Source organism: Lampetra fluviatilis, chromosome 44 (assembly GCF_964198595.1).
Source record: "Lampetra fluviatilis chromosome 44, kcLamFluv1.1, whole genome shotgun sequence".
Lineage (NCBI taxonomy): Eukaryota > Metazoa > Chordata > Hyperoartia > Petromyzontiformes > Petromyzontidae > Lampetra > Lampetra fluviatilis.
The window spans coordinates 9,010,604-9,154,782 of NC_136318.1; the positions used below are offsets into that span (position 1 = coordinate 9,010,604).

General features: G+C 48.5%; 1 protein-coding gene across 1 annotated transcript; it reads right to left on the reverse strand.

Moving 5' to 3' along the window:
* Positions 1 to 15,775: 15,775 nt before the first annotated feature.
* Positions 15,776 to 88,191, reverse strand: LOC144947360 (guanine nucleotide-binding protein G(i) subunit alpha-1). The gene is made up of 9 exons (XM_078876638.1): positions 86,587 to 88,191; positions 45,652 to 45,694; positions 44,004 to 44,145; positions 39,371 to 39,528; positions 29,600 to 29,728; positions 29,162 to 29,291; positions 28,568 to 28,721; positions 26,545 to 26,761; positions 15,776 to 23,697 (listed from the first exon to the last, which is right to left on the reverse strand). Exons 1-8 carry the CDS (start codon positions 86,702 to 86,704, stop codon positions 26,571 to 26,573), a joined length of 1,065 nt encoding a protein of 354 aa, XP_078732764.1. The 5' UTR covers positions 86,705 to 88,191; the 3' UTR covers positions 15,776 to 23,697; positions 26,545 to 26,570.
* Positions 88,192 to 144,179: the final 55,988 nt, after the last annotated feature.

Sequence of the window (144,179 nt, forward strand, 5' to 3'; positions counted from 1 at the left end):
GAGGCGGCCGTCAGCTCCCGAGGACCCCGCTCATCCGGCACATAGACCGCCTTTGTGGGGTCCCACCCCATCGCGCCTCCTTCCTTGACGGGCCCACCCATCCATGCCGCCACTTGCTTCCAGCGACGGAGATTAAACTGCGCATCCAGACACTTTGCTGCCGCTCGGGAAGTGAGCTTCTCATGCCCACACACAGGCATGGGGATCCCCAGATCCCGAGACAGCTCCAGCATTTTGCCTAATATGAGAGGCTCGAGCAGGTCCTGTGGCGTCTCCGGATAAGCTGCCATGGCCAGCTCCAGCACCGCACCTCTGAACGCCACGGGCGATTCCTCGGGTGCTCGCTGTCGTTGAGCGAATCGCCAATGCGCATCGTCAGGTGGCTCATAAGCGTCGGCCATTTCTTCAAAAACTCCGCATAAGGTCTTCTTTTTGTCGGCCGTTATGGAACGGAAAAATCGAACAGATTCATTGTCCAGTAGAGTCGGCAACACTTCCAAGGCCTCAGCATCGGTCCATCTTGCGGAACGTACCGCCGCCAAGAATCGGCAGGCGAAAGCGCTCCAATCGCCCCCGATGGAGAATTCCTTAACTGTGGTGAGGTGGCGACTCTGACTCCTCTTCACGTTCTCTTCAATTGTTGGTTGTTCTGGAGGCAAATTCAAAAAGGCGTCGGCCCGCGGCGTGTCCAAGATGGCGGTTTGGCGCCGCGGGACGCGCAAGATGGCGGCTTCTTGCCGCGTGGCTAATGGCGGCGGCAGGGCAGGCAACGTGGCGGCCCGTGGAGCACCTTCAGCTTCCTCCGTCGTCCTCGGCGTGACGAGTTGACATAGCTGCGCCAGGACGTCCTTGAGTGCCTCCAGTTGTACCGCCATCTGTTGCCATCTCTGATCAGCGTCCGATGATGTTGACGGCCCCGCCATCGCGCCGACATCTTCCACACCCGTCCCCATGCTCGCTTCAGCAAAGCTCTCCTCCACCACCCCAGCAGGATCCATGGTTGGAGGGAATTCGTCGTCGTCGGACGATGAAGCTGATGCTGGCGGCGGAGTAATCTTCTTCCTCACTTGCTTCGACATGCCGTTTCACTTCTGGCACCAGTGTAATAAAAGACTTGACCACGATCTCTGGCTCAGTGTCCTTTATTTGGTCCGTACTGTATTACCCACACGGCTGTCTCCTCTTTGCTTAGGCCCCACAGTGCTGACTCCGATGTCTCTCTCTTCTCCACCAGCAGCCCCTCTGTTGGCCTCTGTCGCTCCTGTAGCCCCCACAGCAGCTCCGCTGCTGTTACTCACTCTCAGCCCCCCTGGCTGTAATCGCTGCTGCTCTTCTCCCTCTTGCTTACTCCGCAGCGCTGACAGCCTCGTGCTGTCTCTCTCTCTCTTCGTCGCTCCTGCGACTCTCTGCAGCCACACCGCTGCCTTTAACACACAGCCTTCCTGGCTGTACTCTCCGCAGCTTCTCACCACCCTTTAGCTCCCTGCTATTCTCCGGGGTTGGCTCCCGCTGGCCAACAGTGCCCCCTCCTCACGTTCGCCCGCGCGGCCCCACTCTTTTCCATTCACACCCCGACTGACTTCTCTTTCCGGTTTACCCACTTAAGGACCCCAACCTTTCACCCACGTCACCTGGCTCCGCCTCCCCGTGACGTCACATCCGGAAGGTCGCTTACGCCCGCATTACACAGGTGTTAAATGGGGGACCTGACCGCGTTATTGTTCCGGAGGGGTCGGTGTTGGCTCACGCCACTACCGACTTCGCCTCTTGCAACGCAGCGCCGCGCGCACGAATGCCCGCTGGTAGGCCCCCACACGATTGCTCTCAAGAACGTTGGATCGCTGATTTGTGCGGAGAAAATTCTTCCTTGTCGAACGAACAAAGGAACGCCCTGCGTTCATTATTGATACAGTACACTGATGTTTTCAGTAAAAATGATTTGGACCTCGGCCGCACGTCGCTTTTGTCGCACCATATTGACACCGGTGCGACGCCTCCCATCTGTATGCACCCTCATCGCATGAGCCCGACGGAAAGGGATCACGTGCGCGGAGCGGTAAATGAATTGTTGGCGGCGGACATCATTTCGCCGTCCAACAGCCCTTGGGCCGCGCCCGTCGTTCTGGTAAAGAAGAAAGATGGTGGTACAAGATTTTGTGTTGATTTCCGCCGGTTAAACAAAGTTTCGGTGGCAGATGCATACCCCTTACCGAGGATGGATGATTCGTTGGACGCTTTATCGGGTGCTAAGTTTTTTTCCACCCTTGACCTGTCCTCGGGGTTCTGGCAGCTTCCCCTCGACGATGAGTCGAAGGCGAAAACGGCGTTCCGCACGCCGCAAGGTCTCTTTGAATTTAATCGGTTGCCTATGGGCTTGAATGCGGCACCGGCGACGTTTCAGCGGCTCATGGAATTGGTGTTGACGGGACTGCAGTGGGAAACGTGCCTCATATATCTTGACGATATAATTGTTTTCAGCCGCACGTTCGAAGAACACCTCCAACATCTAGAGGCGGTTTTTCAAAGAATGCGTACGGCTGACCTTAAATTTAAACCTAAAAAATGCCACCTTCTGCAACACTCTGTCCGTTACTTGAGTCATATTGTCAGTTCGGACGGCGTATCCACTGACCCTCTGAAAACGAAATGTGTACGAGAGTGGCCCACACCCACTTCGGTGGGAGATGTTCGGCGGTTTATTGGGTTCGCTTCCTATTATCGCCGCTTCGTTAAAAATTTTGCGACGTTGGCAAAGCCATTACACGTTCTGACTGGCAAAAATCAAAGGTTTAAATGGGGAGCGGAAGAGGAAAAATCTTTTATGGCACTTCGGGACCACCTCGCCACGGCGCCAACGCTGGATTACCCAGATTTCTCACAGCCGTTCATCCTCGATACGGATGCTAGTGATATCGGCATTGGGGCCGTTTTGTCGCAACGTAAGGATGGGGTAGAGTGAGTAGTGGCGTACGGCAGCCGGGTTTTGTCCCCTGCGGAAACACGCTATTGTGTGACAAGACGGGAACTTTTGGCAATTGTTCACTTTGTCTGATTGTACCGGCCGTACCTGTATGGACGGAAATTCCTAGTCCGCTCAGATCATGCGGCTTTACAATACTCCTTGAAATTAGATCAACCGTCAGGCCAATTGGCTAGGTGGTTGGAATCGCTACAGGAATTTTCCTTTGATATTACATACAGGAAGGGGACCCGTCACACGAACGCTGACGCGCTCTCACGGCTGCCGCCCCTTCCTCAGTGCACTTGCCTGACGGGCACGCACCGCTGTGCGGCACCAGCCACCTCGCCTTGTCCGGTTATGGGGGCGATAGCGGATGAGGATGCAGGGGCGAAAGCGAAGGAGGACGACCAGCAAGGGTCGGTGGACACGGATGATATCTTACGGCTACCACACGCGGTCTGGCTACGTGAGCAGGAGGCTGATGCCTCGCTGTCTCCGCTACGGAAATTGATAGGGAAACAAAAATCTCAATTGGCGGGTTGGAAATGGCAGATGTTCCGAGGCAAGTCGGGATTGTTAATGTGTACTGACGGGTTGTCTGACCGACCACGCTTGGTGGTGCCTACTTCGCTTCGCTACGACCTGCTTCGTGCTCTGCACGCTGATAAGTTGATGCACCTCGGTGTCCAAAAGACTTTGGCCGCGCTGCAGAAGGATTTCTTTTGGGCCGGTATGACGGCAGACGTCAAGGACTTTATTCGCTCATGCCAGGACTGTGCAAAGAGGAAGCTGCCTCGGAACCCCTATGTACCACCGTTACGTTCCATTGAGGTGTCCCGCATTAACGAATTGGTTGCTCTCGATATTCTGGGCCCGTTTCCCCCGTCGGCGAGGGGCAATAAATACCTTCTCGTCGGGGTGGAATATTTTTCTCGATGGCCGATGGCCTGGCCTCTGCCCGACCAGACGGCAGCATCCATTACCGACGCTTTCTTGAACGGGTATGTCATGGACAAGGGGGCACCTGAGAGGCTGCTCACAGATCAAGGGCGGAATTTCTCTTCCAAATTGCTTAAGGAAGTTTGTGACGCGTTGGGTACGAAGAAAATTCGCACTTCTCCTTACCACCCACAAACAGATGGTATGGTGGAACGATTCAACCGCACCCTCTCGGCTATGCTTTGTCACACGGTCAGTGAAAAGCAAACCGATTGGGACCTGCACATACCAGACGTCTTAGCGGCTTACCGCATGGTTCCACACACGTCCACGGGATACTCACCATTCTTTTTGATGTATGGCCGTGAAAATGTTCCACCCATCGATGTGCAATTGGGTGAGCCGAGTAAGCGACCGTCCCGTTCCTTGCCTGACCACGTGCGTGACTCGCTTGAACGAGTGACGGAGGCGCGAGAGGCTGCCCGGTGTGCGACGGCCCGTGCTCAGGCAAGGAACGAACGTTATGCGCGTCAATCGCATACTCACATGTCTTGGTCAGTGGGGGACCGGGCGTGGCTCCACTGCCCCCAGGTACCGGCGGGCACATCCCCCAAGCTGCACAGGCCGTGGCGAGGGCCTGTGACACTAGTGGATGTTCGGAACTTGCAGAGTATCCGTGTTCAGTACGAAAATCGGCGGTGGTATGTCCACTCCTCACGGCTTAAACCCTATGTTGACGCGCGTGTCGGCCCTTCATCCCCACTAGTTGACCTGCCGGGTTCCGTCGAGCCGACCACGCCGATTGTCACATCCATTGATCCCAAGGGGGACTGTGTTGTGCCTCCTACAGATGAACAGGTTCTGAGGGCTGAGGGGGCCCCAGCCGCCCCCCCTCCAATGAGACCTGCCCTGGACGTGACCGAGCATCAACAACCTACTTCTTCTTCGAGCCTACCACCTCCTGTCCATCCGGAAGCAAGGGGATCATGCGCTGGAAGCGGAGGGGGTCCCGTGTCGCGTACGCGGTCGAAATCTCTTCCGTTTCGTTAACGTTTGATCGTTCGTTTATTTCCCTGTTGTTACTGCGCTGCAGGGGCGCCCTAATGTATGTGGTGATTCTTGTTGTATGGGTGACTTTTTTAAATGTTGTTGGGCGCAGGGACGCCGGTTCACCCTCGTATCGTTAAATGCACCTTGGTGCCCTAATAATGTGTTCGGAATTGGTTTATCACCCTTTCCCAGCCGAGACGGCTACTTTTTTCACCGGGGGGGGGGGGGGGGGTGATGTAATAACAGCTATAGTGGGTTCACGTGGGGGATTGGCTTGCCGGTCCTGCTTGTAGCCAATAAGGGTCGAGATAGGGAGCGTGGGGCCGGCGTGATCACGGCATGTCATCAGGGGTGATTGGCCCAGCCATTGGGGCCCCAGCTAATGGGGATCCGGATAAGAGGCGTGGTCCCGGGAGTGACAGGGAACCATCGAGAACGGTCGAGATTGCCCATGGAGGATTGGCTGGGGGGACCACGTGACGAAGGGATTAAGAGGGAGGAGAGAGGGATGATCGAGGAGAGACGGGGAACTGAACGGGGTGAGAGCCACGCGCGAACGGGGCTCCGGGTGCCACGTGCGCGGTGGGAGTTGTGGGAGTCTGCCGCTCTCCGTTGTCTGCCAGCAACGGAGCGTGTGGGAACAAGTGTACCGTGAAGTGAAAATAAAGAAGACCGATTCCGAATCCGTCTCCGGAGAATTATTACACAAGTAAAAAGCTGAGATTAGGAGCACTCCCTTTAAGAGTGTGCTCCTAATCTCAGCTCGTTACCTGTATAAAAGACACCTGGGAGCCAGAAATCTTTCTGATTGAGAGGGGGTCAAATACTTATTTCCCTCATTAAAATGCAAATCAATTTATAACATTTTTGACATGCGTTTTTCTAGATTTTTATGTTGTTATTCTGTCTCTCACTGTTCAAATAAACCTACCATTAAAATTATAGACTGATCATTTCTTTGTCAGTGGGCAAACATACAAAATCAGCAGGGGATCAAATACTTTTTTCCCTCACTGTACATGTACCACACAGAGTTCTCTATTTTTTGCGGTTGAATTGACCGAGGGAAGGCCCACGACAGTTTCAGACGACACTTACCATCGATGTCGACTGTTGGCTGGAATCTAACTCAGGTGGCTGGGTTCGTAGTGCTGTGAGTGCACCACCGGTGCCCACTGTCCAGTGAAGCTCCTCTTAACCTTGGCGATGTGGGCCACACTTTGGGCCGACGCCAGCTGAGCGGGGGTGGGGGGGTGAGCCCTGCATCACCAAATGCCCCTTTGACCCTTCCACCCGAGTGCATTTGAGCCGGGCTGTGGTGGCCCGCCACACGCCAACTCTACCGCCCCCCCCCCACCGCTATCCGAGTGGTGCTGGAGCCGGGTCTGAGTATGCTCCCGGGCTGACCCTATTATTTGTATAAATGATTCCCGTTATCCGTGCAGTCATCCAAGTATAAACATGGCTGTTAGGATGACTTTGCTGTCGTTTCATAATTTTATGCGGTTTGGCATGGACAAGAGGATTAACTGAGTGCTTCCAAGCGACCACGTACGGGTGACTCATCCGCGGATCAATGGGGTAATTAGGGTAAATAGGATGAATGGGGTTTGGGTATATAGGATTAATTGTCTCCCTCTTCCTGGTGTCTCCTCTAAACTGCGGAGCAATACGAAGAACCAATGTGCGGACAATGACCGTTCCCCAGGATCGATCGGAGGGACACAAATAATAGGATGAGCAAATAATAGGCATCTATATAAGAGGAGCGTAGAGCTGAGATATCCAATAGGGCGAGCGATTAAATGCTGTAACAATGTTCAGTTTGATTACTCAACTAAATCTGAAATAGTTGGGTGAAACAAAGAGCATCGCCTATGTTCACACGTGTGTGGCTGGATGGGAAGTTCGAGGCAGAGCTTAGTGAAGTCATTAGCAGCATCAGCCCACGTCACACCAGGTGGGGTGTGGGCGATCACAGTGTTAAAAACACCCCAAGCAATTGACCAAGAAAAAAAAGTAGTGGATTACAATTTTGATTCGGTTAATCGCAGAATAATTCTACACAGCACGATTAAAGTAAAGTACAGAATGCGGTGTGCATATGTTCACGTAAACATCGCCTGCGTTTTTGTGCAAGGTTTGCCCAATGCGGGGTTGAAACATCCACACGTGTGGCAAGCCTCTTGTGCAGGAAAGTGAATCCCTGCTGACTCCAAACAGTGAGCCACCCCTTGACACCGCACGGTAAGAAAACAGATCGTCGATGATTGCTCCGATGCTCATCTCATCGCGCGGGGTTTGGGCAAAACGAGGTTTGGGAGAAGAAGAAAAAATTATCGTTCCCCCCGAGGCCGCATAGGCAAGATTCGGCTCACCGACTGTTATGATGGAAAAAGCCACAAATGAGAAAAAAATTCAATTTTAGTTTTTAAATGTTTGTGTGTGTGGTTTTTTTGGTTACCTTTTTTATTTTTTTAAAGACACAGTTTGCCCGTGGCGATGACTGACGTGTAGGTGTGCCGAATTTTTTTTTCCTGCAGCTTTAACCCATGCTGAGGTTTGTTTTTATATTTCAGCGACATCAAGGTGGAAAATCTTATCTACACATGCTTAGCTCGGGCATTTTACATTAGCGTGCGCATTCCAGACCGCATTCTGTACTCTAATCATGCTGTGCAACTACGCATTCTTATATATAAAAAAAAGGGAATATTATTTTTTAAAGTGGCAAAATATCAATATCCTCATGACCAATCCTGCATATGCTCTCCGGTGTACTGTACACAATTCCCCATTTGACAAGAAGTATCTTCATTTGCCACCCACTGTAGGTTGGGTGATCAATGCTTCTGCCTCGGCAAATGGTGCTCAGTTTTTTCAAATCCCAGAGAGACGATGATCATGGGGTTGAGTTAACCCTGGTCAGGATTTGAACCCATGAACCCAGAAACTGAGAGGTTTGAAGCTCTAGTCACTGCTCCACATCTCAGTCATAACACACAACGAGCACACTTTTACTTTTCTTTGGCTACATCGAAACCTGATCCGTTGTCGGGTGTTTAAGACTGGCAGTCCACAATGAGTGTTGGTCAAACGTGCACCAGCTCATACCAACCAAGTCGGGACACGTTTCATTCAATACCTTTGCAATACTACTTGTGGAAGGAATTAGAAAGAGAGGAAGACCTCACAGAGAATGCATCGACAAGAGATTGGTGGCAGAAAGATGTGGCCACTACTTAAGCATGTTGGCACAAGACGGAGGAAAGTAGAAGCCAATGATGAAATGTGCAGTGGACACCTACAGGGCTATCTGCCCATGGATCGTGATGATGATGATGACTGTTTTCTTAAGCGATTAAATTGCAAAGCGGTACATTCTAGTCACATACTTTGCCATGGGATGGTGCCGTGGTGAAATGGTGAGTGCGCTGGCGTTCCAATCCGGCTGTGGTGGTCAGGTTTAGTCGATCTTCTCGCAGAGCGAATTCAACGATGGATGCGTTTCTTCAATGCCTCCACCGCTATCCTCCCAGCAGTGCAAATGGGTAAAGCACAATCTTGATTTGAAGCTTTCGTGACTGCAGGAATCCATACTCTTTGGTTCTTTCGGTAAAGTCACGTAGGTATAAAATTAAATGAATCACGTTTTGGGCGCACACACAAGCGTCCATCATCAGGTGGGAAATCTTGGTCTGCCTCCGTGACTTTACCGAAAGAACAAAAGGGTAAAGCACAGTTCATTGATTGGCAAGTCGCGCGCGAGTGGGGTAAAGCGTGGGTACTCTCACCCAGGGGCGGTTTCTTCATTAAGGCGATTGGGCGACGCACCACCAATGTCATTCAACCACAGAGTCACGCTAGCCGTCACTGTGCCTCTGGATATAGTCAAATCAGCGTCATGCTACGTTCTGTGGAGTACCGCCTCTTTTTGGGCGATTTCCCTCCAGCTGAGAATCGCCCCGAGTGGTCCCATAGACTTACATTCAAAGATGTTTTTTTTCGAACGGGGGCGCTGCAATGCATTCTCTATGGCTTCCGGCAGGGCTCGCCCTAACGTGGATGAAACGTAAGCACGTTTCATCCAACAATATAATTTGTCGCCACCTAGTGGAATCTTTAATAAAAGAAACTTGAGTGGTTTGTTTTAATAGTGAGTATAGAAACAAACAAGATGTATTGTAAGAGTCACTTTATTTTTCATTAATATTAAAGAAGTGAAGTTGCCTTTACATGCTTAAGCTGTTAATTTATCAATTGCATGGGTGGACCTTATCCTTATCAATCATCCAGACATTTGCCCCCCCTGAGAGATTTTGCAGGAGCCACCACTGCTCTCACCTCTTATAAGACATCTGGCCACCGTGGAAGACAACGTTCTAAACGACCTCGATAGGTGTCCCCTCGAGCTGTTCCAGCTGGGGGCCGCTTGTGCCGGCAAGGGCATGGGCCAGGGGTCGGCAACCTGTGGATCTGGAGCCGCATGCGGCTCTTTAAGGAATTCTTCGTAACGCTATTTAGTAAGGGCCCAACCGTCTCTCGCATTCACCACGCAGTGCATTGCGGCTCTTGAAATCGTGAAATTTCTTACCGAATTCGTTTGCCGACCCCTGGGCATGAGCAAGCAATGTCGGCGCTGCATCTTTACCTTTTTCCTTGCAATGCTATATGTTTTACTAGCTTTACTACCCGGCTTCGCCCGGGACTTGGATTCACCAACGCCCGGCCGCCTTTGTCTCCCCTGTGGCGATGATCACACACCATACCAGTTACTCGTTTGAGGCTGAGTCGACCTAGGGGAGACCCAGGACCGGTTCAAATAATCGTCACCGGTGGTGGCCGTGAGCGGGAATCAAACTCGGGTAGCCGGGTTCGTAGCGCAGCGCGCTTATCACTACACTGCAATGCGTTACGCTTCCACATGCGCGGGTCACGTGACAGATGTGACGTCACAGCTCACTTGCCGTGCAAAATATATCTGCATTATTGCGCCCCACCAAAAAAAATACAAAAGTCTATTTTTATAATTGTTGCATGGTGTACAGTCTGGAAAGTACCCACATGGCAAATTTCAAGTGTGTTGCATGTCGGGAAGTACGCTAAACATTTTGAACAAACACATTCACAAATTTCCCTTATATATAGAGAAAACGTGATGAGATTACTCTCCGGTATGTTACGAGGCGAGACGTGATGCGTCAAGTCTTGTTTGCATTGTAGCGCCGATATTGGTATGGGGGTCATTGCCATCGGCATCAACAGAAGGACTTTAAGATGTGTTACATACCAACTGCAGTTCTGCCGTCAAGCACACGACCATCATCATGGGGATTACATTACAATGTGTGTATATAACTTAGGGAGAGAAATGTGAAAAAGCAAAAACCAATTATGATTGTGACACACACACACACAACAGCAGGTCTATTGAAACGTGCAATTATTCGTTATTTTAAAATATGAATACACTGTAAATAAATGAAAGTTTATTAAAAAATAATGACGATGGTGGTGATGGTGGTGGATAACGGGGTTTTTGACAAGGTCTGACTCCAATTTAGAATTGTTTCGCTGCACAAGAGGCTGCCGCGTGGCACTGGGTTGAGGGCACGGAGCCGGAACCGCTGACATCCTGGGGTTCAATCTGCATCGCAGCCGCCGCAATTAAATCAAGTTCTCACAAGTACTCAGTTGATAGTCGCAGCCTGGTGGTCTCCCAGGGGCTGGCGCTGGAGGGCTTCTTGGGTTGGGCCCTGCACCAACTTTGGGCCACGCAAGTTCACTTTCCTGAGCGGTATTATAACGCTGGCTGTTATGGTCCCCCCCAACAAACAAACAATCGCTATTCGCCACTAAGTGGTGGTGACGTCACCACGACGCTTGTGCCAGGCCATGTGCACCTTGAGGCCACGTGAAGTGTCGAAAGCCCGCTGGTAGGAGGTCACGGGCAGACCCAGGTGCCACGGGTCGACTGACTGAGATGACCGAGATGACTGGCTGATGCACCGCCTGTGCCCCCTACTGTGCCCCCCTACACCCCCCCCCCACACACAGCGGTAATGTGTGTATGTTGAATTTCTTTTGCACCCTACCGAGCTGGAAACCGGTCACCAATGAATACATAAACGAAAATAATTAAAACGTTTTTTGTATTTGATTTTAATTATTCCACCCCAAAAGGATTTAAAATGTCCAGTTTGATTAAAAGGTGTGACCCAAGTGTGGATTCGGTGGTCTATCGAAGTGACTTGAGAAGTAGTTCTGTGGTGTCATCTTCCAGGGCTGTATTTTGACACGCAGCGTGATGCACTGATAAACTGACGCCGATGTTACAATTTGCATATAATTATGAATTAAATGTCCAAATAATAAATAAAGCATTTCACTCAGGGGGATCATACTTCACCACGCTGGTCAGCGCAGATTGGTTGAGGGCATACACGTGGGAGTAGAGAACACTACACCAACGGATTTTGCTACACTGACCTCTGCTGACAACCTAAATCCCTTGCAAACTATTCACACTGTTATGCATGATGGTTTGGGGCCGTCCATAAATGACGTCACGCGATTTTAGACGATTTTTGAGCCCCCCCCCCCGTCGTCACACGGCGTCACAAAAAGTCAGACCCCCCCTCAAATATGACGTCACAAAGCTCTGCCCCCCCCCCCCCAAAATAAAACATGCTTCAAATCGCTTTAAACTATTGTCATTGTAGTGCGTATTTAATGTGGCGCTGCACTCTGATGCTGTAGGAGAAAACATTTATTAAAAAGTCTATTTAATTAAGTAGAACGTGTTGTCTATATTTATTTAAAGTTGCTCATTTTGATGTGACGTCACATTTCTCAACCCCCCCCCCCCTAGTCACACATCGTCACAAATGCCTGACCCCCCCCCCTCCCTAGGTGCGTGACGTCATTTATGGACGGCCCCTTTCCCATCCAAGCGCTAACCAGGCATAAAAAAGCACATGCTTAGCTTCCGAGACAGGGCATATTCAAGGTCATTTCCCCATAGGCTCGTGACATGGCAGTGTTTAATCACTGCCAGGATATGCAGAGCAGACGTACTGTTGTTACATGTGTTTTTTTATGTTTGCTCGCCCAGTGAAACACTTGCGCAGCATAGATGAACCATGCCACCTTGTGACTAAACAACCAAATTACACATTCACAAGTGACGCCCCCACCCACTCTTTTTTCTTCCTGATGACGAACGCTTGTGTTGCTATGGAAACGTCGTCGTCCTTTTGTTATTTTTTGTGATTTTCTTTGAACCTATCTGCGTGACTTTACCGAAAGACCCAAAGAATAAGTGACTACAAACTTGAAGAACTTGCATATTGCACGTCCATGTGACGTCATTTATAAGCAGTGGTGGTGTAGCTCATTGGGTGGGGTGGACCTTCGAAGAAATTGTCTTTGCACCCCCCCCCCCCCCGCATCTCAATCCCAGTTAGATAACAAAATACATCACATAGACAAGAGAGATGTAGTGAGGTGAGAATTGCAGGCAAAAATTGAGATGTCCTGATGAGAGACTTGCGATCTAGACACGCTAAAGATGAGAGAGTACTTGGATTTCAGCGTTAAATGGCTTGTTGTGTTTTTACTATTATTATGACACGCTTTTATTTAACTCACTCTGTCTGTTGTCGTATCCTCAAATCTTGCAACTCAATTTTAAACCACTTCCCAATGTCGTATCGACTGCAAACTTGGCATACTTATGTCATACTGATGACAACACTATATTATATCATTAAAAATAAGAATAAAATATTTTTAAACCATCTTTTGTATATGTTATGTTTCGGCTTGGGTCTAATTGTCCACGCTCAACTGACGTTGGCTGTAAATCACCACGGCCCCTTACGTTATGGCAAGCTTCGGGGCCACTTCCTCGAGTCATGGAGTTCTGACATTACTCGTACGACATTTCATTAAAGCGTGTTTTAAAAAAAAGTCTTTTTAAATATCACTTATTACCAATTTGTGCTGATGTATGTGAGCAACCCAACGTTCCTACCAGCTCCCTCCGCAGGAATGTGTATAAAAAGGGAAGGGAGCAATAATAATAACCACCGCTCTCCCCCATTCAAACCATTTCAAAGAGTAATGCCATGAACATTAATTTGCAGTGGCTGTCCCTTAACAACAGTTGACATCTGTCCGTCACTGCAGAGTTCAAGAGTTCAAGCGCTTACCAGTAGTAGGCATTACGAGGCAACCTCAGCACTACTGAGCACTGAGCTGAATAGAACAGACTTCATCAATTGATTGTTACAGGCGAGATGACCACCCTTTGTTGACACATTGTTTGTAAATATGTTATGAGTCGGCTAATATTTTGTAAATGGATTTGTTAACTGCATTACTGTAAGACTATAAAATGGAGGGCCTCGGGTTATAAGGCCTCTTAAGGGTTCTGATAAGTTGATTGTGGTTATTGTAACGCAACTGTTGATTTTTGGCAAGGTTAGAATTGAGTAGAAAATACTGTTTTCACTGTTGGAGTAGGAAATCTATAATTATTAAATAATTTAACATAGGCATCTATGGGAATGTATATCCAGTATAGTAAACATATACCCAAATAGGCTTAGACCTGTGCAGAGTCGGATAGTCATTGCAAAGTGAATGTAAGCAAAACATGTGTAAAGTTATATTAAAGTATGTTGTGTTGCTAGATTAATATTTTACTGTTCCGGACATTTTTCGATTTAAAGCTTTCGTGACTGCATGTATTCATATTCTTGGTTCTTTCGGTAAAGTCACGTAGAAGGTAAATAATAAAATAATAAAAATTAAACATAATAAGATAAAATTGGGTTGTGGCCGAAACGTCGTGAGAATTTTATCTTATGTTTTTTTTTCCTTCTACGCGACTTTACCGAAAGAAACAAGAATATTCAATACATGTAGGGCATTCTTGCCTTGGACCATGTATCATAATTCTAGAAATGCTACGCTTGCAAGACATTTATAATCCACCTTTTTAACTTTGACTAGCCGCATCTATAATCCATCACTCTCTCTCATCCTCAATGTGCGTATTAGAGGCATAAGAAGACATTAAACTCCAAGTGACATGGGTACAACACGCATTGTGCTGTCATACTGGGATTTCTTTTTTGGGATGAGAATAACGCTTCAACAATTGCTACTGTAGAATTGGTTGAGAATGTTCAAAGGCCGAAAGAAAAAAGATATATATTATATTCCATAGTGACATAAACCGGGTTTTTTCTTCATTATTTATAATGAAGATAGTTTTAAAAACTGTACGAGATCCTGCGAGCGATGAAGAAAACATGTATGTACGTGGATGTTGAATTTCTTTCGCAACATACGTAGCCAACCGTGCTAATGGGAGGTGTGGGAATGTATAGCAACAAATGTGATTTTAAGCACAGGAAATCATTTAGGAAATTAACAGATAAGCCTGAAACGTTGGGCTCAAGATGAATGCGTTTAATAAATAGTTGTTCCTGGGATGCAACTGGGAAAAACAGGATAATGTTGACCTCTATGGATGCTAATAGAAATTATGTCATTAAGAGGCGGATGCGAGTGGTTTTCATGCCCGAATTTTCAAGTAAAATGTTTTTGTTTAGACATACTAAAGTCCACGATGTTCACCGCAAATTGAATTGCGACCCAGAACCAAAGTTATTAATTGAATCGCGAGGGGAGCAATTTGGTTATTTGGTCCCACCCGTGATATTGTGACCATTATAATATGGTATATTTTAAATTATATCCATCTGCCTTTTTTCACTACTGGATAAAGGTCCTCCCCACACTTGCCAGTCATGAGGGGCTTGTTTTACCGTGATTCACCCTGTCAGCTAGTGCTGCCCGGAGGCCCAGTTCCAGTTCAGATATTGCTCACCACTGACGTTAACCGTCACCAAGGAATTTACATTTGTTGGCCAGGTTCACGCGTTAAAGGTTAAAGCAAGCCAGATTGTTTTTTTATGCGCATGATGCAAGCAAGCACCACCGTCCACTCGACTGTTTCCTTGATGTAGAGGCGTGCATCGATCGGGGGGAATATCACCGTTCCATCTGGAGAAATGAGACACCCGAAAAGAACGCCGGTCCTGTGAGCCGCTCAATTATCCCCAGAAATTTGTGGCAGATAAAAGAAAAAAAGGGGCAGCTTTGGCTCAGGAACAATCAGATAGAAGATTGATTGGAATGTGAGCATTTCTCCAGCTACCGCATGCTCAAGAACCAATTGCTTGGCAATCTCTTTGACCCTGAAAAAAGAAATTACTTCCTTTTTCACATAATGTACCTTATGGTAAAATGTCACGTGAATTGTTTTGAAGTTTTGCGAGTGAATTGGTCACGTGTTTCTTGCACCGAAAAATCTTACGGGGAAATGTATTTGAGCAGAAAGGTTTAAGCTTAACAGTTTTACTTTTTAAAAAAAGTGCTGTTTTTTTTTAAATACCAATAATAACATTATTTGAACCGCTTTGTCAATGTGCGTCTTGTTGGTAGCATGCTGGATGTTTGACCATACTTCAACGTGCTGTTCAGTGCGGGTTGGCGAAATAGGGGGCCCAGGATCGGTTTCCCACACAACTGTGCCGCTGATTCTTAACCGTGGTCAGGGATTGAACCCAAGTGGCTGGGGTCACAGTGCGGTGCTAACCCACTGCGCCACCACGCCGCTAATAATTCGTGTGGAAGTAAAATATGAACCAGGTTAGATCATCGCACGTGTAAGAAACATGCGTAGACGTTTCATGTTTAAAGACTTTACTGAATTAACGGCTACAGTAGCAACACAGCAAAAATAAAACAAGTTTGTTCAATGCCTTACAGACTCAGTAATAACTAAAGAAAGCAAAGATAATTCTGTAAACAAGCATTCAAACTAAAAAAAGATAGAATTGTATTCTGAAATGTTGAGTACATTGCTAACGTCTCGCATTAGTGTTACGATACCCATTAACAGCAAACTGCACTTCCTTTCGAATGAAATTACTTTCGGCTTTAAAATATTTCACAAATACACAAGTCTTGTGTTCCATGATTAATCAGATCCATAAATGACAAGAAACCCCCATCGTAACGTTTATTAGCGTAGAGATCCCGATAAAATTAAGGCACAAAAGATACATTTTCTACATAACGCTAAAAAACACATTTAGTGGCAAATAATGTCTAGACAATGTGAGATGAGGAGAGACTCAAATACTCTGCTGCATATCAACTTGCAGCGTCTTTTTAAGCCGTGGAAAATGTCACTTTCAGAACTGAAATATTTTTTATGAGTACAATTAAAATACTAACGAAACATTTTTATATTATTTAGGGGTAAAACATGTTTAAATAATCACTAGCCAACGCTTTGTGAAATACTTGAGTAATTACCAATGTCATCACTAAATTGGGGAAAATACAATTTAAAAATATATATTTATGTACATGCTTCCCAATACAATCTTAAACACATTATATTCTGGAATACATTGACATCGGTATTTTCAGAATGCATTATTAATACAACTCGGGGTTCATGTCGGTCAGTAGACCTCAATGCTGACCCCCAGGCATCTGTTGGCAGCGTTCTGTGTTGATGTCGAAGCTGGTGATCTAAACGAGGGCGACGGGAGCGACATTGGGAATGTCTTGAGACGCTGCCAACGAATACATCACAATCTGAATATTTATGTATACCTGGAGAAATCCGATGAGCTATAAAGCGCTGTTGTTCACAGATGTCCAGTTTAACGTCTCACTTGTAGGTACCGTCTAAGGTGGCACCTCTGCGGCAGTTCCAATTTCGTCGTGGCCAATAACAGCTAATAATGCGATTTAACCGTGAGACCGTGAATGGGTTATGACATAATGAACTCATATTAAGTCACATGAACAAACGCAGCTAAGGAGCGGTCGAGTCCCAACTCTACCGCTCCTTAGCTGCGTCAGCGTCTTCATCGTCGCCGGTCACGACTCAATGGGGCATTGCCGAACAGATGTGCTCCACAGGTTGGCGATTCGATAGCCACCGCAGGTTCCAATGCCACTTTTGGCTTTTCGTCTGCCAAAATGCAACCGAGCCGGCACCGTCGAAAAATCCCCGGATCAAAAATTCACGTCTCGGTTGTCAGCGATTTTGTAAAAAAAAAAAGGTATTCTCAAGTGCAGCGAGTTGATGGTCGAAACACCGGTCGTCAGTGACTGCACAACAACAACAAAATAAACACCCAACCGAATAACGTTTAGTTTCTACACTTTATTTCTTCCGAATTCCAGCTCTTGAGAATAAAAGAATGGTGGTTTGACTGTCGTGTGACAGTCCTAGAACGTTTCATCTAACCTACTTGCACAAGTGATACGAAAGAAAATAATTTGGGAAAAGTCTCGTATCAAAATCTTGTCGGCAGCTGTTGTCCGACACGCACGGAGCGCACTGCTTTGTGAGATTCAAGTTCTATTCTTCATCCTCGTGGCATTTTTACCGACAGCATGGTTATTTTTAATTGAAAAAATAAACGACTAAATGGAAACAAGACCATCAACCGCCTTGAGGCAGAAGCATGTTTGTAATTAATTAACTTGAGGTGTATTTAATTAGCAGCGAGGAACATTTAGGGGTGAGTCCAGTGAGTCGGTTGCAGTCCTGTCAATAAGGAATTTGAGTGCTATTCTCTTATAAATGTATTTTTTTTTAATCACTCCCAATTTTCTCCCCATGCAAAAAAAAATGTTAAACTCGTGGCCAGACAACCCAAGCAGGGCCCTCTTGATCGAGTTTCGAGACTCAAGTGAGGTTCTTCCAGAACCCATCAGATGTGTTTTATGTTGTTCGGCATTATGTCTGACGTTTCGTGGCACGTGCTGTGAGCTTCAGATACCGAAGAAGAACAACGCTCACTTCCCGAAGAAGCTCGCAGCCCAGCACGTCAGGCATCATGCCAAACAAACACGTGGTACGACCTGAAAACACGTAACTCAAGCTGTACAGCACAGCCGTAACAATGAAACGGTACTATGTGTGGGTTATCACGTTTCAATAAACGTATATGCTTTGTCCTCCTTGACAAGGCGTTGGGCAGATCTCTGCCCGCCACCAATTAAATGAAGAAGAATCCATTACATCTCTAAAACAATCGATTGTGCTCCCTTGCATTTGTGAACACGCCAGCTACAACGCAAACACGTAACGTATGCAGCACCGCAGGACGTGCAACATGTTACGCGATGTGGAGAGAGCACAGCATTGCAGAGGTGTGGACTCGAGTCATGTGACTTGGACTCGAGTCAGACTCGAGTCATGAATTTGATGACTTGCGACTCGACTTGGACTTGCATAACAATGACTTTGTCCCACCTATGAGATGTGGACTCGAGTCATGTGACTTGGACTCGAGTCAGACTCGAGTCATGAATTTGATGACTTGCGACTCGACTTGGACTTGCATAACAATGACTTTGTCCCACCTATGAGATGTGGACTCGAGTCATGTGACTTGGACTCGAGTCAGACTCGAGTCATGAATTTGATGACTTGCGACTCGACTTGGACTTGCATAACAATGACTTTGTCCCACCTCTGCAGCATTGCACCAGGACGTTTCGTGTCAACCTGCTCTGGTGCAATGCTTCCACGATCGTTTCAAAGCGACGCGTTACATAGTGTCATTTGATCTTGATTTGAAGCTTTCGTGACTGCAGGAATTCATACTCTACGTGACTTTACCGAAAGAACCAAAGAGTATAGTGTAATTGTTTTTTCATTCCAATTCTCGTCGTAAAATATTCCACAAGTCTTAAAAGTAATTCGACACCTTTCGTGTATATATATTAAGCACGGATCATAACCAAAAAGAAAGGTGAGCGTTTTAGCCGAAACTATATTTTTGTACATCACAACATACTTCATTATATGCAGCATCAACCATCACCATATTAATACAGTACAGTTTAAGAAAACACGCGTGACAAATATACAAGATTATTCATAGAACTGGAGTATTAATGACCATTTAAACTATAACAAACCAATCGTCACCATAATCATTATCGTCCTCACCTAATGCCATTTAGAACCAAGGCATATTTGTCATTACATACTGGACAGAATTACTTGGTCTTGACTTGAAGCTTTCGTGACTGCAGGAATCAATACTCTCTGGTTCTTTCGGTAAAGTCACATGGGTAGAAAAAATAACAGAAGAGAACACGACGTTTCGGTCGCAACACAAGCGTCCGTCTTCAGGTGAGAACGTTATCTGCTGTTGTGGCTTCATATAGGCACGGGGGGGAGGGGGAGGAGTTTTGTCGAGTCGTGGCTGCAGAAGTTCACTCCTGCAGATCATTTTCTCACCTGAAGACGGACGCTTGTGTTGCGACCGAAACGTCGTTTTTTTCTTTTGTTATTTTTTTTTCTATCTACGTGACTTTACCGAAAGAAGCAGAGAGTATATAATTACTTGGTATAAATGCCCACGTATGGGTGAGAAAAAAAACTCACTTCATGTGACCGTGCTAATTACTCCAATGTATTCAGCAGCTACAGATGCAGCGGTAATGCAGTGATGTAGTGATGTATGATGAACTTATTTCGCACTGTGCGTAGTTAACCCTGCTAATCGGAGGTGATGAGTATGCCGGTTGCCCTTTGAACCCAGTGAAATGAGCTTGACTCCCGGCCATGGTTAACATCAACGGCGAGTTATAGCTCAACCAATCCGGCACTCCCACGCCATTCCTTCACCCCCCTTCTCCAACCCGCACAGAGGACCAGCTCGATGAAGTATTGTCAACCCACCCACATGGCCAACAGCACATGCGATGGTATGCAGCAGTGGATGGACTGGGAGTGTGTATTACTATTGGCATTATTATGCAGCGAGTATCAGCATTATGCTGCTCAAATAACAGAGGCCTGGTTGCCCAATTGTGGGGCAAAAAAGAACGGTGTTTAAGTATGCTTAAGAGCATAGAATTGGCTACGAGCTCGTTTAACCATTTGTCAATTTCCAAAATCAGGTATCCCTCAATTTACGAAAGGGATGCGTTCATCAAAAAAACACGGGTAAAACGAAACATTCGAAATCGGAATGGCTTCACCCATTAATTTAATACTAAGAATTATGGGTGTGTTTCGGACAGTCATCCCACCTCTACTCCTAACCTAAATGTATAATACACCTACATCACTTTTCACAATATTTTTTTTTTTACAATAATGAACACATAAATAATTCAAATTAATGAATAATTTAAAATAATTAACCTCTAAAGGGACCTTTCGCCAAAAGATCTGCACGTTGGAATGACGGGCAAGGCGAGATGCGGTGGCGTCACCGTTGCACTGCTGCAGGGACACCGTGACGCTGTCGCGGCTCGATGACGCGAAGCGTCCGGGGTGACTCTCCTTTGATGATCTTGTGGCGAGTGGCCGGAGTGAAATTTCGTGAACGCAGAAATTCGATTTCGATCATCGAAAAGTGTCCACAGTTTGGCAATTGCGTCCACGCGAAATGTCGGAAAACCGAGCGTTCATAAAACGGAAATCCAAACACCCATGTGATACAGTCAAAACACACTGACAAGAATGTGCTACATAAGATTTATGCAGCCTAGACCTATACGGGGTATGTAATGGGCAGCTTAATAATACCGTCAAATTGCATTGTACCGCATGTTAAGAAGGTAGTACATTCTACCCCAATTATTAGTGTTGGAAAATATCCACTCATAGCTGGGACGATTAGTCGCTTGATCGACTTCAGATTGTAATTGACTTACTTTTTTGTGGTCGCTAACTTCGGGTCTTTTAAAAATGGCGGCCTTCCGAAGGCAGGAAACCCCCCCAACACAAGCCACGCCCATTGCGACGCTGATGATGCCGAGCGCCCCGCACACATCGTGAAAATGCAAAGTCGTTTGCTCGCAATAATCATACAAAAGACAACGTGACAAAATGCACATGCTCAGAGGAATGTCTCAATTTACATGTCTACACTGCTCACACTTGAAGTTATACTCTTTTTTTGGGGGGGGGGGGGGATAGCAGGACATCGTGTCACTGTTTTAAAAGGGTGTTGCCAATTTCACTCCGAGCTCTCCGATATGGTATCAGGAATTGCCAGAGGTGGGACAAAGTCATTGTTATGCAAGTCCAAGTCGAGTCGCAAGTCATCAAATTCATGACTCGAGTCTGACTCGAGTCCAAGTCACATGACTCGAGTCCACATCTCTATAGGTGGGACAAAGTCATTGTTATGCAAGTCCAAGTCGAGTCGCAAGTCATCAAATTCATGACTCGAGTCTGACTCGAGTCCAAGTCACATGACTCGAGTCCACACCTCTGGGAATTGCCGCTTCTTGATAAACGTTCTGCTCCCAGCACGTCGGACACCGTGCTGGACACGGCACGATACAAACCCAATACACATCGGAGAGCTCTACAGCACAAGCGCGAAAACCTACACAGTAGAATTTCACCATATTTACACTGTCATTAAGCTAGGTACGCTAATACTAAAAACATATATGCATTTATCCAGTCAATTCCATCAAGCCACACGATAACGTCATAATAATGTTTCCTGTGGCTAAAAAGAGATTTTTTTTTACATTCCAGAAACAGAGGTGACTGATGGTGCCAACTGCTTCACTGTAGATACATCATATCACAAGTAGCAGTAGTATAACAACCACATTGTACCAAGAATACGGAAACAACCATTTGTTGAAGATGGCAATACTGTAATTTTTTTTTGCTCCTCGTTAAACAAAGCGATAGCTAAAAGCCATGGCAACACTCTTCGGGGTTTCTACCACGGAGGAAAAAAAAACCCACCTGGTTCACAAAGAAAACTAAAATGTAACGACGCGATTTGGTTTTTTTTGCATAACACTGTCACAACCGCTCCGGCAGAGACCCGGCGCTTTGAGAGGGCGACGCGAACGGACACACGCGGAAGGAGCGCGCTACGGATTCGACGACGTCCCGCAGGGTTGTGTGTGACAGAAACAGCGCCACGTCGGCGCAGCGCCCGTTGTGCTTCTCTTTGTGTGCGACGCGAAGGACGAATGCGCGGCCCCTTCAGCAGAGTGCACTCCGGGGACGTGCGGTCAGGGGAGGCAGGGGAGGCAGAGCCTCACCTGTCATACTCCAATGAGAATGGCTGTTACGAAAAAAAAAGAATAATCAAATAAAATAAATATTAAGATTTTTCCGCTGATCTGTGTTATAAATGTCATTTATGTACGATTCCAATCATTTTTATAGTCAAAATCGCCCAAATTTGCGGAGCTCCGCTGCAAATACAGGAAGAGACGAGAGGTGAGGCAGCGACGGGCTCAGCCTCCCCTCTGATTGCGCAACCCCTCAGGAACTGGATGGAGCGCGGGAAATAAGCGCGTGCCTGTTACTACCTCAGTATGTCACCAACAGTGGCGGCTCCTGCAAAATCTCTCAGGGGGGGCAAATGTCTGGATGATTGATAAGGATAAGGTCCACCCATGCAATGGATAAATTAACAGCTTAAGCATGTAAAGGCAACTTCACTTCTTTAATATTAATGAAAAATAAAGTGACTCTTACAATACATCTTGTTTGTTTCTATACTCACTATTAATACAATCCACTCAAGTTTCTTTTATTAAAGATTCCACTAGGTGGCGACAAATTATATTGCTGGATGAAACGTGCTTACGTATGATGACGTAAGCACGTTAGTGCGGCCCTCCCGGAAGCCATAGAGAATGCATTGCAGCGCCCCCCGTTCGAAAAAAAACATCTTTGAATGTAAGTCTATGGGGCCACTCGGGGCGATTCTCAGCCGGAGTGAAATCGCCCAAAAAGAGGCGGTACTCCACAGAACGTGACATGACGCTGATTGGACTATATCCAGAGGCACAGTGACGGCTAGCGTGACTCTGTGGTTGAATGACATTGGTGGTGCGTCGCCCAATCGCCCTAATGAAGAAACCGCCCCTGGTCACCAATGTAATGTTTGTAGACCCCTTCGTTTCATGTCCTCGCCTTCCATACTCCAGGTAACTTATTTCACGTATATGTATAAAGATATTTAGGCTCGCTGGTCTCGTCATGAAACTGCAATGAAAAAGCACCAGGGGAGCAGCTATCACATCTGCCTCACTGAGAAAGACGTGTTTAACACGCCCCCCTCAGTGAGGACACGCCCCTCCGTGAGGCCACGCCCCCCTCAGTGTGTGAATCTGGCTCTGACACGAGCCAGTGCATCCCCAGCCATTGACCTCACCGCACGTCACTGCTGTGTACACCCCCCCGGCTGCCCCCCCGAACGCGGCGACGTTACGCCATGGGCAAAAGCTTTGTCGCCTGCGCCCACGTTTCGTTTTGTCTTTTCTTCTTTCCATCTGCGAGTACTTGTGCTGGGCCCGTTTTGAACACGAACCGACTACAATCGTGAGTTGCCATTGTGTGTGTGGGGGGGGGGAGTGCTGGGGGAGAGGGGGTGGGGGAAGACAGACTCCATCCGAACGCCGCTCATAAAACATTGCATTACACAAGCGAGCAATGAGAACGATCGCGACTGATCGGGCGCGGGGCAGAAACTTCTTGGAGCAACGCGCACTTCACAAAAACAGCGACGAAGGCTGGGGAACGACGCGAAGAGTAGGAAAGAGTGTTTGGTAGCGTTCTTCACAATCCTTTCTTCCTCCAGAGCAATACACCAGTCTTTTTTTATTTGGGGGGTGGGGGTGGGGATTCAAATCTGTAAATAAAAGGAAACGGGGATTTTTTTAATGCCTAGGCTAGCGAGGGTCTTTTGGCAAACATTACACGACAGCGTTCGATCAGTAACGAATCAATCCTTTGACGACATTATTTGAATTTTATTTTATTTTTTACAGCCCTTTGTCATTCCACTGCTGGATGAAGGCGTCACCAAGCTGTGTTGGTCAGTGCAGGCTGGAAAGGGGGTCCCCAGAATCGGTTCAGACATCGCTCACCATTGACGTTAGCCTTGCCCGGGAATCGAACTTCGCTAGTTGTTTGGACCGGCTGCTAGCAATACGAATCTCACGGCAAATGGGACTGTGCTCAAACAAAGCGTCGATTCATAGATTACGATCGCGTCTTAAGTTCGTCTGTTGGATCACACGTGTAAGTGACCTCATTCCACTACGCTCGCCACATTGTGAAACATTAATCAAATGTTCGGTCAAATCAGCAGCCTCATTTGCAAGCTTTTGTGATGTCATCTCGCCACGTCGTGCGTCCGTGCGCCATGCGACGTCACGTCGTTTTGTGACTCGAAGCCGACGTTGTTATCGCCGATTAACAGAGGTGTGGACTCGAGTCATGTGACTTGGACTCGAGTCAGACTCGAGTCATGAATTTGATGACTTGCGACTCGACTTGGACTTGCATAACAATGACTTTGTCCCACCTATGAGATGTGGACTCGAGTCATGTGACTTGGACTCGAGTCAGACTCGAGTCATGAATTTGATGACTTGCGACTCGACTTGGACTTGCATAACAATGACTTTGTCCCACCTCTGCCGATTAATACCGCGCTTCCGAGAACAAGCACATTGCAAGGCGTTAGAGGATCGGTGCTTGTGCATTCTTGTTCTCTCCTCGCTTTTATCCTTATGAGGTGCCTTCAGATTTGCTGTAAATGCACATGGATGACGTCTATTGTGAAACGAGCACATTGAAAGGCCCTGAATTACTGTACTACGATACCTATTGTCTCTCGTCACCATCCTGGACTATCCTTTGAAGAACATGTTGCTCATTACTGTCCGATGTTATATCTGATAAGTTAAAATCGATGGCTGCCGTGACATTTTTGCATTCATTCTTTATCGCCTCATCTGAAATCAACCGTCTTTCAATAATTAAAATAGCCAATGAAGAAAACCTCTATGGGCCAATCGTTAAAATAAATGTAAAAAATAAATGACTATATAACTATGCAAATATTTTGATTAGCTCACAAATGTGTACATCGGAAATAAATATGTAATTTTCAGAATTAACTGCTAATTATCTTTTTCCATTGAAAATGAATAACAAGACCTTTGCCACGCCACTTAAATTGCCTCCATTAATATTTATGCTAAGGAAAGGATGACATGAGATTAAAGAAAATACACAGGTTAAATACGTAATTTCAAACCGTATAAAAAGTAAGCGGGCTTGGGTAGGACTTGTCGCTGGAGAGGATGACAGCCGTAGGTCAAGAATAGTCGAATTAGAAGTTCGTTTCCCGAGTGAAGCCCATGGAGCTAACAAGCTCTTTCGCAATGGAAACTCATCTTGCCTTCAGGAATGAATTGATGAATGAACACAAGGTCTGCTCCTGATCCTATTCCCCATCCTCCCCCCAACTCCACTTACCCCTCCCTCCTTCTCCCCCCTCCTTATCCCTTCCCTTCACAGAGTTACAGCCAAGGAATACAACAATGTCTGAGAGGAAAATCAACTGAGGAGTTGGTTGCCGGGTGGATTATTACCTTGCCGGAGCGTGGCAGCAGCTTGGGAGAGGATCATCCAGCAGTGGATTGGCCATGGCCGAGGATGATGATTATGATGATGGCATACAGTTAAACAAATATTCGTTAAGTGTGAGTAACTTAAGAAATGTGGAAATGGAATAATTATCTACACCACTCATGTCACAAATCAACCATGAAATCACAGAATCCCCGTTCAACCTTTTCAGGGCACAGCAGCAAGTGCTGTTAGTAAACACCTATAATGGAGTTTTTTTTTGGGTTAGATCGTGTAAATATATAAATGTGTCGTTAAAACCCGCCACCATCCGACACAGCCAACTAGTAAGGGTTGTCACGTAAACAGAACGTGGCCAATTCGTCACTAGTACAGCACAACGGTGTGTTGGGGAGCCAAGCCACAACATTTACAATCTTGAGTACGACATTTCGCCAGTAATTATCAGTCTGTCGCCTGATGAAGCTAGTTGTAATTACTTACTAGTTGGCTGTGTCGGTGGTGGCGGGTTTAACGTCACATTTACATATTTACGCAATCTAACCCAAAACACCTATATTATCGATGATATTGGTCGCGAAAGCCTACGTGTTAAACTAGTAAGCACCTATCAAAGGTAGTATGGCGCACGAGGGGGCAGGTGGCAAGCACCATGCCTGGTCACCTTTGTATCCCCAGTACTGATTTTTATACACCACAGTAAATACTAATTTAATGCTGAGTCGACCTAGGGGAGGCTCAAGACCGGTTCAGATATATATGTTTTTCTGCGAGTGGGAATCGAACTCGGGGGTCGCCATGTTCATAGCGCGGTGTTCTAACGGGCATTGTCGTGGTTCACGCACTGCTCTACGAACCCGACGACCCGAGTTCCATTCCTTGCTCGGGGTCAACACGAGTTCCGATTAATTTTCTGAACCGGTCCTGGGCCTCAAATGAGTACCTGGTGCGGTGTGTAAACGTTGCCACTGGGAAGACAAAGGCGGCCGGGCGTAGTATTGGCCATCCACCCCGTCGTGTGCCGAGCCGGCCTTCATAGGCGCGACTCGCTAACAGCGGGGAGGATCTTTGTCTTGTCTTTCTGCAAAGACCCCACCTGGCAGAACAAACGATCTGGCCGCATCAGAAGAGGCCGCAGTCCTTGAGGTTGTTCTTGATGATGACGTCGGTGACGGCGTCGAAGACGAACTGCACGTTCTTGGTGTCGGTGGCGCAGGTGAAGTGTGAGTAGATCTCCTTGGTGTCCTTCCTCTTGTTCAGATCCTCAAACTGACACTGGATGTACGCCGCCGCCTCCTCGTACGTGTTGGAGCCTGGGGGGGGGGGGGGTGGGGGGTAGCCACAGCGAAGGAAAGATAGACGGGGAGTGGGGGGGGGGACCCAGCGATCACTGGCGTTAGGCTCGCCCACGCCACCCCGAGCCCCTCCGTGTGGGCGGCCCTAGTCAGGGGAGGGGGATTCAAGTTTTTATTTCGTTTAGCCAGGTCACAGCTCGAGTGACCAGGATGAGTCTCATTTGCGAGAGTGACCCGGCTCGCCAAAATGACAAAAAGGGAAACAATTTACCAAAGCAAGTACGGCGATGAAGCTAATTAAGAAATCGGAGAAAAAAAATAACCGTCGAATATTCCACGAACTTAAATCGATGTTAAATAATGGTCACAGTAGGGTTATGTTCGCTCGCATAGGTGTGACACCGCAAGGGACAGATGTTCCATTTCTGCAGACACTAAGAACTTTCACCGGGATATCATCATCATCATCGTCATCACCGTCAGCCACGATCAATCCACTGCTGGATGAAGGCCACCCCAAGCCGCCGCCAGCTCTCGCAGTCCTGCGATTCGACAATCCACCTGACACCCACCCACCGGCTGATTTCGGTGCTCTGTCTCCTCGGTAGGCGTCCTCCTCTCGGACCCGTCCCATCCATTGGCTGCCATGCTGTCTTTATTCTTGACCATTGGTCAAGAATGTACGTATGTTGAACTTATTTCGCATCATACATAGCCAAAAGTGTCCAGCCCAAGCCATCATTCACTAGATTCAGCCAGTGTTTGTCAATGTCAAAGGCCAAATCAAATAAATGTGTTAATTACCAGCAGCTGAAGTGTAAAAAAACACAATCATTCCCAGATTTACATAAAATAGAAACGGTAGTGAATCCAAAAGAGCTCTCGCTGGGTTGAATGAAGGACAGTGAATTAAATAGCAGGCAATATGGCATGAAGGAAATGCTACAAAAAATTGTGCACATTTTTGAAGTTAATTAATTTGATGGAATGCTTAATGCTTCTGAGCGGAACATACATGTGTAGTGACATAGAATTAGCTATGTAGCAGCATAGCGCTGGCTGCTGGCGGGGAAGGGGATCTGCAGCTTACAGCAGCCCTGACAGCAGCAGGCCACGTGATAGACCAGAGGGGGATCGAGGGAAACGGTCACGGAAGGGACACACCAGGAACCCGCAGGTAGGTTCTAGAAAGGAGGCGTGGCTGGGGACGGAGCCAGGCCACGCTGATGGTATAAGAGGGGCCCCGAGAGGGGACCTCGGGGCTGTCGTTTGGAGTGGGATCCCCATCATGCTGATGGAGTCTTTACAGTCGTCTCCATCTTCACCATCTCGGCATCGCCAGTCAAGCAGTCTACCCACTGTCCTGACTGGGAACCGTAGTCGACTATAGACGTATTATTTGGAAGTGTAAACCCGTTGGTGCGTGTTAATAAACAGAGTGCCTCTAACTCTTAGTGTCTCCGTTTCAGTGACTACACATGCAAAGAGGTATGGTACCATCTATTTGTTACATTTTGTAAACAAATTACACTGCTAATAGGCGGAGGGGGGGGGAGCGGTGATATCTTGGTGAGCGCATTGGGCTATGATCCCAGTTATCTGAGCAATATTCCCGGTCAATGGTGAGTGGCATCCTGCACTCCTCCAGCAACCCACACTGACCAGTGTGCCGAAGAACGGTCAAGCAACCCACATGACTGGTACGGCACTAGGAGAGGCCTTCATCCAGCAGCGCATTGGGAAAGTTCCATGAATAATGACATACGATCAACTAATACCCTGATAACAATGGAGCCGCTGGTCGTCTCGGCCTGCCAGATTTACCGGTGTACTCGGCGAAGCAGATGGACAGGGGACTCTTGTTGATCTTCTCCTCGAAGAGGTCCTTCTTGTTGAGGAACAGGATGATGGACGTCTCCGTGAACCACTTGTTGTTGCAGATGCTGTCGAAGAGCTTCATGCTCTCGTGCATGCGGTTCTGCAAGGGCGAACAACAATGGGCACATGAGCTCGCTGCGGTGCGCCAAGCATCGATTCGTCAGCCTAATGAGGTGCCTTGTCAGCACCAGCAGCAGCTGGTTCGATGTGCGGCCGGCTCGTTTACATCTTGTCAGGTTAATTAAAGTTAAGTGCACGCCAAATTGGGTTTTGGGTAAAAAAGTAGTATTCCCTAATGCGAGTGTTGGAGGTAATTTTATGGGGTTTTGCCGGCAGATGATCACTTAACATATCATATCTTGCAAGGTGCCTTAGGCACCACGTTTAATTATACGCCGTCTCTTGGTAAATTCATCAACCACAACCCGAACCTACAACACCCGGTTTTCCTGCGCGGTCCGTCATCCGAGTAGTAGGAAGGATGAACCCTGCATAGCTTCCGAGGCCCAACGTCGGTAGTGACGCGAGCTCTCAACTCACCGTCTCCTCGTCCTCCGCCAGCACCAGGTCGTACGCGCTGAGCGCCACGCAGAAGATGATGGCAGTGACGCCCTCGAAGCAGTGGATCCACTTCTTCCGCTCAGACCTCTGCCCTCCCACGTCGAACATCCTGGGCAGAGCCATCCGTTCAGCTCACATCGCCACCGAGACCCTTCCGCCAGCAATGGGCATGAGCGAGCAATTGCGGGGCTGCACCTTTTACCTTTTACGGGGCTACTCTAGCAATAGGCACACAGGTATGATCGTGTGGTGTTCAGTGCTAAATATGCTCGAGAGGGCCTCCCTAGAGCTTCAACGAGTGGAGACCCTTCCGCCAGCAATGGGCGCGAGCGAGCAATTGCAGGGCTGCACCTTTTACCATTTGCGGGGCCTACCATGGCGATGGGCCTGCGGCTACGACCTGGAGGCGCCGCTCACTTGAAGTGGAGGTCCTTGAAGGTGAAGTGAGTCTCCACGATGCCCGTGGTCTTCACGCGCGTGCGCAGAACGTCCTGCTGCGTGGGGATGTAGCTGAGGTTCGATATTCTCTCCAGGTCGTTCAGGTAGCTGCAAAAGCCGCACGAGCCAAACACACGCGCGAGCGGGGGGATTACAGCGGTAGCGTCGGTTATCGTGCGACGCGACGACGACCCGGTGGGCACGAGGAACTGGAGGGCGACGACGGGAGTCCACTTTAACATCGTTCGAGTATGGAACACAAGAATAGGTGTTTTACCCTTCCTGGCAATGAAACAACGAGGTGTTGAGATGTTCAAACACCAAGTAGATGACCCTTTATGCAAGGGATTAAGTCCGCATTAACCACACGTACTTGTGGCAAAAGATGCAAACAAACACTCTCTGATAATAATATACGCATTGTCTTTGCAACCGATTGGCCTACACCAGAGACAGCCTTCTTTATGTCATTGTTTCACCAGTGTCAGACCAAAGAACCCCAAAGACAATGCAAATGTAGGGAGTCATTCAGAGACACTATTTAGGAGGCAACAACGTTTATTCTACACTTTACGCAACACCGTAAAGTGACACTATTTAGGAGGCATGGAACCACAATACACCTATTTCTCTTGCATACGGGATAACTATAATCGGGTCAGAGCAGCCAACGGGCTGCCTGACCCACGATGTCGGAGACGTAGACATTGCACTTGGGTTCCACTTCACCTGCAGACAGCCCGGATCTGTGATCGGGGCTCCCTTTTATCTCTCTTGGCGTGGCCTGACTCCACCCTCAGCCGCGCCCTACGTCCAGAATATTCCCGACGGTTCCAGGCTACACTGCACCTGTTCCCTCTCTGGCTCCGCCCTTAACCACGCCCCCTTCGGGAACTCTCCAGACATTCTCAGCTACTCCCCCCCGTGCCCCCTCGTTCACGTTTGGCCCACATTACTCACCCCGCCCATCACGTGATTCGTCCTCACATGGCCCGTACCACCAGTCGCCACTCTCCCAGCGTTCCGCTCTGTGGTGATTCCCTGTGGCGCTGGTGGAGGCTGCAATCCCCTACTCTGTCGGTAGGACTCATCAGACCTCCTCCTGCTAGCACCCAGTACCATGCCCATAGTGGCCCACTGAGCGGTACTGCACGTTGTGTTAGCCTCTGCGCTTATTTCAACGCCACTTGGTGCGATGCGCCGTCGTGATCCATTTAACATCACTACACGAGTATCAGAGCAATTATATATATGGGACCTTTTTTGGCAGCATTAAACTAAGACAAATAACACTGGCCAACAAAAAAAATACATTTTTTTCTGGCCTGGACTTTTGCAGCTGTTTTAGACTAATTTCAGGGTGCTGATTCCAAATCTGATCTCAGATTTGCTCTTTCACATCTCATTTTATGCTATCGGCATACCAAATTTTCATTGATTTTACCCGAAATTAACTCTGTCACTTATGATTGCAAGTTGTTGCGAGTCAGTGACTGCTTTAGTGTTAAAATATGGGGCTGTATTTTTAGGATAGTGTGTTTATATCATTTTATGTAGATATCCACATTTATTTAATATTGTTCTTCTGCAGTTTTTATTGAAAATTCAATATTTGATATCTCAAAAACCTGATGTGATACACAAAACTGATGCCACATTTGGAATCAGCACCCCAAAATTGCCTTAAAACCATTGGAATACCTTATGCCAGAAAAAGTGTGTTGACCAGTGTAATAATACTGTGGGTTTCGATGTAAAGCTTTCGTGACTGCAGGGATTCATCTTCTTGGTTCTTTCGGTAAAGTTCTTTCGGTATATTTAAGCTGGGTTGGAGGGGGAAGAGCGCCTTGACGAAAGAATTTGCATATCAAGAGGAAATTTAGCATATTTATGGAAACCCAGCTTAAATATACGCTCCAAGCCTGGTGGTGTTTCATTCAGACGCTGTCTTTCCGACAGACCTGTTCTTCACCTGAGGACGGCTGCTTGCGTTGTGGCTGAAACGTGAGAATTATTTTATTATGTTTATTTGTATTATTTTATTATTTCCCTTCTACATGACTTTACCGAAAGAACCAAGAAGATGAATAGTGTGGGTGTAAAGACCATACACGCTACGCGCCGTTGACTTCGCAAGTTCCAAGTTAAACAATATCGTGCTGGCGTCATGTTCCAAACTTGCCACATATAAAAAGAATAACCCGCAAATTACTCATTTGGGAAACATATAGCAATCATCGGCACCTATTGGGAAGTTACTGCAGACTGTTGTCTGCAAAGCATAGCCGGGTGGCGCTATAAGAATGGTGCAAATGCCAACTGTACGACTCACTTGATCCTATAAGACGTTAAGTTGGGGCACGACTACAAATTGGCAAGGCGCCCTGCAACCAAACCAGTGCCTGTTTGTAGACAACAGAGCGCAGAGCCAGGGTACAAACTCTGAAGGCTCCGGGTGAATTTCCTCCTCCGCCATCCCCCTGATACAGTTCAGATCGATAAATGTCTCATGTTTCTTTGAGGAATGAATAGTAAACTTTACGGTGCTCGGGCTGGTTAGTCAAATAAAAACGCGCGGCGCCCCATATGGTGCAATTTGTAAATGGTTTACGTGACTAGAATTTAAACTTTGCCACCCCCGTGTTGCGAAAGCCGCGCGAACGGCAAGGGCTCCGCGTTGCATGAAGATTTCGGAGAATTTTCAAATGTCACGCGCTATCATTGCTGCCCAGAGTCGATGTAAGAGCTCTCCTCCGATGCATCCTTGGGTTGCACCATGTGCTGTCATTTCGCGTGATGTGGCTAGATGTTAACTACCTCGCCTGCTACGCAGGTGGTCGTGTGTTCGATCCCAACCTTGATGCCTATTTAGATTTGGAGTTTGCGTGTTGCATGGATTTTTCTCCAGGTTCTCCGGTTTTTCCCTCCAAATGTAGAAACTTGCGTTTCGAGCATTTGGCTGCTATACATTTCCACGCGATAAGCCACTTCGTTGAGCTATCATTTCTGGCCAGGTTGCTTTTGAAACAGAGCTATCTAGGCTTCGTGGGCGACAACCCACGCGGCGGTGGATCGAGCCAAAGCAATGGGCATCACTGTGACCCTCCCCACTGAGTGTAAATTCTCGAATGACTTTCTCTGCGTGTTGTCTGTTGCATCTTTGAAACCCACAAGCGAGCCTGGCTGGTCACGAGCGGAATGGTAACGCACAGCATTGTATGTGAGGGAGGACGGCAGGGATTTATTTTCCGGAGCTCAGCCCAGGACAGCCCCGGCTATAATCAAGCGCGAGCTTCAGCGCACTAACTTAAATGAATTCCGAGGGCGGTTTGAACCAGCGCTGATGTAATACAAAGCACCAAATGTGCGGTTTTACCTCATTTGCAATCGTTGGTGCTAATCGCCTTCGGGGTGAAATGGAAGTTCGTTTTCTGCAAATTATTTTTTGGAAGAGAAGAAATTCCAGTTTTGAACTGCATACAAAATTATTTTGTTTGATGCAGTATATTGCTGAGTCAATTTGGTTGTTCAAATAAAGAACAAACATGAATGGAATCCACTTAAATTAAGAACATCGGTAAGCCGCGCCATAAAATCTGCATGAAACTATTTTAATTTGTATTTACAGCTCTGTTTTTTTAATCAACTGCTGGATGGTCTCCCCATGCCGAGTTAGTCATGGAGCTTAATTGAACCATACTTCACCGCACTAGCCATTGCGGCTGGAAGGGCGGAGGTTGAGGACTAGTTTACATCTCACTCGCCGCGGCTGAGCATCGAACTCGGGGGTGGGGGGGGGCTTTTTAGGGGCAGTGCGCTGCTCCACCCTCAAAACACGTACGACAGCATCGCATTCCTCCCCCAGAGCCCCAAAAACAAAAAAACCGTGAATAATCATTTGCCATGCAGTGATGTAATGAAGCCACAAGATGGCGGTGGTATTGCAATCCAGTATCACTCTCACCCACAGTCTTGGCTGGCACAGTCGAAGAAGGGAGAGAACAACCCACGAGGCACAGACAAGCGGGAAGCCGGCAGTCGGCCAGTGAGCCAGCACCAACGATCGCCCAAGCTCTGCGGTCCTCTGTGTATCAAGGTGTTCTTGGCCAATTAATGAATGCTTACGTGTGGGAGGAGACCAGAGCACCCAAAGAAATCCCACGCGTGCCAGGGGGCAACACTCTATCCCGTACAGATGGAACAGGTGGAGTGCACAATTTTCTGTCTCGACGCCTACGGGAAGGGAGTTTCGCAACATCTGTGCGGTGATCCACCAATGCTCGCTGCCTGCAGAGTGTTGGATAACAGGCCACGTGCATAGCTACCATCCCACACAATTAACAAAAGCCAGTAGTGTTGCTGGCTCATTGGAGGCCCTGAGCAATAATCATTCGGGGGGGGGCGCTTTTTTTTTCTTATATATAAAAGTCTCCGCACGCTCGCGCTTGCGGGGGATTTGGCTCTCGGACGGTGGGCTCAACGTAGAAAAAAATTTCACAGGCGGCATGCCCTGAGCCCCGCGGTGGGAATAGGCTATTCCGTTTTCCCATCCGTAAACTTTAAAGTAGTTTAATTAACGCATTTGTGCCGTTTCTATTATTAATTATTTACTTATTGCGTACCGTCGACCGTACCAAGTGACGCCAATTGCGTGGGGGGGGGGCGGACCCTGCCGAGTCATGTGCGTTTGCTTGAGCTCACGGGGACATTTTATTTTACGCGTTTAACATGGAATGGATATACACATCACGCTGTCGATTTCTCTTCACAGTGTGATGTCATCTTCTCCCCCCCCACCCCAATGCGTGCAGTTACTGATATAAAGTCCTTATATATTAATTTAATATTATTAAAGCGATTACAATATTATTCTGGCGAGGGCGGGGGGATGGTAGGGAGGGTAGCGGCCCAGCCTGCAGCCTGGCAACGTCTCACCTCCTCCGGCCTGCCAATTTAGGCGAGGCCGCGGGCTCTGCACGGGACGAGGCGTTAACACGTCAATGTAAAGTACAATTTTATTCAATATTTCGCTAAGAACTCAGGTTTATTGTTTACTATTATTAAACAAATACGTTTACAAATATTACAATGCTAATGTTTGTGTGCACATAACAACTCTGCTTCATTCTTTACTATTATGAAACTAATAAGTTGCCTAATACTCTATTGCTATTATAATGTTCGTGTGCAGAAACTACATGTGTGTGCCTAAAGTCGATGTCTGTGTGTGTGAGTCCATATGTGTTTGTGTGCATGTAAGTCGATGGCTTTCTATGTGTGTGGGTCCATGTCTGTGTGTAAGACCATTTGTGTGTCTGTCTTTTTCAAACGGACAACGCCCCGTGTGTGTGTACGTACAAGTGTTTGTGTGTGTGTGTCAGTCCATTTGTGTGCGTATCTGTCGCTGTGTGTGTCTTAGTCCACATGTGTGTGTTAGTCCATACGTGTGTGTTTCACTCGATGTGTGTAAGTCAATGCGTGTGTGTGAGTCGATGTGTGTGCATGGCTCCATCTGAGTGTGTAAGTCAATGTGCGTTTGTGTGTCTATGTGTGTCAGTCGATGTGTGTGTGTTAATCCATGTGTGTGTATCTAAAGTAGATGTCTGTGTGTCACAGTCCATATGTCTATGTGTGTAGGGCAATGTGTGTGTCGGTCTATGTATGTGTGTGTAAGTCCATGTGTTTGTGTGTGTCAGTCGATATGTCTGTGTGTGTCAGTCCATGGCTGTCTGTGTTAGTCGCTTTGTGTGCATGGCTCCATGTCAGTCAGTGTAAGTCCATTTCTTTGCATGTCTGTAGGTCCATGTGTGTATATCAGTGAATGTATGTGCTTTATTGACCTGCTCAAGGCCTATGATGCCATCAGTAGGCTTGGCCTCTGGGTTGTTCTTCGTGCTTTCCGAGTCCCTCGCCCTTTGCTCACGATCCTTAAGGACCTTCATGATGGTAAGCGACCCCGCGTCAAACTACGTGGCTGTCAGTCAGAGCCATTCCCTCTACACCTTGGGGTGTGACAGGGATATCCTCTGCCTCACACATTATTTAACATATCTTTTGACCACGTAGTTTGTGAAGCCTTCAATGGCTGTACTGGAGGAATTAGCATATGGTACAGATACAATGGGAGGCTGATCGATGCCCGGGTGCGGTCAAGGGATGGCTCCCTATTGCTCAACCATGTTATGTATGCCGATGCTTTGGTGATTGCTGCTCACTGCTACTGAACCTGGAGCTTGCCACTAAGAGGTGGGGCCTTACCATCAGCCCCACCAAAACTAAGCACCTGCCTGGGTATTTTGTACCATCGAACAATCCACCCCCACAACTCACAATTGGTGATGCGGCAGTTGTGGAGAGATTGCCGAGATTCCCATACCTGCCCAGTGTGCTAATCACCGGCTCCGGTTTAACAGCAGAGGTCTCACTCCAAATCAGTCGAGCGCCATTATCTTTTCATCGGCTGCGTTACGCTGTGTGGAAGATACCTGGTCTCTTGCTCCGCATAAAGCACCAGGTCTTCTCGGCCACGGTAATTCCCTCCCTTCTCTACGCTTGCGAAACGTGCACCCCCCTAATGGAACATCTTCGCCGGTTAGAAACATTTAGGCTGGCCTGCTAACGATCCATCCTGGGTTTAACCATATATGTATGTGTGTGCGTCTAAGTTGATGTGTTTCTATGTGTGTGGGTCAGTCTGTGTGTAAGTCCATGTGTGTATCTTCCTTTTTTGCCCGAGCAACGCCGGGTACTTACCGCTAGTACCTTATAAAATCCTCGTGAGGTGACAAAAGAGATGTGGACAAGAGCTAGAGATGTCGTGAGATGAATGAAAGAGCAAACATATATACATGGAGTTAGATGTGGGAATAAGAATGAGAAGGTATCTTCCATTTACGTCAATTTCGGTGGTCATGTTTATTTGAATTTGAGCTGATAATTGACGCACTATTTTCCTCCCGATTCCAGGGCCCCCTTGAGGCCCCTGGGGCCCTGCACTTTTGCTTGCTTTGCTTACGCCTGGCGCCGCCGCTGCCAAAAGCGTAATCTAATTCACTATGAGTATGAATCTAATTCACGCCAGAGCCTTTGAAAACCTCATTATTTTGCGACAGTGCACCTCGAATGAACCCGTAATGAAAATCTCTTTTTTTTGGCTTGAATAAGAAGTTACGAGCAATTAATTTGGCGGTTGCGCAACATCGAGACGGGGTTTGCAGTCTGACGAATATAAAATGGCATTTCATCGCAGGGGTTGCCGGCCGCGTTGTGTCATTGTGTGGAAAAACCCGAGGTCAAACCTGCCAAAGTAGCTTGCGTCAGAACGAGCCGACGTTATTATGGCGGTCCTATCTGGCGGGGGTGGGTGGGGGGCGGGATGAATAAACAACGAGGATGCTGCCCACGATGGTGTAACGGTTATAGCACCGCTGGACTTGCAATCCTGAGATGGCCGGGTTGGACCCCATCTCCCTGGCGCAGCAGTCGTAACGACGCCACCCCCCCTCACCGCCGCCACTGTCCACAGTCGCTCACGTGTGGCGGGGGTTGCGTATGGGGCCGTCCATAAATGACGTCACGGGATTTTTTTACGATTTTTGACCCCCCCCCCTTCGTCACACGACGTCACAAAAAGTCAGACCCCCCCCTCAAATATGACGTCACAAAGCTCTGCCCACCCCCCCACAAAAAAATAAAACATGCTTCGAATCGCTTTAAACTATTGTCATTGGAGTGCGTATTTAATGTGGCGCTGCACTCTGATGTTGTAGGAGAAAACATTTATTACAAAGTGTTTTTAATTAAGTTGAACGTGTTGTCTATATTTATTTAAAATTGCGCATTTTGATGTGACGTCACGTTTCTCAACCCCCCCCCCCCCTCGTCACACATCGTCACAAATGTCTGACCCCCCCCCACCCCCTAGGTGCGTGACGTCATTTATGGACGGCCCCTATGGCTGTTCCCGCCTCCTGCAAGACGTCTGGCCAGCGTGGAGGAGTAGGCCAATGTGTACCCTCTCTGTAGAAGGGCTGCTCTCGAACTCACTCTAGCGGAGGCTCGTTCTGCCAGCAGTGGCGTGAACGAGCAATTGCAGGGCTGCACCTTTAACCTTTCGCGTGATGAATCCGTTATCACTTTATTATTTATTTGGGTGAACGAGACCTTGCGGTTCGTTCAAAATGCCGTGTTGTTCCCGCCCGCGATTGTGTCCATGCTGAGGAATCGTTTGTGCTATCGAGCGAAAACACCCGCTGTTACAAATAATAATCGTAATTGTTGCCTCGTCCGTCTCCGGCAGAGCCTCGTGATGTTTCCATTGTGAATGTTTAGACAATTCCGTACTGGACGGATAGCAGCAACTTCAACGTCCAAAACAAACGGTCATTCATCATCCATCCGCTGCATCTTCACGGTCTCACGATGCCGCGCTCAATCCTCCCTCGTTGTACGCGAGCTGATTTAATCGCTCCATCTCCCGCAATGTCGTCACCGTTCCAGTCTCGTCCTTCGACCGTCAACCCTTCTCGCCGTCACGCGCAAACTTCGGTCGCCCTCGCAGCAGCGGCTTTTGGCTAAGCCATCGAACATCGCGCGCTTTCAGATGCGCTTCTGCGACCGTCTGGAATGCCCTTCCTTTATTAGGAAGCAGCTGGGAGCTATGCATTTTTTAATAATCTACATTCAAAAAACTAATTTCTTTAGAACTGCTTCTTGTGTTTAGTTTGTTGTCGTTCCCCCACAGTTGGCTACGGACGGTGCGAAGTAGTTCAACACACACGCATACATCGCTGACGTGTGTTTTGTTGCTTGATCCGAGTGTTCCTCCTCCTGCCTCTCAGAATGTGCCACCTCTCCATGACACTTTGCACACTCTTTACGCTGATCAGATTTTGTTCCTTTTGTCTTGCTCGGTGTGCCGATGTTTCTCCCCCCCCCCCCGCCCCCCACCACCACCCCCGTACATCATTTAGCTGGCTGTATGCACAGATTGAAAACTCCCTCGTCTTGAGGCACGTCTGAATACTCTTCTTTTTCATCGTCAAATTCACGGGCAGAATAGAACCAAAAAAAAAACCAGTCCAATACGAAGTGGAACGAACGAAGGTCCTCTGGACACTGCTGGTTATGAGCGTCGTTTGACCGTACTTCCCGGCGCTGGTCAGTGCGGGTTGGTGTGAGGATGGAAAGGGGGCAAGGCCAGTTCACGCATCACTCGTCGCTGAGAATAACAATCGGCGGTAGCGTCCACTACATCCAAATAGCTGTTGTACCTCCTGAGCATCGTTCATTCAGTGCGAGATGAACGTATTTCACTGGCGTGAGAATCGGTCCTGTTTCAAATAGCGAACATTGTATTGGTGTCAAGCCTGCTGCTGCTACTAAGCAACGCAAACACAACACCCCTCCCCCACACCCCCCCCCATGCCCCACCACACTCCGGTCTCGCACCACCGCCGCTGGTCAGTCTCGCACCGCCCGCTGACCACTCGCACGCAACACTGCCCCATCTCCAACCCAGAGGAAAGGGCTGCTACACCCACGCGCAGAGCCTCATTCGGACGTCTCGCGAGGCCAGCGGATTGCGGGTTTGTTTCTGGCTCGCCGGGAGAGCACCAGTGGGGGGAGAAAAAGAAAGGACAAATAAACAACCCGTACCGTGAGGTGCCCCTGCGCTGGCACATGCAGCCGACGTGCCAGCAGGAAAAGGCGCAATTGGATGTGTGCCGCTGCGGTCCGATGGTCACTCACTAGGCGGCCGAGTCGTTGAGCTGGTACTCGCGAGAGCGGCGGAAGCAGGCCTGCACGCCGCTGTCGGACCACAGCCGCTTGATGACCTCCGAGAGGTCGGGGGTCATGACGCCCTCCTCGGCCACTCCGGCCAGCACGAACAGTTGCCGCGCGTCCTCCTGCACACCAGCGTTCATTCCATTCCGTGAGATCTCAGTCACGAGGCATTTTGTTCTGGTATTTTTATTTTATTTTACTCAATTATTATGAGCAGATGAGAATCTGTAGGTGTGACGATCACTTCAGACTGCCCACAAAACACTGAGGGCACGGCTGCAGTATGAACGGACAAAATTAATGAGTCTGAATAATGACGCAGATGCCGATAAATTACCTTTGAATAGAGACTACTGCAGTGAACTGACGAATTCCAAGAATGGGGATTTGCTATGTATGTTTATTAATTATTCATCATGTTCACTGACTAGCTAACCTGATAATTACGGACCATACTAAGGGAATCAGTATGTAAAAACCACAGACTCAGACGAGACAAAATTCCACAGGTTGTTGACAACAACTGGACAAGGACTATGACTATAAGACACAATGCTGACTAAATGAACACTGCCGTGAGCATACACACGCAGAAGGCTCAGAGGTGCCAAGTCGGCCGTGGAAATTCCACATTCCCACGAAGTTTTAATGCGTTTTAGCCACCCAGAGAAGTGATAGGCGGAGATGAACATCCACCTGAATTTGAACTTGGGACACTCATACCAAGTGACCGCTGCTGATATCCCTGACAGCAGCGAGTCAAGGGACTTTTTTTCTCACAGCGCCGGCCAGCCAGATGTTTGGCCAAAAAGTGTGTGACGGAAACGAAATTAACCGGCTGCAGCTCCAGCAAATTCACGTTCCAATGAATTAGTCGTCCTTCAATTTTGCAGCGTTGTGACAGCGTCAAGCTTTTTACACCGCTGCACGGTGGAAGCCCGGCTTTGCTTCGCAATCACGGGCACAATATGTCCCGCATTACCGATTTAGCCGACAGGTCAACGACACTGCCTCTACCAACTGACATCATTACGCAAGTGGCATTGCGCCGAGATAGCGCATGTCCACTCTTTGCCCTGGCCAGCCTAAATCCACGCAGCTACCCAGCTGTGCCGGGGGACCCGATGGCTCCCCGCCGGGGCACACGCAAGGGTGCCGAACGGGAGACAAAGGGTCGAGGCCGCAGCCCTGCAAGCTGCTCGCTCGCGTCACTGCCGGCGGATTGGGCCTGCGCTTGGAAGGAGTTGCCCCTCTTCGGGGTGTTTGCCCTTGCAGACTGCGCAGAAGTCTTTGGAAGAGGCCGAGTATCCACTTTGTGCTCCCACGGCACTCGGCCCGACCGGCCCGATTGACTAACTGCGGTGTATTTATACTGCTGGTGGACAGAAGCGAGGGGATTGTCAAGCAACTTGCTCCGCTGCTTCCACTGCCGTCGTGCCAGGAGAGTGAATGGAGCTGGCGACCTCTGGATCGCAAGTCCAGTTTCTATCCCTTACACCACGGCAGCATGGGCAGAGTTGGCCCTTCATAGGGCCAATTATATTTATTTGATGATACCGAATTGGCGGTGGTGCACAAGCACAAATAACAACAAACTCAAAAGCTTTGGCAATAATACTCACTGCCATTAACCATAAAATATTGATTTGTGTTTTTTTCCTTTATCAAGCAGCTTCTTTGCACGTATGTTGAATTTCTTTTGCAACGCACGTAGGCAACCGTGTTAATCGGAGGTATGGGGGGGGGAGTGACAGCAAACTAAACACAAAGATCAGTTCCAAAGGAATGAGTTTTCAATATAGATTTAAAGTGCATAGCTCCGGTGGCGTCCTTTTCTTCCACATCCTCGACTGGCCTTGGCTGCACTGCTCAACCAAGGTGGTCACACTTTGCGAGGATGCTTGAGAATAGGATGCACGTGGAGAAAAAAAACACATGAAGCGAGAATTTGTGAAAAAAATAATGGAAATCCGGAGAATGGGTGGGAATGCTCCGCACGGCGCAAGGGGAGGATGAAGACGATGATCCGTCTGGACGGCCAATATCGAATATCGGACAGGATGGAAGCCGTCTCGGTTGAAAGAGGCAACAACGAATATAGAGAAGTGTTGTGGACCACTGCAAGGGGATATCGGTGAAAAGGAACAACCGTGTCATGCCCCAGTGGCTCAAAAGCCTAAGGGACAGGGAGAAGAATAATGCTGGCTTTATCCAGATGGAGGAAGGTGGCAACGTATTCCAGACAAGTTGTGCGAGGCTCGCGGTGAGCTCAATTGTTGCGCCCGCTCGCGCTTGGAGAAAACATCGAAAGGCAGCAGCAGGGCAAGCGGCAGACAAGGGCGGACGCTGTGACCGTGCGCGACCTCGAGGCGTGGACCCAGCCCAGCACCAGGGAACGACGATCGCGGGGGCCTGTAGCCGACCTCTGAACCCGGAGGTCACGCCGATGGATTGAAGAACTTCTTTGGCACCATGGGCAGCAATTTATAGTTCTGTGCCGAGCCTGGTAACATTGTACCGAGGCTATAGCTAGTGTCTTTGGCAGGTAAGGGTTGGTGGATCACGCAGAGTTTACTCCCAAGCCCCGCTTCTTTGCGAGTTGGCAGATGCCAGCAAATCGTTTCATGAGCCCATACGTGTTGACCGTTGAGTGTTATCCATTTATATTTGTGGGTTCGTGCTCTTGTAATGACATCTATTGGTTTGATTTGTCACGTGAGAAATGCCTCTCTATATATGCTGCCTATGATCGAATTTATTTCACGCACCAACTGTTTCGTCCGAACTACGAAGACAAGCAGGGCCAGATCGCACACCGTCTAGGAATACCACGTGTCAGGGCCTTTGGTTGGGAGGTGACTAAGGAGATGGCAGTACTGGACATATGTGACAAAGAGCTTAACAGCTCATCGGATTCCTCCAGTACAAATACATATTCGGATTCTGTTCCGATTCTCATTCAGTACGGCAATGGTTTAAATGTATGTATGTTCAACTTCTTTGGCACCATACATAGTCAACCGTGCTGATCGGTGGTGCGGGAGAAGGACATAAAACGAAACACAAAAAGGCAGTTTTAAAGAAATCTGACTTTTGCAGAGATTTGAGTGCGATCTGTTCCCGTGGGTTCTCCCTCCAGGTTCTCTGGTTAATAATTATAATCGGGCATCAGCGCACGGCAGTTTCTCATCCCTGCTTCGGGAATGCAAGCGTGAAGAGAGAAATGAAGGCGGGCGTGACGTCGGGAAATAATGAAATAAATAAATGAACAACATCCATCATTACCTATCCTCGCCCGCTGTTATGCACGTTCAGACGCGACTATTCGCCGCAGCGAAAGTGATGCCGCTGTTGAGCGTTAAAGTTGTCACACCTAATTGCTCTGAGCGTGCAATTTAAGTCACATAAAGTCATTTATTGCCATTGGAAACGCACGGAAAAATGTGTTTAAAAAAAACATTACTATAAAATCGCACAATCTGTGCGATTTGCATCCAATTACTTAACCGTCACAAACAGTCATAACACAACCATCGAATCAGACTATTCGGCAGTTCGCTATGCCGCGTATAATTTTTTAAGGATAAACGTTTCGTTTTAATGGGCAGCGCATTACGCTGAGCGCGGGGAGGAATTTGCAGTGACAAGGTGAGTTCGGCGCTTTGCGCGGCGGAAATGTCACTGCTTGTTGAAGCTAAGCGCACGGTATTGTCGCCGAGGTAGCTGCAGCTTACACTGAGCAACGTGAGCCCATTTCCCAGGACGACGACGGCTGCTGTCAAAACGACGCTTTGAAAATCGGACCTAGATGTGAAATCTTGGATGATATGAAACATTAAACTTTTTTTTGTGATGGTCCGAAAACGTGGCTTCACAACAATCAGAATCTGAATATGTATTTATACTGCAGGAGGAATCGGATGAGCTATACTGTAGATCCTCTTTTTCACATATGTCCAGTAGTTCACGGATGCCCAGTCGTTATTCGCTGAGCCACTCTCTACAGAAAGCATTGCTCTCGGGCCGGAATTCTTCCCCATGGATATTTTACGGGTTGCAAATTACCAGAAGGTGGCACATGGTTAGAGGTAACCACTGGATGTGGTCTGCGGGGTGTGATGCCCTGGTTACATTACTCTGCGAAAGGTCCGAGAATGGATGCTTTCTGCATCTCATAAGGTGATGCCGACAGAACAATCTTGATAATTTAACAAGGGTAGAGGTGCAGCCCAGCTCTAGAGAGCACCGCCTGAAAGGAATTCTTGGCCTACTCTTCCACGCTGACCAGACCCCAATTCACCCCACCCCACGTGAACTGCCAATCAACTGCCGTGTACTCCCTCGTACCACTGGGCGAACAGAGGCGGAGGATTTAATCAACTTGCACCATTGTTTAAACTGCCACGCCAGCGGTTTAGAATCGCACCGGCAATTTCTTTATCACAAGTCCGGTGTGCTAACCATTGCATCACTATGCATCCCAACTGGGATAAAATCGTCGACACAATGACAACTTTCCCGTATTCATACACGTCATATATTTATGTTTGTTAAATGGCGGGAGGCCACGGGACGTCAAGCACGGGCGGTTACTTGCCGCTCTGGAAACGTCTCCAAAGTCGATTTTGAGCTTCCCCATCGCTCGGATGATGGCGATGATGGACTGAATGGCGTTGCTGAACACGACCGCCGTGTACTGCTTGCACTCGTCCTCCGAGTAGCCGTCCTCGTGGATGATCCTGCGAGGAGGCAACAAGTTAGGAAATCGTCTCTCGCCAGGGGCGTCCGGGCCAAGCAGCGCAGCGGCAAATTGCGCTGGGGAATTGAGTCAGCCGCTCCTCGTGACAGCGGAAGGGGCGCAGAGCCCACGTGAAAAAACGGGCACAGAGCCCAGGTGGCAAATGGGCCACAGTGCCCACGTGGCAACGAGCGTGGGGCGCGTCGCTGCCACTGCGGTGGTGGCGGTGGCGGTGGCTCTTTGTGCCAATGCAGACGCGGTCAGCCGGCCCCGTGTGGCAGGCTGTGTGCCTACTCTACGATAGTTTGCACAGAGCAGGCCCAGGTGAATGGCTACAAGGGTTTATTCATAAAAAAAACTTTTGTAACTCTCGTAACCTTAAAACCTGCACTACTCTGCAAAGAATGTCTACGGAGCACACGCGCGCGTGGTGACCCCTACGCCTACGCCAAATCGCAAGCGCCCTAATCCCCGCGTTTGTTGTGCACTTTAACAACGCACACAAACACAGAAGCCACGCGTGAGACGTGGCCTGTAAGCCGCCAGTGTTGTGCCACGGTGGCGAGGTGTTAACAAGCTCGCCTGGTATACAGGAGGTCGTGGGTTCAATCCCGACCCTGGCCCCTGAATATTTGGAGTTTGCATGTTCTCTCTCCCCATGGTCACGATGGCTTTTCTCCAGGTCCTCCGGTGTTTCCCTCCACATTTAGAATCATGCGTGTAGAGTATTTGGCGGCTGTAAATGTCCACGTCATAAGCTACTTCGTTGAGCTATCATTTGTGGCCAGGTCGCTTCTGAAATAGTCGCATAGCGCAGTGGGGGCCTTGCCTGGTAAAATAAAAAAAATAGTTGAAATCGTTGTCTAGGTTTGTTTCACGTAGGAAAACCGCATCGTAATCTTCTGCTGCCCAGCAACCTATTTTAACGTCAAAAACACAGATAAACCACGGTCGTCTGCGCCCCTTCAATGAAGGAGGAATAGCAAAAACTACACCAACTTGTTCTCCTTGAAGCCCTCCACACCTCAATATTGGCATTGAGCTCCTGGGCACATTGACCATCACACGCAAGACTGGAATGTCAAGAGGATGACGTGTAATAAAAAGACAATTACACTTATAACTGGGGAATGGTGGCACAACGGTTAGCGTGCTGTGCTTAAGTACACAAGAGAACCGAGTTTGATTCCCGATCATGGCTAATATCGGTGATATCCCAACTAGTCTTGGGCCACCCCATTCACCAACCCGCACTGACTGGCGTGGTGGAGTATGGTCAAGAAAACCCCCCTTATGACTGACATGGAGTCAGAAGTCTTCCATCCAGCAAGCTTTGTTACGTGGAACATGATACAATCATTGCACATGGAACAATAATGAAATATGTATTCTCTTCTTTACCAATTCTTCATAAAGAATTCTAATGATATATGTGTCGTCGTTAACTTTTCTTATGCAGCATAATGTGGAGAGGATTACGATTAAAGTTGCGTATGCTGGCACTTACTTCATCTGCTTGACTATGGTGCTCTTCCCCGACTCGCCAGCCCCTGCAAAGACAAACAAAAGCACTTATTGAATGGCTTTGCAAAGATGACACCCGCAACCCTGGGGATTTACGCACAGAATGCACAAGAATGACGAGGGAGGTTTCAAGTCATTCCACCGCACTCATGCTCGCATGAAATAATTCTCACGAAGATTTGCATACAGCTGATACAAAGACAGCATTTAAATGTTTAGCAATGTTTCGCCTTAAGCGTAATGTGATTTGTTTACACTGGAAAGCCTCGCTGGATCTTAAGACTTTCTTTTCAGGAGAGTCATGCCACATTGGGGATGTCTGGCCATGAGTTCCATTTCATGAGAGTCTGGCTTCTTGTTGGAGAAAACAGAACAACCCTGCCCCCCCCCCCTAGAAAATTGAGCATTTGGAGGCAAGGGTTGGTAGGATCGCACGAATTTGCAAAACTCCCAAATCCACTGGGGTTGCGATGGAATACAGAAAGCAGATTGCATCCATCTGTGCGGATTTTTTTGTCACGGGTCATCCCCCCTCCCTCGATACACGCGTCAGCATGAAGGAAGGGGCAACACCGCCATGCCTCGGCTCTGTGACGTCGCTCGGTCAGGGCTCCGTGCCGAGTGGCATTCCACCAGCGGTGCACAACAGCTCCTCATGGGCCCTGCTGGTCCACATTCAGCACGACAAAACAACATCGCCCTTTCTTTCTTTTTTAGAATGTTTTCATCGCGTTGCTAACCGAGGCAACGTTTCAAATATCACCCTTTACAGGGTTCACAACTCTGTTGCCTTCTCGGGATTGTTGGCTAAACGATCAATTATTCACCATCCAACCGACGAACTGCAAAGTAACATTTTATAGCGCATGGCGTTGTGCAATATCGGCTTGTGCCGCAGTTCGGCGTTCATTCCACTTCCCGGACATTCATTTTGGCATAAGCTAGGAATAAAATGTGACTCGCCCAGAGGATAAATGCGTTCATTACCTTGCATTTGCTTGCAAGCACACTCTGTCCTTAGACACTGCAGGTGAGCGTTTACATTGGTATCAAGCTGTTGCATCCATTAAGTTGTTTTTCATTTTCGTCTCCAATTTGTTAAGCATTTGGAAAATTTTCCATCCACCGCATTGTATTACACGGAACGTCAACTGTTGAGTCGGAAACCTCCCAATAGAAAGTTTCTGTTTTTGTAAAAACAAATAATTTCTCCGAAGAGCCATCAGTCTATGCCAAGTATGCATAGCTTTCACCACTGGCATCATGCGGACATTAAGGGAGAGTACATTACAGTCCTGCTTTGGTGTAATGGCTCACGCGCTGGACGTGCAATCCACGCTGTGGAAGAAACGTGGGGCAAGTTTTTTTTACTTCCCCCCCTGATTATTTCCCCGCCTCTGTCCACCAAGAAGTATCAATGGGTCCGCGAGGCGGTTATTAGGCAGGTCACGTGTGGTGGGATAAAGTGTGGGTACTTCCATCTCTTGCCAGATGTGTTTATCCAGCATGGTAAAATAGGTCAAATACCTCAAATAGAACCTAAAATACCTATTTCCACCTCCATGTGGCGATGGCTCTTTCCAGCTCTCTCCGAGCTTACATTTGCAAGCAAAATTCTTACATTGACATGCTAATCTCTCACAATACAATGGCCACCCCCAAAGCTTCGTTTCTGAGTTACATTCACTAACACAGCAACCGTTAGCTGTGTTAGTTAATGGCGGCTTGCTCTTTGATTGGTGTAGACCAGGGGTCGGCAACCTACGGCTCCGGAGCCGCATGCGGCTCTTTACGGGCTGCTTCTTGACGATATGTACGTATGTACATAGATGCATTGCGGCTCTTGAAATACTGAATTTTGTACCGAATTGGAAAGAAATGGCTCTTCTTGTTATTTTGGTTGCCGACCCCTGGTGTAGACCTGCTGCCGGGTATGGAGACCTCTCCCACATTAACATTAGCTGCCCCGCCCATCTCTAAACCTTTATAAACAGCTCTTTGATTGGCGTAGACCTACTGCAGGTTACGAAGACCTCTCCTACATTAACGTTAGCTGCCCCGCCCATCTCATAACCTTTATAAACAGCTCTTTGATTGGCGTAGACCTACGGCAGGTTACGGAGACCTCTCCTACATTAACATCAGCTGCCCCGCCAATCTATAAACAGCCTGCCTCAGCAGCTTTCCCCCTCTTTTGTCACCTGATGACGATTGCTTGTGTTGCGATCGAAACGTCATGTTGTGATTATTTTCAAAAACAAATTCTATCTACGTGGCTTTACCGAAAGACCCAAAGAATATGAGTTCCTGCAGACACGAAATCTTTGAGTCAAGATTTAGGTGCAACTCCCCCTCCGGAGAAGCTCTCTGGAGCTCCCTCGAGCGGAGGCCCTTCCCACACGAGTGGCGTGAGCGGGCAAACAGCAGGGCTGCGCTTTTGCCTTTTACGTTTCAATGTACCCTTGTTGGCACTTTAATGCGAGAAACCTGACGATGTGTTTTAAGTAACGTGAAATGAAACAGCAATTTATATGCAAGGATCCACGGTGTACTTTCACCGCCATCGTCAAGGGGCACGGGCGGTGGGAGCCGGAATTAATGTATTCGTGTGAAGTTGCGTAACCACATCGGCGCTGGCCACCTTAGAAGGGGATTGTGTTCACAGCTCCAGGAATGCTAATCACGTGCGTGAGAGCCCCTCGCACATTTTCCAGCAAATGTCGAGAGTAAAACGCCCGTCCGTCACTTTAAAAGGCAACGTTTTTAATCTCGCCCTAATCCTTACCAAGCTCCGCTGCGAACAATCGCTCGTTCTTAAGCGCTTGAACGGATAATTGTATTTATTGGAACGTTGTCAAGCACAAGTAACCAAATGTATCGTCCACCGTCTACTCTGCTGCACGCTGACGATAGCAACAACTTGGTGGAAGACAACAGTGCTTGTCGAAGGAATACTTGCCCCCTGTCATAGGAATGTGGAATTGCCACCACTGTCTCAGGCCTGTACATGGGAGATGAGGGAGGGCTTTTCCATGCTCATTAAGTCTGGCGAAGGTGGTTCACGAGAGCGCTGTGTCACCCATTCCTGCATCACGTCCACTGTGTGTATGTACGTTGAACTTCTTTCGCACCGTACGTAGCCAACCGTGATCGTCGGAGGTGCGGGGCAGACGGCTGTGATATATACACGATACTATGCAAGGAATTTCACACGGCTTTTTATACTCCTAAAATCACAACCAACCGAAACAATAAATATAATCCCTTTATAAGTCACGCACGCGGGGGTTAAACACGTGACAGTGGTAGAGCCCTTGGTTCACGAAGCAAAGCTTTCAATGTTTGGCCAATTCGTTTGCGGTAGAGTAATTAAATCAATAGATGTTCATAATCAGGTAAGTGCTATTTCAAAACAATAACTGCATACAAATGACGTACATTGTTGTTTCTTCTCGTTCTTCAAAAAGCATACCCACTAAACGCACATTCATCTTCATCTGCAATACTAATTACGGTGCCCTTAACCCAGGAAGGCCTCGCTGAGTCTCAGGACTATTTTTCAGGAGGGTCGTGCATTGGGAATATTTGTCCCCATTCCATGAAGGAGTGCTTGACTTGTGGGCATGAACCGAAATACCGGGTGAAATCTCCCGGATAAGAGGGAGTGACGCTTGAAGCTCCAACACAGACAGGTAAAAGCAAAACGTGCAGTGCCATCCCCTCGTCACCTGGCAGGCAAAGCCCACAACACCTGGGATTACCAGGCAGACACCCATCCAAGTCCTAACCAGGCCTAAATCCGTTTAGCTTCCGAGATCAAGGAGAATTTAAGGGTGGATTATTCGTCGGAAAAAAAATCATGGAGACTGAACAGGGCCACTGTGATTGTTACTGTTGTGTTCACACTTAGACGCAGAAAGGAACACTTAAACCCATTGGTAAAGACTGTACTCACACAGAGACGCTTTATTTTTAGGCGTTGAATGTCACTAATGATGCACTTCCACTCGCCCCAACGTGGACAATGAGCCCTATGTGATAAAACGGCCAACGCATCCTGTGGCGTGCGGATAAATAGTTCCAGCTCACAGGAAGTTTCTCAGCGTGAGGCGACAGCAAATCTACTCCAGGCGTCTATCCCACTCCTCCCACCGCCTCCACCACGACTGTCATCGTAAAACGCGTCCACACGGCTCGACGAAATAGCCATCTGCTCAGGTTCCACTTTGAAGTGAATTTCATTGGAAGCTTAAGCCGATGTCGTGCTTCGGAGTCGTTCGCACCGAATCCGTGGTCGTTAGGGAGGCTGGCTTTGCCTCGTGACACTGTGGGTCCACACATCTTTGACATGTGTGTATGAGTGTAAATATATTCATGCAAATGACACATGTCCTTGTCTGTTTACATACGAGGGCAACGATCACCCTGAATCACATTTCACTGTTTCTGGAACTCAAGCTTACGATGCAGTGTTTCTTTTTTCCTTAAAGTAATTCGTCCGAGTCAACTCTATTGACAGGAAATGTATTTTATTTAATATTCGATGTATGTTAATGAAGTATTTCCGAATTCTTCTGCGAAATGTGGTTGTTTTTGCCCTGATTTTTATTCGTGTTTTAGTTGTTCTCATTTCTATTTCGAACATTTTCTACTTCATGAGATTGCTTTTATTGATTTTGGTGATCCAGGTCACCCCTTTCAAAATTAGACTTTCGTACTGGTCTCTTGAGTACTCACCTGGTCAATCTAAATAAACCCGAGCGTGAAGACGCCACATTCAGTGGCAGTTATTATCCCTTTAGATAGAGGCAGCAATTGCCTTAAGAAGAAACGCGACTTGTCAAGGACACTGGCAACATTGAATCACTGCAACAAATCGAGCCTCTAATGCAAAGTTCTTGAGTAACGTCACGGACAGAGCTAAATGGAAGCCAACGACCACCGCCGTCTTTGATAAATGACACGGGCATTGAACACCTCAAGCGTGCGCCGTTGCCTCAATCGTTACCCCGTTCAAAAAAAAGAACGCGAAAAGCATTTGAAGAATTACAGACCCATTCGCTTCTAGCCACGTACCGTATATAAACAGTTGACGGAGATAGTGGAGCCGATTACTGGACACTTTGGAGGCCAATCGACCATGAAAGCTGGATTTTTATACGGAAATGTTTTTTTTCGAACATTGGCCACAAACGCAGGGTAGGATTTGCCACGCACTACAAATGGTACAGGCACAGGCCCAGGAATTGCTCGGTCGCGCCACTGCGAGCCGAAGGGCCTCGCACGGCACGAGAGGGAGCTCCAGAGAGCCCCACGAGAGAGAGTATTTTTGGCCTACTCTTCCGCACTGACCAGACGTCTTGGAAGAGGTGGGAGTACTCACACTTTACACCAACCGCACGCGACACTGCCGATTGACCGACTGTGGTGCGCACAATTGTGCCGCCCGGGTGATTTTGTAGCTGGAGATTGCGCTTCACACTCTGGGGCGCCCTGCAGAAAAGTGGGGCATTTTAAATAACGCTTCGGAAAGCGTGGTTTTTGACACGAGCAGTTTCACGTTTGCGGACACGAATGTAAAACGTGGCTATCGAAACAGAGAGAGTGTCCGATACAAGAGCGTCGAAACGCTCTCAAAGATCACGACTTCATCGCGGCAAAGCCCACCGATGCCGCCGCGCCTCGCCAAGGCTCGCCGTCCCTTCCTCTGGCAGAACCGGCGCAGCTCCTGCACAGCAGACTTCTAAAAGCTCCTCAGTGGGCATCTAGCAAATCCATAGGGGTGGTGTGCACCCGAGTGGCACAGCGTGGGAGGACACGGTGATGCTGGTTTTGTCCGTCGATCTCTCTGACCCTCTTCTCTCTGTTCCGAAGAAGGGCCGTCTGGAACGCTCCTCCAACTGATTTCTTTAAAATTTCTTTATGTGTTTAGTATGTTGTCCCCCCCCCCCGCCCCGCACCTCTGATTAGCACGGTTGCCTACGTACGGTGCGAAATAAGTTTAACATACGTGCATATTGCCCAAAAACTGCAATCATTCTTCAGCTGTAATATCCAGGGGGCCACATAATAAATTTACCCTGTGCCGACGGGACACGTGCTGTCACACATCGCACGAACAGACGCCGCTAATCTGCACCACTTGTCCAGGTTTTCTCATCTCTCTCGTGGGTTATCTCACTTTCATCTCGCTAAATCGGTGTAATCTCTTGTCTACGACTCTCTTTTTATCATCTATCGATCCTTCATCTTGCTGCAATAATCTGTTTCTCTTTATGTCATCGGCGAGCCCCCCGTGTATATCCCAAGGGGGCCATATCTCGGGCGGGTCACTCCAACAGCCTTGGCAGGCCTCATCTGGCCCCAGGCCACATGGTGAAGAAGAACCCTGGCCTGTGACGTACATAAATGCAGTCTTGCTGTGTACGGACGGCGGTGTTGATAACGAAATGTTGAGAGGGTGTTTTTTTTTTGGTCTGTGCTTTTCGCACCACCGCCAATGCAGTCCCACACCTCTTTCGTTGAAGTATTCACATGTCTAACTGTCTTTAATAAAAAAAAACTAAACTTTTCAGGTCGCAAAAGGCCGACTAAAAATGTGACGTAAACGCCCCAAGTTAAACACTTCAGCCGCACATTATTCAGCATTGCCTTGTGCGCTAGCAAAGTCTCATCATGTTGACGGAGTCCTCTTTGCCAAATAACATTCTATACCTGCGGTGTCCGTTGAGCACATCTCTCTCTTGGTGAGACCCAGAAAATCTAAACTTTTTTCAGCGTTCGTTAATCGAAACAAATTCTTCTGGTTGATGTAGTAAGTCACAACGGCGAATAGGCGGTCAAACCACCCCCCCCCCAAAAAAAAAAATGAAACGCATGTTTATGCAGAGAAACAGAGCGGAAGATGATTTATTTATTTTGTTACCTTATTATTGCTGCGTCAACATTTCCTTGAGCTCACATTGTGTACTAAAATTAGTCTGGCAACTGCAACGCTTTCCTGCGCTACAACTAAACCATGCAAAAATAAAATAAATGTGATGCTTGTAGTTTGTATACACACATACACACTCTACAATATACACAATCTTCCAAAGGATGCCACCACACATTAGTCGAGCTGAAACGTCAAAAGTGAATGACGCCACTACCTCTCAAACGTCGCTAACAAGAAACGCGTCGGCCAATTCAAGACACCGAAAGCCAAACCCTTAAAACACAGACGTTAAATAATTTCAGCCGGCGTGCATATTTTTTGTTACAATGTTGCCTTGCGTAGCCGATGTGAGCTCGCCTGTGATGAATCACGCGTTTAATTGTCCACTCTGCTGGTTGCTACGGAGTGCCGGGTGCAATTTTTATGATTACAATGATGGTAAGAGAAGGAATTGGACCCCAGGCCCCCACGTGCTTGGTTAGAGTACGAAGCACGCCTCCGGTTTAGACTGAAAAATTCAGCCGCGATGTTGAGACGTGGAGGGTTGTTTCTGATCGCTATCGCAGCAGATACCGAAAACTGCCCTTCTGAAGGGCTCTTTTTGAAATTATGTTTTGCCGTTTCACACCCCGCCCCTCCCCCCCGGTGCTCAGCTGTTGTGGAGTTCCGCCCACTTCTCCGGAGGACAGAACACAACGCAGTCCCCTACTCATCGTCTCCGAACTTTGTTATTGTATCGTTGCTGGCCATTGCAGCCGAACAGGCGCCCACTGCCCCACTGCCTCGCATGGGAGGAGAGGGGACAGGGCAGACCGGCTACACTTACAAACAAATGAGTACAATTTTTTTTTACTTTTTTTTAAAACGCGCCTTAATGAAATGTACCCTACTAGTAATGGCAGAACTCCACGGCTCCAGGAAGAGGCCCCGAAGCTTGCCATAACGTAAGCGGCCGTGGTGATTTACAGCCAACGTCAGTTGAGCGTGGACAATTAGACCCAAGCCGAAACATAACATGTAAAAAATTATGTTTAAAAATATATGTTTTATGATAGAATATAGTATTGTCATCAGTATTACATAAGTATACCAAGTTTGCAGTCGATACCATGTTGGGAAGTGGGTTAAAATTGTGTTACAAGATTTGAGGATACAACAACAGACAGAGTGAGTTAATAAAAAGCTTGTAATAATAAAACGAGAGAGCACTTCCACCGCATTCTTCACAACACACGCACGTGGCACTATTCTAGGGCTCGCCCCTTTACTCCAAAGGTATCCGTGGCTGTCGTGTCCCACATTGTCGTCCGGAGTGTTCATATTCACGGTCGCGTCGCTTGCGGTGCTCAAAACACCGAGTCCACGCGGTTCCACGCACTCCAACCCACGTGGGTCAGTGCTCTCCACTGCCCACCGCCAAGAGCCAGTGGCGGAAATGTCACATTCTTATGATAGGGTCAACATCAGAAAATTATAAGTCGACCCACTGTTGACCCCACCGTGAAGTGATAACTTCACGGTGGGGTCAACAGAATGATGGGCTGAGTCAACCCCTCCCCAGAATGGATTTGAACTCTCAAAATTCAAAGTTGTGAACTTGCTCACGACTGCTGAGCCACCAGGCCTGATTAATCGTAACGAGGGCAATGATTGAAGGTGTTTTGAAGTCACAGCCAATGCTCTTTCATGGCCACTGGCTTTTATAATGCTGCCAACCTCGTGGTGCAGAAAAAGAATCACTCGCCACCGATAAAACTCAAACCGCATGGGACTACGCCAAAAACAACTACACAGTACCGCTATATATATATACACACACATTCACAGAGGCCATATGTTTCATATATATTGGATAAAAAACCCATAACTACCTAAATATGTTTTATTGCGCTTAAGTACAGTACGGCCGTTGCATATTGTAAATACGTTGCACATGTGTTCCAGTGAATGTTTGCAATGGCAGAGTTGTATACATGGGTCCAGATATGGTATAAAATGCGTACATTATCTGGACCCGTTCTGGGCCTCTCCTATGTCAACTCAGCCCTAGTGCCGTGTGCAAACATGGCCACTCGGGAGACAAAGGCGGCCAGGCGTGGTGCTAGCCACCCAGGCCATGCTGGCCTGTACTAACAGCACTTGCCCCAACAGTCGGTCAATGCTATATGGGGGATCTGTGTCTTTGTTGTAGAATAGCCACCTCAATTGCAGATCAAACTCAGGCATGCTTCTCAGTCAACCGATATGTTTATACTGGTAGGAACCCACTGGTTGCACCAGCCCACAGGGGATTATTGTGTCCGTCCGTCGTGCAGGGAGGGGCTGGGTGGGGAGGGAGGGGCTGGGTGGGGAGGGGAGGGTGGGGAGGGTGGGGCTGGGTGGGGAGGGGTTGGTCACCCCGTGGTGCCCTTATAAAACTCAACGTTTAACCAACTCACGCCGGCTTGTTCCCGCCCTCACAGTCGGGCATATTTGCGGAATACACCACGCCGCCATTGACCCTGGCCATTGACCGAGCAACCCAACGTTCCTACCAGCTCCCTCTGCAGGAATGTGTTTTTAAATAATGAGCAGTTCGCCATTATAAAGTTCAACACCATATCTCGGTACAAACCAATTCTTGCCAACCAAACACAGACGCCGATTCCGGGATCGTTTGGGTCAAAACCGAGACAGGTTGAAACGATATCTACAGCAGCTGTTGCCAAGCTTGGCCTGAAATTCAATATTGGATTGCTCTGTCCACGTGCAAGCTCCTGGCCCCACCACTACATCTGTACCCGTCCATAGAAATCAACTACTCTCGGAACAGACTGCATATACCTATATATATAGCTGTAGATAAGGAGATTCAACATCACATCTCCCGCCATGATTCAGGGTCACGATTCGATTCGAGAATAAAAAATGTTTAGTCTTGTTTCACCATTTCATTTGCATTGTTTATTCAGTTATCCTAAATATATCACCATACAGGTAATAATAATAATAATAATTCACAGTCCTTTGTCAATCCACAGCTGGATGAAGGCCTCCCCGTGCCGTTATGTCATGGGAGTTGTTTGACCATAAATCACCAGGCTGGTGAGTTCAAATATCACAGACCACTGATGTTAGCCATGGGCAGGGAATCAAACCTAGGTGGCCAACTTCAAAGCACAATGCACAAACCACTGCACCACCACCCCTGACCCCCTTGCATTAACGTATAATGTGCGTATAATTTGCATGCGTCATTGTGCGCATTCTCGTGCGCACAAATGGAGGCGTGCAACGAATTTACGTGAATAAGAGTGGGCTTGGCAGCATACGTCGCGAGAACGGGCGATGAACGGCGACCGAGACTCACGACGGAGCGGCAGGCAAAGGAGGGAACGCGCCCAAGAGGAAGTCCGATGCAGGGACGGAGGCGCGGGGTCAGGTTAGGTGCAGGTGGCAGGTGGATTGTTGTATCGCAGGACCGCGGGTGATGGGGGAGACACACAGAAGATCGCGATCGTTTAATGTTCACACATCTAATCGTGCGTAGCTTTGTATTCTGTAACGTGTACACACTGCCGTGCCGCCGAGAGCATTTTGGGAGGTTGCCCGAGCAATTGCATGGAAACTTGCGAGAGGGCAGATGGAAGATTATATTTTTTTCCAGGTGCAACAACATACCAAGCACGCACAGTTGGGGGCCGGCAGAATCGTCGGCTTTGCAGAGCGGATTGCCAGGAACACAAAAGCGGTGAAGAGAGCTCTCGAGAGGAAGCCGGCACGCGAGGTGGTGCCAAGAAAGGTCACCGCGGCCTCACGCAAAAAAAAAACCTGGTCAATGAGCGAATGCGATTCTAATAGAAATAATAATAATAACAATCAAATACAACGTCACCGAAGGGAACGCCACGGGCACTGCTTGTTTGCTCGCGCAGTGACTCGCGCGCACATTTCGTGTCAAGGGTACCACGATCTGTTGCTGACGCCCGTGCCTTTGTGAATGTTGGTTTTGTTGTTGTTGTTGTTGACGCCCGTGCCTTTGTGAATGTTGGTTTTATTATTGTTGTTGTTGTTGTTGTTGACGCCCGTGCCTTTGTGAATGTTGGTTTTGTTGTTGTTGTTGTTGACGCCCGTGCCTTTGTGAATGTTGGTTTTGTTGTTGTTGTTGTTGACGCCCGTGCCTTTGTGAATGTTGGTTTTGTTGTTGTTGTTGTTGTTGACGCCCGTGCCTTTGTGAATGTTGGTTTTGTTGTTGTTGTTGTTGACGCCCGTGCCTTTGTGAATGTTGGTTTTGTTGTTGTTGTTGTTGTTGACGCCCGTGCCTTTGTGAATGTTGGTTTTGTTGTTGTTGTTGTTGTTGTTGACGCCCGTGCCTTTGTGAATGTTGGTTTTGTTGTTGTTGTTGACGAGCCGAGCGCGGGCTCCCAGCAGCGGACGGCAATTTAGCGCCGGACGCAAACGGGACGACTGCAACGGTCTCGACCGATTCGGGGACTGCTGCGTGATGAGTGGGGGTAATGGGAGGGACCGTTGCGTGATGAGAGGGGGAGAAACACTGCCGAGATTGAGAAGGAGCTCGTGCGTAGGGGCAAGATGGATTATTGCGCAACAAGACCGCGTGAGATGGTGGCGGTTTGTGGGAGGCTTTCACCTAGCAGTGGGTACATCATGGAAGGTACGAATGATGATGATGGTGGGGATGCAGCCTTATTGCTGTCTGGAGCCCACTTAGCTACATGAATTTGAACCTTGTGAAGGAAAAGCGACGAAGCTATCTGCGCAGCAAAATTCCAGTCGAGTTCGGCACCAAACACACAACGCTCGCCAAAGTCGTGAGCCCCATTGTCGCCGTCGGGTCAAAGTGCACTCGTCGCATTCCCCGGCTTACGCTCGTGGAGGAGGCTCGTCAGAGCCATTTGGCCACCCACGTCAGCGCGCGCACTACCCATTTAAGGGTGGGAAATGATGGAAAGGAAAATCGCAGTTTTCAAGTGCAACGTGCCAATTACGCAAGATGGGGGAGGGATGGCGGAGAGGCGGGGGGAGGGGGGTACCTTGTGTCCTGCTACGGCTCTGTAATTGAGGGCCCGTTGCCCGTCATCGTGCTTACTGACTGCACGAGTTCAATACTGAAGCTCACGTACGTGGAATCACGTGCGTAGAGAATCTATGTTTTTCCATCTGTGTTTGTTCTCTGTAATCGGTTGTTCGTGTACCAATCGGGCCACTCGAGGCCGCTACATTCAGCGTGACTGCGTCCACAGATTAATTGATTATAGAATTACCCCGCAAGCTTTAATTGTGACGAAAAAAATTGAATCGCCGATGCGTTCATGCGTTACGCACTTTGTCAAAAAAGGAAAACACAAAATGTGTTGAGCAAATGGTTAAACGAAGCGGTACAAGATTTGAAAACAATGACGTTGACGAACACGGCTTCCGGCAAACAGACGTAGAGTGATTAGGAGTTGGAAAGCGATTCGGCCAAGTATATATATAAAAACAATATATATTTTTTGTTTACATTTTAGGGAACTCAGCGACCACTCGTGGCTGCAGGGGTCACGTGAACCCGTTACAGACATCTACAAATAAAAAAACACACATCGATCCTCATGGCCGTAATTCTGCCCTTGCATCGCGAGCTGAAGGATCGATATTGCTGATAATGGGCACCCCATGCTCCCCGACTAATGATTTTTAATACGCATGCCCCGTTTACATTAATCAGCACCTCACGCGTGATGGGGTAAAGCGTGAGTATCTCCGCGTGTTCCAAGGCATCTGACCAGTGTGGGAGCGTAATATTGACGAGAGCAGCTGTCTCGGGCTCCGTCTCGCGGAGCCCGATCATCCTGCAGTGGTGTGAGCAAGCCATTGCAGGGCTGCACCTTTGCCTTTACGTTATCTTTTTTGTCATGACAATAATCCGAGCGTGACAAAATGATAAAAAAAAAAAATTCCGTCGTCGCTAAAGTAACTGGGATAATGCGCTGCGTTCGGAGGTGCACATAACGTACAATGTGATTAAACTTTCACTCTCCTCAAGTGTTACTTTCAGTAAAAGGGTTAAACGTCACGAGACACTTTAAACTTTCTGCTCTTGCTCCAATTATCTGCGCTCATCCAGCCAAGACTAATGTCCAGTTAACTGTGCGGGGAGGAAGGAAGGACGCAGAGAGGGGGAAGCGGAGCTGGAGGAGCAGGAGGAGGTGGGATGGAGAGGGGCACGGCGAGGGCTGGGTTACCGTGACAACCTGCGGAGCAATTGCAAGCAAAGGACTCTCTCTCTCTCTGCTCGTTGTGCTAATTTAAAACAATAATACCCGCCGAATTCATAATATATTTTACAAGTTATTTTTTACGCGCACGCGATAACACCGCAACGCCTGCACCGGCTTCCCTACAAACTCCCGTTTCGCATCTTGAATTTGGAAACCACCGACTGTCGTTCGGAGCTTCGTGCGCCGGATCAACGTGGGCACGCCGCGTGTGCCGCGCACGCGATGTGCGTCGTGCCCCTAGGGGGGGGGGGGGGTCTCCCTGTTGCCGAGGCGAGACCGAATCGCCGCGACACGAGGAGGCAATGACCGAGGCTGCATAGTTCTTGGACGCGCCGCACAAAGGTGCGCCGCTCACTCCGCCCGCAACAAAATTAGATCTCAAGAAGCGCTCCCTCGTATCGTCGAGCGGAGGTTGTGGGCGCCTATCTGGCGGATCGCAGTGAACCGCCCGGCACCGCTGATCTGTTCGTTTCACTCCTCGACGTTGCGTGAGGGAGCACAGATAACCCGGCAGTGGTTATCTCTGGGATACCTTGAGGTCATCGCCCAGGGGTTAGGTCAAGGCGCAGCCCTGCAAATGCTCGCTCCACGCCACTGCTGGTGTACTGGCCTCCACTAGAGGGAGCTCGAGGGAGCCCCTCTAGAGTGTATTTGGCCCGCTCTTCAACGCCGGATCAGATATCTCGGCAGAGGTGGCAGTGCCCACACTTTACCTCCCAACACGCGCCCTGCCGAAAAGCCTCCGTGGCAGTGGCAATTGAGAATAATCGGGTAAATGCGGTGAAATATCGGCGAATTAGCAGCCCTCATTCACACCGTAAACCAGTGCCAGATTAAGCTAGTGCGGGGCCTGTAGCATATGTTATAAAGGGGCCCTAAATAAAACACATACATATTAAAACACAACATTTTTACTTGCATAGTAAAGTAATTCTATTTTTTTATTTGCTATACAGCCAGATAATGACAAATCACTAACCTTAAACACTCATTCTAGATTTGAAGTTTTCGTGACTGCAAGGATCCATACTCTTTGGTTTTTTCGGTAAAGCCACGTAGGTAAAAAACTAATAAAAATAAATAAAAATGAAAACAACTAAATTAAAACAAATCACGACGTTTCGAAGGCAACACAAGCCTCCGTTAAACACTCAGTCGTTCATAAAAGTTGAAGGCAGTATAGTACTATATAATAGAGCAAGTGCAGAATCACTAAACCGGAATTGATAGCTTGAAATAATTTAGCGCGGGGCCCTCGAAAGTCCGGGGCCCGTAGCAACATATGTAGCTACTCTTGCTACTGGGATACTCCGCACTGCCGTAAACAACGTGAGCAGTCGCGCCAATCATCCGTCGCAGTTGCGAGCACGCCGCAGCGTCAACCGACCAAGGTCTGTTCCAGCGATCGGCCGCAATAATTTCTCGCGATTTCGTTTTTTTCCTGTGCCAAGAATTTGCTTTGCTCACAAAGCAGGGATGCGATTTCGAAAACAAGATATAGTTTCGGAGGCTCACTCAATTACGCGCGGTAAATAAGTCGGCCGCGTGTACATTTTTTCCACCCCGGCATCGCACAGCTCATTTAACGGGCAGGCAAATGGATGATTCCCCCTCACTCAGCTCCGCAGAAAATGAAATATCTATTTTACAGCATCTCAAGATGCCGGGCAAAAACTCCGTGCACATCAAAACACGATTTGTGTATTTGTAGCGTGTGTGTGTGTGTGTCGGTGACAGGTTCATTCCGTGTGTGTGAAGTGGCCCTTGTACCAAATGAGAATACAAATCATGTTTGCTACGAAACGTCCGCGCAGATAAAAACGTTACAGATGCCGGGGAGAAAGAAACATTCAGCGCGAGTTTGTGTGCCGTGTACAGTAATAAGGATGACATCTTATATCGGCATTTTATCTGCACCTCCGATTAGCACGGTGGGCGACGTGCGGTGTGAAAGAAGTTCAGCATACATACGTGGCACCATTCCAATCTGCGAGCGTCATTACAGCTTTTTCATTCACTATGACTACCGCTATCGTCACAAATTGTCAATCTTTTTTTTAATGCATTTGTGAAATGCTTCATATTGGTTGGAATAGAGAGCACACTAATAGTGCATCTTTTAAATCGATACCATTCCTAAGTGGTCAGTGTTAAAAATCAAATAGCAATACCACGAGTGATGTTTCAATCACACTTTTGTTAATCGGTGCTCTCGTCTGAACTGTGGCGAGATGTTAACTACCTCGCCTAACATGCAGGAGGTCGTGAGTTCGATCCCGACCCTCCGTAACGCCGGAATATTTGGAGTTTGCATGTTTTCCTCGCGGTCGCATGGATTTTTCTCCAGGTCCTCCGGTTTTCCCCTCCACATTTAGAAACACGCGTTTAGAGTATTTAGTTGCTATCAATTTCCACATTGTAAGCCACTTCATTAAGATATGATTTGTGATAATCAGGTCGCTTTTGAAAAAGAGCTATATAGCTCAGTCGGCCTTAGCTGATAGAATTAAAATAGTTTCGTTTATTTAGGTTGCTGTGGTTGCTACATTTTGCACCGATTTGGATCCTGCAGCACCATGAGTATGATTAATGTGTTAGTTGAACGGAATGCCTGCAAAATTCCCTCTCTATTGGCCGAGTAAATGAGCGGAAGGTTTTCACGGGTTTGATGTACAGTACGCATCGGCTCTCTGATGTGTTTTCGGATTGTACGGCGTGATGTGTGTGCGTGATATCCGACGTTTTGGTTCACGATCATATTTCTATTACTTTTTTACCAACTCAAATTTTTACCGCCTAATTCAATAAACACCCAAATTCAAAAGCCAATCATCGCACCTCCCGGATTTCACATTCCTCCTGGAAGACACCGGCGAAACCCATCAACTGCACGATCAAACCACCAATAGACCGATATGCGCACACCTCCTCGACGAATGTGAAATTTAATAAAATCCCACAGCAGCACGGCCGTACCACGCAACCCAAACTATGGACCCGTATAGCTAAACCACTGGTAGTTTTGTGCTCCTTCGACGGAGGAAGAGGAACCGCGCAACTACACGAACTCTCTCTCTCTCTCCATCTCTGCCGAAGCCCTCTCATCGTGGCTGTCAAGAGCTCGACATTGGCATCGACTGCAGAGCTTCGGCAATTGTTGGCGCTGCCTTCCGCGCGTGGCATGCCTGTGATCAGTCCTCGTCGCCTCTCTCTTCTTCGAGCGAGCGAATGCTGGCTTGGTCTGCGCCAAATGAAGTGGGGACCCAATCCGTAACCCGAGGGTGCCTCCCGCAACGCGTGGTGAACGGGCCGCTGGAGGTGCCCGAGGGTGGCTCCCGCAACGTGTGGTGAACGGGCCGCTGGAGGTGCCCGAGGGTGGCTCCCTCAACGCGTGGTGAACGGGCCGCTGGAGGTGCCCGAGGGTGGCTCCCGAAACGTGGGGTGAACGGGCCGCTGGAGGTGCACGAGGGTGGCTCCCTCAACGTGTGGTGAACGGGCCGCTGGAGGTGCCCGAGGGTGCCTCCCGCAACGCGTGGTGAACGGGCCGCTGGAGGTGCCCGAGGGTGCCTCCCGCAACGTGTGGTGAACGGGCCGCTGGAGGTGCCCGAGGGTGGCTCCCGCAACGTGTGGTGAACGGGCCGCTGGAGGTGCACGAGGGTGGCTCCCGCAACGTGTGGTGAACGGGCCGCTGGAGGTGCACGAGGGTGGCTCCCGCAACGTGTGGTGAACGGGCCGCTGGAGGTGCCCGAGGGTGGCTCCCGCAACGTGTGGTGAACGGGCCGCTGGAGGTGCACGAGGGTGGCTCCCGCAACGTGTGGTGAACGGGCCGCTGGAGGTGCCCGAGGGTGGCTCCCGCAACGTGTGGTGAACGGGCCGCTGGAGGTGCCCGAGGGTGGCTCCCGCAACGTGTGGTGAACGGGCCGCTGGAGGTGCCCGAGGGTGGCTCCCGCAACGTGTGGTGAACGGGCCGCTGGAGGTGCCCGAGGGTGGCTCCCGCAACGTGTGGTGAACGGGCCGCTGGAGGTGCACGAGGGTGCTGTGGTGGATGTGGTGTCGCGGAACTATTGCGGACGCGATCCTCGTCACAATGCACCACACACGAATGGCGGCGCGCTCATTATTTTTTTTGTTGAGTTGAGAGTGGTCCCCAGGTAAATTAATTGTTGGGAACCACTTGCCCTAGAGATATCGTAGAAAAAAAACAAATAGCGCCATGCAAACGTGGGATTGGCTCTTGCAAAAGCGTCACGCGGTACACCGTTTTAAGGCATCGGTATTGTTTGTAAAAATCAATTTCCTCCAATTCTAAACATCCTCGAAGCACAATTGGTCACGCAAAGCAGATTTTCTGTTCACAATGGAACTCCCAGCAACAACGCATCGGAGTAGTTACACAGGTTCACAGAGCCAAGTGCCGGGAATGGAAAATGAAAAACTACAAGTTGTAGTGCAGTACAACACATATCCACCCTGACCAATTAACTGCCCAGATGAAGCGACCTGTTTGCACCTGGTGTGAGTGTTATTTTGTATCGACATTTTCACGTCGCCGCCGATGCCTCAGTCTGCAGCTACGTAGTGCCGCACGTGCACACGCACCGCCGTGGTGGCACAATGGGAGGTTTCACAACACCCCCAGTGGGAACAGCTGCCCCCATTGACGCCAGGTTGTAGACAACCCACAGCTGATGCGATTCACCATCATTCCATCGCGCGGAAAATCTGGCAGACCTTAACCATTCCAGTTCGAAAGTGCGGCACCGCCACTCTCTTAGCCGAATTTCACGAAATGCAAAATATAGCGGTGTCCTCGATTTACTCTGGGACGTCGCACCGAATCTCAATACACTCTTGGGAGGGTCCTGCAAGTATAATTATTGTTGCCAGCTGTCCGGGTAGGATCTAGGCATTCCGGAAATTGGTGTCTGAGTTCGTGTGGCAGGAATCGATTTGCACCGAGAATCTGGTACCGTCGCCGTGCTGAACTTCATTACGGCAACCTGCACCGGTTTGTTAATAAACCTGGGCTGGCCGAGGAGTACGTTCGGGTTTGGTTTACAGCGGAAAAGGTGGCCATCCTATAATTGGGATCTTTGGCCCATTTCAATTAACGAGTGATTGGCTCTCGTAGGAAGAACGTGGATGGTGAGAAAACAGCATCATCATCATCACGATCGATGGGTAGATAGTTCATAGGTGTCCACTGCACATTTCGACATCTGTTTCCACTTCCCTCTCTGTCTTGTGCCAACACGCTCAAGTCGTGGCCACATCTTTCTGGCACCAATCTGTTGTGATGTCATCGTCAAGCCGTTCTCTGTGAGGTCTTCCTCTCGTTCCGGTTCCTTCAATTTTTCCGAACAACAACAACCGTTTAAATTCTCCTGTTGTTGTCCACCCTACACGTGGGTCCAAATAGCGAAAGTCTCCTGCTCATCACTGCCTGCATCATCATCATCATCATCAGGTTTTCTTCATATTCTAAGTGCAAAGTTTTCTAACTTCGACGTTGGTCACTCTTTGGGTCCGGCTTAGACGCAGTGTCCACACAAGGTAGTAACATTTCAAGCACCGCACAGATGTAGTCAAGAACCCATTGCTGTACTGCCATCACGTGACCACCTTGCAATCCAAGGTTCTAACCAAGCTTGAACTTTGTGGAGCGTCCCAGATCCAGGGGACCGGATGTGCCGAGGCTGACTTGCTCGGAAGCAAAACGCATTATTGAGACAACAAAAACCTCCCATCAAACTTCTGCAATCACGTTAATTATTAAAGCGTTCCAATGTTCTCCTGGTTTACAGTGCTGCAGTCAGAATATAAATTACCAAAATGGGACCCTTTTTTTTGGCAGTTTAAAAAAATGTAAAATTTTGAATAGGTTTTAGCTTTCTGGCAATAACATAGGTGTTAAGATGTTCAAACACCAAATAGAAACCCTTTGGAAGGAATGATGTTTGCATTCACCACACACAGTGCTTGTGGTGAACATGCAAAAAAAATTATGCTCTGATAATAAATGACATTGTCTTTGAAACTGAATGGTCTACACCAGAGACAGTCCTCTTTAGGGCACCAGTGTCACACCAGACAACGCAAACATTGCCATTACGCTGTTTGCTCGGAGGCGATGACACGACGCATTCGTGTGGGAAAATAAAAACACTCATTAATTTTAGGAGCGTAAAGCAACTGCGAACTATTGCCATCGTCCATAAGCAAGGCGTTCCAATGTTGTCCTCGTTTAGAGTGCCGCGTACACAAGCATGGAGGGCTCCCACGCTTCACAGAGGGCCTAGACTGGAAACCAATGCATGCGGGCAGCACCAATCAAAGCAACACGCACACGGCGATGGTAACTACCTCGCCTGGTATACAGGAGGTCGTGGGTTCGATCCCGACCCTGCGTGTCTCCTCTCCCCGTGATCGTGTGAATTTTCTCTGGGTCCTTAGGCTTTTCCCTCCAAACGAGTCTGGAGTATTTGGCTGCTCAATTTCTACACGACGAGCCACTCTGCTGAGCTGTCGTTTGTTGCCAGGTTGTGTCTGAGAACGTGCTACATAGCTCAGTGGGCCTTACCCGGTAAAAATATAAAAAATAGTTTAATAGTTTTTAGTTTTTGTAAAAAAGTTGAGCAACGCTCGCCGCCTCGACATCCCAGACTGTGTGAGTGGCACTCGGACGAGGTCTTTTGGAACGAATGTTGATCACGGGAACGCCTGGCCCCGGGGCCGACGTATTCACGGCGGCGTGCCACCGCTGTGATGATATCCCACCCTGGAGGGCGCTGGGAGTAACAATCCGTGGCTCTTAGCCACAACTGGGGGGGGGGGGATTCCCCCTGAAGATGACCTGAGGTCAGCTCGCTGGCCAGCAGTGCAGCGCTTCATAACTCATCCGGACGGGCTTCATCACTCGCCAATGGGAGGTTCGGGTTTTCAAGTTTCTCGTCAAGGGGGGGTCCTCTGCCCTTCTCGAAACCCCCTCCCGTGGTCTACAATTGGTTGTTTAACGGCAGTCCCCTTCTTTCTGTGCCTCGGCGTACAAATAATGGATTGTAAAAATGTGTCTCAGTCAACGGGGTGATCGGTTTTTTTCCAGACCAATATTATCCAGCAGCAAACAAGCATTTTTTTAAGCAAGCAAACTCTAGACCAGTTTTTTACGTTCTGGGTCTCATCAACAGAGTCACGCTTGTTAACCAACTGCTACCAGGCTGCCAGACGGAGTGCTGTCAATAACAATCTGTAAACCCTGCAGCACATTGCCACTCTGTGGGAAGTGAGCATATGGTCATCCTACGGAGATGGGGAGGCTGAACCTTGCTGTGAGAGTGTGGAATTTTCCACTGCTGGCTAAGGGTCACAGATGCATCACAACCGCATCGCTTGATTAACTTGACGCCGGACTAAGCTTTGCTTTAGGACACCGTGTGCGCTTTAACGAGCCTTCCAATCACGGCGCTGCAAATCACACGTGGTAGTGGTGGGGTGGAACGTTAATCCTGCTTTGCTGTTTCTTCACACAGAACGCGAACGGGTCCATTTTAACGTCCTTTCAAGTTACCGCACGGTACTGTCGTGAGCCACTGTTCAAACGTGAGAGTGATTTAAAAAACATCATAATCCCGCCAGAGATCATTTGTCTTCTCGCATTAATCAAGCTTTAATGGGCTGAACATTGCAATTACAACATCGTCTAATTTTCCAAACGCACGCCCATTTGCGGCGGGTTTATAATCACAATGGTGGGCACAGTCGTCACCACGCCACGGCCAACATCGGTGGGGGCGGCATCTGTGGGTACCCCGGCCGCCCTCACCGACTCACGCTGGACCAGTACGGTGAAGTATGGTCACACAAACCCCCATGACTGACACTGCATGGGAGCGATTGCCAAAGGCCTGTGCCATGTTGTATTGTCAAAGGAAATTACCAACATGACTAAATAAGACGTGGATTTTTTGACAACCAATTAAAATGGCACTGCCACACTGTTTTGTACAACTGACATTAGGACGCTATATGATTTAAATTTTGTACTGAGTAAAGTGTAATGCATTCATGTCCATTTTCCTTTCGGAACAAATGTTTTCCAGCAACGTATGTTTAAACAGCCAATCCATGGACCGGTTTTGTCTTTCTGAATGTCATCGTCAGTATGCAGCCTCATTTTTGTGTTTGTCTTTTTCGCCTACGCTAGTCCAATTGAACTATCAGCGTCAACATCGTGAGATTAAGAGACGTGCATTAAAAACTCTCGCAGACCGGCACATCCTCACCCCACGATAAATAACGGCCTGCGGAAGGTGACATCATAGAAGCACTCCTGAAATGGCTCTCCGACGTGTTTTCAGGTTGTACCACGCGCTGTTCGGCGCGATGTCCAACGTTTCGCTCCACGGAAAAATCCAGATCTCGCTCAGCGCGTCGGAAGCGAATCGGTGGGTCGCCTTGCCGAGCCATGCGCGGCACAACCCGAATAAACAGCCGAGAGCCGGGCAGTACGAACCGCGAAAACCTACACAGCGGCACCCGTGAGAGACTGTTTGAAGACGTCCGCTTGCCCAAACTATGAATGCTGCACGAATCCCAAACGCTGTACCGTGGTGAAAATAATACGGCAGTGCCCTTTACAGATCTTGTCTGGGAAAGCCTCCCATAATCTCAAGATTCGTTTTCATGTGATTGGATGTTTGGCCAGTTTCATTAATGGGTATTTCACATGTGGAAGGAAAATAGTCGTCGTCATCATAATCATCATCACCAGCAGCTATAGTCAATCGACTGCTGGATGAAGTGCTCCCCAAGCCGATCTCTCATGGTCCTGCTCCACCTCCGCGCCCCTTCCCTTGCCTGCCGCTCCGCTGTTCTTCTCGCTGCCGAGCGGCCGTCGTCCCCTCTCGCGACGGCCGCTTTGTGCTTCCCTGGCACCCCGTCCGTGCCTTCCTTTGCAGTCGCAATCGCGTCGACTTTAACGGTGAAACTGGAGTGCCCGGAGGAAACCCACACAGAGATATATCGCCCCAAAGCCGTGCAATGCTAGACGCACTGCATTGCTTCGCTGCCAACTCCCGCTCACCCCGATTAGCACGGATGGCTACGTACGGTGCGAAATAAGCTCAACATGCATACAACTCCAAGCCACTTCGCAACGCAAGCCTATAATGCCTGGTATTCTGGTGGCCACTCCTGGCCACCTGGCAACGGCACACACATAACACGTGGTATTCGCATTGAAGTGAAGAGAATTGTCCTCACGCAAGTACTAACCAGCTCAACCTGTTTAGCTTCCGAGAAAGGATGAGACATCGGCAGCATTCGTGGTAATTTGGTCATGAGCCTTGGAAAAATGTCACAGAGAGAGATATTTGTTTAATGACAATCAAAACCAAAGTGTTTTATTCTTAGCGCTTGAATCTAACCGTCATCGTCAACTATTCACTCCACTGCTGGATGAAGGCCTCCTGTCGCTATCCCACGATGCCACGCGCTCCATCTCTCTTCCGCAGCATGGCCGTCCTCTCTGATGCATTCTCTCCTTTGGTCGTGTTTCCATCACTGGTCGTGTGCATCAGCCGCCATCCGTCTCGTGGTCATGATGTGTCCACTTTTCTAAACAGTCAATATGTTATCCCTAACGTGTGATGTGTCCTTCTCTGATCGATGCGCTCCTCTGAATTTCAATACAATTCCCAGCTAGGATCTTTCTCTCCACGCTTGTTTTGTGCAATTTTCAGCGTTTATTAAATGTGCTCTATCAGTGTCCACATTTCTGATTCAAAGCTCGCGGGTGGTTCACATTCTGCTGAAGCCACTTTGGTATGTTGCCATAAAATACGAAATTACATTTCTCAAAAAGCACTCAAATCTACTCTCGCCTGCAGCTATTTTATCAGTTTGATCCCCGCTCTCCTTCAATTAAATTAAACTGTTCGTACGTATGTTGAACTCCTTTAGCACCGTACGTTTTTAGTGAAATATTTGTGCGTCACTTTTGTTTTGCGGACACTTCAGTGCCCACGCTGCGGCCTGCTTTCCTTCGTCTTTCAATAGTTCCCTGCGGTTCATCTCCCGCCGGCTGTCGCGGCGACTACTGCGTCAGATTTAATTCACCGCTGTACGAGACGGTTTTCGAAATCATTTGCAAATATGAAACTTGATTCAATTACGTGACATACCGGTTTAAGTACAACGGGGCGGTGTTCTGTGCAGAGCTGTACGTACGTTGAAGTTGGTGTTAAGATGTTCAAACACAAAATGATACCTTTTGCAAGGTGATTGAACATCTTAGAACATACTCTTTGGTTCTTTCGGTAAAGTCATGTAAGTATAATTTTTTTTTCTACCTACGTGACTTTACCTAAAGAACCAAAAATTATGGATTCCTGCAGTCACGAAAGCTTTAAATCAAGATCTTAGAACATGTTTTATTGCCAGAAGGGGTAAAAACCTATTATTATTATTTTGCATACTTTGATACTGGCAAAAAGTCCCAAGATATGTTGAACTTTGTTCACACCATACGTAGCCAACCGTGCTAATCGGAGGTGCGAGACCTGCCAAATTAAAATCCTAAAAATATATATTTTTAGGAAGGTTTCATTGTGCGGTAATGGAAAACGGGCCGTGGCAATCAACTCGCTATGCTTGAGAGCCCATGTTTTTAATCACAGTGGGCCGCGGGATTTAAAACGGTGATCCCCGTGCCGCTGGCATGCGGCTCTGGCCCATGAGCCACGCTCGTCTATCTTTTTTATTTTGTTTGTTGAAAATGTTTCACTGGAATACCCTTGTGAGATGACTTCCAGATGCGTTGCCTGTTGCGTAACGTTTCGCACACCGGACCTGCGATGCAGACAGAGGACGCCGCTTTTTCTCTTCTGTTTAGTTGAATTTAGTTTGCGTATCCTCCGTGCCATCCGCGCTTCCATCTCAGCTTCTTTGCTGAATATTCCCCGCGCATTACAATCTTGGATTGACGCTTGAACCGTATTTGTTTGTTTCTAACCGCGCGAAGCAAAGTCCGGGCGATGTTTCAGCTGCGATCGTTTTCCCTTGCCGGTGCATCGTTTCGTCACTTTTAATCGAGATACAGCCTGTCGACGGTGCCCAAATGGGTCAAATGCGAAACTGTCCCATCGCGACCGAGGGTTCTCAGAAATGTCATCATTTCAGTGACAACTACGGAAGGGGGAAAATTAATTTTAAAGAATAGGACCACCGCTGCTTTCGTGAGTGGCCGGGTAAACGGACCCGGTCGGCTCTGCGTGCGTGCGCACGGACGTGGCACCGATAACCGACGGGGTCTCCGCGCTCGAGTGCAAATAGCTGCGAGCATCGTTAACAACGGCCCGAGGTCTCGTTGTGTTGGTATCCCACGTTGCTTAGCATCGACGAACCCCCCCGTCCACAAGACCCGGCCCTCGGTACAGTGCCTCACGTATAAATTATTAGGCGCCTGTAACCACGAAAGGAAAGGGGGGGGGGGGTAGGGGGGGTGCCTCATTACCATACGTCAGCCTCACGCTGCCGGCAACTTGCGGAGAATGGACAGGCAGACTGACGGACTGACGCGCTCGTATTGCGCTGCGCGTGGAGAACGCGCACGCTGCTCGGGTCGCACGAGACGAGCGATGAGGCGAACGGCTCCCCATTGCCCTCGAGGCACGGGGGGGGTGGAGGTGTAAGACAACGAAGCTACGCGCTGCCATGTGTCGGCGATGGTGATAACGCGACGCGCGCTCCAAGCGGGGCCAGGCCGCTACGATGACCTCCGTGACCCGACCACCCACACCACCACCGCCCACACCACCACCACCCACACCACCACCACCCACACCACCACCACCACCCACACCACCACCACCCACACCACCAAAACCGGACCACGCTTCTGACAATTCGGCAACAACGCAGAGAGGGCCCCCTTATTTTCGCAAGCTCCTCTCGTCTCCAACGCTTCGACGGGGCGCAACGGGGTTGGGTGGGGGGGCGAGAGCGAGCGATCGCGGTGCACGGTGGACATCAACAGAGCCGTGAGCGATGATCGGGGAACCCAGACAGCGGCATCTCGATTTTCGGTAGGGCTCAGGCACTGCTCGACAATGCGCGCATGTCCACGAAGATGTACCGGCTGACGGAGCAAGTTCTGTTCGCGAGCGCACATCAAAGCCTGCACGGCACACAAGGAGCGGGGGTGGTTGTGGACAGAACCACGCCCGACCGCCTTTATCTCACCACAGTGCTGATGTTTACACACCGAGCCGTATGTTTGTTTTAAGGCCCAAATTGGCTCAGGAGAGGACCCAAGATGCGTCCATATTCCACTTTCCACTGACTCGTGTTAAACAACATCCGCTGGATTCCAACGAAGGTTTGGTTAACATCGGGGATTTTTGTCTTCACGTCACCGATAACCGCATGACAAAAAAAGTGTAAAATTGTTACCAGTTTCCTGGTTATCATATTCTTTGGCTCTTTCGGTAAAGTCACGTAGATAGGTTAAAACAAATTGAACTTATCTACGTGATTTTACCGAAAGAACATGAATTCTTGCAGTCACGAAAGCTTTAAGTCAAGATTTTCCTGGTTATCATTTAACAACCCCGATTCAAAACCCAGGTCACCCGGGTTCGCTGCTGCTGCCGCCTTGCACACACGCGCGCACGCACGCACGCCACACTGCCTAATTCATTACATGTGCAACGCGGTGTTTTATTTCTGTCTCCAACCGCTTCTGTGCCTAAGCTGGAGGGAAACAGGTGTTTCCAAGATTGCTCAGGCGCTGCGCCATGCAATGTTGTCCATGCAGGAGACTATTGTTCTGGGATTGCCACGGGTTCGACGTTTTGCTTTCTCCAAGATACCAATTTTTTTGCATTTTGCGAAGGAAGTCGCCCAATGCCAGGAAGCACGGTGGAGGCTTGAGAATGTAACGTACCGACGCCAGGATATGCAATATAATGCTTCGCAAACAGGCAAATGCGCGCGCACACACACACACAATTACCTCTCATAGTGCTGGGCGTGCCCAGCCACCATGACCCAACGCTGTTGGTTCCACCAGAAAGTGAACCGTCAACGGGCTGCCATAGAGACATCGGCTGTGCCAATGAATTGCATTGTCTGTTGACCGATCGCGGTGATGTCAACTTCAAGGTGTCTGGCAGTGGTGTAGCGAGATTGCCACGGACCCTGGTGCAAGATATGAAATCGGGTGTGTCGGGGGGGGGGGATATAGGAGGGGGGTTGGGGCGGTGGAGGACTCATTCGGACCGTGGTGCAATTGCACCGCCTGCACTCTGGACAGCTACGGCACAGGTGTCCAGCCACAGTGTGGCTCCAGGCCCTGGCCGTGAGGACGTGCACATGAACGGAAGTCATCGTGGTGGTGACGAATTGACAAGTCAGGAAGGTGCATGCGTGCGATCGGATTGCGTAACACTTTTTCAGAATGCGTTTGTATTTGTAAGCGTTGAATCGTCGGCAAGGAAGCCGGACGGGTAGCCTTTGAGGATAGAAAAGCGTTTCGGATTTTTGTAAAGAGCCTTTCGTTGCTCTGGCTCGTGCCTCGGGGTTTTTGGGAAACTCTTCGATCGATTTATGCCGGCTCGCGATAGGGTTAAGTTCCCAAGAATGACACAACGTCGTGCTAACGTTCCTTTCGCACTGGATCATCTTCACGAGAGTTATCACGACCCCCCCAATTGCGGATGGACAGGCAAAGTCGAAGCATTTACTTGATTTGAAAAGCATTAAGGGAGGCCTGACCAGCGAATACGGAACGCAAGTCAAACTACCATTTGGAGAAATCTTCCGTCGAGTTAGGTTTACGAATTGAAGGGATTTGAGCTCAATGGCGCGAACAATGAAGCACCGCTGCTCCGACTCTGTCCACGTGGTTTTGTGACAACCGCTAGCGGGACCGACGGTGAACTTTCAACAAAGCTGCGGTTGCTTACTCCTGGCTACGCCGTTGCAAGTGAACGGTGCATTGCAACCGCGTGCGTCCAACTCATTACACCACCGTATCGATCCGCAAAATTGACGTGAAATGAGGTCTGACATTAAAAAACGCACTCTTTACAGGGGGCGTCTATTAAGCTGTGTTCCCAGTATGAATCACCATCATTATCGCCATAATCATCAGCAGCAGCAGCCATGGTCAATCTGCTGCACTTTTAAATACGAGGTTGAAACCCCATTTCTTTAGAACAGTTTTTTGTGTCTTCGTTTTTTGTCCTTCCCCCCGCACCTCCGATTAGCACGGTTGGCTACGTACGGTGAAAAAAGTTCAACATACGTACACACTACATAACGTACATGATGGTCAGTGCCGGATTATCCTAGTAGCAAAAGTAGCATATGCTACGGGTCCCGCACTTTAAAGGGCCCCGCGCTAAATGCTTTCAATCTATCCATTCCGGTTGAGTGATTCTGCATTTGCTCTATTATTATAGTACTATACTGCCTTCAACAAGTACAACATTTGTGTTATAAAAGTTATTTTTTTTTATTTGGGGGAAGGGGTTAAGAGTTAAAAATAAGAATAATTTTAACCCATTCTGGCAAATAAAAAGGTAAAGCCTATTCTTACTTTTCATGCTTTGATACTGGCAAACAAAGGTGGCCCATGATATATGGGGGGGGAGGGGTGGGGGTTAAGAAACTTGTCAAATAGTTTAAACCGCCGCGCCTGGAGATCGACTCAAACCGGCAGCGCCGATCACGACGCCACGGCAGCTTCCCACAGGAAGGTTTGGTGACTCGCGCACGCAATCCAAACCACGGGGAAAGCCGCGCTGATCTTGTTTGTGGCCCCGTAACGCCTTCAATCGGATTACCCTCTCGAGGTGTAATCAACATTCCATTGTGCTCCGGGGGAGGAGAGGGGGGGTTAAAGCCGCATTTGCAAAACCACCTGTCAGGAACGATCTGCATTGCAAAGCGGAGGGGCCCGTGACGTGCGCGTAATCGCAAGGGCGCAATTGCTGTTCGGGTACAATTCGCTCGTGATTGTCGCTGCTGTAATTCCTGCACCACTCTCAGCTGTTGTTGTTGTTGTGAGCGTACAAGAGCCACCCGTCTCACCTTTCCTTTACGAAAGAAAAACAATTCACCCCCCCCACCCCCAACATCTCAATCTAGAGTACCGCACTTGTGATCATGTGTTAGAATCACAATAATAATACTATAATTTACAGCCCTTTGTTAATCCACTGCTGGATGAAGTCCTCCCCACACTCTGTCAGCACGGGATGATGTTTCGTCATACTTCACCACGCTGGTCAGTGTGGTTTTGTTGACGGGAGGCGTCGTGCCCAGGACCAGTTGAGACACCACTCTCCGCTGATGTTAGCCCGTCGTGCCAGGAATTGAACTCGGGCCCGGGATCGTCGGGTTCAAAGTGAAATGCGCCACTGCTCAACCCCGAGGGATTGCTGCGTGTGTGACCAATGTTTTGCGTGGCTTGAAGGTGACGACCACACTTGTGAAGTACCGTTGATGACTCTTGGACACCGTTGGTGAGGCACACGTATTTATTCCGTACAAGTAGTCACAACTGTGGACATACAATACTAGAGGGGGTATCGGCCCCCTCACCCGGCTAGCTGGGAATACACTGCTAGCTATCTCTGACCTACCTCCTAGTCCTCCACTAACGGGCTAGGGGAGGCTGTCTGGCCCGACACTGGTAAGTCGGGCTACGGTACCCGGAGTCCCAGAGCACTAGCTCTGGTTCTCGGGACCACGCCGCTGGCTCGGTCCTGCGCGGCCCTGACAAGGGCGGCGTCCCAGGGGAGTCCAGGGCTCTAGCTAGACGATCTTCGCTCTTCACTGGTTTAGCTTTAACATTCTGCCCCGAGCCCTCTGACACATCCCCCTTTATACTCCACCCCCGCTGAGGGGTGGGGCCCCGGGCTGCCTGGTGCGGACGTCGTTGAGAGCACCCCCCCCCCCGTGCACTCACGTAGCCCCGCCCACTGTGTTTGTTTCCCATAAGCTGCCATGCATAACGGCTCTCTCTCTAACACCCCTACACTTGCATTAACGTTTGGAGCGTCCTTTCTTCAACCAACTGGGTTCATACGGTTTAGAGGTGTGAAGCAACGACTTCTCGTTTGCCAGAAATTTGCATGACGATGCAACGTTGCGGTGCAGGTCACACGGCCGTCACACGGCGTAGAGTGCGGAGACAAAGACACCCCCCCCCCTCTTGTATAGCCTCAAACAGACTTGGGCAAAGTGCTGTTCGTGAGCGCCTATTAAGGTCGGCACGAAGGGGTGGATGGCCAGCACCACGCTTTCCCTGGCCTCCCAGGTGCAGATGTTTACTCACCGCACCAGGTACTCGGTAAAGTCGACCCCGGGGGTGGCCAGAGACCGGTTTGAATATTCATCACTGATGGTGGCCGTGAGCCGGAATCGAACTCGGGTCGCCGAGTTCATAGTGCAGTGTGCTAACCACTGCGAGGCATCTCCCCTCATCGTACAATTATAACTAAGACAAATATCCCCCGTATAGCCTTAACAGACCATAGGGGCAAGTGCTGTTAGTGAGCACCTATGAAGGTCGACACGACGCACGAGGGGGTGGGGTGGCCAGCACCACGCCCGGCCGCCTTTGTCTTCCCAGTGTCGATGTTTACAATTCACCAGGTACTAATTTGAGGCCGAGTCGACCTAGGGGAGGCCTAGGACCCGTTCAGATAATCGCCGATGGTGCTGGCCGTGAGCGGGAATCGAACTCAGAACGCCGGGTTTGTGGCGCGGCGCGCTAAACGCAATGCCACCGCTCCCCACAATTCTAACACACACACGCGCTGCGATGAACACCAGTCGCTGTGCTGGGCTCAGCAGGCAAGTAACGAAGCATCAATTCATTGATTCTGATCGGCTCTGGCGCTCACAATACAGGCATTGAATTGTGCACGTGTGACAATCTATGACTTAGTCGTGATGCAAATTACACGCAAATCAAATGACGTTACATTCGGGCTATGGACGAATTAAATTGTGCCAATGATGAATGAGAATAAACGAGAAACCATACAAATCGAGAGCAGAAAAAATGAGTCAGAGGAATCAGCTCTGGAATTGTATCGCGATACTGAATTCATGACAATTCATCGAATCGCTGTGTTACTTAGGTACAGTGTGGCATTGAATATTTTAGATACAATTTCCAAATGCACCAAACATCGTTGAATTTATTTTGTACAGTTTCTACACATAACTCAATAATACTTTAAAGTCAAACATTTGTAGATGGTATTTTATGGCAAGCAACATTGTTCATCATCTGCCGTGATCTATCCAGTCCTGGGTAAATGCATCCCCATTCTTCATGGTCCCATGATGTGTACGGCTCAAGCCCAGCTAAGTCTGGACCACCGGTCACCATCGCTTCTAGCCGTGATGTGTCCAGATCAAACCCAGTTAAGTCTGGACCACCGGTCACGACCCCTTCCAGCCGTGATGTGTTCAGATCAAGCCCAGTTAAGCCTGGACCACCGGTCACCACCCCTTCTAGCTGTGATGTGTCCAGATCGGCAGAGATTCAAGAAACTTGCACCGTTCTTTCGACCGCTGTGTCAAGCGACCGATCCGGTGACCTCTGGATTTCAAGCGGCATCCCCAATTTTTCGTTATATTCAATGAAATATATACTGTATATATCAAAACAAAAACAGACGAGTAGACAAACAAAGGATGCAGGCGTGGTCACTGCTCCAAAGGGCCTCGCTAAGTGGGGAGGGGAAAGGGCAGCGAGGGGAGGAGATGAGGAAACAACACGGAGAGGAGGGAGGGAGCGAACGAACACGGGATGGGATTAATAGGAAACTGTGTGAAATGCCACACAGAAGAGATGGCGTTCAAGCCGGCAGGCGTGCAACAATTCACCTCCCCAGCGTTTCCAAAAAATGTCATAATGAAGGGTCGCGATTCAATTCTAAGAATTCTTTTTTGTTTTGTTACACTGCTATGGACGTAGTGACCTCAAACAAATCCATGCAATATACGATCAAGTATACGAATTGAACAAAAAACATTAATTGTTACACTTTTGATCAATGCATGTATTGTGATCTTAATAACCGATATCAATCGGTGGATTGATGCATCGATGCAACTAACTGTCCCGTTTTGAGGTTGCAATTTGATTGAAAAAATCTGTTATTTTTTTAAATCTCGTTTCACCATCTTATTTTAATTGCGTCTCGTTGCTTTTTCGAGTATGTATACGTGGTTTGCTTGTTCACGTCTTCTAGGCTTAGGTCAGGGTTAAGGCCGGTGCCAAAGCCGGGTCTTATAGGCTAAGGTCAGGGTTAAGGCCGGTGCCAAGGCCGGGTCTTATAGGCTAAGGTCAGGGTCAAGGTCGGTGCTAAGGCCTGGTCCTCTAGTCTAAGGTCAGGGTCAAGGTCGGTGCTAAGGCCTGGTCCTCTAGGCTAAGATCAGGGTCAAGGCCGGTGCCAAGGCCGGGTCCTCTACGTTAAGGTCAGGGTCAAGGCTGGTGCCAAAGCCGGGTCCTCTCGGCTAAGGTCAGGGTAAAGGTTGGTGCCAAGGCCTGGTCCTCTAGGCTAAGGTCAGGGTTAAGGCCGGTGCCAAGGGCTGGTCCTATAGGCTAAGGTCAGGGTCAAGGCCGATGCTAAGGCCGGGTCCTCTACGCTAAGGTCAGGGTCAAGGCTGGTGCCAAAGCTGGGTCCTCTAGGCTAGGGTCAGGGTCAAGGCCGATGCCAAGGCCGGGTTCTCTATGCGAGGTTCTGGGACCAAAACCACGACCCTGAGGCCAAGGAGGAAAGCGGAGGCTATGTCCTACAGCTGGCCCCAAGGCCCAGGACTTAATCCCGTCCACATGAGATTGCTCGTTTTTTCGAAGCGACTTGATGTTAAAACAAACAACTGGAGCCTGTTTTTCCGCGTTCGTAATTAAATCAATATGCCAGCGTTTCCCAATCAAGATTTATGAGCTTTTACGGAGAAGTATCGTGGTGCTGTGTATGTTATTGCACAACACTTACTCATTACAAATGATTCACCCTGCAGGCAAGTCAACAATAATGTTTTTTTCTCCAACAAATTAACTCTGGGTCTATTTTCAAGCAAATTGCCTCCAATTGATTTTCTAACCGTACCTATGACAGCTCATAACACTTTATGGTACAGTATTTTCAAACAAACGATGAATTGCCAAACAACACGTGTAAGCCATTCGCATGGCTAAAGATAAGTGCCTGTCTTCACTATAATAATTCAAATTTATACTGCACATTCCATGCTAGGATCCCAATGTGCAATGCATGGAAAGCAGGAAACACAAACAGAACCAGGGCAACCGACCACACTAATGAGGGGAGGCTCAGTTTAAAGAAATGGTTTTTCAAAGCAGTATTAAATATATCTACCAACTGTGATTTCCTGATTTCAAGTGGCAACGCGTTCCGAGCTTGAGTGCCACGCTAACCTAGACCTGGGAGTGCTAAGTAGTTGGAGATCAGAAGATATTTAAGGACCTTGATGGAATATATAAATGTATTAGTTCCTGCAAGTAACGTGGGGTTAGCCCTTGTAAAGCCTTATCTTAACATCCACGAGCAGTATCTTAAAATTCACTCGGAATTTGACCAGTAGACAAAGGGGATATGAAACACGGCCGTATGGATTTTTCATCCAGCCATCCTAAATATACCATGGGATTCAGGCCTTCACATGCCATATCGGTCATGGAAGTTTTCTGACCAAACTTCACCAGGCTGGGTTCGCGATTGTAATGAGTTGATGGTCTCAGCCGGGGTGACCCATCGACTGCGTGCGCAAAAAACACCCCCATCGCTTTAAGTTTGGATCTGCACTTAAGTTAGGTGAATTTCATTAAAACATTGGTTTCATTGTTATGCGACGGACATGACTCATAATCAGAGAGGATGGGAACATGCTGCCCCTTTACCGTTTGGAGCAGAGGTCACTTGGAGAGGGATCTTAAGAAATGGCTCTGTGATGTTCGCTTCCGTGGGTCGATCTCTCGCGCGGAAGCACTGCACTACCGCGCGAGAGATCTCGCGAGGAGCGTGCTTGGTCTCGTGACGTGACATCGAAATCGAAATTCGGACTAAAGTGGTGGGGATAAAAGTTACAAAAAGAAAGGCAAAATGTCCATCCAAACATGAGGATCAAGAGTTTATCACGGTAAATGCCAGTGGCGTCAAAACACCTCTCCGTCGCTCCCTTCATTTCTACTAGATCCAGACCAAGTTCCCGAGTCAATGCACATCCTCGCCTAAAACGTAAGTGGTTAAAAGAGAGGAGTTTGGTGCAGCCGATTTGACAGCGCTTGTGAGCGTGGCGGCGTCATTGTAGCGACGAGAGTTTGAACTCAATGCTCGGCAACGCGACACTGCGTGTGTGTGTGAGAGAGCCTGATCCATCCGAGCTCTGATAATGAATTCGTGTGCAGACACACACACAAACAACGACCCGTGAAGATGTTGTTTGCATTCCACAAGCCAGTGCGTGTGAGGCTTTCGTGTTCATATTTGCAGAACTAGCGGTGTGTTAATTGCTAAATTATTAGACTGAGCATTGTGGAATGTTTCTTTTTTTGGCTCACCAGATCTATGTTTGGCATGCGGATGATTTCCCTGTGCCTGTGAAAGTATTTTGATTGCTATGAGCCAGTTTATATCCACTGCAAACTACCTCTCAACCGGCTCTCCCACACAAATTAAGTTGTTGCCTTCCCCGTGCATCCAAGAAGAGTTAACCTTTAAACTTCCATGTTGGTTGTCCACTCCATGTTTGTCCCTTTTGGTCCATCAGCTGTTATCCTTTTTTGCTGAAGTCCACTTCTTTATCGGTGTTACATAAAGCGTCTCACTCTGGGTTGGGCGGTGCTGGGCTGATTTGTCTTGGCAGCGATAAACTAGGACGTTGACATTCCACGTTTCCATAGTGAGGGCCAGTCCAGCCACAGGAAAACCACTTTTGATTTTCTAAAATGGTACCTATTTTACCAGCCCCACAAGGATTGTAGGGTCTGAAGAACACCACACTTGCTCCGTGGCCGGATGTTTAAGAAGAGGTTCAGCACTTTTTACAAGACAGCTTTCTTCGAAGTGTCTTGTGTTCTCCAAGCAGTACGTCAGTCAATCTCTCTGCCCTCTCTGCTCTGAATGAGGCCCATAGCCCGAATCGTTCGCTGGTGCACGTACGTTCCCGCACTGTAGTGAGGCAGCGTTGACGACGAGAACGTTGGCTTTTTAATTACGCAGTCTGGATGTGTCTACAAAAATGCAAATTTATGCTGTCATATACTTCAAGTTTGGGTGGAGTGGCGGTGCATTGGTTAGCACACTGCACTATGAACCCGGCGATGTGGGTTCTGATTCCCAGCCAGGGCTGACATCAGTGAAGAGAGTGATATCTGAACCATGATCCTCGGCACCAAACCTGCGCTGATCAGCGAGGTGAAGCACGGTTAAAGAACTCCCAAGACGGAACACAGCATGGGGTGGCCTTCATCCAGCAGTGGATTGACAAAGAGCTGTATGTTAAATTCTGCAAGAATACATTTATCCTTAACACCTCATCACCAATGTCAAGGATTAAACAAAAACCTCCACCATAATTGTTTAGGCCTCTGGAAACCAGGCCATTGCCACGAAATAAATCAAACGCAACAAAAACAAGCAAGTTATACGTGCGCCCATTACCTTTCTCATTATAAAACAATAAATGCCAAGACACAATGCCAACAGAAATGAAGCAATAACATCACAGTCGACTGCTATTAAAATCCAGCTTCATCGGGGCGTCGGTAAATCCACACTACCACTCGTGGCAACAGCAGCAGCCAGTGAGTGGGAAGCTGCCTGGCTTAGAAGTCACAGGGCAAGGCTAGGGGTCGTGAGGTCATCACAGGCTAGATCACTGATGGCCCCACAGCGTCCCATCACTATCATCTCACCGCAAGGTTCCATATTTTGCTTTAATCGTCACATCAGTCCTTAGAACGTCGTTATGATACACCCGTCATAACCTCCCCTTCCCGATCAAATCTTCAAAACTCGTTTCCACGTTCCACTCTCAGCCGAGCTTTACCAGTTGCTAAACCTATCAGTCCATGAAGTCCCTCTGTATGTACCTGTATTCAAAGACCAACAGTCTCCAGGACCAATTTCCATTGATACGCAAAGTAAAAAATGGTTGTCATTAACTGTTGACAAGTGCTGCCCATTCGTCCAGCCAAAGAACCGTCCGGAAAGGAATTTGGCAAAACGAACGAAGATCCATTAGCAGTGTTCTTATATTCTTCAGCGTGCTTTTCGGTGTGATGTCTCACATTCCGTTGCAGACCCTAGGCGCTTTTAGCAGGAACAGGGACATTTCCTGGAAAATCTCCCTTCGTAACTAGGCCCTGCTTTCAAAAAAACCACATCCCCCATCAGAGAGCGACGCAGGGCAACAGCGAAAATCTCGCGCACGTCACCTTCCTTAGGACTCGTGCTTAGCCAAAGTCTGACGGGGGCAGCCCAGAATGTTCCGACTGGGTTCTCGTTAAGGAGCCAAGGGGCTGCCAAGACCAACTCGGAGGGCAAGGGTCGTGGCTCCCACGAGCGGGGACGAAGCTCATATTGCCGTGCAGAGTTCGTTGTTCGTCACGGAGGCACGGGCACGTTTTTTTTCGCCGTGTGAAGTGAACACACGTGAACAGTAATCCGGGGAAGCTAAGCCAGAAGAGAGTAAAACGTGAAGGTAAAGGTGCAGCCCTGCAATTAACTTGCTCGCGCCGCTGCTGGCAGAAGGGTCACCAACACCAGAGGCGAGCCTCGCTTGCAGAGACTCCCAGAGAGGGTGTTTTTGGCCTACTCTTCTACGCTGACCCAGACATCGCCGAAGATGTAGGGGTACCCACGCTTTGACCGTGAACACGCGATGTAAGACATTTCAGGTCTGCACTTTTACAGTTTACAGTGGTATGCGATGTGGTGCACTGCACGTATGGCCGATGTGAAATCCAGCGAGTTTTAAGTGTTAAACATGAGGTTTTCACAAATGGAGAAATCTACATCGGCCATTGCCAGGGCAGCGTTTTAGTCATGTCCAGACATGCACGCAAAGACAAAGGTCCCCCATATAGTTTTAACAGACTGTCGGGGAAGTGCTGTTAGCGAGCAGCACGAATGAAGGCCGGCACGGCACACGAGGGGGTTGGTTGTCCAGCACAAAGCCCTGCCGCCTTTGTCTCCCTCCTGGCGATGTTTACATACTGCACGGGTACTGGCTAGTATGGTGAAGTATGGTAAAACAACACCCGATGACTGATACAGTCGTGAGGAGGCCTTCATCAGATTGCCACTGAGAATAATAATCAACACGTCACGGGTGGAATTTCCTGTGTTGTTATTTTCGCTTCGAAATAATAATAATAATGCATTTTACCTTGGCAAGCCTTACAGAGTCTCAACACTCTCCTGCTACATTGGGATGCTCTGCCCAATTCCTGCCATGAGTGGTTTGGCTTATTGTTGGGCAGAAACGGGAAAACCCCAGAGAAGCCTCCATTAGGAACTGTTGGCTACGTACGGTGTAAAAGAAGTTCAACACAGTACACGCATACAAACCCCAGAGAAGCCCCCATTAGCAAGGGTTGGCTACGTACGGTGTGAAAGAAGTTCAAAATACCGTACAGACGTATTCCCAGGCAGCCTCCCTTCCAGGTATTAACCAGGCACCACCCTGGCATTGTTCATTCAAAATATTATATCCCAGGAAGAGGGGGATTTAAACTATACAATTGTTTTATTTTACCAGGTAAGGCCCACTGAGCTATGTAGCTCTTCTTCACAAGCAACCTGGCCCACAAAATGATAGCTCAACGAAGTGGCTTATCACGTGGACATTTATAGCAGCCAAATACTCTAAACGTGTGGTGCACGTTTCTACTTGTGGAGGGAAAACCGCAGGATCCCGAGACGAATCCACGCGACCGCGGCCTGAACATGCAAACTGCAAATATACAGCAGGCGTCAGGGTCAGGATCTAACCCACAACCTCCTTCATACCAGGCGAGGCATTCAAACACTCGCCTCCGTGGCGCCCACTGAACGAAATGCCATCCACCCTCCCCCACCCCATTTAAAAGATAAACCTCATTTAGCCCCTTCTCACAATTGGCCACCGCCCACTGTTGCCAGCTACACATTAATTAGCCCTTTGCTACAATCCTGCTTGCCACTCTACCGCCAGAACCAGGTTATTGGCTTCTAATGAGGTGTGAAATAATTAATTGCACATTATTATCCATTTACATGCATTTTCCTGATTAGTCATGCTTGTAATTATAGATGCTCTGCAGACGTATTTAGAGGCTGTTACACATGTTGTTGTGTTCAATGCAGACAAGGTAGATGCACCTTACAAGTGTGCCAGTGCTCTGTGTTTTACGTTCAGCCTTGTTATTGTAACAAGGCAACATTTATGTATCCTCATGTGTGAATGCATGTTGAACTTCTTTCGCACGTAGCCAACCGTGCTTATCGGAGGTGCGGGGGAAGGACAACAAACCAATCGCTCAACCACCCACTCACTCTCGCACTCACTCACACACTCACCGACTCGCTCACTCACACACTCACTCACACACTCACTCACACACTCACCGACTCACTCACTCACTCACACACTCACTAACTCGCTCACCTATGAACTCGCCGAATTACCTTCTCACACACTCACCGACTCACCCACCCACTTACCCACCCACTCACTCACACACTCACCCACACACTCACCGACTCACTCACTCACACACTCACTCACACACTCACCGACTCACTCAGTCACCCACTCACTCACCCACCCACTTACCCATCACTCACTCACTCACACACTCACTAACTCGCTCACCTATGAACTCGCCGAATTACCTTCTCACACACTCACCGACTCACCCACCCACTTACCCACCCACTCACTCACACACTCACCGACTGACTCACTCACCCATCCATCCACTCACACACTCTCCGACTAACTCACCCACTCACTCACTCACCCACTCACTCACTCACCCACCCACCCACTCACACACACACTCACCGATTCACTCACCCACTCACTCACTCACCCACTCACTCACCCACCCACTTATCCACCCATCCAATGCATGTACGCTGAACTTCTTTGGCACCGTACGTAACCACACCGTGCTAATCGGAGGTGCGGGGGGAAGGAAAACTAACTAAACACATACGCAGCTCTAAATAAAGGAGTTTTCAATGATTTAAAAGCGCCTAGCTCCAGTGGCTGCCTGATATAGGCAGGAAGAACGTTCCAGACGGCTGCAGAAGCGCACAACTGCCAGCGTTTGACAGTTCCCAATACGGCGAAACGTGTTTTCCACAATTCTATCGTACTCACCCAATGGACCTTCCCATTATCCGCACGACCATCCGTGCTTAACGCAGGCATCACAGATTATTCATCCTATTATGTACAACTCTCCGCGGATTTGACGCGAGCACAAACTGACTGCGAAGAGGTCTCCCGAAAGAACTTCACTCAACCTACCGTCAACAAGAAACAGCTTCATCCTATTAGACGCATGGCACCCATGGGTCTTCACGGGGCTATTGGCCGATTAAAGGATCGGCCAATAAGGCCCCGTGAAGTCAGCCTGGATAAGAGTGCAGCTTCTATCCCCCTCCGCCATGAATTAGCATGTCACTTGTGTAGCAACAGAAACACACACACATATATATACTAGGACGGGTGTATTGCAGTAACTCTGAAACTTGCAAGCGAAAAGCAGACCGCGACGTGATATTCACTGCATCCATTCGTGTGCAATTTGTAAGGGCGCGGTGACACAGATTTATTTCATTTAAAGGTTATAATCCCTTGTTCATCATGACGTCCTTTTTACTTCGATGTCTCAACAGCGTGACGGAGATGGCGTGACGTGAGGGTTCTGCCTTTGTAGTGAGGGTTGTAGGTTGACGCCGAGGAGAGGGGAGGAGGCGCCCCCCCGCCCCCATGTGTAGTGACGTCACTGGCTAATTATTATTAATGGCGGTGTCCATTTGGAAGACGTCACCCCTTCATGATTATTAATGAGGGCTGTTCGATGTGGAGTGACGTCACCTCCTCATGATTATTAATGAGGGAGGCTGGTCGACGTGGAGTGACGTCACGCGCGTTACACACAAACATTATTGGCCCATTGTGGTAGTTAATAGATACAGTACAACGTAGCATCAAGGTAAAGGTGCAGCCCTGCAATTGCTTGTTCACACCCATTTTCAGATGCGGCGGCGGGGGTGGGGGCACTTTCGCCGATAAGACATCATCGGTCTGTGAGCTCCGTCACACATTTGAAACCATGGGGGGGGGGGGGTTGACAGTAGCACGATGGGGGGGGGGGTGTTGTCACTCGCTGTGTATTTGTCGGGGAGGACCGCACGTCAGGGGGGCCGCAACTAAAGGCCCTCACAAGGGCCGCCAGTGGCTCTCGGGCCTTGCAATGAAGAAGACACCCTGGATTTTGATTTAAAGCTTTCGTGACTGCAGGGATTCATCTTCTTGGTTCTTTCGGTAAAGTCACGTAGAAGGGAAGTAATAAAATAATAAAAATAAAACATAATAAAATTATTCTCACGACGTTTCGGCCACAACGCAAGCAGCCGTCCTCAGGTGAAAACCAGGTCGCCTCGACGGACCTGGGTTTCACCTGAGGACGGCTGCTTGCGTTGTGGCCGAAACGTCGTGAGAATAATTTTATTATGTTTTATTTTTATTATTTTATTACTTCCCTTCTACGTGACTTTACCGAAAGAACCAAGAAGAAGACACCCTGGCTTAGACTATTGCAGCCTCTTATTCCATGCTAGCCAGGCATCTTGAAGAGGTGGTAGCGCTCACATTTTACCCAACCGCATGCGATCTGCCAAATGTGCGAGGCATGTGTTGTCCCAACCGCCCCCCCTCCCCCACCACGTGTTTGCAAATGCACAGAGTATGTCAGAGTGGTGGTGGTGAGACCCTTTTTGTTGTGTATCCGTTACAGCCTTCACACATGCCCCAGTCACGGTTGCTGCTAGCGGGCAAGTGTGTTGCAATGTTACACAATATTGGCGAAAAGCGCCACCACGGGCAGTAACAATTCTCAAAGGGGTGCTCCTCCCGCGGCGATGGGACTAACGCAAGTTCTCACGCGCGCATTTTCGTAAAATAAACAGCTGCGAGAAATTGTGTGTGTTTTACGGCTTATTCTCGAACGCATTGTTTGTATTCAATTCGTCAATGGACGAGTTCAGAATCATAATCTTTATTTGTTGTGGAGAAATCCGTTGAGCTACGAAGCCCTTTCTTCTTTTTCACGAGTGTCGTGTTCTACCAAGCCTCGTTCTGTCCGTCCGTAAGCGTGGTGCTGACCACCCACCCCCAGTACTGTGCCGGCCTTCATAGGTGCTCCTCACCAACAACACTTGCGCCGCCAACAGTCTGTTTGAGGCTATACGGGGTGGGGGGGGGGTGATCTTTGTCTTTCTCAACAACACACCACACACCAACCCGAGCAAGAGTCAGCTCTGGGCATGTGTGAACTTGCGCGCAATCGACAACAACGACGTTGATGAAGTTTTCCTAATTGCAGATGGATCATCATCATGATGGTGATGATGATGCTGAAAAGCCAAATGTAGTGCAATTGTCTCACCTAGAAGGAGCAGCTTCACCTCGCGAGCGGCCTTCTCCCCGTCTTCTCTCAGATTCCGGTCGATCATCTTCGACCGTTCGGCAGCTGCTTTGTCTTCGGCGCTGACGGTGCACCCCATGACGACCACAGAGAATGTGCTCCCCTACGTCTTACACGGTCTGTCTTCGGAGAAGTATTTTTGAACCACGTATGGCCTCCCCCACCCCCACCCCACTCCCCTTATGGATTTTATTGTGTTAGTCGAGGAGAGAATATTCCAGAAAGAAAATAAAATTATCTCAAAAAATTGCCTCCTTTATAGCGATCGGGAGGCCAACATTTCTCGAACTGTTCTGCGTTTTGGCCTCTACCCGTGAATTGTCCGAGCTATTTGGGGTATGCTCTCGTATCCGAGTTTGTCTCTTCCGAAGGATTTCGCACAATCAATACTCCACAGTCCACAGTCTGTATCCAGCGATGCGCGCGCGCGTGTGTCTCTCTCTCTCTTTCTACGTGCCACGAGACTCTAATATAACAGAGCTGTTGTTTAGCTACCAAATTTGTTTTAAAAATCGCTTCCGAGTTTTATGTATTTATTAATCTATTGAGACGATGTCGCTTCCGGCGAAGTTCAATGATAACTCTGCGTGAGAACAACCGCGACTCTACACCAATAATTGTGTCGCTCCACTGTTCATCGCCAAGGGAAGTCGTAAGGCGCCCCGCCTCGTCGTGTAAGGCTGCCACAGCCAGCACTGACACCACACCCACTCGGCGTTCTGCTATGCCAACTCGGGCGTGCTATATAACAAAGTAGCACTGTTATCCCGACGGATGCCAGTACATCCGAACTCGCGCTTGACGATCCTGAACGTACCCTTACTCGGTTCCGAAATCCTGAATTTGCGGTTTTGCGGTGTCTCTCGACGGATGGTCCAGCGGTCCCCCGTTACAGACGCTGCTACTAAATGTAATTACCCAAATTCTCGCGCTCCAACATCCGAATACTGCGAGCTAAATTACCCAGCTGCGCGTGCCGATATCCGAATAAATGTTCCGCAGAATGCGCTCCTAATGTTCGAGTGTCCGAACGTCGCATTCGAGAGGAGAGCGCGCGAACGCCTCTGATTAGTGCAACGTCTTTTTGTTTAATATTCGCGGCAAATATTTAAATAATCCCAAAAAGAAAGCAAACATCGGCGGTGCTGATGCGGTGATTCGAACGCGATCTGAAACCGCTGCAGAACCACTCTCCACGAATATTGCCGGGTTGATTATGGAAGACCGACGGCGATGATGATGATAACAACAATAGACGTCGTGATCATTACGGCCGAATAATGATGACAGACGAGTGGCAATGATGTGCCTGGTGACGATAGACTACTGATGATGAGAGACCAGTGGCGATGATTGTCGGCTAATGATGATCATAAAGAGTACTTCGTGACGATGATGACGATCGTCGTTTAGCGGTGCCGACGCTGGAGCGACGCTCCTGACGATGATCGCTACGATGACGGCGCGAATGACCGACACGGCGCGAGCGACTCGGCACTCACGCGCGCGCCCGCCCGTGCGCGTGCTCGCGTGCTCTGTGCGCGCGGCTGGGCGCGAGACCAAGAGAGCGAGCACGCGGCGAGCGGGAGGAGGAGGAGGCGGGGAGGGAGGTGGAGGAGGGGGTACGGGGAGGTGGAGCTGGGAGGAGGAGAGGGTGCGGGGAAGAGGGGACGCATGGAGGAGGGGATGCGAAGAGGAGAGAGGGGGGAAGACACGAGGGAGGTGGTGGCAGCCAGCGCTGCTGGCTCTGGGTGAGCGCAGAGACACGGGGGAGCACTGGGTGAGAGGAGAGACACGGAGGGGGGAGCTCTGGGTGAGCGCAGAGACACGGAGGAGGGGGCTCTGGGTGAGCGCAGAAACACGGGGGGAGGGAGCTCTGGGTGAGAGGACAGACACGGGGGGGGGGGGCTCTGGGTGAGAGGAGAGACACGGGGGGGGGGGCTCTGAGTGAGCGCAGAGACACGGAGGGGGGAGCTCTGGGTGAGAGGAGAGACACGGGGGGGGGGGGCTCTGGGTGAGAGTAGAGACACGGGGGGGGCTCTGGGTGAGAGGAGAGACACGGGGGGGGGGCTCTGGGTGAGAGGAGAGACACGGGGGGGGGCTCTGGGTGAGAGGAGAGACACGGGGGGGGGGCTCTGAGTGAGAGGAGAGACACGGGGGGGGGGCTCTGGGTGAACGCAGAGACATGGGGAGATATTTGGGTGAGAGGAGAGACACGGTAGGAGCTCTGGGTGAGCACAGAGAAACGTGGAGGGGGGGGGGGCTCTGGGTGAGCGCAGAGACACGGGGAGAGATTTGGGTGAGACGAGAGACACGGGAGAATCTCTGGGTGAGCGCAGAGACACGGGGAGAGATTTGGGTGAGCGCAGAGACACCGTTGGGGGGAGCTCTCCCATGGGAGGAGAGGAACCGAGGGAGGGGGCAGAGGGGGGTGGGGTAGAAGAGAGGGGCTCAATACTATTTGGCTGCTGATGGAAAGGGGGGGGTGGGTGATTGGCATGAACCCCCCCCCCCCCGTGTGTGTCGATGAGTTGATTAGATTAGTAGTGAATTCATAAAATGTTGCTACCAATGTGCTGCCCGTTTAGTTTGCATTCTCCGTGAAGTGTCAACACATCTTCCAGTGTCTCTCAATAGTTGATGGGCAGTACAAACGACATCACAGGAGACGGTACGATAGGGGCAGTACGATAGATGCTCATTTCTCCGGGGAGATGGAGCGATAAGATTTGGTCATGTGAAGATGCGAGGTGGATTATTTACATTGCAGGATCGCGATAGATGGGTTAGGGGGTAGATGTGTTAGGGGGTTAGGGCGTAGATGGGTTAGGGGGTAGACGGGTTGGGGGTAGATGGGTTAGAGGGTAGATGTGTTAGGGGGTAGATGTGTTAGGGGGTAGATGTGTTAGGGGGTAGATGTGTTAGGGGGTAGATGTGTTAGGGGGTAGATGTGTTAGGGGATAGATGGGTTAGGGGGTAGATGGGTTACAGGGTAAATGTGTAAGGGGGTAGATGTGTTAGGCCGCAAGGGGGTTGGGTCACAGATAGATGGGCGAGGGGCTGGGTGAGTAGGTTGGAGTTGGGGAAAGGGTTAAGCACGCTGAAGGGGAATGATGGAGGCTGTGTGTGTGTTCTGTGTGTGTGTTTACTGCGTGTGTGTTTACAGCGTGTGTGTACGGTGTGTGTACTGTGTGTGTGTACTGTGTGTGTCTACTGTGTGTGTGTACTGTGTGTGTGTGTTTATTGTGTGTGTACTGTGTGTGTTTACTGCGTGTGTGTTCTATGTATGTGTGTATTTACTGTGTGTGTGTGTTCTATGTGTGTATCCTATGTGTGTACTGTGTGTTGTCTATTGTGTGTTCGCGTGCAGGTCGGAATTTATGGATGTGTGCATTTGTATGTGCGGGTTGTGGGTATGTCGAACTGATTGTGTGTGGGGGGAGCGGTCGTGTGTCAGTTAGCGCGCTGGGCTACGAACCTGGCGACCCGGGTTCGAATCCTGCTCACGGCCAACACCAGTGACGATTATCTGAACTGGTCCTGGGCCTCCCCTATGGCGACTCAGCCGCAAATGAGTACCTGGTGCGGTGTGTATAAACATCGGCACTGGGGAGACAAAGGCGGTCGGGCGTGGTGCTGGCCACCCACCCCCTCGTGTGCCTTCATAGGTGCTCGCTAACAGCACTTGCCCCAACAGTCTGTTAAAGCTATACGGGGGATCTTTGTCTTGTCTTTGTGTACGCACCAACGTCTCTGTGTATGTAAGTTTATCTGCATAATGTGCACTTTGGGTCTTCATCTCATGGAGCCGTGTGTGTGTGTGTGCGCGTGTGTGTGCATGTGCGTGTGATGAGTGTGTGTGTGCGTGCGTGTGCATGTGCGTGTATGCATGTGCGTGTGTGTGCATGAGTGTGTGTGCATGAGTGTGTAGTGTCGCGTTCAGCGCGCTGCGCCACGAACCCGGCCAACTGAGTTCGATTCCTGCTCACGGCCACCAACATCAGTGACGATTATTTGAACCGGTCCTGGGTCGCCCGCCCCCGGTCGACTCAGCCTCAAATGAGTACCGTGTAAACATCGCCACTAGGGAGACAAAGGGGGCCGGGCGTGGTGTTGGCCACCCACCCCCTCGTGTGCCATGCCGGCCTTCTTAGGTGCTCGTTACCAGCACTTGCCCCAAACAGTCTGTTAAAGCTATACGGGGGACCTTTGTCTTTGCATGAGCGTGTCCGTGTACGTTGGACTTCTTTCGCACCGCACGTAGCCAACCGCGCTAATCGGAGTGTGTTTGAGTGGAGTGATGCTGGTCACCCTTAATAGGTGCTCGCTAACAACAACAGTCTATAGGGGTATGTGTGTGTGCGTGTGGATGTGTGTGTGGGGTGGGGGGTGTGAGAGCGTGCGTGAGACGGAACGTCACTCCTCAACAGCGCTCGTCTCCACGCGACAGGACGAAATAAATAATGAACTAAACGTCGCAAACAAAGCTGCTGCGGAGGAGGAGGAAGAGGCGAAGGAGGCGTTGGAGGCGGCTATGGGGTGATGTCACCCGCAGCAGCAGCTGGTAGCCTACGGCGTGGCACGCGCTCGCTCGCTCGCTCTCTCGCTGAACGCGGCCGCCGCGGACTGCGCGCGGCCGCGTCATTCCTCGCGACTCGCGCTGTTCCGTCTGTGGCTTCTTTTGCGCGCCAGCAGTGGAGAGGGGTGGGGGTTGTTGTTGTTGTTGTTTTTTGGTCGGGGAAGGGGGGGGGCTGGATCGCGCGGACGTCGCCAAAGAACATCTGCGTCGTCACAACGGTGACAGGATGACATCAACGCCAAGCTGTCCACCCCTTAACAGTGCCCTACCTTGTCACAGACCAATCCAGACCGTATTGGTCACCACGTGCCCCCTATACATCTCACCGTTCATCCTACAAAAAAATATCATCACCACATGGGAGAAACGCAAATAAATAGACAAAATTGCTGTTGCTCGTATTTAAACGGCTGTACGCCGTGTGGACCTGAAAACGCAATTCCCTGCACAAGAAAACGGGTAAACCGTGTGGGTTTACAGGTATGTGAAGGCCAACGACCATTTGACACATCAGTCAATGATAATTGGTGCTGGTGTTGGCAATTGTGTTTTCTGTATTGTTGCATTGGTCTTACATATTTGTGGGGGGTGTGGGGGGTCCAACACATCTACTTTATTTTCAATTCGTAGCATATTGATTGTAAAATAAATAATACAATCTTTGTGGTAATAATAATTTTAATATTGTGTACAGTTGGCAAACGTGTATTGTAGAGGCACATGTTAATGAAACTCTTATCATTCATTTTTCAGGCCACACACACACGAAGGTGGAAAAAAATCAAAATTATGAATGCAGTAAAGTGCATGTTTAAACATTTATGTCGGACAAATCCTTTGAGATGCATGTTTATTGCCTTGCGACAGGAAATCTGTTTAGTCATCTCACTCCAGCAAAGCATCATCTGACAACTCCCACGCAAGCGATCCCCTACCAATTAACACTGGACACGTGTCTCCATCGTGTTCACGTCTTACAGCACTTTCTCAATGAGTCATTCCATCATTCATTCATTGCCACATGCACCCGAATGTTGTTGTGCCATCCATATGGAGTGGGGGGGGATACGTGGATCAGAAATACATTTCAAGAAGGAGCTGGGTTCGATTCCACACTCGGGCATCTTTCTGTGTGGAGTTTGCATGATCACCCACTATTCGGCATGGCCTTCCTCCGGGTTCTCTCTCCGTTCATCCCAAAGCAAACTACTCAACCGGGATTACACGGATAAACGTTGCCCCCCTTTTGTGAAAACTGCAGTCATCGGTTACTGTAGAAAGATGCTGCATATGAGAATCCGGTTTAACTATGGGCTTGGAATTTAACCCAGGCCTTCAGCAGTGCCAGCTCTGTGCTCTGACCTATGAACCATGAGACTGTCTCTGTAAGCCGTATTTGATTGATAGGCATTATTTTACCATGTGGGACCCATTGGGACAATAACTTCTCTTTTTTGCCAGGGTCGCCTAGGTCAACAAATGACAACCAGTGGCTGACCACAATATATAAACACAATGAAAATGAAACCGAAATGTTCCATTTAAAACCAATTCGCATTCAACAAAAGCCATGTTCGTCACTTATTTGTTTCGGATATTTTTGCATTATAACTTAAATGGAGATAACGTCTGCCAAGGAGATGGAGCGATGAAATCAGCTCGTTTGCCAGCGCCAGGTGGATTGTTACAAAACATGACGGTGAGAGATGGCGATGACTTGGGGAGGCCTTCATCCAGCAGTGGATTGACCATGGCCGGTGATGATGATCACTTAAACATCACCGTTCACTTTATCCACAAGTTGTGGACAACTTAACATGAAAGTGGGCCTCTCCATCACATCGCTCGCCAACACTCCTAATTATCTGTGCATGATTAAATACACATAAGTTTGTGGGCTGCTTTCATCACGTCCAATTAAAGTAAACTTGTACATTTTTAAAATGCGCATTTCTTACAGTGAGGGAAAAAAGTATTTGATCCTCTGCTGATTTTGTACGTTTGCCCACTGACAAAGAAATGATCAGTCTATAATTTTAATGGTAGGTTTATTTGGACACTGAGAGACAGAATAACAACAACAAAAATTCAGAAAAACGCATGTCAAAAATGTTATAAATTGATTTGCATTTTAATGAGGGAAATAAGTATTTGACCCCTCTGCAAAACATGACTTAGTACTTGGCGGCAAAACCCTTGTTGGCAATCACAGAGGTCAGACGTTTCTTGTAGTTGGCCACCAGGTTTGCACACATCTCAGGAGGGATTTTGTCCCACTCCTCTTTGCAGATCTGCTCCAAGTCATTAAGGTTTCGAGGCTGACGTTTGGCAACTCGAACCTTCAGCTCCCTCCACAGATTTTCGATGGGATTAAGGTCTGAAGACTGGCTAGGCCATTCCAGGACCTTAATGTGCTTCTTCTTGAGCCACTCCTTTGTTGCCTTGGCCGTGTGTTTTGGGTCATTGTCATGCTGGAATACCCATCCACGAACCATTTTCAATGCCCTGGCTGAGGGAAGGAGGTTCTCACCCAAGATTTGACGGTACATGGCCCCGTCCATCTTCCCTTTGATGCGGTGAAGTTGTCCTGTCCCCTTAGCAGAAAAACACCCCCAAAGCATAATGTTTCCACCTCCATGTTTGACGGTGGGAATGGTGTTCTTGGGGTCATAGGCAGCATTCCTCCTCCTCCAAACACGGCGAGTTGAGTTGATTCCAAAGAGCTCCATTTTGGTCTCATCTGACCCCAACACTTTTACCCAGTTGTCCTCTGAATCATTCAGATGTTCATTGGCAAACTTCAGACGGGCATGTATATGTGCTTTCTTGAGCAGGGGACCTTGCGGGCGCTGCATGATTTCAGTCCTTCACGGCGTAGTGTGTTACCAACTGTTTTCTTGGTGACTATGGTCCCAGCTGCCTTGATATCATTGACAAGATCCTCCCGTGTAGTTCTGGGCTAATTTCTCACCGTTCTCATGATCATTGCAACTCCACGAGGTGAGATCTTGCATGGAGCCCCAGGCCGAGGGAGATTGACAGTTCCTTTGTGTTTCTTCCATTTGCGAATAATCGCACCAACTGTTGTCACCTTCTCACCAAGCTGCTTGACGATGGTCTTGTAGCCCATTTCAGCCTTGTGTAGGTCTACAATCTTGTCCCTGACATCCTTGGAGAGCTCTTTGGTCTTGGCCATGGTGGAGAGTTTGGAATCTGATTGATTGCTTCTGTGAACAGGTGTCTTTTATACAGGTAACAAGCTGAGATTAGGAGCACTCCCTTTAAGAGTGTGCTCCTAATCTCAGCTCATTACCTGCATAAAAGACACCTGGGAGCCAGAAATCTTTCTGATTGAGAGGGGGTCAAATACTTATTTCCCTCATTAAAATGCAAATCAATTTATAACATTTTTGACATGCATTTTTCGGGATTTTGTTGTTGTTATTCTGTCTCTCACTGTTCAAATAAACCTACCATTAAAATTATAGACTGATCATTTCTTTGTCAGTGGGCAAATGTACAATATCAGCAGAGGATCAAATACTTTTTTCCCTCACTGTACCAGAAAAGACAATTAACGTGCCATTGTACATGTATTGGTATTAAAATAATAACATTTTGTATTTAGAGCTTGTTTAATTTGGTAAGATACACCGGCCATTACTACTAGTAATTTTGCAGCCCGCTGTCAATCCACTGCTGAACTGAGGTCCTCTCGCACCATACCAGTCATTGGATTTGTTTGACCATACTTCACCATGCTGGCCAATACGAGTCGCTGTCTGGAACAAGTGCAGGTTCCTTGGGACTGGCTCAGATATCATTCACCGCTGAAGTTTTCTGTGGCTGGGAATGGAACTTGGGTCACCGGATGTATAGTGCAGTGCTTGCCCCGAGGGCAATCCACTGCTGAATCAAGGGCTCCACACTCAGACGTGGGCCTGCAGGTCAGTGTGGGTTGGTGAAGGGAAAGGCCCAGGGCCGGTTCAGACATCACGCGTGACCGATGTTCGCCAAGGCCAGGAATCGAACTGTGTATGTATCAAACAATAAATAAAAGCGTGAGATATTGCCTACATATTTAAACATCAACAAAAAAACACACTCGCAGCCGAGCACACGACTGTTATGAAGAGGCCTGAATCACGACTAAACATTCAAGAACGTTTTCTCTTGACTCGTCATCATCACCATCAATCCACTGCTGGATGAAGGCCTCTCCCAAGCCGTCACGATCTCTCACGATCCTGCGATGTCGCAATGCACCCAGCGCGTGCACACTCTCGAGAGCTGACCCCGTGACCCCACGACCCCGTGACCCCCATGTTCCCGGTGTACGGCCCCTCGGAAGCCTTCCCTGGCCCACTTGTCTGGGCGTCGCGATGTTTCCCTCGCCCTTCGAGGGAGACGGCTGTTCCGTTGCGCAAGATGGACGGTGTTTTGTTGTTTGCCTTGTCCGTGACGATGCTCGCGCACTCTTTTTGCAGCTCAATGTGGGAAATTTCGAGTGCGAATTCCGCAACCGCGCCACACTGTCCGAGCCCAAGGTCCAGTGCCCGGATGAGGGGTTGCTGGCTCAGCATAATAACCCTCGACGCAAAGCTACACAGCCGCTCATTCGAGAGATGGACTGGTCCCCGGCACGAGGCTGTTGAATTTCCACTGCTTCGAGCTACTAGCATGACTATTTTAACCCACTTCTCACTTGTAGAGAGATACTGTTGAGTTTTAACGTTGACAAACACGACGTGTCTTTTAACATTTGAACAAAAACTGAGCAGAGCGCAAAGGAAGCAGCGTAAAAATTGTCACGCTTGGGATTTCATTGAGAGACTTATCGAGGAACACGTGACTTAGACAACATACCCAGGTTCAAGATGATTAAGGAAAGTAAGTGACCTTGGCAGGACAAGTCACGATAATGGATGATGGCCAATAGTCAAGAATAATTATGGAGTTGCGGCCAAGGGATTGAATGATGAAATCAGCTCGTGTGCAGTTGCCAGGTGGATTGGTGCTTTGCGATATCATGATGGATTGCAACAGCTAAGGGACACTTTCATCCAAAAAACGATTGCTCATGGCTGATGATGATAATGATGAATCACCCCAATTATTTACCGAAGAAAGTCGCATGGAGGTGGAAACCAGAGAAACCAGAACAAAACACACCGTACATTTGAGCGGATCACACTCAAAGCTGTCCACAGATGGATTACTATAACACTGCTTTAAAGATATATAAACCTTTATTATGGAGAACGCAGCTTGCACACTTTGCAGGATCTGTCTCAGTGAATATATTTAACGTTAAAACGCATACACACACAGAGCGTCGTTTTAAAGCAGGCTGTATCCATCACAATGGCTTAATTTATATTGTAATGTTACCAAGGATTAATGTAAAATTCAGCCAGTGCACTCATAGTGGGGGCGAGATGGATTTCAAGAGCGGACACGAGAGCACCGTCACTGCCAATTGAATGTATTAGTGGATTGATGATGTCGTTGACAATGTTGAGGAGGAGGATCATGATAATCATTGGCATGGGCCATGGTACAAGGGGTGAAATGAGGCCCCATGTCCAATGTCTCTTCCTCTTTCTAGCCGAACGCCTGGGCCCCTCTGCCACCTTTGTCCCCAGCGCAGTTGCACCGCCTACACACCCGAATAGCTACGCCACCGATTTTAGGCGAAGGTAAAGGCGCAGCCCTGAAACGTCTCGCTCACCGACCGACACTGCCGGCGGAAAGGGCCCCACTCGAGCGAGCTCTAAGAGAACCCATCTAAGAGGGTATTTGGCCTACTCTTCCACGCTGGACAAACATCATGGAGGCGGGTGGGGGGAAGGTAGGAGCACGCACACTTTACCCCACCGCATGTGACCTGCCGATCAACCAACTGTGTATTAATTTTTTCTCCTGGGGCAAACAGCGGCAGCGGTGTGGGGGGCTGGGTGGGGTGGGAGTTGTATTTAATAAACTCGCCTCGTTGTTGCAATTCTCGTGCCAGGATTTCCAAAGCGGACACTACCACATCAGTGTGCTGGCCACCGCACCGCTGCACCAACAAAATTGCTACCGATTTTAGTTTTTTTTTGTTAAGCCGCGGTTCAAATTTCGATCGCGTAATGAAAGAAGTACGCTTGACATACGGACGCCTACGAATTAAAAAAGACAATAATCAACAACGTGAAAAGTGCAATGTGCTACGAATGAGTCGAGTAAGCCCCCTTGTGTTAGTTCAATAATACATTTTTAAAATATATAGAAAAATGCTGGAAGCAAAGTATTGGCGCTCGTGGCAGCTGTTGCTTTCCGTGTGAATGCCACCGTGGAATTGAAGGGTGCCCCGCTCTTGTTTGCCGACGCTGCTGTTGTCGAGAGAAAGCGCTCCTCGGGTGTCTTGCTCAGCCCTCCTGGCGAAAGGTTAACCATTGAGGGACCGCGTGATATTGCAATGTGTGCTGTTGCCTAGCGACGGAGCGCACTCCCCCCCCCCCGCCCCCCCCCGTTATTATCGTTATTGTTATCATGGTATCATTACTCTTATTATTGCCACTGTTGAGAAGGCTGCCGCAACAGCGTAATGGGTAGCGCGGCGGCGCGCGCTGCGCTTGCAGTTCGGGTTCTATCTCCCGGAGCGGCAGGTGCACCAACGGTGCAAGTTTTCGTAAAACCGTGCTGCGCCTCCTGTGTTCGCGCCAGCAGCGTGTGGGTGGGGTAACGTGTGGGTGGGGTAACGTGTGGGTGGGGTAACGTGTGGGTGGGGTAACGTGTGGGTGGGGTCACGTGTGGGTGGGGTCACGTGTGGGTAACTCGCACGTGGTTGTTTGTTCTCTCCCGAGTCGTCTGGCCAGCGTGCGAGAGGAGGTCAAAATACCACTTAGAGGGGCCTCTCTAGAGCTCCCTCGAGCGGGGGGCCCTGCCAGCAGCAGTGGCGTGAGCAGGCAATTGCAGGGCTGCGCCTTTTACCCTTCATTACAACTGTAACATTATTTCAATTCATTATTTAGTTCAACGTCAAATATTCATGCGGGCTGGAGCCTGTTGAGATTCGTCATTCAGTGTTTCGATTTGACATGAAAAACCAAGGCTATTATTACTCCCGTACTGTATTGTTCTTCAGCCCCTGCGGAAGCTACCGGCACGTGGAGCGAAACGTCGGACATCGCGCCGAATAAGACGCAGCGGCACGTTCCAAAAACACATGGGAACAGCACGACCGTGAAGACCTAGGAGGTACAGTCGCATATTACTGTATTATTACTGCGTTATTAGGATACATTCATCTTCGAAATAAAGGCAAAGATAAATAACAATTGGTGAGATGTAAACCATTTTTTGTAATTTTAGATCACTTTTCACCTTCATCAGCAGTGTCAGGCTCGCTTGAAACAAATGCTGCTGGTCGGTATGGAAGAGCCGTGGGCCATGAGGGTTTAACGTATTTAGTGGGGGGGTTTTATGCACAGATGTAGAATGGATGTAAATTTACATATTTACCCACCGCAGCACATAACGAGCTATTGTTATTGATGCTGAGTTTCAGTGTTATTTTACATTGAGATTAATATTAGCGGCCTTAAAATTTGCATTCATATTGTGCCATTATTTAAAGTTACTTTAAAAAACAAGATATATGTCATCCTCCTGAAACCTACAACAAGGCAAATATTACGATGTACATTTAACGTCAAAATGCAATTAAGCATTCCCACGACTGGCCCGGGTCTATAAGTAGGAGAAAAGCACCACCAGAATGCAAATTTTGTTTACCTTTCCTATATTTTGCACTCCTATCGGGTTTTTTTTTATATACCGTTTGGTGTTGGAACGGTTCTCAAATGCCCCTTATGAACATCTGCGAAAAATAGATTTATAGCTCATTGGATTCTTCCAGTATAAATACATATTCAGATTCTGGAGCGCCTCGTATACAGCAGCTCATGGGTTCGATCCCGACCCTGACGCCTGCATATTTGGAGTTTGCGTGTTCTCCCCGTGGTGGCGTGGATTTTTCTCTTAGTCCTCCCGTTTTTCCCTCCACATTTAGAAAAATGCGTTTAGAGTATTTGGCTGCTATACATTGCCACACAGTGATAAGCCACTTCGTTGAGTTGTCATTGGTGGCCAGGTCGCTTCTGAAAAAGATCTACACAGCTCAGTGGGCCGTACCTGGTAAAGCAACAACATTCATACAGCAGGGCGAAACAACCTGAGACTCTCGCTTGTTTAATAAATTCGTTACTCCTCACATTTCTCGGAAACTGCTCCACGCTCTTGGAATTATAATGGAATGAATTTCACGAAAAATTGTGCCACGCGGGTTTTTTTTATTTTTTGTTCGCGCGACTCCTCGGTGGGTTTATTGTAACACGTATCGCGTCTAGTCTGTCGTTAACTATTAACTGTTATTGGACACCGTTTTGATGCAAGTCTGCGTTCACGTGTCCGTACAGGAATTCTAGCTGTACTCCTGTGGCCTGCTTGGCTCCAGATCAATTAAGTCATCGTGTCATCGTGGCCAATTAGCCAAAGCTGTTGATGCAACACACTCCCCCTGCCAACCCCCCCACCCCCCCCGGCAATACCCCGTAGTTGCTGTGCCGTAGACACGCAGGTCCCTCCGAGGTCCACGCTCACAGAATCCCACCATCTGCTCGTGGGTCTACTCTTCCCCTTGGTCGTAGGACTCGCGGAGATACCTCCAGTAACTGTTCATCCTGCCCCATCCTGTACGCATGTCCCACCCAGCGCTGCAGTTTTTACTCCTTCATACATACACATATATATGTCAGAATCACAATATGTATTTATGTTGGTGAAATCTGATGAAGCTCTTTCTCACAGATGTCCAGTAGTTTCACAGATGTTCATACCTACAACACCTACTTGCCATGTTCTCTTCCAGTCTTGCTGTCAAATTCCTCGCATATTCTCAGACACCTGTGCTCAAATTGCAACTATGGAATTTATATATTTGAGCAGCATTAGTTGGTGTCCACCTCTCTGATTTCATAGAGTAATGCAGATCGCACACCCACCTCAATAATAATACGGAGAAAAAATCGTGGATGGTCCAGGTGACTAATAGGAGGTTAGAGGTTTTCGCACCTCGGATTAACACGCTTGTCTGCGTACAGTGCACAAGAAGTTCCACAAAGGTGCATGCATAGAGCGATGAATCAGCACTGCTGGGAATCTGGGTTTCAGTCACCCGGGCACTCAAGTGCAGTGTTTTGGTTTAGCCAGGTGAGACCTCAAGAGACCAGGATAGAGACTCATTTGTAAGAGTGACCCGGGGCATTAAGTCTACCAGTAGGGGGGCATGATTGCTGTGTATCATCCCAATTGAGTAATGTGAGTTGAAAATAGGGTTTCTATCTGTTTTGGTTTTCCCAGGATCGTCCTCTTTTTGAGATATCTGCTGTCAAGGGAAATGTGTAAGTCTTCCTGGAGCATTAAGAGTCCTGCTTTTTGTCAGTTGCATTATCATAGAAAAAATAATAATGCACCAGTCAACACGACGCATTCACGTGTAAATCTCTCCTGCTCTAGTGTTGTGACATATTCTTCTTCCCATGATGCGTCCCAGGTTTTTTTGTTCCTCAGAGGTAGAAACTCCAGTGCATCACCCCAGCCCAATCGCCAAATGGAAGCACCACAACTCACGTTAAAATGTAGATTTTTTTCACTTAACACGGCATATTCTCGCACACATTTCACTGTCATGCAAATTCAGACTCCGTGCAAGGGCATATTAAGGCCTGGCCACCTAATGCAAATGGCAATGCCTCTGCAAGGCATTTGAGGAATTACCTCACACCACGTGATTCACCGCTCGGTGCGAGATGTCAGGACGCCAAATGTCTCCGTCTCCGTGACGTGACGCCAATTGGCAAAATGGGAAAATAATTTGAGCGACACAAAACAGCTCCGTGAAACATTGCATGGACAGGAGTTATAATAACTCACGCGTGCGGTGCGGTCCACATATGTCAAGAACGAGATCGCAGCGGCCAGATTGTGAAAGGAATGAGCGCAGGTCCGCGGACATTTTCTTTATCATGTTCTCAACTCCCGAGACCGTCCTTCACCCCAAGAATTGCACTAACGTACTGCGCCGCGCGCATCTATTCTCTAACGTTACTGCAGCGGATTCATCCGCAAACATCGCTCAGTTCTGCTCTTACCGCCCCTTCGCCCCCAGCCGGCCGTGCTGTCGGTGCCCTGGGCCTCTTCAACTCCTGCCTCTAGGACAGCGATCTTCAACTCCTGCCTCTAGGACAGTGATCTTCAACTCCTGCCTCTAGGACAGTGACCTTCAACTCCTGCCTCTAGGACAGTGATCTTCAACTCCTGCCTCTAGGACAGTGACCTTCAACTCCTGCCTCTAGGACAGTGATCTTCAACTCCTGCCTCTAGGACAGCGATCTTCAACTCCTGCCTCTAGGACAGCGATCTTCAACTCCTGCCTCTAGGACAGCGATCTTCAACTCCTGCCTCTAGGACAGTGATCTTCAACTCCTGCCTCTAGGACAGTGATCTTCAACTCCTGCCTCTAGGACAGTGACCTTCAACTCCTGCCTCTAGGACAGTGATCTTCAACTCCTGCCTCTAGGACAGCGATCTTCAACTCCTGCCTCTAGGACAGCGATCTTCAACTCCTGCCTCTAGGACAGTGATCTTCAACTCCTGCCTCTAGGACAGCGATCTTCAACTCCTGCCTCTAGGACAGCGATCTTCAACTCCTGCCTCTAGGACAGCGATCTACAACTCCTGCCTCTAGGACAGCGATCTTCAACTCCTGCCTCTAGGACAGCGATCTTCAACTCCTGCCTCTAGGACAGTGATCTTCAACTCCTGCCTCTAGGACAGTGATCTTCAACTCCTGCCTCTAGGACAGTGACCTTCAACTCCTGCCTCTAGGACAGTGATCTTCAACTCCTGCCTCTAGGACAGCGATCTTCAACTCCTGCCTCTAGGACAGCGATCTTCAACTCCTGCCTCTAGGACAGTGATCTTCAACTCCTGCCTCTAGGACAGTGATCTTCAACTCCTGCCTCTAGGACAGTGATCTTCAACTCCTGCCTCTAGGACAGTGATCTTCAACTCCTGCCTCTAGGACAGCGATCTTCATTGCAAGGCCCGCGAGCCACTGGTGGCCCCTGGTGGCCTTGAGTGAGGCCCCTGACGTGCGGACCCCCCCCCCCCCCACAATGCACAAAAGTGAAAACACCCCCCCCCCCACCCCATCATGAACATTATCAAAGTGCTGGGGTCAAACCCCCAATGGTTTCAGATGTGTGGCGGCCCTCACACTGATGATGTCTCATTGGGCGAAAATGCCCCCCCCCCCTCTGAAGATTAGTGAAGAACACTGCTCTCGACCTTGCTCTGCTCCTCTGCCTTTGACTCTGTGACTGCCTCTCTCTCGCTCTCCGCAAAAAAACTAATACGTTGCGCTATTTCTGCACAGCGTCTTGAGACGCGGGCGCATTTAGCTGTTGCAAAATCCCAAATGCCATCGTACTCGCCGTGCAAAGTCTGCTAATTAGTATAAGAGTATGCAAAATAAAAATATTTCATACCCTTCCTGGCAATATAACAGGTATTGAGAGGTTTAAACACCAAGTAGATACATTTTGCAAGGATTCAAGTCTGCATTAACCACACGTACATGTGGTGAACATGCAAACAGACACGCTCTGATAATATTTGCATCGTCTCTGAAACTGATTGGCCTGCACCAAGAATAGGTAAAACCTCTTCTTATTTTTTTATACTTTGATACTGGCAAAAAAGGTCCCATGATATCGGAAATGAGCAGTGCCGGATCAAGCTAGTGCGGGGCCTGTAGCATGATGTTATAAAGGGGCCCTAAATAAAAAAAATACCAGGTAAATATTAAAACACGTACATGTTTTACTTGCATAGTAAAGTAATTGTATGTTTTCATTTGCTATACAGCCAGATAATACGACAAATCGCTAACCTTAAACACCCAGTCGTTCATAAAAGTTGAAGGCGGTATAGTACTATAGTAATAGAACAAGTGCAGAATCACTGAACCGGAATTCATAGCTCGAAAGCATTTATCGCGGGGCCCTTGAAAGTGCGGGGCCCGTAGCTACTTTTGCTCCTGGGAGGATCCGGCACTGGGTACGAGCATCGCTCTGAAGTGGCTCCGTCGCGTTGCTTCTTTTTTCTCTCGAAAACTTCGATGCACAGACGACGCTGCGGTGTGAAGGTCAGGGCCCGCGGCCGTGTATTCCCCGCCACACAACGAGCCACCGGGGGCGACCTGTTACAATGGATCATCATCCTTTAAGCCACGTCGCAGAGGGCCCGACCCGCACGGGCGGTGACATTGGCGCGTTGGCTCAGACGTGGCGTTGACATTTGTTGTTAATGGTGCCACCTGCTCTTCCCCGGAGGGCACAAAACAAAACAGATGCGTTGCTCAGATTTAATTCAGAGCCAATTAGCGCAGGCGGAGGCTTTGGCCATCTCCTGGCGGCAATCAAAGGCTTCGGGGTCGCTAGCTTGCTGTCACGGGAGCGTTTCAAATCGCTCTCCGTGACCAACGGAGCCTCCACACTGGCAATACAGAGGTCGCCGGTTCGGTTCGATCTCCCGGCGTGGCATTTGAAGCAATGGACAACGATTTATTTTGTTTTGTTATTTTTTTTCATCACCTCCAATATCCTCCAGCGGGGAGGGGGCGGGGGGGCCTCTTGTAGTGGAGGCCCATCTGACAGCAGTGGCGTGAGCAAGCAATTTCAGGGGCCGCGCCTTGACATCGTTGTTGTTGTTGTTTGTGTGTCCTTTGTTGGCTAAAACGACGTACTTTAAATGCCATGAATCGATCTGCAGGAACGCGTCTTGCCTGTGCGAGCGCGCGTGGCGTGATGCTCACCTCTCCGTTGTGTGACACCGAACCCAGCCGATGGGGTTCGCCGCGTGCCTTCGACAGCAGGAAGCCACCTCCAAGGACGTCCGCTTCTCTATATTTAAGGGACCGTCATAGAGACAACCCCTCTCTTTGTGCCGATGTGTGTCCTCTCTCTGTGTGCCGTTGTGATGTCTGTCTGCTTGTATGTCTGTCTATAGTTTTCTAGTTAGATGTTTTGTTGCTATTTCTTTTATACCTGATGATGATTGCTTGTGTTGCAATCGAAACGTCGTAATATGTTATTTTAATTTATTATTTTATTTTTAGACGTGACTTAACCGAAAAGCACCAAAGAATAATTCCTGCAGTCACGAAAGCTCCTAAATTAAGATTGAACCACTTCTACGGGGAAGTTTTAAGCTTATCCTTTTTCTTTCTGGCTATTTGTTCTCTCTGCCTGTGTCCTCTCTTTGGAATTTTCACACTTAAAATTCTAACTTAGCAAATTTTGAAACACGTAATCAACCAGGCTATGCGTTAATTGTGTGTTAACCGACTCTCTGTGTTGTATTACATCACATTTCGATATTTTGCTGGGTTATTTAATTTTCGTGTGCCTGTCTCCTAGTTTTCAATTTTGCGTGCGCGTTCCACATTGTCATCTTACTTGCAGCAGCAGCAGTACGTTGGCGTACACTCATTGATATGCTAATTCTCTCTGCCCCCTCCCTCTCTCCGTTCTCGCCCCCCCTCTCTATATTTAAGGGACCGTCATAGAGACAACCCCTCTCTTTGTGCCGATGTGTGTCCTCTCTCTGTGTGCCGTTGTGATGTCTGTCTGCTTGTATGTCTGTCTATAGTTTTCTAGTTAGATTTTTTGTTGCTATTTCTTTTATACCTGATGATGATTGCTTGTGTTGCAATCGAAACGTCGTAATATGTTATTTTTATTTATTATTTTATTTTTAGACGTGACTTAACCGAAAAGAACCAAAGAATAATTCCTGCAGTCACGAAAGCTCCTAAATTAAGATTGAACCACTTATACGGGGAAGTTTTAAGCTTATCCTTTTTCTTTCTGGCTATTTGTTCTCTCTGCCTGTGTCCTCTCTTTGGAATTTTCACACTTAAAATTCTAACTTAGCAAATTTTGAAACACGTAATCAACCAGGCTATGCGTTAATTGTGTGTTAACCGACTCTCTGTGTTGTATTACATCACATTTCGATATTTTGCTGGGTTATTTAATTTTCGTGTGCCTGTCTCATAGTTTTCAATTTTGCGTGCGCGTTCCACATTGTCATCTTACTTGCAGCAGCAGCAGTACGTTGGCGTACACTCATTGATATGCTAATTCTCTCTGCCCCCTCCCTCTCTCCGTTCTCGCCCCCCCTCTCTATATTTAAGGGACCGTCATAGAGACAACCCCTCTCTTTGTGCCGATGTGTGTCCTCTCTCTGTGTGCCGTTGTGATGTCTGTCTGCTTGTATGTCTGTCTATAGTTTTCTAGTTAGATTTTTTGTTGCTATTTCGTTTATACCTGATGATGATTGCTTGTGTTGCAATCGAAACGTCGTAATATGTTATTTTAATTTATTATTTTATTTTTAGACGTGACTTAACCGAAAAGAACCAAAGAATAATTCATGCAGTCACGAAAGCTCCTAAATTAAGAATAAATACAAAACCGGACGGCTTCCCAACGTAACCAAGAAACAGCATCCACATGCATTTGGCTTTAGTGGCGTGAGCGGGCTGTTTGGGGGCTGTGCCCCCCCCCCCGCTCCGCTTTTATTTCTACCCGACGAGCGAGCAGCGTGGTCTGTGCTCAATTAAAGCGGCTGGCATTGCCGCCAGGAGGGTGGGTGACCCGCCCCAGGATTCTGTGCACGCTGCAGCACGCCGACTTGCCGCATGTGTGTGTGTGTCTGTGTGTGTGTCTGTGTGTGTGTCTGTGTGTGTGTCTGTGTGTGTGTCTGTGTGTGTGTTTGTGTGTGTGTCTGTGTGTGTGTTTGTGTGTCTGTGTTTGTGTGTCTGTGTATATCTGTGTCTGTGTTTGTGAGTCTGTGTGTGTGTCTGTGTATATCTGTGTCTGTGTTTGTGTGTCTGTGTGTGTGTCTGTGTATATCTGTGTCTGTGTGTCTGTGTTTGTGTCTGTGTGTGTGTCTGTGTGTGTATTTGTGTCTGTGTGTGTATTTGTGTCTGTGTGTGTGTCTGTGTGTGTATCTGTGTCTGTGTATCTGTGTGTCTATCTGTGTCTGTGTGTATCTGTGCCTGTGTGTGTATCTGTGTCTGTGTGTGTGTCTGTGTGTGTATCTGTGTCTGTGTGTGTATCTGTGTCTGTGTGTGTATCTGTGTGTCTATCTGTGTCTGTGTGTCGGAGAGCGCTAGTGTAGCGGTTAGCGCGCTGTGCTACTAACCCGACGACCTGAGTTCGATTCCCACTCACGGCCAACACCAGTGACGATTGTCTGAATAGATCCTAGGCCTCCCCTAGGTTGACTCAGCCTCAACTGAGTACCTGGCGCGGTGTGTAAACATCGCCACTGGGAAAACAAAGACGGCCGGCCGTGGTGCTGGTCAACCTAACCCCCTTGTGTGCCGTGCCTGCCTTCGTAGGTACTCGCTAACAGCACTTGCCCCAACAGTCTGCTAAAGGCTATACGGAGTATCTTTGGTTTGTTTTTTTGCCCACGCCTTTCTCATTTGTTTCCCATCCCCCCTTCTTCTCCTTCATTGGCACAGCCTCCGCTAATTGGTGCTCCGTGGCTGCTGCTGCTGCTGCTGCTTGTGAAATGTAATGACAATAACGAATGCACCTGCACACATGCCGGCAATCGCCGCCGGCGCGCTACAAAGCCTGGAGAACGCCCCCCTCCCGCCCGCCACATCTGGAACTGGAGCCTCGCTCTCGACACACACAGGGGGCCACTGATGTCCAGGGACCCCTTTACTTACGAACATTCGACTTACGAAGTTTTAGAGATACGAACAAACCTGTCCTTATGTCCAGTTGAAGCTGTTCGGACCAAGAGTCGTAAGTTCAACTGCCGCGCAATAGATGGCGGTGACGACATCTACATCTGCAGAACGTGAAGAACCAGTGGCATCTACATCTGCAGAACGTGAAGAACCAGTGGCATCTACATCTGCAGAACGTGAAGAACCAGTGGAATCTACATCTACAGAACGTGAAGAACCAGTGGCATCTACATCTACAGGACGTAAAGAACCAGTGGCATCTACATCTGCAGAACGTGAAGAACCAGTGGCATCTACATCTACAGAACGTGAAGAACCAGCGGCATCTACATCTACAGAACGTGAAGAACCAGTGGCATCTACATCTACAGAACGTGAAGAACCAGTGGCATCTACATCTGCAGAACGTGAAGAACCAGTGGCATCTCCATCTACAGGAGATTATTACACAACTTTTAAAGCCATTCCCCGTGTTTAGTGTACATGCCGTACAACGTGTTTGGAATCGACAGGAGTAAAGTTGGAATTACGAACAACTTGACTTATGAACAGGCCTCTGTAACCGAACTCGTTCGTAAGTCGAGGAGTACCTGGATATAGAGAGGGAGTGATGGATGTGTAATAAACGACTGGACCACGATGTCTGGCTCAGTGTCCTTTATTATTCGGTTCGTGCTGTACACCCACACGGCTGTCTTTACTCTGTAGCTTCTCCACGGTGCTGACTCCAATGTCGGCCCGATCCACAACAGCAGCTCCGCTGCTGTTTCTCTCACACAGCCCCCCTTGGCTGTACTCTCTGCTGCTCTTCTCCCTCCGCAGCTCTCACAGCTTCTTGCTCTCTCTCTCTCTCTCCGCAGCTCCTCCTGGCAGCCACACCGCTGCCTCTAACAAGCAGCCCCCTCTCTCTCTCTCTCCGCAGCTCCTCCTGGCAGCCACACCGCTGCCTCTAACACGCAGCCCTCCTGGCTGTCTCCTCCCCAGCTGCACACCACTCCGCAGCTTCCTCTTATCTTCGGGGTTGGCTCCCGATCGCCGTCGGCGCCCCCCCTCTCCACACTTGCCCGCGTGGCCTCACTCTTTTCCGCTCACACCCCGACTGCCTTCCCCTTCCGGTTTACCCGCTTAAAGCCCCGAACCTTCCCCCCACGTCACATGACTCCACCCCCCGTGACGTCACCTCCGGAAGGTCGCTTACGCCCGCATTACACCACCCTCCCCCGTAGAAAAATCCCAGCCGACCTCGGCTGACCAATAGCAAATCGTAATGCGGCGAACCGAGCTTCCCCCCCTAAAGGACACTAAGCATATAATGTAACAACAAGAACAACAACAACGCAATTAACATCAACGAACGTACAAAAGCATGCAATAAATACAACTGTAAGAAAAAAATAACAAGACAGCAACAATCAACGAAACGTAAGCGATTTGGAACGTGTGCGGGTCGCCGGCCCGTCCCGGACGGTCGGCGGCCCACTCGCAGAACGGGAACGCGATGAAAGTCGAGGAATGACAGGGGGTAATCCCCCTGTCGTAGCCTCTCTCTCTCTCTCCGCAGCTCCTCCTGGCAGCCACACCGCTGCCTCTAACACGCAGCCCTCCTGGCTGTCTCCTCCCCAGCTGCACACCACTCCGCAGCTTCCTCTTATCTTCGGGGTTGGCTCCCGATCGCCGTCGGCGCCCCCCCTCTCCACACTTGCCCGCGTGGCCTCACTCTTTTCCGCTCACACCCCGACTGCCTTCCCCTTCCGGTTTACCCGCTTAAAGCCCCGAACCTTCCCCCCACGTCACATGACTCCACCCCCCGTGACGTCACCTCCGGAAGGTCGCTTACGCCCGCATTACAGATGCATCCGAGGTTACGTCCACCGATGAGATGGAGCGATGAAATCAGCTCGCGTGCCAACACTCGGTGGATTGTGACAAAGAGTGATGGTGGCAGGTGGTTTCGGGAGGCCTTCATCCAGCAGTGGATTGAAAATGACTGATGATTACGATGAAATTGACTTAAATCGCCCACATAGATGGTCTTTACAACTGAACTGCAGTGTGCTGCGGAGTATATTTGTAAAAGGAAGACGAAAGAACTCGGTTAGATTTCAGCGCGTCTCATTGGGACGTAACTCCGCATGAAGAGCCGAGTTAGGAAGGGCCTGCCGCATGTCTTCGGGTTATTTTCAGTTAATTCGAGCGCATTACCATGAGTGGAAATACATCACGCAATACACATTATGAAAATTTCCTCTCCCAAACCAAACATGGCACTAATGTGCTGCAGGCAAGAAGACTAGCCAAAATAAGTAACTATAATCTTTCACAATTACCCGAGTTATTTTACGTTTAACTCTTTTTTTGTCTCGCCTGCAGTGCTTATTATAAAATTTCGAGGCACTGCAGAAGAGGATGTAATTATGGTTATATGCGGTGTTACTTTATTAAGACGTGTGCTTTATGTGTTTTATTATCATAATTATCGCCATGAATATAATTAAAAACATTAACTCAAGTGTGCAGGAAATCCAATGAAGAGTGCATTTGGCCAGATAGCGAATAAGCGATGGTGCCACGGGGTCTCATCGGAGATTTAATCCGAGCAATCACTCACACCTTGTTCTCAGAGAACGTAATGGATTGCAATTAATGGAGATCAACGGATTACATAGGGGGAGCAGACCCCACTCTGTGGAACAGCCGAGCAGAGTTTAATTCCCTGTTATGGTCAACTAACATCACCTACCAGCGTGGTGAAGTATGGTCCCGCGACCGACACTGGGGGGACCTTCATCTAGCGATGTATTGACCAAGGGTCGTCAATGTTCATCGCTAATTACAATGTATCACACACTCTGATGGGTTTACACAGTGGAGCAGCGGAACCTCGGCCACACCTAGGTCAGATCAGCATAAAAAACATGCTTCAAATCGCTTTAAACTATTGTCATTGTAGCGCGTATTTAATGTGGCACTGCACTCTGATGTTGTAGGAGAAAACATTTATTAAAAAGTATATTTAATTAAGTAGAACGTGTTGTCTATATTTATTTTAAGTTGCGCATTTGTATGTGACGTAACATTTCTCACCCCCCCTCCTCCCGTCGTCACACATCGTCACAAATGTCTGACCCCACCCCCCCTAGGTGCGTGACGTCATTTATGGACGGCCCCTAACTGCGTCCGGCATTTAAAAGATCGTCCCCTGTGAGACGTTAGGCAGCTCAGTGTGGTGCTAAACCACACCACCACCACCCAGTGCATCATCATACCAGCATTGAAAAGTCAGCTCCCATGGACCCCTTCCTCCAGCCTGCTTTGTGCACTGGCCGTGTGGTCAAACAACCTCCAACACCGGTACGGTGTGAGGATACCTTCATCCAGCGGTGGATTGACTGAGGGCTGTGAATTGTCAATTACTATTACCAGCGGGTGACATTTGACATGAACGTATCGGTACTCATCAGATTACCTCCTGGCCGGGGACTCACGGACACGTCGCTGCTTGTCCCACGATTGGGAGGCATGCAAATGATGTAAGCCCGATGGGCTGTAATGATGACGAACAAAATAAATCTCTGGAACTTCGCCTTGGGCCATCCTAACCAGCTCGTGCAAAAAGCCAAGCTCGGCTGGAACCAATTTGAAGTGAATGAATAATTAAGGTGCAGTGGAAGGCAATGATCAGACAATATGGTATCCATTATTTGTTTTGCTCCAGTACAACAAACACTGCTCGCTCGCGTAGGCTGTAACGGTCAGCGCACCGGACTGGCGATCCGGTGGTCGGCACTTCGACTCGTTACCCCTGCCTCTATCCACCCAGAGGTATAAATAGATAACTGTGGTTCGTCAATCGCCAGGTCGCGTACGGTGGGGTAGAGTGTGGACAAATCGCCACCCATACCGGACATGTGTGACAAAGAGCTTCACAGCTCATCGGATTTCTCCAAGATAAAATGAAGAATCTGATTCGTAAAGACTCGGACACGTCTGGGCCAGCATCGAAGAGGCGGGGGCACATTCGCCGCGCTCCGGTTGATGCCCTGAGCGACGAGCGGCTCACTCGAGCGGCGAGGGCCTCTTCTGCCAGCGGCCCGTGTGTGAGCAAAGCAATTGCAGAGCTGCGCCTTATTGCGAGCCCAACCGCTCTGACCACTCTGACCATCTGCGCGCGAAATCGCTTTCTTCGAGCGACAGCGCGACATTCCCAAATCCAGACAATCGCCGCGGACATCATTAATAAGCAATCATAGATAAGCCCTCGAGTGTCCTCGTGATTGTAGAGACCAGGTGTTGGCCAATAAAGGTAATTTCATGCAGTGTCCAATTAACTGTGCAGAGCACACCTGGTAGAGGAAAATGTTCAGTTGCTAAGGACCGGCAAATTAAATGGGGGTTTTTTTAGCGTGATATAAACGTACAAAATAAATGAACGGATATAGACGGGGTGGGGAGGAGAGCAGGGGAATGCATAAAATATATTCTCTCTTTCTGAAGTTGGAGTATTTTATTTGAAAATATAAGCGAGATTGTGCTCCGCTAATTGAGTGCGCTTGTTTAGTGCGGGAATAATTTTCACACGTATGTTGTCGGAGTGGCTTTTTGTTAAATAACAGGCGGTGTTTTGTTTCTAAATGTAATAAATATGCACGGTTTTTTTTTGGCAAATCGATAAATTATTCAGCACGCGGTGGCTGTGGCAGGATTGAAAAACATTTCACATCTTGCAGATTTTGTTTCTGGGGATTTCATTTTTTTTTTCCAGGACAGCTGCGAGTTTCGTTAAGCCAGGTCGAACTGTAACATTTACAATAGTTGAGGCCAAACTTCATTGGTCCATGACAAACATAGCATACCTGTCAACCCATACGGTTTACCCGTATTCTTGTACAGGCAAATTTAATTTAAAAAAGTGTTTTGTCTGTTTGTGTTTGTGTTTCTCCGGAGTGATGGAATTTTGTAATATGAACGTTGAGATTTAGAAGCGCACGTGGCGACCCATACGGTCTGAATTGGTCTGTAATAAGGTGGGCATTGAAAAAGGGTTGACAGGTATGAAACATAGTCACCTCGCAATTTCAAATCACAGCTGATCATCGATTATATCCGGCTGCACGCGATTATCCGGCTGTTTCCAACATTGGCCTCGGGCCGATCCGGCGAAACCGGAAAAACCGCTCCAAAGTCCGTGACCCAGTGCTGCGATTGTCAAACACTCATCATGGTTGTGTTGAAATAAGAGCGTTAGTGCTACGTACATCACCCCAATACAGAGTCTTCGAGTTTCACACGTAGGCTTTCGCGAGCAATATTATCCATAGCAGAGGTTTTTGGGTGAGATCGCGAAAATATAAATGTGTCAAACCAGCCACCACCCGACAGCACCAATTAGTAAGGTTTGTCACGTAAATAAAACATGCCAATTTGTTTACGTGGCAATCCTTACTAACTGGAGTGGTAAATACGGCATAGTACATACAGTATCTTTATCAAGTAGGTCATTTATTGTTGTCTCCTTATATGTTTAGTTATGCTAATTTCACATAATAAACACATTTAAAACTCCTTAAAAAGTTTATTTAAAACAACGGTTGTATTAACTTCGTGAGAGAAGATTCCACAGTTTAGGAACCGCGGCGTTTTTGACCTACACAAAATATATAATTAATAAGCCGTCCATACAAAATGTTTAATTGCTTGAAAGGAGGCAATTACTTGATGAATTGATGCCCATTTTGATACAGTCATGCATTGTCACCGGATCTGAGTCCGTGTGCAAAATTTGGGATTGATTGGACAACAGGAAGTAGACTAACTTTTGATTACAAGATTTGACCACGACAAACACAAGTTAAATAAAACCGTTGAAAAAGCATATACACAACACATAACGTTATGCATTAATGTGCAAAAATAAGCTATTTAAAATCATAATGAGTGATTATCCGGCGTTGATGAAAATCCGGTACCTCCTTGTAGTAGTGTAATGCGAGCAAGGATTGAGGGGGGGCGGAGTCTGGGTCACGTGGGGAGAGGGAGGAGTTAGGGTCACGTGGGAGAGAGGATTTAGGGGGAGAACCGGAGGGGAAGGGGGAGTTGAGACGGAGTGAAACGGGAGGAGACCACGCTGGGCAGTACGGAGAGAGTGGCGCGGTCGCCACGCGGTGGGAGACGTCGACACCGTCAGCCATCGGTGTCAGACGCGGAGAGCTAGCGCGCTGTGGGAGGCTAGCTGTATACGGGGCCGCAGTGAAGTTGGAGAGCGGAGCAGCGGTGTGGCTGCAAGGCGGAGCAGCAGGGAGACTGCATATCGGAGCAGCAGAGTGGCTGTGGAGTGATCGTCGGGAGAGACGCGGGCCTGAGCGAGGACGCCGTGGTAACGAGATTCTACGAACCCAATAAAGAACAACGGAGATCGACATATGAGAGAGAGTCCTTTATTACAGTAGTAATACCAATCACAACAAATGTCTAACACCCTTTATTTATCCAAGATATGCTCACGGAGGTCTCAGAACTATTTCGCAGGAGGCTTTATCCTATAAACCAGTGCTTCCTAACCTTCACTACAGCCTGCACTCCTTCGGTTCTCAACCGTAAAAAAACAAACTCGATGTCAATAAATACATAGGGTTGATGAAACAAAGTAAGTTGTAACTTACGTGCCAGTGCTTGATTTGTGTTTTCGATTATTTTCCTTTTAAAAAGAAAAATCTGGCCATGTCTCGCACCCCCCAGGTCAAGAAGAACCACTGCTGTCAACATTTGAACGCGTGGGCTGAATGCCATTTGAACCTTGTGGCGGTACCACAGGGTACCATAGTACCCAGGCTCTCGCATAATGCCCGTGATGCAGCCATGTTTAGTCTGTTGATGGTCGGCGATGCGGCAATCGACTCATCTCGACGAGCTGCACAAGATGTACTATTCAAAATAGAATGTATCGATAACGCATTTATTTTTTATGCTAAAGTTTATCGTTTCGACATCGCGGAGTAGCACCGATTGCGGATTGATTGGTACTCCAGTCGCGGAGTTAAGTACACTCCTGAAAAAATAGTGTCCCAGAAATAAAATATTTCATTGCCTCGGCTATTTTGTATTAATTGGTACCCCGGGGTACCGCCATAAGGATTGGAGAAAATCGGAATGCCCGGAGAAGACCCTGCACAAATGAGGAGGGTAACATTCGCATCTCCACGCAGACAGACAGACACGTTGGACAATCCATGACGGAGTCTTCATGCACACAATGATATCATGATATGCCGCGCATGTGTGATTGTATGGACAGTATAAGTTCGCCAGACACACACTGCAGGTACACCCCATTGGAGGCGATGTGATTTGGTTGCCATATAAAGTGGCCGTGATTCTTAGCTCGCGTGCCCTACTATACGGTGCTCTCCTTTCCATCGCTCTTCTTCCTTCCGCTCGGCGCTTGTCTTGGACTTGCGTGAGGTGAGATATCAAGCAATGCATGATGATTATGTGCCTGTGTTGAGCTTGTTTAGCACCGTACGTAGCCAACCGTGCTTATCGGATGCGCGGGGGAAGGATAACATACTTAACAGTTCGACAAAACCGAGTTTTTAAATCTAGATTTAAGAGTGCATAGCTCAAGTGGCTTGCTAATATTGGAAGGAAGAGCGTTCCAGACGGCCGCAGAAGTACATCGCCGTGAACCGGAGTTATTGGATGGCCTGACAAAAGCCACTGCAGCTGCTGCGAGGATGACCAGAGTTCACGTGGTTGTGACGGTGTGGGGGTCACGTGACCACCAGAGTTCACGTGATGATGTGGTGGCCTCGTGACCCCCAGAGTTCACGTGATGATGGGGGGGGGGGGGGGTCTCGTGACCACCAGAGTTCACGTGATGATGACGGGGGGGGGGGGTCTCGTGACCACCAGATTTCACGTGATGATGACGGGGGGGGGGGTCTCGTGACCACCAGAGTTCACGTGATGATGACGGTGGGGGTCTCGTGACCACCAGAGTCCACGTGATGATGACGGTGGTGGGGGTCTCGTGACCACCAGAGTTCACGTGATGATGGGGGGGGGGTCTCGTGACCACCAGAGTTCACGTGATGATAACGGTGGGAGTCTCGTGACCACCTCACAGCCCAGGCCAACAACACATGCTCCTCTCTGTATTCCGAGGCAGTCTCCCATTGCAACGGCTGCTGCTGTACCGACCCGGCTGAGTGAAAGCCTGCGATGTCTCCAAGATCGGACACGACCTGTCACGTTGAGACCCCGGGGTTCCGCTCTCAACTCGCGTGACGCTCGCTGGAAAACATCGCCGCTCCCCTCCACACGCACCCCGCTGCCACTGCAAACCCATCGACCCTCGATGATAATGAGGATGATGATGATGATATCATAATTCAGTAACTCACATCCTTCCAAAGGATATGCAATTCAAGAGACTCTGCGCCGCCGGTTCGACAGTAGAAATTGTAAGTGGTACCGATTGGCATTGCGGGCGGCCACGCTGCCAAGGTAGTAGAAGGAGCCGCTGTGACCGTGGCGATTGATGGGGCTTGTCAGCTCCGATTAGCACGGTTGGCTACGTAGGGTGCGAAAAAGTTCAACAAACGTATATAAGAGAGGGAAACAGACGGAGCACGTTCTATAAAAGTGTGGGGGGGAAATATGTCGTTAAACCTGCCACCACCCGACACAGCCAATTAGTAAGGTTTGTCACGTAAACAAAATGTGCCAATGCGGTACTAGTTCAGCACACCGGTTGTGTGTTAGACAGTAAACCCACCGCAGCATTTACAATTCGAGTACCGTGACGTTTCGCCGGTAATTACAACAACCAGCATCATCAGGCGCCGTTCCTTTGACCTTGAAGTGACCTTGAAGTAATTGCGAGCGGTCGATGGCAAGCGAACCTGACGAAGCGTAATCGACGGGAGATTTTGGGACGGAATTCGCCGGGGTAGCGGTCGATGCGGGAGCAAGCCAAGCTCGGCCTGATTGCGCGTCCAGCGACGACGCAGAGCCTGGTGAGCGGATTTGAGGGCCTCCGTCCACACGAGGAGAGGGGACATTCTGTGTCGCGACTATCGCGGGCAGGGACGAGGAGTGGAGTTTGCTCTGCTACTACTACCAAGAGGAACATTCAATATTTCTTTGGCGCCACGGTGGCGAAATTTCAACTACCTCTCCTGGTCTACAGGAGGTCATGGCTTCAATCCCGACCCTGAAACCTGCTGTATATTTGGAGTTTGCGTCTCTCTCGCTCTGCTCGTGGTCGCGTGAATTTTTCTCCGGGTCCTCCAGATTTTCCCCTCCACATTCGGCGTCATTCGTTTGGAATATTTGTCTGATGACGATGACGACGGTGGTGGTGAATGATGACCAACGGGTGCCGGGCTGTCACCGGACCTGCCCTTCTCATGGGAGGCACCGTGGATCTCTGAGCTGGAACCCCCGAGAGGGAGCGTGCCGTCTGCCCGACCTGGAGCCTCAAAAGTCGCCCGCAAGGTGACGGGCGTTGCCATTCCTACTCGAGTTGCTCAATCCCAGGTTTATGCTGACGATAAAAGTAAGTGCGCGCTTGGCAGCATGTCAAGCCTTTTATGTTTTTAACATTGGTTGCACCTTGCACAGGGCGGCTATTAAAACTGGATTGCAGCAACACTGATTTGCCTTTAGAATATACTCATGGGCACGGGTAATCTGTTTGGAGGGTAACGATTGTCCGCGCCCCCGCCACGCCTCCACCCCACCACCTCCCCCCAGCATGTTGAGGTCAAAGCGAGCTCAGGTAAAGGTGTAGCCCTGAAATTCCTGGTCATCCCAATACTGAGAAGCTTTCGAGAGCCCCTGTAATGGGAGCACCAAAGAGTCCAGAAAGTCACGCAGCTTGCACGGATCGCCGCAGCAAATTTTGGGCTGGCAGACATTGTTTTTGTTCACTGGGAAGAGTTTTAATGCTCGTTTGCTCGCACAAACTCATGCACATAAAACAGGCGTTTACGGGAGCCTTTTTTGCCTGTATCAAGATGATGCAAAAAGAAAAGGCTTTAACCCTTTCCGGCTATGAAAGAAGAGGTGTTAAAATGTTCAAACACCAAATATACGCCGATTGCAAGCCCTCAAGTCTGCATTAACCGCACGTGCTTCTGGTACTATATACAAAATAAACATGCTTCAGTAATAATGTTTGCATAGTCTTTTAAACCGATTGGCCTACCCCAGAAACAAATATGGCCTTTTCTCGCCAGTGTTAGACCAGGGGGAAATGCCAGAAGGCGAACAGCATTAAATAAATGCAAAATATCAAAGCATTAATAGCTCCGGGTGAGCAGAGGGGGGGGGGTTTCGTCATCATCATAAAAGAGGAATTTCTCTCCAACGTGTTTTCAGGTTGTGCCTCGGCGTTGTTTGGCATGATATCCGACGTTTCGCTTCCACGTGCTGACAAAGTTCCCAGCACTTGGAAGTGAAGCCGTCTTGCAGCACAGCGCGCGGCACAACACCGTGGGAAGCTGTGCACCACGGACGCGAATTGCCCCACGGTGGAATAAAATGAACCAAGATGGCTTGGCATTTAATGTCAGGGTAAAATTTGCGAGTAGGTCTAATGTACGAATCTAATGTCTATATTTAAAGTGCATTGTGGATAATGTATCAGTGGAAAGCCCACTTTGGCTGTCATTCCCCCGCACCTCCGATTATCACGGTTGGCTACGGACGGTGCGAAAGAACATGCATACATTATTTGTCTGTTCTTTGGGTCTTTCGGTTAAGCCACGTAGCGTTATTATTTTTTGCCGCAGAATGTGCCACACACCACAGCTGCTTGAGATGGATATTCAAATGTGTTCATTGCGGTGAGTGGTGGCGCAGTCGTTCATACATTGCACTATAAACCTTGAGTCCAGAGTTCAATTCCTGGCCACAGCTAACTTCAGTCGTGAGTGATATCTTCGTCGGATTTGCCACCCCCCACCGCCCCCCCTACCCCTCTCTTTACTAACCCACACTGGCCAGCATGGTGAAGTATGGTCAAGCAACATTCATGACCAACACGGAGCAGAGAAGCCTTCGCCGTAGCCGTGGATTGATAACTAGGCTGTCAATGATCACCATCATATTTTATCATGCCAATAGTGCGGGTATGCAGGTAGCATCTAACTACTTAAAACATTAATTTGGTCGCCATGTGATTAGAAACATCATAACGATAAACTGACACCAAAGACAATGGCACGACCATGACTCTTGCTCTTATTCGCTGTTCAAAAGCACTATAAGGTATAAAACCTAACAATATATTTACAGCCAGTCCGTTTGTCACATTTACAGGGTTTACTGTCTATAAATATGAAGTAATATTGCTGTAGGATTCTCAAAGACTTCTGTTCAAAACTTGTTTTGGCCCTACATCTTGAATGTGAACTTGGCTCAGCGTATAATGGAACACAAGTCAAAGTGATTTCTTCCTCAAGCGAGCATTGAGGTGACCGCTCATCTCTCGTTCACAGCCCTGGGCAAGTGGTGGAAATTCCACATTCCTATGGTGGGGGTGAGCCTTTCCATGGGACAACAACCACTGTCGACGACCCCACAAAGTGGAGCTCATTTTATTGATCTCGAAGCCTTCTGATTACGAGCTGCTCGCTTGACCGCTGAGCCACACGGTCGGCTGGCTCAATGGGTAATAATCATAAAGAATGTATACTTTTCCTTCTTTGGTTCGTTCGGTAAAGTCACGTACAAAGATAAAATAATAAATTAAATAATAGCATACTACGACGTTTCGATTGCAAGACAAGCAATCATCATCAGGTATAAAAGAAATAGCAACAAAAATCTAACCAGAAAACTATAGACAGACATATAAGCAGACAGACATCATAAAGATACACAGAGAGAGAACACGTATCGGCACAAAGAGAGAGGTCGTCTCTGTGACGGGGCCTTAAATATAGAGAGGGGGCGGGGGCGGAGAGAGGGAGGGGGCAGAGAAAAAATTAGCATGTCAATGAGTGGACAACGACGTGGTACGGTACGCAAGCTTCTACGGGGAAGTTTTAAGCTTATCTTTTTTCTCTCTCTCTGGTTTTTTTGTTTTCTCTCTCTGCCTGTGTCCTCTCTTTGAAATGTTCACACTTAAATTCTAACTTAGCAATCTTTGAAATACGTAATCAACCGGGCTATGCGTTAATTGTGCGTTGACCGACTCTCTGTGTTGCATTACATTACATTTCGATATTTTACTAGGTTATTTAATTTTAGTGTGTCTTTCTCCTAATTTTCAAGCTTGCGTACCGTACCACGTCGTTGTCCACTCATTGACATGCTAATTTTTTCTCTGCCCCCTCCCTCTCTCCGCCCCCGCCCCCTCTCTATATTTAAGGCCCCGTCACAGAGACGACCTCTCTTTGTGCCGATACGTGTTTTCTCTCTGTGTATCTTTATGATGTCTGTCTGCTTATATATCTGTCTATAGTTTTCTGGTTAGATTTTTGTTGCTATTTCTTTTATACCTGATGATGATTGCTTGTGTTGCAATCGAAACGTCGTAGTATGCTATTATTTAATTTATTATTTTATCTTTGTACGTGACTTTACCGAAAGAACCAAAGAATAATTCCTGCAGTCACGAAAGCTCCAAAATTAAGAATGTATACTTTTGTTGTGTAACAATATTCCAATTAGATCAACGGTTAGTCTTATCAGCTTTTAAACAGACCCTTTAAATAAAATATAATTTGAGGTACCAAAAAAAAACACGGATTAATAAGGCAAACTTGAAAAAATAAAATCGTTTTAATCAACTGACGGCAACCTTCATGGAAAGAGCAAAGAAGAAGAAAAAACGCCAGGGCGCCTTTGGAAACGACGACTAATTCCCATGCTGCGATAAACATCTCGCTTCAAAAAGCAAAAAGGCTTCGCTCATTCAGAGCCAATGCGAATCAGGAATGCGCGCGCGCTCTCTCCCAACAGGGCAGCACTTTCACAAATATCCATCAGTGTCTGACGTGAAATTTCATAAATCAAGTGCAAAAAGTGAAGTGTGAGCGGACGGGCCGAACAGATGTGACTTTGCCGGCAGACAGATGCACCCCCGTTGAAAACAAGAAAAGGGGGGTTTAATTAATTTATTTATTTGTCATTCTTTTTTTTAAACTGACTTGTAATTAGTGGTGGTGTTACCATAGAAAAGCGAGGTTATTTTTATTGTTGTGAATTAAGCTGCTCTCGATGCAGGTAGTTGCCCACATCTTCACACAAAGATATTTTTAAAAGGTGTTGACAGCAAGGTGTTTGAGAGGCTGAGAAAGCCCATAATTGGCACTTGGGAAAAATGAAGCGGCATCATGTAGGCCCTCGGATTAAACGAGGGATTGGTCAAATCTGAGATGTATTTGTTTTGCGTCACTGATATTCCATTGAAATAAAACGGTTTGCTGAAAGTGTGCCTCGAAATAAAGGTCAACTTTATTTCGAGGTCAACTTAAATTAGAATTATATTGAGGAATGAAGCGCTTCCGTGGTGTCCTGCTTCGCCGACTGGACTTGCAATCCAGAGGTTGTTGGTTGTACTCCATCTCCGGCAGCGTTAGTTTAAATTAGTAAGTTTAACACTGGGGCTTTCGCGACCAATATCATGCATAAATCCATAATACAGTTGTTTTTGGGTTAGATCGCGTTAATCTGCCACCCACCCCACCCCCCACATTGATCAATAAGTGCTCACAAGTGATGTCATCACATCTACCCCTCTATTTAAGGAACGAAACAGGAGGATTCCTCTTCAAATCTGGCTGTCGCCTGATGAAACTAGTTGTAATTCTTGGCGAAACATCGTACTCAGATTGTAAATCGTGTGGCTTTGCTCTCCAACACACCGGTGGGTGCTTTACTAGTATCGAATTGGCATGTTCTGTTTACGTGACAAACCCCTAACTAATTGGCTGTGTCAGGTGGTGGCGGGTTTAACGACACATTTATATATTTACACGCTCTAACCCAAAATAAAACCTCTATTATGGATTACATTAGTAACTTTCTCATAATCCCCCTCCAACCTCTGTCGACCCAGCAGCAGTGTAAATGGGTTTGCCACAGTTCGTCAATCGACAGTTTTATGGTGGAGTAAAGTGTGGATACATTTGCCTCTTCCAAGACATCTGACCATCATGGAAGAGTAGGCCAAATTACTATGTTAGAGAACCTCTATAGATAATCTCTCGGAAGCCTTTCACCAGCATTTGCACGAGCAGACAATTGCAGTGCTGCACCTTTACTTTATCTAGATCTGCCAATAGCCAGTTTCCGGGGGTAGGAATTTTGTGTTATATCGACGTAACTGTAACGTGGGGAAACGTGGCACCTTGATTCACACGCTGAGTTTGGCCACCTGAGTTTGCCTCCCGACCACGGCTATCATCAGTGGCGAGTGATATGTGAGCCAGTTGTTTGGGGCCCTCCCTTCACCAACCTGCACTGACCAGCGTGATGATGTACGGTCGGCAACCCTCGTGACTGGCATCGCGTGGTCAGAGACAAACCCAGCAAAGGAATAACGAAGAGGCCTGTGAAATCTTTCTTGTTATTTATCCAGCAAAGCTTTCACTCGGGCCTACAACTTCTCAGGCAATTCTTATTTTTCTGAAGGAGCAGTAAGAGCGTGGATCTGGAGAATACCCAAACACACAAGAAGGTGGTTAGGGTATGGCAGCAGAGAAAGTGGGTTTGTGGACCCGTCCATGGCGACCTGTACCTATAGACAACACGAACAAACTCTCAGCGCAGCATTGGCCAAGACAAACTTGTGCAATAGCTTCGTTTGTGTCACCTGCCGGGACCATTTCTCAAAGCCGCGTTTCTGCTGCCAGTGTTGAGTCGTGCGCCAACTGAGCAGCTAAGAAGAATTTTTAAAGACTTTAGTCGCGTAGGTTTATATATATATCTATACAGCTGCAAGTCTATCCCAGTGGCGTAACGTGGTTGTCATAAGCCCTTGCACGAGGAATGAAGAAGTTGGATTCGCCCTCGGCTCAAAATCTCCCAAATCTCCGTAGCCCGGTGCCTGGGCCCCCTTTTTGCCCAGTGAGTACCGGTGCAGTTGCACCGCCTGCACACTTGACGGCTCCACGCCAGAAACTCACTCTGGCGGGCACAGCCGACACGCAACCACGTGAGGCAGGAAGCGGCGCGTGCACGTTTAAAGACGGACGGTGATTTTAATGATCCGCTATATATATATCTCACGCGAAATGGAGCGAACATGAATAATGGAATAAATACGGTGAATCAATGATGGCGAAAAGGTGACCTTTGTGCTGTGATGAGAGTACGTCTGTGACTTCTTTGTTCATCACGTGCAAGTTACCGACAGTGAGTGCCTTGTACCTGTGTATGTGTGTGTGTTGTTATTGTTTAGTTAGTGGAGCGGTAGTGTAGTTGTTAGCGCGCTGCACTATGAACCCGGCGGCCCAAGTTCTATTCCCGCTCACAGCCGACACCAATGACGATTATCTGAACCGGTCAGAGGCCTCCCCTAGGTCGATTTAGCCTCGAATGAGTACGTGGTACGGTGTGTGAACATCGCCAAAGGCGGTCGGGCGTGGTGCTGGCCACCCACCCCTTCGTGTGCAGTGCCGGCCTTCATAGGCGCTGCTCGCTAACAGCACTTGCCCCAACAGTCTATTCAGGCTATACGCGGGATCTTTGTGTGTCCATAAAAGCCAGCTCACAAAACATGGTCCTTCCTTTCAATGTGAGCGACCAGCGAGCTCTTACCCACAATCCACTCCTGAGCCACGGCGCTACCTACATCCGGGCCAGCGCTAGGCACGTGATGGGTAGGGCTGATCGATTAATCGTTTCAAATCGAAATCGCAATTTGAAACAATGCGATTAGCAAATCGCAAAGGTTGCGATTTTTTGCAATTTGCAAAGTCCTCTTACTTTCTTATTGAAATTGTCTAATTATTATTATAACTTTATTTATTGAACTTAACAATTGTTCTATGTTTTATTGTTCTATTTAAATTAAAACATTTTAATAGGTACATATTGGAAGCAATTCATATCTTTTAAGTTCTCATCCTTGCATTATAATATATAGAGCAGTTCATATTTTGATGGTATCATTCGGTAATGCTCCATCACATTTTTTAAATCTATTACACAGTGAATATTGAACTGAAGCTTGACTTAAATCTTTTTTTTTATCGCAAATCAAATCGCAATATCTGTCGGAAAAATCCCAATTAGATATTTTCCCCAAATCGTTCAGCCCTTGTGCTGGGCTGTGCCCTGCACCACCAAATGTCCCGTTGCCCCCCCCCTGCCCAGGTTCACTCTGCTCCTTAATAGCCGTCAATCACTGGGATGGTGCCTCCACAGCCCCCCGCTGGTATGCAAGAGTGCGTGGGTTCGATCCCGACCCTGACGCCTGCTGTGTATTTGGAGTTTGCGGTGTCTATCTCCACGTGGTCGCATGGATTTTTCTCCGGGTCCTCCGGGTTTTCCCTTCACATTTAGAAACAACATCACGCGTTTAGAGTATTTGTCTGCTCTACATTTCCACGTGATGACGATGAGCCACTTAATTTAGCTGTCATCTGTGATGGCCAGGTCGCTTTTGAAAGGGAGCTTGATATGTCTGTGGGCCTTACCTAGTAAAATAAAAAAAGTTAAAAGTTGTAGTTTAATTTCTGCTGGAGTTGGAGCCGGCCCTATGTGGCCAAGCCAGATGTTTTTTTTCTTCCTGAGCTTTACCTTCATCCTATGTTTAACCTGCATGGTTTATATTTATATATATAAATATATTTACTTCGCTAGCTTTTGACGTTTGCCTCCTCCTCTTCCTCCTCCTCGGGAGTTCCGCTCCAAATGGAACGACTGCAGACATTGTCGCAACCGTTAATTGGGAGAAATTAAACGCGTGCACTATACAATTACCGAACAATGAGAGGATGGGGGGGGGGCCGGAGTGAAATGAATAATTTAAACCTTTGAAAGGACTTCCCATTAACTCATTGCTGTACAAAACCTACCGCGTAACGTTCAGAATTTACACCACGGATCCTACGACGGTGGTATTGGTGACCACTGCACTATCGAGCCAGACATTGTCGCTTTGATCAGGTCGCGTGTTTGGTGGGGAATAGCGTGGAGTTTCTCCCACCTGTTTCCAAGACGTGTGGTTGTCGTGTAAGAATGGGGCAGAATCGTCGGCATGGGGAGGGCTCCAAAGTTGTCTGCGGTGGTGGAGGCCCTACCGCCAGCAGTGGCGAGAGGAAGCAATTGCGGGGCTGTGCCTTTAACCACCAAACACCCATATGCGCTCAATTGCATGTTGAAGCTGACGTATGTACGTGTGTATGTTTGTTGAACTTCTTTCGCACCGTACATGCGCAGCCTCGTTTGCCAGGCCACTGCTGGATGAAGGCCGCCCCCATACACCTTGCGGGCCATGTGGGATATTTGACCATACTTCACCACGCTGGTCAGTACGGGATGGTGTAGGTAGTGGTGGGGGGGGGCAGTGAAGAACATCAATCGATGTTTCTGGATTGCCCTCTACTGCCCACGGCGCCTACTGCACACCCGTCTCTTGCGCACGGTGGTCGCGCATCGAAATGTAGTGACGACTTGACACGCTTCGCTTGAGATGCCACTTCATTGACGGCACGTTCTACTTGACATCAGGCGGAGACCCCCACCGCAACAGCCCCGAGTCTCCCGCGCATCTCCCCCTTATATATATACCGACACGAGGCCACGCCCCCCCTTCTCGATCATTCTCGCTGACTCCGGACGCCCGCTCCACCGGCAGACTCCACCGTCATCATCCCTCGCCTGACCACGCCCCCCTTCTCGAACATTTCCGTGACCACCAGTCCCTTTGCACTCACAGCTGACTCCCCTGTCATTACCTCCCGTGACCACCAGTCCCTTCGCACTCACAGCTGACTCCCCTGTCATTACCTCCCGTGACCACCAGTCCCTTCGCACTCACAGCTGACTCCCCTGTCATTACCTCCCGTGACCACCAGTCCCTTCGCACTCACAGCTGACTCCCCTGTCATTACCTCCCGTGACCACCAGTCCCTTCGCACTCACAGCTGACTCCCCTGTCATTACCTCCCGTGACCACCAGTCCCTTCGCACTCACAGCTGACTCCCCTGTCATTATCTCCCGTGACCACCAGTCCCTTCGCACTCACAACTGACTCCCCTGTCATTACCTCCCGTGGCCACTAGTGCACTCGTACTGCAGGCTGACCTCCCTGTCATTACCTCCCGTGGCCACTAGTCCCCTCACACACCGCATGCAGGCTCTGTTGTCATTGCACAAGCACTGGACAGCTTTGCAACCCCCCGCTTAGCATCCGATGTCTGACGAGAGGTGGGCACGTCCGGGGTGAATTCGTTGTTCTCCCTCGGTCACTCGTCGTGGGTTCATTCTCAACAGAATCCGAACCTCGCATTGCGCTCCTCGAGACAGCGAAACGGGACAACGGAGACATTCTTTGCGGTCGCGCATCGGCCACAACTCACAGGAATGGTCACAACATTTGTCGTCAACACCGCCCTGCTGACGGAAACATATATGGAGTGGACTGACGTGTCTAGTGAGCAGAAAGGAAGAGAACTCACGGCGTTTGACTTGCGGCTGGCAGTGAAACTTGCCACACTGTTCACGGGAATTGATTCAGAGCGAGCCTGATGCTGCCGGTGAGGCACCGTATTTCAAAACCCATCTCGAGTTTGCTTGTACAGAATCACTGCTGCTGATATTATATATGCCCAGAAGGACGTGCGGCTGATGCTTTGTGTAAGAATTTTTGTTTTTATTTTACATATGGAGAGACGGATGCAACAAGGAGATATTTTCCGCGTATTTCTTCGGTTATTGACACTGCGGGGCTTCCAGGAAGTTGGTGAACTTTGACTGTCAGAAACCAAAAAATGTTGGTGATTTTTTTGGTTGTGTTGTTAATGGTTTTCTTGGGCGCCTGCAGTGAAAAATGAGATCTCCAACTCCAGTAGAGGTCAGTCGGTCTCCCTGAGCCCTCTCTCTCTCTGTCTCTCTTTCTCTAAAGAAGAGGAATCAATGCCCAAAATGTAATTCTATTCTATATATTTCAAAGAGGCGGCGTTCATGATGTTTTTTTTTTATTGAGCGGTGTAAAAAAACTTATTTCCCTTCGAGTGCCTTGGTCTTTTGTGCCGTTGGCGGATGACCGTTAGGAATTCCGATGTCTTCTATCCACTCTCTTCACCTCGCTCTGCACATTGCTTGTTTTGGAGGTGCGATAGCTTCCCATGCTGTCCACTATTTGTTTTCTTTTAAACGTAATACATTGTCATTGTGTAATAATTGTATTCAAACAAACAATAGATTCAAATGGATTACTTTGGTTTGGGAGCGGTGGCACCGGTGAGTTGTTAGCACGTTGTGCTATAAACCTAGCGACCTGTGTTTCATTCCTGGCCACGGCTGACATCAGTGACGAGTGAACATTCAATACGCGAACCTGAGTTGCACCACTTACTTCAATATAAACACCGGTTCTGACCAATCTTAAGTTGTGGGTGAGGTGTGGCTATTCTGCCACAGCGTGATGATGTCACGTTACAATCCCGCCCACCAATCAGGATGCAGTTGAACACACACACACGTACACGTGTTTGTGTGTGTGTGCTCATGACCGGCTCCAGTTTGACAGCAGAGGTCTCACTCCGAATCAGTCGAGTGGCATTATATTTTCATCGTCTGCGTAACGCTGTGTGGAAGCTACCGGGTCTGTCGCTCCGCACGAAGATTCAGGTCTTCTCGGCCACGGTCATGCCCTCCCTTCTCTATGCTTGGGAAACGTGGACCCCCCGAATGGAACATCTTCGCCGGTTAGACACATATAGGCTGGCCTGCCTAAAATCCAATCTGGGTTTAACCAGGCTGGATTGCATGAGGAACTCACAAATCCTCGAAAGATCTGTATACAGTCCCATCGGTGAACTCCTCCGGCAGGCATGCTCAGCCACCGCATGCCCGAACATCTTATGTTCGGCCGGATAGAGGGGGCTAAACAGGCGTGGTACGGGCTAGGGAAGAGTTGGAATGGTGTGGTGCGAGAGGATATGGAGTTGAGTGGACTGGTCAATAACTGATACCAGCTGTGTCAAGATCGGCCTCTGTGGAGGAGGCTCGTGAAGGACGCTGCTGGGCAGTTGGAGGGAGACGCCCTCCAGCAACAACGGAGGGCAGAGGAGCGATGCTCACAACAACGGAGCGCCAGGCAGAATAAACACAACAGGTTGGCATAGTAAGGGGCCCAGATGGTGCATCGGCCACTCATCTCAGTCAACCACGGCACCTGGGTCTGTCTCGTGACCTCCTGCCAACGGGCGTTCGACCCTTCACGTGGCTTTAAAGTGCACCTAGGCCTGGCACAATCGACGTTGTGACGTCACTGCCACTTAGTGGTGAGTGCCGGTGGTTGTTTTACACGCGTTGCTGCACTTGGAAGTACAATGGCTCCATATAAAATGGGCCCCATTCCCAAACGTCCAGCCACAGTGAAGGATAAGCACAGGCGCGCTGCTGTCAAGGTCGACAGATCATCCCAGCTACGGTCATTCGTGCTGCCACGCCTCGTCATCACTTCCTTCCATCTGCCAGATCCCAGTTATCTTGCGAAGCTGCACAGGTCACAGGCACTCGTCGTGAGATGGGGGGGGGGAGAACACAGCCAAGAGTTTAGCTGCACGTTCTTTTTTCACTGAACCCCATTTTTATTTGAACACGTGACTTTCTAAAAGTGTAAGGAGTGCAAATAACAAAACGTAATTGGATGGCGGCCCAATTGTGGGGGGGTGGTTAAGCAACCGAGAGGAAACCGATGTCCTATTGCCATCGTAACGGATTGGCCCGGGTTGCTGGCAACACACAAAGACAAAATCACCCGTATAGCCTGAGCAGACTGTTGGGGCAAGTGCTGTTAGCGAGAACCTATGAAGGCCGGCACGACACACGACGGGGTTGGGTGGCCAGCACCACCTAGGGGAGGCCCAGAACCGGTTCGGATAATCGTCACTGGTGTTGGCCGTGAGCGGGAATCGAACTCGGGTCTTCGGGTTCGTAGTGCAGCGCGCTAACCGCTACACTACCGCTCCCCACACACGCAGACAGACACACAGACAAACACAGACAGACACAAACAGACACACACAGACACACACACAGACACACACACACAGACGTACACACAGACACACACACAACACTAAAAAAATGTCGCGGATCACCGTACAGCACCAAATAACAGATTTCGGAATGAATGCGACTCTACAAGTGCTGTGGAATGTTGACGAGAAAGCGAATAACTTTCTTCCTTTTTAATCCTTTATTTTAAGTTCACTTGCTTGCTTGCGTGCTTGCGTGCTTGCGTGCTTGCTTGCTTGCTTACGACCGTGCAAATCTTTCGGTCGTTTTTTAACCCACTTCCCGTGATCCAATCGAGCTGACATTTTGCACACAGACTCGTTGTGCGTGACAATGAATTTTTGTGAAAATTTTTTACACTGTTTAGGGAATTTTGTTTAAATATTTAATTACCAATTGCTTAATGCTGGCAGACAATCATCTGACCCATAGGTGGCAGCCATCTCAAGCCAGAGGACGAGAGGACTCTAGCCGCCACGCATATAAAGGATCTATAGTGAAAAACTTTGTTTTACGGGTTAATTTTTATTGACTATAATAGCTACATCGCTGGTGAATGGGCTGTAAAAACAAAAAACTTGGGGGCTTATTTTGTTTTTTTGTTGAACCATCGCAGCATCTGCAGGATTGTCGTGAACCATTTCCCACGGCCTGGCAGACCACTGCTATCGAGGGTGGACAATCCTCACGTGCAGACATGGGGGCAGGGTGGACAATCCTCGCGGACAGACACGGGGGCAGGGTGGACAATCCTCACGTACGGACACGGCACAGTCAACCCCCTCTCTGCAGTGACATTTGACTGGGGGAGCCTTTCTGGCTTCGGTAGGGGTTGGGGGCATACTGTAAATAATAGATTGGAAAATGACTACTGTACATATGAATGGAAATCACATTGAACGCGTTAATAAATCTAATCACCACTCACGTCACTTGATAGCAATGATTTTTTTATAATTGATCAGAGAAGGCTCAAATCCACTGCTCGATGAAGACCTGACCCAAGCCATCACCAGCTCGCGCGATTTCCCCTCTGATGCCAGATTCCGCAAAGCATCTTCTTCTTCTTGACTCATTCATTCCGGTATCTTTCTGGCTCAGCCGACAACGCGAGGCTTGCTTGGGGGTTCGGCTGCATGATGTTTTATCGCATCGCTCCGCTCTAGAAATCTGACAACTCAATCCCCGTCCAAATTATTCACATTGCACGTTGTCACCGGCATGCCTGACCGCAAACGAGATATATCTGCACATCGTTTCATTGACAATTGTGCGCGTTTCGATAGACCCTATTGGCCACGGGCTTTATTTGCTTGGGCACCGCGGCTAGCCTGTGGTACAAGCACTGCCTCCGCAGTTTTGTAGGGTCAGTGGACCGCCTCGCAAATGTGTCGCAGAGGTGCCATATCCCCGAGTCGCCAGGAGTGGGCAGTACAGCAAGTGGACAAATCACAATCTGATTCCGTCTGTACGGGGGATAGAGCGTTTCCCCCTCGCACGCGTGGGTTTTCTTCGGGTACTCCGATTTCCACCGACACGCGTGTAAACACACTGATCGTTAATTGGCTGATAACATGTTTAGATGAAAAAAAGCAGTTGTGGCAGGACCTTCTTTAAATACATTCCTAAAGCTCAGTATGGCTTTCCTGGAAAAATAAGTAAAAAATTAATAGAATAAATTTAGATTCCATTCTTCATAATAGGGTTTTTTTGGGTTAGATTCACGTAAATATCAATGCATCGTTAAACCCTCTACCACCCGACACAGCCAATTAGTAGGATTTGTCAAGTAAACAGAACATACCAATTCGTTACTCGTACAGCACAACGGTGTGTTGGAGAGTAAACCCGCAACATTTACAATTCGAGTACGACGTTTCGCCAGTAATTACAACTAGCATCATCAGGCGACAGCCAGAGTTGGCCTTGTCGGGTAGTGGCGGGTTTAACGACGCATTTATATTTACGTGATCTAACCCAAACAAAAACTCTATAATGAAAAATTTTGGTCGCGAAAGTCTCTGCGTTAAACTATTCCATCCTTGCGAATGGCAATATACTGAGCAGCTGAAGGTAAATGTTGAGCTCTGCTAACGACACGAGGGCTTCAGGCCCCACTGAGACTCGCAGGCAATGGGGTTTTTACAGGTGAGACCTTCCCGTGAAGACCGTCAAAACTTAATGAGCCAACGTAATGCATTTTTCACAAAGCACACGATTTAATGAAACAGTGTCACTTACAGGAGACTATCAAAGAGCGTTGAAAGGTAAAAAATTAAAATATCTCACAATTACTGCTTCACTTGTCTCTTTAGCCGCTGCTAACATCAATGCAATTATTCTGTCATAGGATTCATAATGGCACCTCGGATATTACAATGAGCCCAATGTTGCGTAACAAGAAATATTTAATCATTTGAACTTTTGTTCACGTACACTTGAAAATTATTCACGTGAGCACACCAAGCGGTGTTTTAATACAGAAGATCAAAGAGCGTTATAGAGCAGCAGGGGGCAAGTGCTGTTAGCGAGCACTCATTAAGGATGGCATGGCACACAAAGATCGTGAGCACAACACCACCCAGAAACTTAAACCCTCCGGGCGCTGGTTCTGACATCCTGTAACACAATACTCACGTGGGACCTGAGCGGCTATGCCAGGTTTCTGTATCTGCTGCCTCACGTGTGTGTGTGTGGTGTAGAACTACCGGATGGCTGGGATTGTACCGCAGTACGCAAGGCTGCATGCTGATCTCCTGGCTTGCTGATGTCGTCAAGGAGCATAAACCATCACGCGGACTCCGGTCATCGTCGCGAGCAGCGGCTTTTGGCTGGCCATCGAACAAAGATGGTCACCGCATCGTCGCGTTTTCAGGTGCGCTTCTGCGGCCGTCTGGAACGCTCTGCCCTCTTCCTTCCGATATTAGGAAGCCACTGGAGCTATGCACTTTTTAATCTATGTTGAAACTCATTTCTTTAGAACTTATTTTTTTCGTGCTTAGTTCGCTGTCCTTTCGTCGCACCTCCGACCAACACGGTCGGCTACGTACGGTGGTGCCAAAGAAGTTCAACACGCCTACGTGCACCTCCCTTACCCCTCACATTAACACTCACGCATTATTGCATGCCTATGACCAAAGCACCTGGAAAGTGCCCAATCCCATGAGTTCTCAGCATGGCCGGATTAAGGCGCGGGGGCTTTAGGAGCTGCAGCCCAGGGGCCTCCGCCAGCTGGAGGGGCCTCAAGAGATTAAAGTGAAAAGTTATTTCACTTGTGAATGCTGAATTTTATTGTCGTTATCCTTGTAAAAATTAAATATATTTTTCTTTAACTTTGTTTTCCTTTTGTAAATATTACTGGGGGCCTCACAGTACCTATAGCCCATGGCCCTAAAAAATCTTAATCCGGCCCTGGGTCTCAGAGGCTGATGTCCTTTAGCTGGTGTGTCATTGCCTGGTATGAATAACACGTGACATAGAGTTTATCCACGTGTTATTGTTGTTGTTGTTTTTTGTGTACATGTTTGTACATGTTTGATGAGATGTTAACTACCTCGCCTGGTATGCAGGAGGTCGTGGGTTCGAGCCCTATCCTGACGCCTGCTGCTGTGTATTTGGAGTTTGCGGTGTCTCCCTCGCCACGTGGTCGCGTGGATTTTTCTCCGGGCGCTCCGAGTTTTCCCTCCGCACTCAGAATCATCAACATCACGCGTTTGTAGTATTTGGCTGCCATGCATTTCTACGCGATAAGGGGCCGTCCAAAAAATGACGTCACGCACCTAGGGGGGTCAGACATTTGTGACAATGTGTGACAAGGTGGGGGGGGGGGTTTGAGAAATGTGACGTCACATCAAAATGCGCAACTTTAAATAAATATAGACAACACGTTCTACTTAATTAAGTAGACTTTTTGTTAAATGTTTTCTCCTACAACATCAGTGCAGCGCCACATTAAATACGCACTACAATTACAATAGTTGAAAGCGATTTGAAGCATCTTTAAAAAAAAAATTAGGGGGGGGGCAGAGCTTTGTGACGTCATTTTTGAGGGGGGGTCTGACTTTTTGTGACGCCGTGTGACGACGGGGGGGGGGTTAAAAATCGTCCAAAATCGCGTGACGTCATTAATGGACGGCCCCTAAGCCGCTGCGTCGCGCTATCGTTAGTGGCCAGGTCGCTTCTGAAAAAGAACTATGGAGCTCAGTGGGCCTTACCTGAGTTTAACACGTGGTAGGCTTTCGCGTCACTAGTACAGCACACCGGTGTGTTGGAGAGTCAAGCCACAACATTTACAATTTGATGAGGCTCGTTGTAATTACTGACGAAACGTCGTACTCAGATTGTAAATGTTGTGGCTTGGCTCTCCAACACACCGGTGTGCTGTGCTAGTGTACTACACTATTCACTACTATACACTACACTATACACTACTATACACTACACTATACACTACACTATACACTACTATACACTACTATACACTACACTATACACAACACACTAGTGCTGTACTAGTGACGAATCGGCATGTTCTGTTTACGTGACAACCCTTACTAGTTGGCTGTGTAAGGTGGTGGCGGGTTTTAACGACACATTCATATATTTACGCGATCTGACCCCAAAAAACCCTCTATTATGGGCCTTACCTGGCTAAAAAAAAATGAAATAGTCCTCTGGCGAGAGTGCGGGCGGAGTTGCAGCATGAAGGGGATCCGCTTTCACCACCGAACCACGTGACAAAGACAAAGATCCCCCGTATAACCTTAACAGGCTGTAGGGGCAAGTGCTGTTAGCGAGCACCTATGAAGGCCGGAACGGTACACGAGGGGGGTGGGTGGCCAGCACCACACCCGACCGCCTTTGACACACACGTGACACACACACACGCGGCTTCCCCGAGTGGCCGCTGTACAAATGTTTGTTGCGTTTTGGTGGCTGGGTGAGCCCTCGCGTGAGTGGTCACGGTGGTGCTCTACCTGGACATTGCGCAACGGCTCCACCGGTGATATCGAGCAGGGGTGGAGCCTTGGTGCGTGGATGGGTGACCACCACGCACACACGGCACGTGTTGTGGCCTGTGGACCGGTGCCTCTCATTGGTTTTGATATGGCAGCCGCCCCCCACCCACTCCCTCCAGCTCCCTTGCCCCTTCCCCCCGCCTCCAACCAAGGTTACTTTGGCCACAAACACGGGGATCACATGTCCACATCTCAAGTCGATGCGGTGCTGGTAAGGCATCACTTCCATGTTGTGTATATCCGCGTGTTTTGTTTCTGCAACGACGTGGGAAGTCACCGTACCCATTCAACTGTTCTCCTGCACAGTATCCATGCCGCGGATACTACGCCGTACTGCTCGAGACGGCGGGGCTGTGTGGTACACACCCGAGGATATGTTACCTCCCACCACCCCCTTCACCAAGCCGCACTGATCATGTTGCTGAAGAATAGTCGAACAATCTCCATACAAAAAAGGGCTGTACGGAGTTAAATGAATATATTTTCTGCATATATTTGTTTACATTTTATTTACGTATTCAAACTGTTAACAAAAACAAGTTTGGCTCGGACACACGAATGGATGACGTCCGATGGACGAAGAACCGAGATGGAGTGACGGCCAAGGGATGGAAACGCGTCAGAGAGGGTGGCTCCCACTGCAGGAGATGGAGCGGGGGAATCGTCTCGTGTGCAGCCGCTCTGGGTGGATTGTTGAATTGTGATTCGGAATCTGAATCTTGATTTAGATCCGACGGCTATCCGATGAACTTGGAAGCTCATTTTTTCGCACGTGTCCAGTACGGGCGCGTCAGCCACGTGATCACATCGCAGGATCGTGAGAGATGGCGACGACTTTGTGGGGGGGGGGCTTCATCCAGCAGTGGATCGAACAAGGCTCATTGTGAATGTACGAGCTTGTGTTCACCCTTAACGGGACAGAACCAGGTGCAGTGAAGTACGTCCTATTCTCGTTCTGGTAGAGGTACATCTGACGCCATCTCGTTTTTCACGCCATGATTGTAAGGCCTCCCAAGTCAGCAAACAACACATTATCCATTAGCGGTGGCTTCTTAAATGTCATGCCCATTGTACGGCCATGCAGAGCGAGATAACCTTCCTTTGACACGTCTATAGACATTTTGTAAATAATCCACAGACTTAACGGTCTCTTGGTTCTTTGCTGCAGACGCTCACGAAAATGTCTTTCAATAAAGCATTTGCACAATGCTGGGGTGGGGGCAAGGGGGAAGAGGGGATAGGGAGAGAGGGGGTGGAGGGAGGGGGGGAGTAAAAGGGGGGAAGAGGGGTGGGGGTAAGAGGGTGGTGGGGAGAGAGGGGCGGGGGGAAGAGGGGAGGGAGGGGGGGAAGGAGGGGGTGGGTAGAGGGGGGAAGAGGAGGGGGTTGAGGGGAGGAGAGGGATGGGGAAGGTGGGGAAGAGGGGCGGGGGGAACAGGGGGGAAGTCCGAACGGGCCAGCAAAAACAATTCGGATTGATTCCGGCATCAGCGGTTACTTCTTTGGCAGAACCTCCTCCTACTCCACAGAAACAGGATTCTAGAGCCTTCTGTGCGCTCTTACGCGAGACCCCGCGGCGCTGAACCCGACTGACACCACGTGGTCGTCCAGAGAGGTGTGGGTGGGTGGGTGCGGGGTTTCTTTCTCGCTTAAAATATTCTTCGTCGCCTATTTACCACCACTCCTCCTCCTCCTACATGTTATTCCAATTGCGCCGTCGACCGTATCGCGGTCGAGAGACGGAACAGAATTAATTGGTTTGGAAATCTCACACTGGGCCAGTGGCCACGACAAGAGCTGTAGGTGCTCTCAAACTTGCATTGTCTTTGTTACTGCCTTTTGGCGTTCTCTGGTGTGACACTGGTGGTGAGACGAGGCCCTAAAGAAGGCTGTCTCTGATGGAGGCCAATCAGTTTCAAGCACAGTGCATATCACACTGTGTAACACAAAAATTATTTTTTTGTTCCTAGGTACGAAGTGCTTATGCCTCAAAAGTACAGAACATGGCGATTATTATTCCCCACAAACTTTGCTTTTGTGACCAGGACACAAGAGCAAAGTTAATAATCCACTCCATTAATAACACTGTGGAACAAATTTATTTATTTTTTGTTCCTGGGTAGTAAGTGTTATTTCCTAATTGCTAATTCCCTCAAAAGTACAGAGCATGGCTATTATTATTCCCCACAAACTTTGCTTTTGTGACGAGGACAGTGATATTTAGAAATGTAGCTATTTTCAATGACAAAACGTGGTGTGCATTTGTGTCATTTCTTCCCATAAAGTCCTGGTCACAAAAGCAAAGTTTGTGGGGAATCATAGCCATTTTATATACTTTGAGGCATAAGCAATTGGAAAATAACAGTACCCAGGAACAAAAATCGTGTTGCATAGTGAATTATCAGAGCGTGTGTGTTTGCATGTTCGCCACAAGTACGTGTGGTTAATGCGAACTTGATTCCTTGCAAAAGGTATCTATTTCGTGTTTGAACATCCTAGCACCTGTTTTATTGCCAGAAAGGGTAAACACCTATTCTTATTTTTCCATACTTTGATAAGGGCAAAAAAGGCCCCATGATATTGCCGTAGGAAAGAGATTTGCGCAAGAATTTTTCAAAGTCTTTCAAATGTGGACCTTTATGACCATTGACTAATAATTGCCCTTTTTAATGTTTTCCACGCCCTCTCTTATGAGACTATTGCGCTGCAGGTAATCCGATATTCAGCACAGAGTGGTTATCAAGGAAAGGACATTGAATTTGTCGCCCACAAATCTCAGCACACTTATTAAAACCTTGAAACAAGCCCTCGTGATAAACGTCGCATAACTTTAATACGACATTCAATGTTGCGTCAAGAATTTAATTAACCACTGGGGAATCTGTAAATGGATCACCCTGTATATTTTAATCTCTCACCGCTGTAAATTAAAAATGCTGTCTTATTAATTCTAGATTTGAAGCTTTTGTGACTGCAAGGATTCATACTCTTAGGTTTTTTCGGTAAAGTCACGTAGGTAAAACAATAAAAGTAATAATATAAATAAAATAAAATAATAAATCACGACGTTTCGGAGGCAACACAAGTCTCCGTCATCAGGTGGGACCGTCACAGCTAGATTTACTGTATCAAGTGAGGCAGAGATTCCAAGATACAAGTTCTTAAATACAAGTTAAGGGGGGAGGAGGGGTGGGGGGCTTATCTGAATGTGGTAGCCAATGAATGGAACGTATACTGTTGTAGCACATTTTTTTTACCGTTCTTCATTTTATCACGGGCAGATGTGGTCCAGATTCAAAACCCAGGATCTAAGCCCTGCCAGCGAAACGCCCTGAACTCTGGAGGACATCCGACGACCTCAGGAGCTCCGTTTCTTCCTTGGCCACTCCAATAGCGACACAGGCCCGCGAGCAGCGCACCAAGTCCGGGTGTGGCGATGCGTTGATTCACGAGGACTCTTCAGTCTCACTGTGTACGCATGGCAGTTGCATGCGTACTAAGCGGCGTGTTTTCTTTCACTTACACAATTTATATGTCTCTAATGTCCGCACGTTGCTTTTAGGCTAATCGAGTGAATAAAACGGTAAGAACTGTACAACAAAATCAACACGTGCATCCATAGCGCTGCCATTAAAACGGTAATTATGCAACAGGCGAGCGATGCTTCAAGTAACGTCCCTTCTTCATATCACGTGGTTTATGTGAAGGGCCAATCGCTCGAAACGTCGCGTATTATATATTTTTCCTACTTAGGCCACAGTGATATTGACGGCGGATGTGTTGATTTATTGGTTTGTATATCTGTGCTTGTGCGCCACTGCCAATGCAGCAGCAAAATCACGAAATAAATTGTTAAATTTTGTATAAATGTAGGCTCGGGCATGACACGTCGCTAGAAGGGATGATGATGATGATGATGTCCTGGTGGTCGAGATGCAATATGGAGTGGGCAGGCAAGGGATGGAATGCGTCCGAGAGGCACCTCTACCGAGGAGACGGAACGATGGAATCTACTCGTGTACAGGTGTGCCACTTGGGATTGTCCAGATAAAATGTTGCAATTAACAAATGTGTTAGAATCAGGTGCTTGGCAGATTATCACAGGTTTGTGAGATATGGCGATAGTTTGGGGAGACGTTTATCCTGCAGCGGATTGATCAAGACTGTATGTACTGTATGATGATTCTAGTCAAGTGGACAACAGCCTAAAAACAAGCTTGAAGATTCTAGCAAAGCCCAATGGGTCAGCGACAACCTGCGGTGGCCCAGTGGTGGCCAGGCGACGAGGAGTTCCGGTCAGAATCGCGCTGCCGAGGCCAGGCAACTAGCCGCGCTGCACCATTGGAACCTCATTTGCCAGTAAAAAAATATGATAATTGTTTTTAAAAATCCTTTATATTAAGTTCACTTGCTTGCTTGCATGCGCGCTTACGACCGTGCAAATCTTTCGGTCGTTTTTTAACCCACTTCCCGTGATCCAATCGAGCTGACATTTTGCACACAGACTCGTTGTGCGTGACAATGTATTTTCGTGAAAATTTTTTTCAAAAGTTTTCCACTTTTTAGGAAAAAAAAAAGTTATATTTAATTACCAATTGCTTAATGGTGGTAGGCAATCATCTGACCCATACGTGGCAGCCATCTCAAGCCAGAGGACGAGAGGACTCTAGCCGCCCGTTTCAAAGACCAATGTGGGCTGGGTTGTGGCCCATTGAACACGCATATAAAGGATTTATAGTGAAAAACTTTGTTTTTACGGGTTAATTTTTTACCCTTTTATCTGGAAACAAAACTGACACCTTTTTTTACAAGGAGTCATGTTTGCATAGACCACAATACCTGCAGTCATAATGCAAACAAAAAACACAACTCTGATAATGTATACACTGTCCTTGAAGTTGATTGGTCCACACCCGAGACAGCTTTCCTTAGAGCCTAGTCTCACATGGTGTTGGACCAGATGACGCCAAAAGGCGCAGTTTTGGCGTCAACTAGCCACGCTGCATTTGGCAGCAGAGCGGCGAGTTTGGGCGCTCCACTCATGGACTGTCCATTGAGCATGCACATGTTTCTGGCCAGGCGCACGCTCAGTCGTGCGTGGACGGAGGCACAAAGGTATCGATGTGGCAACAATCGAGCGAAACCCCCATGCCCCGTTAGCAATGACACAAGCCTTCCATTTTTCTCATGGACGTGATTATATCTCTCTGTCGTCGGTGGGAGGAAGCTGCAACAGATTTGCCATGTCACTCAAAATAGCAGCGGGTGGATGGGGAGGAGGGGGGCTTGCCAACGCCATCCGAGCTTGTGGGGCCGAGTGGGAGTGACGAGGACGGGAGGTGGACCCAAACCCAACTAGCAGCAGTTAAACGTAGCGCTACGGACAAAGAGATCAGCGGCACGCTTTGCGCGAGATGCTAGAAAAGAGTTTTGATTGCCAATGCATCACTCGTTCCCCGTGACTCGCACGTTTAAGGGACTGATGATGAGATGAGGGTGAGGTGGGCGTTCTGGACATGCTGAAATGCAGTCTTGTGAAAATAGACTTTGCGTATAGACTTCATCATTTTCTTGACTTTGATGGACATCCGCAACCCATGTGTTTTAAGTGCCCTGGTATGAACTTACTTAAATTCACAGAGACACGCACACAAAGAAGTATCTGTGCAGACACATCACACGTGGGACATTTCCCATCAACCAAAGTTAAAACTGCGTGAGCCTATCTATCTACGCTGGATGCCTTCAAGCCATCCCTACATATCTCTGCAGTTCGGCCAGCAGATCGAAAAGCAATCACTCAGCATCCCCTCAGTGCCTCCAGCTCTGAGTGAGGAAACAGTGTTGGGGAAATGCCCAATCCTTCCTTTGAGATCTACCCAATCTAAGCACCACGTCCTGAGCCCACAAGCAATTCTAAAAGCCATTGCTCCACGTTTAAACGGGCTTGAGCCCTTCTGGAAGATATCTTTATCATCACTCATTGTACTCCCACCCCCCTCCAGCCCCTTGTTTTTCTAAATTACTATTTCAGGTAGCTGCAGTTGGGTACTTAGAGGAAAAAGTCCAACCACTTTGTTAAGAGAGCCCGGTATGTAGACTAACGTATCACCGCACTTATGAAATGTTACGTTTGTCCTTCGAGGAAAACCCAACCACTTTGTTAATAAGGCCCGATATGTGGACTAACTTATCGCTGCGCCTATGAAATGTTACGTTTGTCCCTCCGCCTCTCGGCGCCTCAGTCCCCATAACACCTCCGCGTGTCTTGTTTTTATCCTCACAAGAACCCCCGAAACCGATCGCTTTGAAACTCCCCGCACAGCTTACAAACACGCTTAGCCCCATATATGTATAAATTTTGGACAGCATTGGCAATAGTACCGGTACTACAGTACCAGTACTACAGTACCAGTACTACAGTAGCAGTACTACAGTACCAGTACTGGTGCTGTGGTAGTGGTGTCTTTGTTCTGGCATCACTCACCACACACTTTATATTTAAATAAATGACGGTCACATGTAACATATTGTTTTTGACTTACTGCATAAACGACACGTTAAAAATAGAAACGTGTAAAGCAGTGTCCTGTACTGTCAACATGACACGAATATTTTTACGAGCTGGAACGGCACCCCCACCTTCGTGTATGTATCTATGTTGAACTTCTTTCGCACCGTACGTTGCCAACCGTGCTAAATCGGCGGTGCGGGGGAAAGGGCAATAAACTAAACACGCATACAACAAAAATGTCTCCCCGCTTAACAAAAATTCGCTTTACGTGGAGATTTTCAGGAACGCAACCCCCGTGTTAAGCAAGGACTTGCTGTTCAGCTTCGTAAACATAGAAACAATGCTGCAGCGGCTATGACGAGACCCTCTGAAGTGTAATTTGGTGATTACTGCTAGGCAATCGATAGTTAGTTTGCTGCGAGTTACGTGTCGACATTGTTATGTTCTCGTTGCCGTTGATGTATGGCGACAATCTGCGTAGCCGCATTTAAAACACCTGGACCCAAATCACCAAGGCAGACCACGGTGCAGTGATTGGTATGCTCGGTGGTGAAACAGTCGAGAGCAGGAATCGACGATACAAAATGCAAAGGGCGGAGACCCCCAAACATCTCACAGCCCCCCCCCCATCCCTTGAATGTTCCTCCACGCGCCCGCCGCGTGCGTTTGTCTGCACGTGAGTCGGCGCATTGCCGTCCAAGCGTCCCTCCTTCCCGCAGCAGAAAACTCCTCCTAAGCGAAGGGGCCGTCCATAAATGACGTCACGCGATTTTGGAAGATTTTTAACCCCCCCCCCCTTCGTCACACAGCGTCACAAAAAGTCAGAAATGACGTCACAAAGCTCTGCCCCCCCCCCAATTTTTGTTTTAAACATGCTTCAAATCGCTTTAAACTATTGTAATTGTAGTGCGTATTTAATGTGGCGCTGCACTCTGATGTTGTAGGAGAAAACATTTATCAAAAAGTCTATATTAATTCTAGATTTGAAGCTTTCGTGACTGCAATGATTCATATTCTTAGGTTGTTTCGGTAAAGTCACGTAGGTAAAACATCAAAATTAATGAAAATAAAATAAAATAAAACAAAAATCACGACGTTTCGGAGGCAACACAAGTCTCGGTCATCAGGTGGGACCATCACAGCCGAATTAGCTGCATCGTGAGGCAATGATTCAAGATGTAATCCCTTATAAGCAAGTTGAAGGGGGGAGGAGAGGGGGGGACTCATCAGAATGTGGTAGCCAATGAATGGAACGTATCGGGAGGGAGGAGGGCGGGGCTCAAAGACAGCACGGAGTGCTAAGTACAACGCATCGGGAGGGGGAGGGGGCGGGGCCAAAAAAATGGACGACGGCTTGGACGCGGTTGCTGCTGCACACGCCAACACAATGGACAGAGAGGGGGAGGGGAGGCCTGATACACATGATAGACAAAAGAACGAAAATGCCCATGTTTATACCAATGCTGGCTGAACAATGAAGAGAGTACTGTTAAAAAATAACTGGGGATGTTAACACTCGGTAAAGTAAAGTAAAATAGTGCCTGTCAGATAAGATGGTCCAAAAAAGTGTAATTAAGTCTTTTTTGCGTTGTTGATAACATCTTTCCAATGATTACTAAGTTTGTACCCATCATCACGGTTGAAATTATGTCTGTGTTTGTATATTTGTGTAGTAACGCTTACGACTCGTTGACACCGGAGTTGGAGGCACACTTGTTTATTTGAATACCAACTTTGTGACATACACAATTGAGGGGGTATCGGCCCCCTCACCCGTCTATCTGAGGACACACCTCTAGGCTAACCTTAGCCTGCCTCTGAGTCCTCCACTAATGGGCTAGGGGAGGCTATCTTGGCCCGACACTGGTCAGTCGGGCCCGGTACCCAGAGTCCAGACCAGCACTGGCTCTGGCTCTGGTACCACGCCACTGGCTCGAGCCTGCGCGGTCCTGATAAGGACGGCGTACCAGGGGGAGTCCAGGGCTCTATCTCAGACGTCTTCCGCCTCCTCTTCTTTAGCTAAACATCACTCCCGAGCCCCCCGATACATTCCCCTTTTATACACCCCCCTCCCTGAGGGGTGGGGCCCCGGGGGATCGTAACGTCCGAAGCGCGGACGTCGTAGAGGGCACCTGCCCGTGCACTGACGTAGCCCCGCCCACTGTGCTTGTTTACCATAGGCTGGCATGCATAACGGGCTCTCTGTAACAGCCCTACATTTGTATGGCTTCGTGTACAAACCTTTGATGGTAGCCGGGAGGTTTGCAGAGAACCTTGGTCTCGGAAAAGACAATTTCATGAGAGCCCACCGAGTTGTAGCAATGATCGGCAACGGCAGAAGAATCAGTTCTGCCGTGTTTCAGATCTGACTTGTGCTCGCGGACACGATCAGAAACATGACGTTTCGTTTCTCCAATGTAGCAATCACCACAAATGCAACTCAATTTGTAGACTCCAGGATACTGTAAGTCAGGAACGACATCCTTCACAGATGGAATCAGATCACGGATATTATGCACTGTACTGAATCGGACTTGGATCTTATGTTTGTTTAGAATTTTGGAGATCTTTTTGGTCACGCCTGCTATGTATGGTAACGTGATGGTTTTGGTCGGAGTTTCATGTGGCTGTTTCTGTGTGGTGGGAGAGACAGCTTGGCGGATAGTACGGTCAGAGTATCCGTTCATCCTGAGGGCCCGATGTACATGTCTTAATTCACCGGTCAGGTGGTGTTTGTCAGAAATGCAATGGGCTCTGTGGTATAGCGTTTTGATGAGAGAATTCTTTTGAGATGGGTGGTGGTGGGAATCCGGTTTCAAGTAGGAATCTGTGTGGGTGGCTTTCCTGTAGACAGAATGTCCCAAGGATCCGTCAGGCCTCCTCTCAAACAGAATATCCAAGAATGGTAGTTTACCGTCTTTCTCCACTTCCATGGTGAATCTGATGGATGGGTGTCTAGAATTGATGTGGTCCAAGAAGTGGTTCAATGCTGGGAGGCCATGTGGCCAGATGACGAAAGTGTCATCCACATACCTCTTCCACAGGGAAGGACGCAGGGTGGATGTCTGGATGGCGTCTGATTCAAACTTTTCCATGAACATGTTGGCTATAACTGGTGACAAAGGGGAGCCCATAGGGGTACCCTCATTCTGTTTGTAGAAGGTGCCATTCCAGGTAAAATAGGTGTTGGTGAGGCAATGCCTAACCAGCGCAGGTGCATCAGAATTCAATCCATGTTGGACTAAGTCCTCAATTATTGTTAGGGTGTCCGGTACTGGGACTTTAGTAAACAAAGATACTACATCAAAGCTGACGAGGATGTCATCAGGAGATAGTACCATGTCCTTAACCATAGAGACTAATTGGGTTGAGTTGAGTACTGCCGAAGAGGTCTTGCCTGTGAAAGGGAGCAGAGTATCTGATAGAAAACGGGCTAGTTTGTACGTAGGAGAGTTTATCGTCAACACAATGGGTCGTAGCGGGGTGCCTTCCTTATGGATTTTGGGAAGACCATAGAGTCTGGGAGGTCTTGCCGCCGATGGTTTTAGAGAGGGACGTTTGCTTGGTTCGATTAAGGAAGTCGAACTCGTGATGATACTGTTGGTTTTCGTCGTTAGGCTTTTAGTGGGATCGTTTTTAATTTTGGAGTAACTCCCATCATTAAGAAGGTCCAGGATTTTGTTGTTGTATGAATCTTTATCCATGATGACCGTGGCATTGCCCTTGTCTGCCGAGAGGATGACTATATCATCTCTCTTTTTTAGGTCCGCGAGTTCAGAGCGTTCGTTTTTGCTGATGTTACTAGTGGGTTTCTTAGCATTCTTAAGAATAGTAGCTATTTCAGCTCTTGCTACATCCGCATGGATGTGTCCTATGCCTCTGAGGGCTACATCAATCTGAGAAATCATATCCTCTACTGGTATATATTTAGGGGTGACGGCGAAATTTAGTCCTTTGGCCAGTACCGTTTTTAGAGTGTCAGAAATTGGGATGTTACTCTGATTAATCACGGTCTTGTTAACATCCAGCTTTGCGATGTGTGGCTCTGGTTTCTTCTTAGATAGGAGGTTGAATTTAGAAATCAGGTTAGCTTTGCTAAATTCAACCTCCTATCTAAGAAGAAACCAGAGCCACACATCGCAAAGCTGGATGTTAACAAGACCGTGATTAATCAGAGTAACATCCCAATTTCTGACACTCTAAAAACGGTACTGGCCAAAGGACTAAATTTCGCCGTCACCCCTAAATATATACCAGTAGAGGATATGATTTCTCAGATTGATGTAGCCCTCAGAGGCATAGGACACATCCATGCGGATGTAGCAAGAGCTGAAATAGCTACTATTCTTAAGAATGCT

Bases quoted from the DNA above. Each gene is read 5' to 3' on its own strand.
- LOC144947360 (XM_078876638.1), bottom strand. From the start codon at position 86,704: ATGGGGTGCACCGTCAGCGCCGAAGACAAAGCAGCTGCCGAACGGTCG. The intron at 28,722-29,161 runs GTGAGTTGAGAG...TCGCCCTTGCAG, and splicing joins TGGCGGAGGACGAGGAGACG to AACCGCATGCACGAGAGCAT. The intron at 26,762-28,567 runs GTAAATCTGGCA...CCCCCCCCCCAG, and splicing joins CTGCTTCGCCGAGTACACCG to GCTCCAACACGTACGAGGAG.